Genomic DNA, 144,179 nt, shown 5'->3' with positions numbered 1-144,179 from the left:
AGGATTTAACTGTACAAATCAGAGATATCTAGCTCTGAGGATTTAACTGTACAGATCAGAGATACCTAGCTCTTAGGATTTAACTGTACAGATCAGAGATATCTAGCTCTGAGGATTTAACTGTACAGATCAGAGATACCTAGCTCCTAGGATTTAACTGTACAGATCAGAGATATCTAGCTCTAAGGATTTAACTGTACAGATCAGAGATATCAAGCTCTAAGGATTTAACTGTACAGATCAGAGATATCTAGCTCCGAGGATTTAACTGCACAGATCACAGATATCTAGCTCTGAGGGTTTAACTGTAGAGATCAGAGATATCTAGCTTCAAGGATTTAAATGTACAGATCACAGATATCTAGCTCAGAGGATTTAAATGTACAGATCAGAGATATCTAGCTCTGAGGATTTAAATGTACAGATCAGAGATATCTAGCTCCAAGGATTTAACTGTACAGATCAGAGATATCTAGCTACGAGGATTTAACTGTACAGATCAGAGATCCCTAGCTCTGAGGATTTAAATGTACAGATCAGAGATCCCTAGCTCTGAGGATTTAACTGTACAGATCAGAGATATCTAGCCCAGAGGATTTAACTGTACAGATCAGAGATATCTAGCTCTGAGGATTTCACTGTACAGATCAGAGATACCTAGCTCCAAGGATTTAACTGTACAGATCAGAGATATCTAGCTACGAGGATTTCACTGTACAGATCAAAGATATCTAGCTCCGAGGATTTCACTGTACAGATCAGAGATATCTAGCTCTGAGGATTTAACTGTACAGATCAGAGATACCTAGCTCCTAGGATTTAACTGTACAGATCAGAGATATCTACATTGTAGCTCCGAGAATTTAACTGTACAGATCAGAGATACCTAGCTCCGAGGATTTAACTGTACAGATCAGAGATATCTAGCTCTGAGGATTTCACTGTACAGATCAGAGATACCTAGCTCTGAGGATTTAACTGTACAGATCAGAGATATCTAGCTCCGAGGATTTAACTGTACAGATCAGAGATATCTAGCTCTGAGGATTTAACTGTACAGATCAGAGATATCTAGCTCCGAGGATTTAACTGTACAGATCAGAGATATCTAGCTCTGAGGATTTCACTGTACAGATCAGAGATATCTACCTCCGAGGATTTAACTATACAGGTCAGAGATATCTAGCTCTGAGGATTTAACTGTACAGATCAGAGATATCTAGCTCTGAGGATTTAACTGTACAGATCAGAGATACCTAGCTCCTAGGATTTAACTGTACAGATCAGAGGTATCTAGCTCCTAGGATTTAACTGTACAGATCAGAGATATCTAGCTCTAAGGATTTAACTGTACAGATCAGAGATATCTAGCTCTAAGGATTTAACTGTACAGATCAGAGATACCTAGCTCCTAGGATTTAACTGTACAGATCAGAGATATCTAGCTCTAAGGATTTAACTGTACAGATCAGAGATATCTAGCTCTAAGGATTTAACTGTACAGATCAGAGATATCTAGCTCTGAGGATTTAACTGTACAGATCAGAGATATCTAGCTCTGAGGATTTAACTGTACAGATCAGAGATATCTAGCTCCGAGGATTTAACTGTACAGATCAGAGATATCTAGCTCTGAGGATTTAACTGTACAGATCAGAGATATCTAGCTCTAAGGATTTAACTGTACAGATCAGAGATATCTAGCTCTGAGGATTTAACTGTACAGATCAGAGATACCTAGCTCCTAGGATTTAACTGTACAGATCAGAGATATCTAGCTCTAAGGATTTAACTGTACAGATCAGAGATATCAAGCTCTAAGGATTTAACTGTACAGATCAGAGATATCTAGCTCCGAGGATTTAACTTTACAGATCAGAGATATCTAGCTCTGAGGGTTTAACTGTACAGATCAGAGATATCTAGCTTCAAGGATTTAAATGTACAGATCACAGATATCTAGCTCAGAGGATTTAAATGTACAGATCAGAGATATCTAGCTCTGAGGATTTAAATGTACAGATCAGAGATATCTAGCTCCAAGGATTTAACTGTACAGATCAGAGATATCTAGCTACGAGGATTTAACTGTACAGATCAGAGATCCCTAGCTCTGAGGATTTAAATGTACAGATCAGAGATCCCTAGCTCTGAGGATTTAACTGTACAGATCAGAGATATCTAGCCCAGAGGATTTAACTGTACAGATCAGAGATATCTAGCTCTGAGGATTTCACTGTACAGATCAGAGATACCTAGCTCCAAGGATTTAACTGTACAGATCAGAGATATCTAGCTACGAGGATTTCACTGTACAGATCAAAGATATCTAGCTCCGAGGATTTCACTGTACAGATCAAAGATATCTAGCTCTGAGGATTTAACTGTACAGATCAGAGATACCTAGCTCCTAGGATTTAACTGTACAGATCAGAGATATCTACATTGTAGCTCCGAGAATTTAACTGTACAGATCAGAGATATACCTAGCTCCGAGGATTTCACTGTACAGATCAGAGATATCTACATTGTAGCTCCGAGAATTTAACTGTACAGATCAGAGATACCTAGCTCCGAGGATTTCACTGTACAGATCAAAGATATCTAGCTCCGAGGATTTCACTGTACAGATCAAAGATATCTAGCTCTGAGGATTTAACTGTACAGATCAGAGATACCTAGCTCCTAGGATTTAACTGTACAGATCAGAGATATCTACATTGTAGCTCTGAGAATTTAACTGTACAGATCAGAGATACCTAGCTCCGAGGATTTCACTGTACAGATCAGAGATATCTAGCTCTGAGGATTTAACTGTACAGATCAGAGATATCTACATTGTAGCTCCGAGAATTTAACTGTACAGATCAGAGATACCTAGCTCTGAGGATTTCACTGAATCAGCTTTTTCTATATCTTCTTTTATAGTATTTATAATTTTATAAAATCAGCTTGGTAATTAAAACAAGTCAATTTATTCTTCTTCAATCAGCAGGTTGGATACAGTTTGCATAAAGAAGATAGGTGGTAAGGTCCATGTAAAAAAATCTATCTATTGTTAAGATTTAAACGTTTAAACATTGAAGTAATCTGTACTCAAGGGAAATAACTCCTAAGAATGTTTGTTTGAAAAGCTAAAACATATGATGGCACGACTTCAATATTATAGAAGAAATTCCAATGATAGGTGTGACATCATACATGTAACCTTTTAGTAATCAACTTTTTATAAGATGTTCTTTGCGTCTGTATTGTCAACAAAGGGATCAAAGGGAGATAATCAGTATAAAGTAATAACATAATGGTACATGTCTCCTGTTTTAATTATAGCAAACTTCCACAACAAATACCAACAGTGTTCAGTGAGGTATTCATAGTGTTAATGCAAACAAATAAAGTTTAGCACAAAAAATTTGGTAAATCACACTAACGAGGCAACACAAAATATCCTTTAGATAAATTGTAAAAACCACAATTACATGTGTTTAAAATACAGGATTTGTTCATATTTCCACATAGTTTTATAATTAATTTTTCTTTGTTTTCATACCAAATCTGGCTTTCTAATATTGGCCAATATTTTTTGCATACCACTATGAAAAGAAATCCGAGACTGGCACGAAACCCCGACGTTATCGTGACGTCACAATAGACATTGACGTTGCTTATTGATTCGGAAAAAAAGAATCCCTTGAAAAACCACTATAATGTTACATTTAAACATACTAAATTTTATCAAATAGAGTATAAAATTAATTATAAGTATTGATGTCAAGATTTTAAAAATTTTATCTGGTTATGAAAAAAAATTTGTTTGCAAACCTTTGTGAGAATCCGCTACGAGGATGCAGATTTACAGTTTGCAAACAATTTTTTTTTCATACCCCGATTAAAAAAAAAAAAAATAGTGACAACAATGCTTAAATCACCTAAATGTCTTTATTTAAGATTTTAAACAGTATTATGAAGCTTAATGTTAATTGTTTCATAATAATTTTTTACAGTAACAAAAAGAATGTATGTAAAATGTCCATAAATATTCAATACATAACAAAAATGCCATAATATTTATGTTACCGACAATGAATGATGTATACAAAGAATTTTTCTCTAGTATTCAATTATCTGGGGTTTTTTTTTAATTACTTCGGAGAATTCAAAGTTTATTTTTCAGTTCAAGCAAAATATGATACAGAGGATTTTACTTTATAGTATTCAAAGTCTATTTTTCAGTTCACGTTGAAACATGAAACAAAATATTAGAAGATTAGGGTAATAATCCCAAAACTGCATACAAATTTGTCAAATTATTCCCTACTGAAAGTCAAAGTAGTTTGATAAGCTTAAGTGTCTATAGTAACAACAAAGAATAATGTTGATAAAATAATAAAAATAAAACAGCGTTCCAAACAAAGAAATTATCATTTACAATCAGCGATAAACAACAAACTAAAGTAATGGATAAAGAGAAAGCATGTGATTTCTATGTTAGGTGGATTAGAATTTTCACACGAAATTACCGACGACGTGGCGGATCATCATCTACATAAAAACACAACATCTATACAGAAAAGTATACAGATCGTAAATAGACCTGACAACAACCGTATCAAATATCATATTCTAGCTGCAAAATAATCTGCTTTTATTAGCAGATATTCAATGTTAACTAGTCGTGGCGACAAAAATATCTTAAGTTTTTGCTTTATTCATCTTCCTTGTGCAAATTGATCTGCTTTTGTTTGCGCATATTTATAGCTGTACTGGCAAGTGACCAGTTCTTGCAGAGTACCAATTCTCGCCATCGCATATGTAATATGATCACAGACGAATTTTGAGACAATATTTTGTGGAAATAAGCTTGGAAGTGTCTTCTCATCAGAAGAAGGCTTTATTGACTAAATTTGCGTGGAAATTGTACAGATACAGATGCGATGGCGAGAACTGGTACCTGGCGAGAACTGGTCGCCTGCCAGCATAATTAGAAAAAAAAATAAAAATAATAACAAACAAGAGATCCCAGGAGATCTTGGCACCCACCAAAGAATGATCTGTGTTTAACAATGGAAAGATGGATCTTTTCCCTGTTTTTCAAACTTTTTCAAACATACTACATATGAAATTTTAGACAGATGGCTTGAGTACTTTCTGAGAAATAGCGGTAACAAACTTCAACGATGAAATCCAAGATGGCAGGCGGTTGGCCATCTTGTTGACTGATCAGTCTCAAAAGGCATTATGTACAACTAGGGCCCAAGGGGTACATACTTATGGAATTTGAGAGAGACCCTTTCAGTATTTTCTGAGAAATAGTGGTAACTATCAAAATTCAAAAATGGCGGCTGCTCCGCCATCTTGTTGACCGATCAGTTACAAAATGCAATATGCACAACTAAGGCCCCACGGGAACCTACATATAAAATTTGAGAATGATCCCTTCAGTACTTTCTGAGAAATAGCGATAACAAACTTTAACTATCAAAATCCAAGATGGCTGCCTGGCGGCCATCTTGTTGACCGATCAGTCCCAAAATGCAATATGCACAACAAGGGGCCCTAGGGGAACCTACATATGAAATTTGAGAATGATCCCTTCTGTACATTCCAAGAAATAGCGATAACAAGAATTGTTAACGGACGGGCAGACCTGACTGACGAAAAGCGATTTGAAAAGCCCACCATCTTATGATGGTGGGTTAAAAATAAACTTCATGACAATCCTCTTATAAACCCATGTTTTGACGACCAATAAGACATTAACTTTGTAGTAATACCATCAGAAATTTCTGTGTGATGAAAAATAAAATAGTTTCAGAGATTAAAATACTAGTCTTACAACCTTTTCTCACGTAAAGTAATAGTTAAGCTATTTGTTCTAGCTCAAAGCAGCTCTAACAACTTACATAAATACCTATAGTATAACATTAAACTAAATTTCAGAAGGAACTCATTATTAAGAAAAAAAAATTACCGTCAAACCTTGATGTATCGATGTTCAAGGGACCTTCAGAAAAACTTTGAAACATTGAGACTTCGAATTATTCGTGGTTGAAATTAGATTGATGTTTTTTTTACCATGACCAACTGTGGTAGTTGTGTACATGTCGTCTCCGTTCCATAAACTTTATAATCATTGTATTTACCACAAGCAAAACAAAATAAAAACAAAGTATGCAATTAATCACATGTATTGCTATCGTTAGCAATACATATGTATATTATAAACAAGACTTAGGTGTACTAGGCCTAACCTATGTACATGTGTTCGTTTGGTGACTATTTCAGCGATGGTTAATATTGCGGAATGAATATATAAACGAAACACGTTGTAAAAACGAAACTAAAAAAGAAGAACCGAAAGCGCTACAACACCTACAAAATACTTCGATTTAGAATGATCGATTTGCTCCAGTATTTATGCCAAAGTTTTGCAATGTAACAGTTTTGAGTATGAGTTAATAATGTGGCTTACTATTTACGTTCCGTAAATTCTACAAACCGCTACCAATGGCGGTGGCGAACATTAACAAGAGGCCCATGGGCCTTAACAGTCACCTGAGTTCGGATACAGAATGAAACAAAGACATATAAACACTATATATTGGCCCACCAGGTCCTTGAAGTCAGTCAGTGATTTTATAAATTTGACTTTTTAATCTATGAAAATTATTTGGTTCCATCAAATCTATGAATTCAGAAGATTTTTGAAATTTTAGCCATTTTGAATCCTTATGGCCCCGCCCCTATGGCCCCTAAAGGTCAGCTAGGACCAATATTGATAAGATGGTAAAATGCTATCTCAGGCTAATAATTATAAGGGCTGTTCCAGCAAAACATATATGGTAGGGGGGGGAAGGCACTTTGAAATTGGGAGACTCACCGATAGAAGCGATTTTCAATTTTGTTGACCCCCACACATATCTATTTTTTGTGAACGAGACCATGGCATAGAAGCGATTTAATATTTTATTTTGCTCCAACATCTTTTTGGATTTACATATTTTGATTTCTAGCATCACTGAAGAATCCCGGAACAAAATTGCACTGTTTGTGGTGCAGTGAACTATTGTTTGATTTGCTTCATCTATTCTTAATTAGTATAAAGGTACAATCCTGGTAGAACCAGCAGAAATTCTACTGAAAATACGGATGTGTTTCACACAAGCGTAATGCAAGGGTAGACATCTGGACATTCACACTTAATCTTTTGAACTGCCACCTTTTCCTTGACTTAATATAAGTGAATTTAATAAAGATCTGTTGATGACAACAGTATTTTGCCAAAACTAATCCATTGTTTCTCTGTACCATTGACAAGTTTGAATGAATATAATATGTTTTAGATAAATATTCTGTCATTATTACGTGTACAATGTATATCAAAACACCCAGAAAATAAAATAATTGTTTTTTTATTGAAGATGAACAACACATTAATATTGTCAGAAATTAAAATTGTTCTCTGCATTTATTTTTGTAGTCAGGATGACTGACAGCAACATTATAATTAAACACAAATTTTGCCTTTTATTTCAAAAATTGCTTCAGATAGACTCATCCACACAAGTGATTTTATTGAAAAGCCACCCTGGCACAGAAGTGATTTTATTTTGAACCCACCATGGCACATACTATTTTCTAAAGTGCCTTCCCTGGGTGCCATATATGTTTTGCTGGAACAGCCCTAACTAAGTTTGACTAATTTCCACTGAAAACTAAGCAAATAAAGTTCTTAAATGTGTTTTTCCTCTTTAAACTGTAGTAAACTTGACCCCCTCCCCACGGAGAAACTTGAGACCCCAGGGTCATATAATTCACAATTTTTAATCAAAGTACTCAAAGTGCTGCAAATACAACGCAGCAGAAACAGAAAAATAGAATGAAATCAAATGCATTTCCAAAATCAAAATATATAAACCATATTATAAAGACTTTAATATCAATTATTTCAAGAACATTCAACTGATCGCAGAAAATACATATGTTTTTTTTGACATTTTTCTTAATTAAAGTTCATACATGAAAATTACAAAGAAAACAAAAGTCTTCATTAAAATGAGTTTTTATCCTTAATATACTCTTGTTTCTTATGTTGCACATACACTTATTTTGGTAAAACCATGTACATATGAGGGCAGCCTTATAAGTTATTTTGCCTTTACCTCATATTTGTGTTTAACATTCATTTAAAAACATTATTTTTAAAGTACTGTACACAAAAAGGGCATATGATAAGTTTACTTTAAAACTCTTATGTCCACAAGCCTTAGATAGTAAGTCCAATTTGAATGATCATTAACAGAGATTATGTCAGTTGGACAGAGGAGTCACCAGCAGGCAACAGTTGACCTAGATGGGCTGTGTATTATATAACACTCTGTGTGTTCTACCAACCAGAAGGCAGTCTTCCATTGACTACTGATTGGTCCAAAGGAATATTATTCAATGAATAGGGAATTTATGAATGGAAGTTTATGAATGAAATGGTTCAAGAGGTCACCACTAGATGTCATTGTAGGGCAAGTCCTACCCAGTCCTACACATCAATAGTAAACCAGATAGCATTAATACAAACGCTAGTCGCGTTGTATTAAAAAGGACCTTAAGATCTTTCCATCTGTGAAGAGAGTTTGATTCTACCAGTTCCAGAATTTCATAAGAAGAATTTAAAAATTTTAGCCTATTTGACCCCTTATGGCCCCGCCCCTACGACCCCTTGGGGTCAGTCATGGAAAATTTGTTCATTTGGCCATTTCATAAGGTTAATTCGCAGTCGTTTGACTAATTTCCTATTACAAATGACCAAATAATGCTTAAAAATGTGTTTTCCCTATATAAACTATAGTAAAATTAACCCCCTTCCCATCGGGAAACCTGAGACCCAAGGGTCATGAAATTCACAATTCTTGTAAAGAGCCTTAAAACCTTTAAATCTATGAAGAGTATCTATTTAAATCAAATCCATGAATTCAGAAGATTTTTGAAGTTTTAGCCATTTTTGCTCCTTTTGGCCCCGCCCCCCTGGCCCCTAGGCGTCGGCCAGGACTAATATAGATATGACGTTAAAATTCTATTTCAGGTTAATAATTCTAACCCAGTTTGACTAATTTCCTATGAAAACTAAGCAAATAATGTTCATAAATGTATTTTTCCTATATAAACTATAGTAAACTTGACCCCCCCAGGGCAAGAAACTTATTTTGAAGACCACTTGCCCGAATTTAAAATTTAAGTCTAATTTTACCCAAAACAGGGTAATTAACATTAAAACCGGGCAAGTTTACACCAATTTTACTTGTCCGGGAGCATATTTTACTGGTCTCGAGCCATAGGACCTGGGATATTTCTTGCCTTCCCCCCTCCCCAGGGAGAAACTTGAGACCCCAGGGTCATATAATTCATAATTTTTGTAGAGGGCCTTGAGACCTTTCTATCTATGAAGAGTATTTGATTCCACAACATCTGTAAGTGGAAAAGAAGATTTTTGAAATTTTAGTCAATTTTACCCCTTTTGGCCCCTCCCAAAGCCCCCTGGGGGGTGGGGACCATATAATTCACAATTTTGATTGGCCTTATGCCTTAGAAATTTTGTTCAAAATTTCATAGAGGTTGCTTCGGCAATTTTGGAGATGAAGTCAAAAATGTAAATTGTTTATGGACATACAATGGACCACGCACAACGTACGGACAAAAGGCGATTAGAATAGGTCACTTGAGACTTCGTCTCAGGTGACCTAATAAAATGTACCCCCCTCCCCTTGCATCTGGGGTAGGACAGTGATATATATTTTGTGATCTAATGACTAGTGTTTGTGTCAAATGATTTTCTCTAATCAAAACTTGTTGAAACAGACATAACAAATAAAAACAAGAGATCCCAGAGGGATCTTGGCGCCCACCAAAGAATGATCTATATCTGACAAAGGAAAGATGGATCTTTTCTCTACTTTTTAAACTTGTTGATCAATCGGTCCCAAATCACAATATGCACAACTAGGGCCCTAGGGGAACCTACATGTGAAATTTGAGAAAGATCCATTCAATACTTTCTGAGAAATAGCGATAACAAACTTTGAATATAAAAATCCAAGATGGCTGCCTGGCAGCAATTTTGTTGACCGATCGGTCCCAAATCACAATATGCACAACTAGGGCCCTAGGGGAACCTACATATGAATTTTGAGACAGATCCCTTCAGTACTTTCTGAGAAATAGCGATAACAAACTTTGAATAACAAAATCCAAGATGGCGGCCTGGCAGCCATCTTGTTCACCGATTGGTCCAAAAATGCAATATGCACAACAAGGGCCCTAGGGGAACCTACATATTAAATTTGAGAAAGATCCCTTCAGCACTTTTTGAGAAATGGGGATATCAAACCTTAACTATCAAAATCCAAGATGGCCGCAATGTATGGCACAAATAGGGACCAAGGGTAACCTCCATGTGAAGTTTGAACAAAATTCCTTCAGAAGTTCTCAAGAAATATCGATAACAAACTTCAACTGCCAAAATCAAATATGGCTGCCTGGCGGCCATCTTGTTTTTCCGATCAGCCTCAAAATCTGTATGGCACAACTAGGGACCAAGGGTAACCTCCATGAGAAGTTTGAACAAAATCCCTTCAGTAGTTCTCAAGAAATATTGATAACAAACTTCAACTGCCAAAATCAAAGATGGCTGCCTGGCGGCCATCTTGTTTTACCGATCAGCCTCAAAATTAGTATGGCACAACTAGGAACCAACGGTAACCTCCATGTGAAGTTTGAACAAAATTCCTTCAGTAGTGTTCTCAAGAAATATCGATAACAAACTTCAACTGCCAAAATCAAAGATGGCTGCCTGGCGGCCATCTTGTTTTTCTGATCAGCCTCAAAATCTGTATGGCACAACTAGGGACCAAAGGTAACCTCCATGTGAAGTTTGAACAAAATCCCTTCAGTAGTTCTCAAGAAATATCGATAACAAACTTCAACTGCCAAAATCAAAGATGGCTGCCTGGCGGCCATCTTGTTTTTTTCCGATCAGCCTCAAAATCTGTAAGGCACAACTAGGGACCAAGGGTAACCTCCATGTGAAGTTTGAACAAAATCCCTGCAGCAGTTTTTAAGAAAAAGTGACAAGAGGCCCAGAGGCCCTGTATCGCTCACCTGGTTTGTAATGCCTAGTAAGGTTCATTGTTTCTTTTCTGAAGAAATTTGAATATTTACCTCTAATTCCCCTATTGGGCCCCACTCTTTCTTCTCAAGGGGGTCAGAGCCAAAAATTATAGGAATTCTGTTAACCCCAAGGATGTTTTTCTGGGCCAAATTTGGTTAAAATCCAAGCAGAACTCTAAGACTAGTAGCAATTTATAGGATTTACCTAAATTTCCCTATTGGGCCCCGCCCCTCCTGCCCCCAGGGGGTCAGAGCCAAAATTTATACAAGTTCTATTCCCCTTCCCCCAAGGATGTTTTCTGGCCAAATTTGGTTTCAATCCACGCAGAACTCTAGGACAAGTAGCGATTTATAGGATTTACCTCTATTTCCCCTATTGGGCCCCGCCCCTCCTGTCCCCAGGGGGTCAGAGCAAAAATTTATACAAGTTCTGTTCCCCTTCCCCCTAGGATGTTTCTGGCCAAATTTGGTTACAATCCATGCAGAACTCTAGAACAAGTAGCGATTTATAGGATTTACCTAAATTTCCCCTATTGGGCCCCGCCCCTAATGTCCCCGGGGGGTCAGAGCCAAAATTTATACAAGTTCTATTCCCCTTCCCCCAAGGATGTTTCTGGCCAAATTTGGTTACCAACCATGCAGAACTCTAGGACAAGTAGCCATTTATAGGATTTACCTCAATTTCCCCTATTGGGCCCCGCCCCTCCTGTCCTCGGGGGGTTCAGAGCAAAAATTTAAACAAGTTCTGATCCCCTTCCCCCAAGGATGTTTCTGGCCAAATTTGGTTACAATCCATGCAGAACTCTAGGACAAGTAGCGATTTATAGGATTTACCTAAATTTCCCTTATTGGGCCCCGCCCCTCCTGTCCCCAGGGGGTCAGAGCCAAAATTTATACAAGTTCTGTTCCCCTTCCCCCAAGGATGTTTCTGGCCAAATTTGGTTACAATCCATGCAGAACACTAGGACAAGTAGCGATTTATAGGATTTACCTCAATTTCCCCTATTGGGCCCCGCCCCTCCTGTCCCCGGGGGGTCAGAGCCAAAATTTATACAAGTTCTATTCCCCTTCCCCCAAGGATGTTTCTGGCCAAATTTGGTTTCAATCCATGCAGAACTCTAGGACAAGTAGCGATTTATAGGATTTACCTCAATTTCCCCTATTGGGCCCAGCCCCTCCTGTCCCCGGGGGGTCAGAGCAAAAATTTATACAAGTTCTGTTCCCCTCCCCCCAAGGATGTTTCTGGCCAAATTTGGTTAAAATCCATGCAGAACTCTATGACTAGTAGCGATTTAAAGGAAATGTTGACGGACAGACGGACGACGGACGGACGGACGGACGGACGGACGGACGACGGGACGGACGACGGACGACGGACGACGGACGACGCGCCATGACATAAGCTCACCGGCCCTTCGGGCCAGGTGAGCTAATAACAAGCATTGTTTACAGACGGACGACGGACGACGGACCATGGACGCAGGGCGATTTGATTAGCCCACCATCTGATGATGGTGGGCTAAAAACAAAATTGCCCTGCGGGTGGGTATTTCTCTGTTTAGGTCACAGACACTGATAACAGCAACCCTCAGGTCTGCTTTAACTAAGGTCAACCATTTTCAAACAAAATTTATTGAATATGATCATTTTTAATAGGGGGTTTTTTTATGCAAGGGAGGTACTTTTTATGCAGGAATAAAAAGTATCTGGATACCTTTTGGTAGGGGGGTACTTTTTATGCATGACACCGGGTATCGGCCTGATCAGCGATATTAATTATCTTGATGATATCAAGCAATCAACACAAGCTGTCATATTCCCTATTGTCCGGCGAAGGGCCGTTGCGAGACAGCTAGGTGTGACAGCATGATATATTTACACACCTGATCTGTAAATTTTATTTGAATCATCGAGTGTCAGTTACCTATGATTCTATAATGGTCCATGATAAAAGTTTGATACATCGAGAACTTCGATTCATAAAACTTTAATTCATAAAAGGGTTAGTTAGTAATTTTATATAGTGAAGAAATTTGGTACCAGACAAAAAGTTTGATACAGCGGGAAATTTGATTCATAAGAATTTGAATCATCGAGGTTTGACTGTATGTCTGTTATTAGTAAAATCCTTCATTTAGGAAATGTTAATTTTCTGAATTTCCTTCAAATTCATGTTGTTCATTATACATCAAATTCCATTAAATTATCCAATTGAAAGTAAATAAGACTATATATACCTTCAATTCCATCAAATTATCCACTGAAGTGACTTAAGTGTTTTAAGTTGTTAAAATAATGCAATAAATATAATACAATGAATTCAACACATTCACTACTTAACCTTCTAATGTAATTTTTCCACCCTAGAATCAAAAGAGCTTAAAATTGGTCTTCATGACAAAATCAGCAAAAATAGTTTCAAGAAAAAACAAGAGGCCCAAAGGGCCTTTACGGTCATCTGACTACCTTGGCAATAGTAAAACTAATTAAACATGGTATCACTTTGTCAGGACCATGTCAGGAACATTTCATGTAAGTTTCAGCTAAATCGCACTGGTAGAACTTGAGAAGAAGTTCAAAATGTGAAAAGTTAACGCACGGCGGACGGCAAACAGTGGACGACGACAGACGAAACATGATGACTATATGTCATCCTGACGTAAAAATAGAAAGTGGACGTGATAATTTACCTCTTTCTTCTTTGCATCGTAGAGGTCAAATGCCAGACCGGTCAGTTTCAAGGTCAGGACACAATGGGGTGTGGTCCAGCAGATATCCTCATAGTTGTCCAATATGTAATACCCCAGGATAAGGTAAACCTAAAACATAACATACAGATAAATGGTCAAACTGACCCCATTTTAGTCCTACCCCTCTGACTCTTACTCTGGTAGATATCTTCATATCTCCAATATGAACATATAAGTGAGACCCTTTGCTACAATCCAGAGAATAAGTTTTCATTAGTAATACATCCAATCCATATCTACTTTATGTCTGATCTCTACATCCCTGGCACGGCCATGTTGGCTCCAACTTGGCTGAGCGTTGAATTAAACTGTTCTGTCATATAACACAAACCCTCCGTCTCTGGGTAGTGAGCTTGAAGCTCATGTGGAGCAGCAGTTTCACAGGTGTTGAGCGAAGGTCGGTGGTTTTTCTCTGGGTAATCTGGCTCTCCTTCACCTTCTTATATAGTAAACCATACTGGACCATTTGTACAACAAACTCATATCAATAGACATACAAAAGCCAATAGTCAAACCTGCCTTAGTGGTTTTCTCTGTATGAACACCACCTGCTTGATAAGACCACTTTCTAAGATCCTAAATTGTTAATTTCAACACAATTTGCCCCGTGTATAAAGACCACTTGGCTATAAAACCCATTTTCCTTTGACTCTTGGGTGGTCTTTATAGACAGGTTGGTGTAAAGCCCATTTTCCTTTGACTATTGGGTGGTCTTTATAGACAGGTTGGTGTAGAGCCCATTTTCCTTTGACTATTGGGTGGTCTTTATAGACAGGTTGGTGTAAAGCTTATTTTCCTTTGACTCTTGGGTGGTCTTTATAGACAGGTTGGTGTAAAGCCCATTTTCCTTTGACTCTTGGGTGGTCTTTATAGACAGGTTGGTGTAGAGCCCATTTTCCTTTGACTCTTGGGTGGTCTTTATAGACAGGTTGGTGTAAAGCCCATTTTCCTTTGTCTCTTGGGTGGTCTTTATAGACAGATTGGTGTAAAGCCCATTTTCCTTTGACTCTTGGGTGGTCTTTATAGACAGATTGGTGTAAAGCCCATTTTCCTTTGACTCTTGGGTGGTCTTTATAGACAGATTGGATTGTATCTCTAAAACAGCTATATTTTCATTCACATTTTTTGTGATACTTAACGTTTACATTAAGTTACACATTATCGACTTGTTTATTATTTGGTATACAGTAAAGCATGGTTATAACGAACATCTGGGGACCAACAGGGAATATAATTACTTTGTTACAAGGGAAGTTTGTTTTGTACATATTATGGACATCTTATAGCCACTTTGACGCAGAATGAAAATAACTATGAATTGGCTGTAAGCATGTTTATTATAAACACGTTTTACTGTATTTAGCATAAGGAATTAGAATACATTACATTATTGAATATGATGGCGAGCCACAGGGACAGCTTGGTACCGGCACATGTTTGTAGTATGATAAAGACTCCGAGTACATTCAGTACTGTATGTATCGCATGGAAACCTGAAACAAAGGAAATCTAATTATAGGAGCACTCTAACCTAACATATATAGATTAGTATCAACAATGGCTCAAAAGGACAGACGTGATAATCAATACTTACCATAACCACAATTCTTTTATATACTGGTAATCTTTGCATTTTTAATTTTTCTATGAACTACCTGATCTTTACTAATGCGTAGGTAGATTTCAAAACCTACTTTTTTTACCGTATTTCACCACAAATAAGAACCCCATCTAGAGAAGAAATAAAGGCCAAAAGCAGTATACTGAAAAAGCAATAATGAAAGTTTTCCGTAAGCAAAAAGAATATATTATCACATAATATTACATCTTCTAATTATAAATAAAGCGATCGATAATCAGCACCAAGATATTGTGACACTTAATTCCTATATATATGCTTACCACCAATGGTATTGGCAAAAATCTGTTGTTTTGTTGCGTTTTTTTTTCTTCTTCTGATTACATGCAACGTACCAAAATGAAAACATTTTAATAAGTGACAACATTAATTTTTAGTAATTTTTGTCAAGTGTTGTTCAAAGCGGCTTATTCACAAATTCAGGAAGAGCTATTGTTAAAAGTTATAAATGTAAGAATACAAAGTAAAATTACTTTTGAGAACTCATTTATGACACACAACTGTAAATTATTGTACTGGTAGTAATGACTATTAGTACAAAAAATAAAAATATTTGAAATATCTTCATTTGTTGTAATATTATTATTTGTTAAAATGGTCCAAGTAAATTAGGAATGCATGATACTGTTCAACAGATGTTACATACGTATATATTGCAAAAATGATGAATATTTATTGTTTTGAAGATCAAAAAAAGTTAGTACATTAGGAATGCACGTTGTTGTGGATAGTTGATACATATGGCAACTGATGAATATTTATTGTTTATAAAGCCTATATATACATTTGGAATGCATGTACGTTTATTGTTGACAGATGATACATATGACTCCTACGTTATACATATATTGATTATTTACTACACCCAGGCACGACAATCACAGAAAACTGCTTTTGTTATGCTAATACAAATACATTTTGTATAAACCTAGGTCGCTTAGATAAGGCAGAAACTGAAGTCAAGAGTAATGGTTTTCCACCCATGTGTGACAAGTTTAGAATGGAAAGAAACTATCTGTTGTCTAGGAATCTGAATATGAAGCTATGTTATGCAGTAAACCACTCAATCAAAATAATGTGTGAGAAGCTCCCTTAAGACTTTCACAAAAATATACACGTTAAATCCTTTATGAAATCACTACTATTTATGATTTCTATAATTGTAGAGAAAATTACAATAAACAGATCCTTGGTTAAGACTCAAATGTTTGGTTAATTCTTGTCTATTGATAACCAAGGTCATTCAATGATGTGCATGCATGGTTAAGGAGGAAGACATGAGAATCATGATGAAACAAGGACATAGTCATTCAGATCACCCGCCAATGGAGATATCAAAGCTGAAGTAAGTTTGATTGTGGAGACTTATGTGTATGAAAAAAAACAGGAAAAAGTGCAAAAAATGAAAACCTATAAAATAGCAAAAGGTACTACTAGACCATAAAATGAATATGTCTATGAAGTGGAAATATCTCTGCTGGTTTTAGAGTTATGCTCCGGAAATGAACCTGCTACAAAAATATGATATTTTCAGCAATGTTTCTATGGTTACAAAAAAAGCACAAAAAGTGAAAACCTAAAAATAGCAAAAGGCACTACTAGACCATAAGAACAATGTGTCTATGAAGTTTCATGGAAATATCTCTGCTGGTTAATCAGCCATTTTCAGCAATGTTTCCATGGTTACAGAAAAAAGTACAAAAAGTGAAAACCTTAAAATAGCAAAAGGCACTACTAGACCATAAGACTAATTATAATGTGCCTATGGAGTTCCGTGCATATATCTCAACCGGTTTTCCAGTTATGCTGCGGAAACAAACCTGGTACAAAAATATGATATTTTCAGCAATGTTTCCATAGTTACGGAAAAAGTGCAAAAAATGAAAACCTAAAAATAGCAAAAGGCACTACTAGACCATAAGAGCAATGTGTCTATGAAGTTTCATGGAAATATCTCTGCTGGTTTTAGAGTTGTGCTCCGGAAACGATTCTTACACAAAAATCTGCCATTTTCAGCAATGTTTCCATGGTTACAGAAAAAAGTACAAAAAGTGAAAACCTTAAAATAGCAAAAGGCACTACTAGACCATAAGATCAATGTGTCTATGAAGTTTCGTGGAAATATCTCTTCTGGTTTTAGAGTTATGCTCCGGAAATGAACCTGGTACAAAAATATGATATTTTCAGCAATGTTTCCATGGTTACGGAAAAAATGCAAAAAATGAAAACCTTAAAATAGCAAAAGGCACTACTAGACTATAAGACCAATGTGTGTATGAAGTTTCGTGGAAATATCTCTGCTGGTTTTAGAGTTATGCTCCGGAAACCATTCGTACGGACGGACGGACAGACGGACGGATGGACGGACGGAACCCATTTGTATATCCCCCGCAACTTTGTTGGGCGGGGGATAAAAAAAGATTTGAACAGATAGCACATGCACACATTGGTTTCAAGTAATTAGCAAGGAATATAGTTTTGAGCAAATTAACAAATATAAATCACCTGTCTCTAACGGACACCTCTGCATAAAGGACACCTAAAAAGGTCTTATTTGAAATTAACAGTCTTGGATTAGACTAATTAACATCTACAAATATAAAATTATCTTCGGTACTGTAATCAAATGAAGATTTGAATCTTCAATCCTAACAACTCTTTCACTGTGATTTAATGTCATAATTTAAAGTTAATAAAAAACTTTTATTCAACTTCTGTTTGAAGCAGTTTTGGGGTAACTTATTTTTCAAAATTTAAATGGCCACAAAATATAAATACACATGAAAGTAAGTAGGTTTACAGTTCATATAGCTCATCTTATGTCTGACCATGACAACTTGTTTGTCTTATACATCATATTGTCAGTCAGGGTCATTTAATGACAGGTTTAGGTGGTACAGGAAAGCCAGCTAGAGTACCCGAAGAAAAAGCGGCCGACCTACATTCATTACGACTCAACTGCCCACATGAGATTCAAGCTCAAATCCCAGAGATGGAAGGCAATAGCAGTAGAGACCTCTATAACCACTAGGCCACTATACAACCCTCTATACCAAACATTTTTGCTGTTCTTTGTTTGTCCTGTAACAGAAAAGGAGAAAATGTAGCAGCCAAACAGGGCTCAAACTCAGGACCTCTGAACACTAGCCAAAGATCACTACTGACAGAACGACCTGGTCACCAATGATTGGTGCAGTCAAATAAAGACTAAACATGGTCAATGCATTGTAAACAATGTGTACGAGTCCCCACCAACAAATTTAGTTTAATGGGGTTCAATCACAATCAATATTTGATTAGGTCGAAATCTATACACCCCTTGGAGTCACGTCCACATGCAGCAGATCTTTACACAATTACATGCTTGAACCAAGACTGTTCCATACTAAGTTATCTGCTGTTTCCGACAAATTAGAATTAGAAGAATGCCTATGAAATCACACAGTCATTGCATTAGGCCATAATTAAGTTTATTTCTCAGGCCCTGGAGCAGTAGATCTAATTACTGTTTGCCCTTCCATATGAACCTTAGCTTGGGAGACAATATATAATTGCCACACAAAGACAAGAGGCCTACTTGCCTTCATTACCATTCACTCAGAAAGAAATCAATTTTGAAAGGCTATACTTTTAAGTTGTGCAATCTAAAGAAAGGTAACAGAATCTTTTAAGATGAAAAGTAAGTTGATTAATTTTGTTGTACACAGTATCATGCTGTAGATGAAATGAGTGTACTGGTCGTCCAACTGGATATACTACATTTGATCCAATAAGTAGCATTGTCCCTCCCCCTCTTCCGGAGACCTCAATTTCTCTTCCTTGAATTAGATGCAGATTGAAGCTATGACAACTGTGTAGGTCTCTCTATTTGATTTCTTTACAAATTGATAAATGGCTTTCTCTATGCAACAAATTTATGAAATATTAGCCCACATTTGGTCCTATTAACCGTCTTTTCATTTTTCTAACCTAAATTTGTTTAACCGCCATGGGCGCTTATTGGATCAAATACAGTAGTAAGGGTAAGAGCTATCATAAGAGATGAGTAGGAAATTGAGCTGCTTCCTCGTTTGCTGTTGTTGATTGTACAGGCTGCCTTACAGACCTCAGCTAGTGGAAATTATCATCAAGCAAATGATTATATCTATCAGGCATGTGAGGGTCTAAATGTCAATGGACACACCAGGAAACTCACAGGGTCAAGAAAGTGGCCCAATACCTACCTGTCCACATCAAAATGGAAAGCTCCCTTCAAGACTGAGATCAGTAGAGTTTAAATGTAACACAACATCATCAGGATTAAGTTAATGATTGCCAATTAATTGTTATTGTTTAACGAGACACTGATATTCTCATTAAAGTTGAAAGGTTATATATAACCTCTCCAAAAAGTCAAACCGTTATACTTACCACAGTTTGAAATGTTATACTCACCAAAATTGAAGCAGGCGATCCACAGACCGGTGATGATGAAGAAAAGATGCTGTGTAGTAGCTTTCTGGCCATACACTACTTGTCGGTACAAAAAGGCTAGGGGGTACCCTGTAATAGATATTATATAGATGTTAATGATTGTATAGCCAAACTGAGGATGTTTGCTTGTCACAAAATTCAATCTTTCAATATTACACCAAGCATCATTCAGTGTTTCGAATATTCAAATACTATGTCCTAGAAGAACAGTTTATTTTGTAAGATTGGAAACCATATATGACCATATTCTTCATAGCAAATAATTTCTTCTTTCTCCCCCCCCCCCATCAAAAACATTTGAGAATGTCCTACTCAGCAAATATTAAGGCATGACCTTAAAATGGTCCTAATAAGCGTATCAACAGGATGTGACCTTAGAATGTCCTAATCAGCCTATCAACAGGATGCGACCTTAGAATGTCCTAATCAGAGTATCAACAGGATGTGACCTTAGAATGTCCTAATCAGCGTATCAACAGGATGTGACCTTAGAATGTCCTAATCAGCGTATCAACAGGATGTGACCTTAGAATGTCCTAATCAGAGAATCAACAGGATGTTGTGACCTTAAATGTCCTAATTAGCATATCAACAGGATATGACCTTAGTATGTCCTAATCAAGTATCAACAGGATGTGACCTTAGAATGTCCTAATCAGCGTATCAACAGGATGTGACCTTAGAATGTCCTAATCAGAGAATCAACAGGATGTGACCTTAGAATGTCCTAATTAGCGTATCAACAGGATGTGACCTTAGAATGTCCTAATTAGCGTATCAACAGGATGTGACCTTAGAATGTCCTAATCAGCGTATCAACAGGATGTGACCTTAGAATGTCCTAATCAGAGTATCAACAGGATGTGACCTTAGAATGTCCTAATCAGCCTATCAACAGGATGTGACCTTAGAATGTCCTAATTAGCGTATCAACAGGATGTGACCTTAGAATGTCCTAATCAGAGTATCAACAGGATGTGACCTTAGAATGTCCTAATCAGCGTATCAACAGGATGATGACCTAAGAATGTCCTAATCAGAGTATCAACAGGATATGACCTTAGAATGTCCTAATCAGAGTATCAACAGGATGTGACCTTAGAATGTCCTAATCAGCGTATCAACAGGATATGACCTTAGAATGTCCTAATCAGAGTATCAACAGGATGTGACCTTAGAATGTCCTAATCAGCGTATCAACAGGATGTGACCTTAGAATGTCCTAATCAGAGTATCAACAGGATGTGACCTTAGAATGTCCTAATCAGCAGATCAACAGGATGTGACCTTAGAATGTCCTAATCAGAGTATCAACAGGATGTGACCTTAGAATGTCCTAATCAGAGTATCAACAGGATGTGACCTTAGAATGTCCTAATCAGAGTATCAACAGGATGTGACCTTAGAATGTCCTAATCAGCGTATCAACAGGATGTGACCTTAGAATGTCCTAATCAGAGAATCAACAGGATGTGACCTTAGAATGTCCTAATCAGCGTATCAACAGGATGTGACCTTAGAATGTCCTAATCAGAGAATCAACAGGATGTTGTGACCTTAAATGTCCTAATTAGCATATCAACAGGATATGACCTTAGAATGTCCTAATCAAAGTATCAACAGGATGTGACCTTAGAATGTCCTAATCAGCGTATCAACAGGATGTGACCTTAGAATGTCCTAATCAGAGTATCAACAGGATGTGACCTTAGAATGTCCTAATCAGCGTATCAACAGGATGTGACCTTAGAATGTCCTAATTAGCGTATCAACAGGATGTGACCTTAGAATGTCCTAATCAGAGAATCAACAGGATGTGACCTTAGAATGTCCTAATTAGCGTATCAACAGAATGTGACCTTAGAATGTCCTAATTAGCGTATCAACAGGATGTGACCTTAGAATGTCCTAATCAGCGTATCAACAGGATGTGACCTTAGAATGTCCTAATCAGAGTATCAACAGGATGTGACCTTAGAATGTCCTAATTAGCGTATCAACAGGATGTGACCTTAGAATGTCCTAATTAGCGTATCAACAGGATATGACCTTAGAATGTCCTAATCAGAGTATCAACAGGATGTGACCTTAGAATGTCCTAATCAGCGTATCAACAGGATATGACCTAAGAATGTCCTAATCAGAGTATCAACAGGATATGACCTTAGAATGTCCTAATCAGAGTATCAACAGGATATGACCTTAGAATGTCCTAATCAGCGTATCAACAGGATGTGACCTTAGAATGTCCTAATCAGAGTATCAACAGGATGTGACCTTAGAATGTCCTAATCAGCATATCAACAGGATGTGACCTTAGAATGTCCTAATCAGCATATCAACAGGATGTGACCTTAGAATGTCCTAATCAGAGTATCAACAGGATGTGACCTTAGAATGTCCTAATCAGAGTATCAACAGGATGTGACCTTAGAATGTCCTAATCAGCATATCAACAGGATGTGACCTTAGAATGTCCTAATCAGCATATCAACAGGATGTGACCTTAGAATGTCCTAATCAGCATATCTAATTAACGTATTGTAACGTTAGGTGGTTCACGCTATACCACATACGTGTTATTCACATTACACGATGTCTTCTGTATATAAAACTGGGCGAGAATCGAGAATGAGTTACGGTGTTTCAGTAAGCTTGAAGTGTGACAGACGAGTGGTACGAGTGCGAATTATGAGTCGATACATTGTATATATTTGTTGTCAATGAGAAATTGTGTTATACCTCAGTCTAGTACATCGTTTGTGAACCATCGCTGCATGTGTTGCTTTTGTGAGTCGCAATATATTGTTGTTGTTAGTATTTTAATCAACTGGTATCAATACTGATTGTTGACAACATGCTTTTCGCCGGTAGTGGCCTCTGCGCATGTCACTACCGGATGTCGTCATTGCGTAACTAGTAGCCAATCAGATGACGGTCCCGGCACGAGGATATTTCGGGACATGTCCCGTAGCTTTCGGGACATTTGTATTGAAACGCCAGTCACGACCCAGCAGCCGATGAGAGTAGCAGGAATTTTATAGGGCTCGGAACCGTTGACCAGGTTCGGGCGTGACTCACTCTCTATTTCTCCTAGGGAACAATACTTGTTATGTAATATATTTATACCGGTACGGTAGGTTATTTATAGTCGGGGTTTCCCCTGAATTACGTATTGTTTACATTCGCTACCAGGAACATTGATTGAGGCTAGAAAGATAGCGCACGTCATTTAAGAGAGTTATTATCATTATCTAACTAATTAAATATATTATTTGTGGTGTATCTAGTAGAAAATACATTGTAATGAGTATTACGTGAGAGAGAACATTGTGGCCTGTCGTAGACAAAAGTGTATCACGAACTCGTACTCTGTTTATCTATTTGTCTTATTAATAAATTACAATTAACTGTTTATCTGGCATTTGTTATATTACTGAGTGGTACAAAAACAATTACAAAACCTTGAGGGCCTTGTAACCAAAGGCTGAAGAAATCTATACTCCGCATGTACCAGGAGTAGACCAGTGACACTTACAAGTGGTCTGTTACCAAGACCAGATTCTCACTTGGTGTAGTCTATCGAAAGATAGACCCGATCACGTTACATTTGGTGGCAGCGGTGGGATCCTTTCAGAAACCAGTGGGAACCAATTGAGAACCAGGTATAGTTTTGTAAATCCACTCAGTAATATTTTGCCAGTTTTAAATATATTTTACTTGGTAAATTTGAGGTCAAGATGACTAGGAATTCAAGAAAGAAAAAGGCTGAGGCAGACCTTAGGAGAAATAGGGACAGTAGGAATAGTTTAGGCCAGAAACCAAAAGACAATGTAGAAAATATAGAGGAAGAGGAAATGGGAAATAGTGAGGGGGAAGTTATTGAGATAAGAGAAGATAGAAGGGTTATAAGAAAACCTGTAAGATACAGGGACGAGTCAGAGGAGAGAATACTTGACAACCATAGCTCAGAAACCCAAGTTGAGAGTGAAAATAGACCTTATCAAGAGGAGCATGAAAAAGAGGAGGAAATTCAGACTCTTAGGGAGAATGTCAGAAACTTAGAAGGGAATTTAAGGACATTAGAAGGGAAATTTGAGAACCTTACTAAAGAATTAGGAAAGGAAATGAAGGACCTGGGGAAGACAGTAGACCAGACAAATAATAGTATGACAAATGCTATGTCCTTAGTTCTAGAAAAGTTAGAGACTTTGACCAATAGACCAGACACATCAGATAATACCAGTACACTATTAATCTCGAATGATCGGGACATCAATATGGAAAACAGACCCAATCAGCGAGAAGAAAGGAGCCTTGAGAGAGAAAATCAACATGACCAGGTAAGACACAGGGACCTGAGAAACCAAGAGGAAGGTCAGCAGTCAAACCATTTAGAAAATGATGTAAGGGAACCCCCTTCACCATGTCAGAGACCAATCTACACTTCACAAGAAGATCAGAATGATAACCAGGGTTATGAATATAACTCGAGACCAGAGTTTGTTAGTCAGATACAGACTAATCCCTCCTATGACAGACAAGTGAGGAATAGTAGGTACCCATATCCAGAGTCAGAGATGGATGAATGGGATGGTAACCCTAGAGCACCCATTAGGGATATTTGTATAGCTCCCAGGGGAGAGAAACCAATGAGCCCAATTAGAAGCAGAGGTCAAGATACCCATAATACCACAGTGGCCAGGTCAACATTTTCAAAACCAGACAACTATGATGGTAAAACCAGTTGGACAGAATATCTAGCACACTTTAACCTAGTGTCAACTATAAACCAGTGGTCAACAGAGGTTAAAGCCTTGAGACTAGCTTCATGTATGACAGGACCTGCTCGCAGCATACTAGGGGACCTTAAGGAAGAACACTTAGCTGATTTTGATAGGCTTGTACCAGTACTTACAGCTAAGTTTGAACCCAAAAACCAATGCGAGATGTACCGAGCACAGGTCGAGGCCAGAGTACGGAAAAACAAGGAACCATTGGTAGCTATGGCCCAGGATGTAAAACGACTGGTTAGATTAGGTTACCCTACAGCACCATCTGAGGTCAGAGATAGTCTGGGGTACAAATATTTCAGAGATGCCTTAAATGACCGAGAGATGGAATGGGCAGTGTGTCAAGGTAGTGGAGAAAATGTAGATGAGGCTTTGAACCTGGCATTGAAGTATGAGGCTTTCAAAGCAGGTCAAAATAAAGGGCGTTCTGAGCGCCTCAATCTCAGACAATGTACAATGGTAGAGGAGGAGGAGACCACTCCTGACTTGACCCAAATAGTAAAAGAAAATGTAGAGCAGATAGAATATTTACTGAGGAGAATGGAGGCCACGGAGGATAAAGAAAAAAATGAAAACAAGCAAAGTAAATATACTCAAGGCCAGAATGATAGGAATTGTTTTAAATGCAACAAGCCTGGACATAGGGCAGTGGATTGTAGAGCAGGAATAACCTGTTATAATTGCCAGAAGCTGGGACACTACGCGCGAGACTGTCGCAAGAATAGGAGCCATGGACATAGAAATATGTCGCAAGGTCAAGGTCAGCGACAAGGTCAAAGATTCCAAGGTCAAGGTCAAAGGTATCAAAGTCAAGGTTGGTCAGGTGAGGAGGCAAGACAGACAGAAAGCCTTCCTTTAAACCAGTAATGGCTGAGTCAGAGGGTCATGTCTCAGCCGATGAAGAGTGTAGTGTCATGGGACCCAACAATGTTTTCGAGATAACCGGAAAAGGAACCAGTCAGGATGGACTTTTCGTATGGGGCGAGCTTTATAAGAAAAATATAGATTGCCTGATCGATACCGGTGCAACAATATCGGTGCTGCACAGTAGGGTGTATAAGAATTTACCAGAGGCAGTAAAACCCCCATTAGAAAAAGACTGCGGAAAATTGAAGATGGCAGATGGAGAGCTAGTGACCCCCATGGGAATGGCCATTTTTCCACTTAGGATCCAAGGAGATCTACTGCCATGCCAGATGATCGTGGCGGATATAGAGGTACCAGCAGTATTGGGTTATGACTTCCTAAAGAGGCAGGATAGCGAGATAAAACTTGGTAAAGAGGTTGTCACCTTCAAGGGCCGAGAAGTACCGTGTCATTTAGAAAGTCAGAGAACAAAAACAGTATTTCGAATCAGAATGGCAGAGAGGGTGGTGGTGCCAGCAGCCACTGAGGCCATAGTTCCGGCAGAAATTGTTGGGGATTACCCAGTAGAGAAAGATGCAGTTATAGAAAATGGAAGTAAATATTTAAAGGACAAAGGGATCCTAGTGGGTAGATGTGTATTTGACACTACAAAAACCATTATTCCGGTACGGGTGATGAACATGACTGATAAGCCCCAGACCATACCTAAGCAAGTCACTGCAGCCAGCTGTGAAACCATCAGGGCAGAACAAGTAGAGAGTGTTAATTTGGGAGAAATAACAGGGCCTGAGGAGAAAATACGGAATATACAACAGATAAGCGAGGAACAAGAAAACCTTAATAATGACCTCCCTGCTCACCTAGAGCAAGTATTAGATGCCTGTAAAACAACTCTAGAGGATGACCAAATTAAGGAGGTTACGAGGCTGTTAAACAAACATCAAACAGTGTTTGCCAAGAACAAAGATGACCTAGGAAAGACAGGAATTGTAAAACATAAGATAAAGACCGGTGAAGCGCCACCTATAAAACAGGCACCCAGAAGAATACCTCTAGCTAAAAGAGCGGATGCTGAGGCTGAGATACAGAGGATGTTGAAGACAGGCGTTATTACACCATCAAAATCACCATGGGCCAGTGGAATAGTATTAGTTAAGAAGTCCGATAACTCCTGGAGATTCTGCGTGGATTATCGAAAACTAAATGAGGTTACTATAAAAGATTCGTACCCATTACCACGCATAGACGACTCACTGGACACACTTAGAGGATCCAGTTGGTTCTCGGTGCTAGATCTACAGAGTGGGTATTGGCAAGTTGAAGTTGATCCCCAGGATAGAGAGAAGACTGCTTTTGTCACTACTAGTGGACTATATGAGTTCCAATCTATGCCGTTTGGACTATGTAACGCGGCAGCTACCTTTGAACGTCTGATGGAATGTATACTGCGAGACGAGCAATGGCACACCTGTTTGATATACGTCGATGACATCATCATATTTGCAAACTCATTTGAACAACATTTGGAGAGACTTGACATAATACTAGAAAAGATTAAAGCAGCTGGCTTAAAAATTTCTCCGAAGAAATGTAAACTGTTACAACCACAAGTTAAATTTCTAGGACATCTGGTGCAGGAGAAAGGCATCTCACCAGACCCAGCCAAAACAAAAATGGTAGATACTTGGCCACAACCTAAATGTGTTAGAGAGGTGAGAAGTTTTCTGGGAACCGTCGGCTACTACAGAAAGTTCATCAGAGGATTTGCCACAATAGCAAAACCATTACACAGGCTTACAGAAAAGGAGATGAAGTTCATATGGACAGAAGAATGTCAGCAGGCCTATACACAGTTAAAAAGGGCGCTAGTTACCTCCCCTGTTTTAGTGTATCCAAATGCCGAGAAACCATACATATTAGATACTGATGCAAGTGGGTTTGGTATTGGTGGAGTGTTATCACAACAGCAGGAGGACGGAGAGCATCCTATTTGCTATTTCAGTAGGACCTTATCCAAAACAGAAAGGCAGTATTGTGTGACCAGGAGAGAACTATTAGCAGTGGTCGAGGCTGTCAAACACTTCCATCACTACCTATATGGGGCAGAGTTCTTAGTACGAACCGACCATGGAGCACTTAACTGGATTAGAAGGTTCAAAAACCCTGAAGGTCAGTTAGCACGATGGCTGGAGGTCTTGGACACCTACAATTACCAAGTACAACATAGACCAGGGAGAGTACATGCTAACGCTGATGGTTTATCTAGACGTATCTGTGGCAGCTGTAAATTTTGCAAGAAATTACCAGATCAGGCCAATGAGATGTTGGAGGAAACGGAAGAACCATTAGATAGTAGAGAGGAGAAAAATTAGAAAAATAAGACTAGAACAACCCACCGACTGGTTTCAAGGTCACACAGCTGAAGAGTGGATGGAAGGTCAAAAGGGGGACCCAAACCTGAAACACATGTGGGAATGGAAACGGCGTGGGAAACGGCCCGAGTGGAAAGAGGTAGCTCCTAGGTCAAAGGAGGTCAAATGTTATTGGGCCCAGTGGAAGCGCATAGAGTTCAGAGAGGGAATACTATACAGGGTGTGGATAAAGGAGGAGACAGATGAGGAGGAATGGCAAGTTTTAGTACCAAAAAGCTGGACAAGTGAAATCATGGAAAGCCTTCATAATGGGGTTGGAGCCGGACATCTTGGCCTAACTAAGACTATCGCTCGCCTTAGAGAGAGATTTTACTGGGCGGGTTTAACACGTATGGTACACAGATGGATAGACCGATGCAAGGAGTGCCAGGCACGAAAACAACCACGGAGAAGCACTAGGGGGAAGATGAAACAATATCGAGTGGGAGTCCCGATGGAAAGAGTCGCGTTAGACATTATGGTCAATTTCCCAGAATCTCCAAGGGGAAATCGATATGTATTGGTGATAACAGATTACTTCACCCGATGGGCAGAAGCATACCCTATACCCAACCAGGAGGCAACCACGGTGGCAGATGTTTTAGTTAAAGAATTCATCTCTCGTTATGGAATACCACGTCAGATACACTCTGATCAAGGTAGACAATTTGAATCCAACTTGTTTCAGGAATTATGTCAAAAACTGGGAATGAAAAAGACTCGTACAACGCCTTACCATCCTCAGGGCGACGGATTAGTCGAGAGGTTGAACAGAACTATTGAGGATATGTTAAGCAAGGTAATTAGCAAGAATCAAAAGGATTGGGAGGAATACCTACCCCTAGTTATGTACGCATATCGATCATCAGTACAAGAGAGCACGGGGGAGAGTCCGGCTATGATGATGTTAGGTCGAGAGGTAGAGTTACCCGTGGATTTACTATATGGAAGACCACCAAGGAATGGGAAAGAGACAAACACGGCCAATACTGAATATGTGGAGGAATTGATAGAACGCATGAGGAAAATTCATGACCATGCCCGGGATAGGATGCGTTTGACCAGTGACAGACAGAAGAAGTATTACGACCTAAAAACCTCAGACCCAGAATTTAGGATAGGCGATAGAGTTTGGATGTACGAGAACAAATCCTATGGGGGTAGTAGAAAGTTAGGAAAACCATGGGAGGGACCATACACCATAACTAAACAGCTGTCAGATGTGGTTTATTGTGTGAAACGAGGACCTTATGCCAAAACTAGAGTAGTCAATGTTAACAAGTTGAAACCGTATAAAGGGGAGGCTAAGAAATGGTTTGTACCAGAGTCAGACAGAACCTTGAGGACATAAGCACACTGAAGAGAATTTCATGAGTGATAAGATTAAAGAGGTGGTTGATGTCAGCATCTGTTGCGAACCACGAATCGTCGTAGGGAACCAGTACCAGAAGTATGCATTAGGGAACAACCCCATCAGGGTTTTGTTTTAAAATGAAGAGGACCATAATGACCATTGAGATAGATGACCATGTGGTAGGACCAAATGGAAGCCACATGAGGTAGATGTTGGAGGAGAACTGTCAGTTTACTATTCCAAACTGACAGACGTTGGGAACCAGGGAAGCAACCCAGTCCGCATTGACGTCTAGAAGGAGTTCATCAGCATTATCCGGGATGACTGACCAATGGTGAGGAAGCTCGAGGATGAAGGAGCATCAAGCACAGCAACTGAAGAATAATGGACAAGTCAAGAGAAGCTGGAGACATCCAGGACTGTCAAGAGAAAAATGTACTGTATTTTTATTATGTAAATCAATATTACAGTTTAATAAGAGAGTACAAGACTATTAGTATTTGATGAGTCTTATATATTTGTGTAAAACATGTGATAATATGTGAGTATAAATATCACTTTGTGAGTCATGAGTGAGCTGTTTATTAACAGATTTTGAATATGTCTATGTGCGAATTTCCAAGATTTCCAGAAGAGTTGTATCGTTACATTATATTGTTATGCCAAGAGTTACATTTGTATTGTAAATACTTATTCTAGGATATCAAAGTTCTGGTGATACTTCAAGTGTATATATTGTATTTATAAAGTGCCATGTCCGGGGCGGACATTTAAGTGCGTTGGGGGTAATGTAACGTTAGGTGGTTCACGCTATACCACATACGTGTTATTCACATTACACGATGTCTTCTGTATATAAAACTGTGCGAGAATCGAGAATGAGTTACGGTGTTTCAGTAAGCTTGAAGTGTGACAGACGAGTGGTACGAGTGCGAATTATGAGTCGATACATTGTATATATTTTGTTGTCAATGAGAAATTGTGTTATACCTCAGTCTAGTACATCGTTTGTGAACCATCGCTGCATGTGTTGCTTTTGTGAGTCGCAATATATTGTTGTTGTTAGTATTTTAATCAACTGGTATCAATACTGATTGTTGACAACATGCTTTTCGCCGGTAGTGGCCTCTGCGCATGTCACTACCGGATGTCGTCATTGCGTAACTAGTAGCCAATCAGATGACGGTCCCGGCACGAGGATATTTCGGGACATGTCCCGTAGCTTTCGGGACATTTGTATTGAAACGCCAGTCACGACCCAGCAGCCGATGAGAGTAGCAGGAATTTTATAGGGCTCGGAACCGTTGACCAGGTTCGGGCGTGACTCACTCTCTATTTCTCCTAGGGAACAATACTTGTTATGTAATATATTTATACCGGTACGGTAGGTTATTTATAGTCGGGGTTTCCCCTGAATTACGTATTGTTTACATTCGCTACCAGGAACATTGATTGAGGCTAGAAAGATAGCGCACGTCATTTAAGAGAGTTATTATCATTATCTAACTAATTAAATATATTATTTGTGGTGTATCTAGTAGAAAATACATTGTAATGAGTATTACGTGAGAGAGAACATTGTGGCCTGTCGTAGACAAAAGTGTATCACGAACTCGTACTCTGTTTATCTATTTGTCTTATTAATAAATTACAATTAACTGTTTATCTGGCATTTGTTATATTACTGAGTGGTACAAAAACAATTACAAAACCTTGAGGGCCTTGTAACCAAAGGCTGAAGAAATCTATACTCCGCATGTACCAGGAGTAGACCAGTGACACTTACAAGTGGTCTGTTACCAAGACCAGATTCTCACTTGGTGTAGTCTATCGAAAGATAGACCCGATCACGTTACACAAGTTAACAGGATGTGTGACCTTAGAATGTCCTAATCACCATATCAACAGGATGTGACCAATGTCCTAATCAGTGTATCAACAGGATGTGATCTTAGAATGTCCTAATTAGTGTATCAACAGGATGTGACCTTTAAATATCCTATTCCATGTATGATCAGAATATGACCTTAGAAAGTCCTACTTAGTGTATTATTGGGCCATATAACCTTAGCAGTCCTAATCTGAGTAATCTAGTATTATAAGGATATGACCTTGGGATGGTCTGAATCTTGTTACTCAGACTGCGATATCAATGAGTAAACACTACCTACCATCTATCTTATCAAAACTTATCTGCTGAAGGCTACACCATCCCTATGATACACTATCCATATCAATCATCACCTTGAAAATCCAACTGAAACTTTAGTACAATTCACCTTGTAGAGGTCATTTAAGGACTCAGGGTTTTGTGCATCTTGTAGTATCAACCTGTTGTCAGTGCTAAAATCAATTGATAATGTACAATTATCACATTGGTGACCCTATATAACCATACAGTTTATTTGCCCAGTATTTATCATCCGTCCATTGTCAATTTCTATGAAAATGGTACTTTCTTCAAAAAGCTTTTAAATCATTTAAAAAAAAAACCAACACTTTATCCAAAAATGATCACATCTCATCACACAAAATGTCACGCATGCCCCATTTATAGAGGTAATTAATGATAAGTAATTTACTTAATCTGACAAAATGAAATAGCTTTACTAAGTAACATTTCATTTTCAGGAGGGCGGTGTTGGTTACATGAGTTTTCAAAACTTATTATCAGATAATTATCAATACACACACTACATGTGTAAGTTAAATGTTCCAGTGAAGATAAAAGTACACCCACTGGAATCAGATCCAGTCAATCTAATCATCTGTATATGTACATCATATTATCTTTTATCTAACAGTTGTCTGTCAGTGTAACACATGCCAATGTTTTATTTGCCTCGAACACATTTTTACTTCATCTGAATATGAACCAACTTTCTTTCACAATTCAATTTTGTGAATAAGATTAATTTGCAAAAGTCCATCTCCTCAGTTAAGTTTCTTTAAAATTTTATTACACACCAAGGCATGTAAAATTAGCTACAAACAAAATCATAACTTGCATAAGGTTCTACTAGGGGACAGTATAATTCCAAATTAAGGTGATCTAAAATTTTAATCTGACAGAAAATTAATTTACAAACAAAAATATATCATAATTAAAATAATATATGTGCATATAATGACGATATAATTTTAGAAATGATGCATTTAATGCAGTAATGCATTTACATGCAGCAAGGAAACTATTGCTACTAATTTATTATTAGGTCCTCGTGGTGAAACTGAAACTATATAACTACTCCATATTTATTTTGCAGAAGAGATGTTTTTTTACTTATTACCCAGACTTAATAATAACTTTTGGCTACATGAAGTAACCTTTAAGACAGTATCATTACATGTTAATTATCACTGATGACCTTTTGTGATTGATAATGTTACACTGTAAAAGTATTGGTATTTTTAAAAACTGCATACATATGTGTACCTAGTAACTGATTATAACATTGGATCTCATGTACCTGATATCTTGCATTAAAGAACACATGCTTTCAAATTATTCATAGAAAGCATATCGTAAACATGTGTCAGTATCAAGTACCCATCTCGTAAGAATTTCAATATGGATTTTAAAGAAAATTCTTAAATTTCAATTTTATAGCTCAGCACTTTATATGGAAATAACTTGTTGAATGGTAATGATAGTAAGTCATTATATCCTGAACAATATGTACAGTCAAACCTGTCTAGAAACAGTCTTTATATCCACATGTATGTTTTTTTTATATAAATATATTAGGACCCAACCAGTAATCATGAAGGAACAGTAGTCATGATTTGAGAAACATTTAATTGTTTGTATATTCATCAATAGTACCAGACATTCGGCAATCTGGACGCACAGTAAGATATGCACACAATCACGACTACTGTTCCATCATGACTACTGGATGGGTCCCAGTATAGGTCATTTTGTGTAAAATTTGGTCATTACTCACTCATAAGGTACCAAAAGAAAGTGGTCTAGTTAAGCGGTTGGTCTTTATACAGAGGTGGTCACTAATGCAGGTTATACTGAACTGGTATAGAATTTTGGGCTGTTGTAGCTAATTCATCTAACAAATAAGATATAAATATTCCACTACAGTATTTTCCCTATAATCCCTAATGAGGGCGCCGGGTGCGGGTAAATGGCCGAGGGGGGCGCCGTTATTTGAGACCATTTTTAGATGTTTTTTTTCTGAAACAGACTATAGTCATCTTGCTTTTAGTTTCGTATTTTTCTGAAACTTACTTTAACAAAGTTACGTTTTGAAGTCAAGTAAGTATTGAAATTACATAATTATGATGAAATGTATGCACCAGAAGTATTAAACATTGGTTAAATATGTCTGTTTCAGGGAATTTTGGCATTCCATGGTAGCATGTTTGTTTACCATGCGTACACAAAATGGCGGACGGTGATTTCGATTGCTAATTTCGTTTTGTGGCAGATGGAAAATACCAACATGGGGCACACAATAAAATTCTTAGAAATTATAACATTCTTCTTTATTTAAAAACCTTTATCATAGATATACAATAAGTATTCATAAAACCTTTCTAGACATCGTTAAAATGTTGTTGCCAGTTAGTCTTCATCCATACACGTGTGTGGGGCATTCAAGTGACACGTTTTGTTTTGAACATGGCATTCTTGCTGTTTCATCCATACACGTGTGTGGGGCATTCAAGTGACACGTTTTGTTTTGAACATGGCATTCTTGCTGTTTCTATGTGTAAACACTTGGTAAAGATGTCCTAAGTTATCCAATGCAATAAATTTAGTGCTTATACAAGCTGATCGGATATCTGTTAAGCATCAGATTGATGTGACATGTATTTTATTAGCATCTGCAAAGACAAATCGTTACAATCTGACACAAAAATTGTATGAAATTAGCTTATTTTTTTCAGCAAAAAACGTGGGGCACCCTTATTAAAGGAGGCGCTCTTTATAAGGAAAATACGGTATTAGCTAATCTTAATCTTCTTTTTAACAACTCAGACCTCAGATTTATTAGCCTTAATCAGGGACATGGATGGTGTTGATGTTTGCTGGTTGGATATACGATGCAATTGTTTTTTTCAAGGATATGTAAAGGATTTGTGGACATCCAGAGTACCACAGATAGGGCAGCTGTCCTTTTCAAGAGGCCTAATTAATTTAAGTCTGTAGTTTACTCTAAGAACTTCAGCTTTTATTAATTGACCGCTAAAACCTTCTAATATGGCATATATGCTCTTTATAACTGAGGTTACTAATAGAATATGAAATAAACCAAAACCTAGTTTTAAGAAACCTGGGAGACTGGCCAACAGCTTATCATGTCTATAATGTGATTTATACTTTATATAAGTATATATAGATGTACTTATACACTAGATATCATGACAGTCCATCCCGTGCTAGGTCTGGCTGATTGCCTGGAGTCATTATATGACCTGCCCTTCATTATCTGTACTAACATTTTGAGACAACACAGGCTTTTAGTGTTTTCTCTAGAACATCTGCTCTTTTTTATTCTAGAAAATATATTAAAAGTAATTTTTCACAGCAAACTTAATTAATTAGAAAGATTTAAAACTGAATAAAACACGAGATGATTCTTATCAAGTACTGCCAGACCAAAGTGAAATCAGAATCCAGTAATGTATTTATCCTAATTTTCTCTACTTTCACCTTTTAGAGGATAATGAAAATTTTGCTTTCATGATACAACTATCACCATGGCTATAATGTTTATAAAATGAATTATAAACAAAAATTTCAAAAAATTTCATTATTTCAAAGATTGGCCAAGTTTTTTTTTACATATGTAGTTTTCAAAATATGCATTCGCTGATCTTTAAACTCCAAAGAAAATGAAATAGTACGTTTTTGTTTTCACTGACTCTAATACGATACTATTGATCTTTGAACTCTTGCTTCCTTAGGTATAATTCAGGTCATTCAACTATCAATGTACACAATAATTCAGCTAATCAGTCTCTATACAGTGTATATATACATGGTAATTAAGTAGCATATTTCCTTCCATAGGAAACATCGCCATCAGACCAAGAAATATGTTTATGAAATTCATACATACACTGGACCATTCTATCGATTAATTAATATGTAAAATCAATACACAACATACTCCAACAATGTTAGAGGTATAGCACGACGAGACACTTTTGATCATTACATCGTGTCTAACCTCTAACAATCGAGGCAGGATTCACACGGCGCAGAAATAGGCTCGATATAAATTCAAAATTTCAAGTTGTGTTTACACTAACCTTTCACATCCTGAAAGAATTATCCCAAATTATGTTAAATCCGAAATACAAAACGTCACTATTGCACTTTTATACTGAATTAAGACATTTCTTTACCCCCACCACTATTTGTAAGTCTACCCGGTCGCCATTTTTACTCCGTAGTTACAAAGTACGGAATGGTGACGGAAAGAAAAAATATCCTTATCTACATAATTTCTTGTAGTATTTTGACTAAAATGCATTAATTTACTTAAATATTTCCAGAATTAATCAGAACTGTTAAAAAAATACTTGTTTCCGTGCATATAAGCAACCTTGGTTACCACTGTTAATATTATCTTTCCATTTGATACACCGTGCTATAACTTGATAAACCAGAAGTGAAAAAACTTTGAATAGGATTTAACCTTGATTAACAGCGCTGAACCTGATTGCTATGGGTCAGCTCTAAAATGTCGATTATTCCGTGGATTTATATTATGTCATACCTATTCTTATACCAGGATGTGTTCATGGATAACTACTGATTCACGCTATACATGTTTTTTGACATTCTGGTTAGTTTTCACTTCGTAATTAAGCGTCAAACTAATTCCGCTCTAATTCAGGGGTGTAACTTGCGAAGACTCATCATATAGGGGTCGGGCATTAGATCTTGGTATTGCCCATCAGAAGTTTCTCAATATCGAGATCTAATATTATTTGATTATACACAACACAGATGTTACGTATGGAGCATTTTCAATAATATTCATTTAATTAACTTTGACAAATAATATTCCCCAAACACAAACATCAAATAAGATGCTGACACATGGACCTTACAAATAAAAACTCCAAAATTCAGTGATCTTTGTTTAAAACAACATCCAAAATAAGGTTTTATACCATATTTTTCTGAATATAAGTCATTGGGAAAATTCTTATTTGAAATGTTCCATGGTTCAAATGGGTCAGAGATGCCTACGGTATATTTAAAGACTTCGATAAAAGGTAACAGGTTACATGGTTCCGTGGTTTATGAACAGGTCACAGTTGTAAACACAATATTTATATAGGTCACCTCGGACTTGAGCAAGTCTAAACAGACAACATTTCATTTCTGAAACTGGGTCAATGTGCACACAAAACATGTCAGAAAAACAATCTCTTACACTATATCTATTGATCTGATGTCACCCTTACAAAGTTGGCCATAACAATTACATTTTCAGCGACAGAATATTGCTATTAGGCCTAATCACAGGCGACTGCATCTGGTTTTGGAAAAATACAATGTCCATAAAGTAGGGGTAGGTCAATATTAAAATTTATAAAGGGAGAATCAGCTGCTACCAGATGCCTGCTGCCAATAGGAAATAGATGTAACATATGAATCTACAAGTATTCTTATTGAATTTCAATATCGATATTTCATTAAACGTGTCGTCTTTCGGTCATCAGTCAACACCTGACCTGCATGGTGAACGCATTGTAAACAACGTCACAGGTCAAGCGTTAGACCGAATGATTCTGTCTCTTAAAATGAACCTTTTTATTATTTTGTATCTCTGATTTGTTAATGAACATATCAATAAACAAAAATCATTTTAGAGACAGAATCATTCGGTCTAGTCAAGCGTATCCGAGGTCAATAGACCATGAAGATCTTCCATCATATACACGAAAACGTTTCGTAACATTTTACTTGCACAGAAATCAATAAACTGAAATATCACATGCAGTTTTCCGGGGTATATTGTAAATGACATTTTGACAACGTGTTCACTTGTTTTTATGTAAGCATGCCTATCAGTGTCACGTATGTACAGAGCATGTTCCAATGTCCGCTTTCTGCGTGTTCAACACATCAAGTCAACAGTTTTTGGCAATACATACTTGATTACAGTATGGAAATGTTAACTCACCGAGCAATTGCGAGAGAATAAAACGTAGCGGACTTTCAGTAGAGCCAAGTGTGACAGCAAGCGTCTGCATCAATCCTTCCTCCTTTGACGCCATTTCTATCGAAAATTACCACAATACACAGAAGAGTTCTCTTTTCATTAGTATAATCGCGCGGGAAATATGATTTTCACCACGTATCCGGTTTCACAGTCAACCACAGTGGCCCATTTGGTGTACATCAAGGAACTGCATTAACAGTTCTGTTGCCCCCAGTTTTATTATGAGATAGTCTAGGGGTGTAAAGATCGTAAGTGATCGGAACATCTGGAGTATCGAGGATCACAGGGATCTGAGATATTAGTTACAGATTATATAACCATGGACCCACCAGACGAGTGCCCCAAGACCATGTTTAGACGTTTTAGAGGTCTAGATAAAAAACAACGATAAAATTCATACTCTACATGGTACTACATACGAAAAGGTTGGCAAGCTAAATTTTAGCGGCTATAAAACCACATTTCTAGCACATCTTCATAAAAAACAATTTTGTTTCGACACAATCTGTAGAAATGTCTATAGATCCAAACGCCTGTGGTTCCTATTCAACTTTCAAAAGTAACACTTGTGATTGAGATATTAGTGAAATAATGTACACTGCATAAAACGAACAGACCAACTTCAGCTCTAGAATATATTCAAACAATGTAATCCAACCTCATTGTATAGGTTTTCGGTATATCAACTATCGTGTGAAAAACAGGCAGGTGATAGGAAGTTTACCATTTCCTATCTATTGCATTGTACATGTGTATTATTAAAAAAAATACAACAACAAAACACAAGCTAATACACGTACGTGTTAGGTGGTTGTACTAATTTAGAAGCATGTGCATCCCTTCTGTAGTTTATCAAGCCATTACATTATGTAATAACATACCTGTACATGTGTGTATGATATAACATTAATGTTTGGTTATATGTTAGCAGTGATTTTTACCATTGATATGAAGATCTTTTGTTTATATTACAACCTTCTACAGAGTGTGCAACCTTGAAAGGAACTTCATAATGGACCATTCTTGTACTATATCAGCTGCTTTCCCAAAAACCGTCATTATAAATTTTGACGTTAGCCTTGTATTGTTCAAGCTAGACCCCAGTATGTAAAAAAAACAAGTGGTCAATGGGCCTTACCGGTTTTCTGAGTATTGGCATTATAATACAACACATCAAAGAATGTACTAGTGGCAAGCAATTAAGACAATACAAAAGAACTCTTTTAATAGACGAAGTTCAGGTTCTGATATATTTGATGAATTAGATCATGAATGAAGTTCCCCGGATCCCTACCATGCTACAAATCCAATATCCAGCCTCTAGGCCTCTTAGTTATTCACAAGAAGTCTTTGAAAGATGTTGGCTTATATGACCACTGTGACCTTGAATGAAGGTCAAGACAATTCATTTGAATAAACTTGGTAGCCTTTCATCACAACATGTCACAGGCCCAATATCAAGTCTCTAGGCATCTTAGCTATTCACAAGAAGTCGTTTAAAGATTTCAACCTTTTTGAATCCTGTGACTTTGAATGCAGATCAAGGTCATTCATTTGAATAAATTGGGTAGCCCTTCATTCCAGAATTCACAGGCCCTAAACAGGTCCCTAAGCCTCATAGTTATTGGCAAGTTATTTGACCTCTGTGACCTTGAATGACGTTCAAGGTCAATCACTTGAACAAACTTGGTAACCCTTAATCCCAGCATGTAATAGGCCCAATATCTAGGCCTCATTGTTATTCACAATAAGTTGTTTAAAGATTTTAGCTTATTTGACTCCTTTGACCTTGAAGGAAGATCAAGATCATTCATTTGAACAAATTTGGTAGCCCTTCCTCCCAGCAAGCCACAGGCCCAATATCAGGTCTCTAGGGCTCTTAGTTATTCACAAGAAGTCATTTAAAAATTTCAACCTATTTGACCTCTTTGACCTTGAGTGAAGGACAAGGTCATTCATTTGAACATGCTACAGGCCCAATATGGTATCCTGGGCCTTTCGGATATTGAGAAGTTGTTTAAATGAAAAGTGTATGCAGGTTGCATAGCAAACAGCGCACGACAACAGACGGTACATGATGACGATAGGGCCAGATGACTTAAAAATCAATTTCTTCCCCGAAGTCATACACAAACAAGAGGAAACAGTAAACAAAAGAAAATTATTTCAACAAATTAAAGCAGGAGGGAAAGCAAACATATGGTGAAATAGAAACTGAAACATCGGTGTTGGGCAGAGTCACTAAACAAAATCTTTTCTCATTCCCAAAAGGTTGTTTGATAAAATTTGGCCATAATTTATTGATGCGTTTATGACTACTAGTTTTTCAAAACAAATTCTTCTTTTATACTATTGGGGCCCCCTTCCTCCTTCCCAAGGGGGGTCAGAGCCATCATTTATACAAAATCTCTTCCCCTAAGAATGTGTCTGACCAAATTTGGTCAGAATCCAAAAAGAACTTTATGACCAGTTGAGTTTTGAAGTAATTTTCCTCTATTTCCTCCGGGGGCCAGAGTTACTATTTATACAAAATCTGTTCCCCTTCCCCTATGGATGTTTCTGACCAAATCTGGTAAAAATCTGTTGAAAACTTTTTGACAAGAAGCGTTTTAAAGAATTACCGAGATTTCCTCTATTGGGCCCCGCCTCTCAGGCCCCAGAGGTCAGAGTTACCATTTATACAAAATCTGTTCCCCTTCCCCTAAGCATGTTTCTGGCCAAAATTAGTTAAAATCCACTGCAAGCATTTTGACTAGTAGCAATTTAAAAAGAAAAGTTTATGCATGGCGGATGGTGCATGAAGACAGACAGTGCACGATGATAATAGGTCATCTTGATCTTTCTGCATGGTCAAATGACCTAAAAACAACTAAGCACATTGGAACCTACATCTGCCAATCGTAAATATGGCGCAGTTGCCAATTACTCTAAAATATGTTTCTGGTCTATAGAAGATTACTAGTAAATGTGCATGCAGAGCAAATGATAAAAAATCATATATCCATTAACGGGTACTATGTGTTCCCACACAGGCATTTGGCATCTTATTTTTTCCTCTATACATGGAATTCTGCTTTGACATATTCGATAGAAAATGTCTATAGAGCCAAACACCTGTGGTTCCCATTCAACTTTCAAAAGTAACACTTGTGATTGAGATATAGTGAAATAATGTACACTGCATAAAACGAACAGACCAACTTCAGCTCTAGAATGTATTCAAACAATGTAATCCAACCTCATTGTATAGGTTTTCAGTATATCAACTATCATGGTGTGAAAAACCAGCAGGTGATAGGAAGTTTACCATTTCCTATCTATTGCATTGTACATGTGTATCATTAAAAAAATACAACAACAAAACACAAGCTTATACGCATGTTACGTGGTTGTACTAATTTAGAAGCATGTGCATCTATTTTGTAGTTTTCCAAGCCAGTAACAACATACATGTATATGTGTGTATCACTAAAACATTAATGTTTAGTTGGTATATGTTAGCAGTGATTTTAAGCATTGATATCAAGTTCTTTCATACGGAAATATGTCTGTTTATATTACAACCTTCTGCAGAGTGTGCAGCCTTGAAAGGAACTTCATAATGGACCATTCTTGTACTGTTTCAGCTGTTTTCCCAAAAACCGTCATCATAAATTTTGACGTTAGTCTTGTATTGTTTCAGCTAGACCCTAGTACCGTAAAAAAAAACTTGAACCACAGGCTTTTGACTCTGTAGATATACAGACACATATGTGGAATATTGTGTCAATATATATAGAGGTGTCTGTATATCTATAGAGCCAAAAGCCTGTTTGGATTGATGTTCTTGTATTCTTTTACCCATTAAAATACATATCCCCAATACAAAGGCAATATTACTTCATGTGGAATTCACTTGTTTGCCCTGTTTCATGTGAAGAAATATTTCCCATATAATGTGTCTATAAATGATCTTACACCATCCGATATACATGTACTCCCATACTAAAGTTCAAATGCAATTACTTCAATTAGCTATATCAAATGAAATCGGCATTTCTCTCCTGCTTGCAGATAAATGTAGTTTTGTTGAGCTCTTAGGACAAAATGGCTACCTACTCGAAAATGGTTTGGATAGCCCTTACAAATATTTTGGTTCCCTTCAAAGATTTGGACAGTACTTGTTATGGAACGCATTGATAACAAGCTTACAGAAGTGTTGCAAGAAACACAAGCTCCCTGCCGTCAATTACATTTTCTAATCTATGATGAGTTATCATTTTTATTGCTTAGTTATTCTATCATGGTATGAAGTTTGATGTGTTCTCAAGTTATCGTCCAGCAGCTAAAATTTGTGAAATTAAATCATACCAAGCTCTGCTATCTCTTATATTACCATTGTATGAAGTTTGAACAAATTCCGTTTATGTGTTCTCAAGTTATCGTCTGGAAACTAAAATTTTGTGAACAGGGATCTTTTGCGGCATAGATGTCTGTCTGTCTGTCTGTCTATTTGGATTCTAGATGATAACTTGAGAACGAATTGATAGATTTTGATCAAACTTAAAACAATGTTATCATATGGGATAATACAGCTTGGAATTGAATTTGAGGTCAAAAGGCCAACTACAAAGGTCACTGTTACTAACAAGAGGCCCATGGGCCTTAATGGTCATCCGACTATTGGCACAATACAACGTATTGTGCATGGTGAACTAGCAAGTACAATGTACTAGTTCCTCAAAAAGGTTTTGTAGATTTGGAAGTGAAATACAATTGTTTGCAAATTACTTTGACTCCCCAAATATGTACTGGCAGCTATTCCGTCTTTGCATATTACAAAGTTAGTTCCCTTGCGGGTAGGTATTGATTGTTACGTCATTATTTTGTGAGCGTAATTCATGTTGTTTTGAGCGAAAAGTATGATGTTACGCTCACAAACACATGATGTCAAACTCAATCTCATCCGCAAGGGCAGATAACTCTGTAATATGCAAAGGCAAAATAAGGCAAGTGCAAATGGCTGCCTTTCGGACCTTTGTTATATTTGGTTGGTTCCAATGACGATGTATAAAGAAAATTTATAAAGACCACAAAATTCAAATGACAAAACACTTTTAATGATTTTAATAAGCTTTATTCTTCAGATGACATAATTTAAATCATACACATTGACATGCTTGATAAACAGAGGAGCTGTAAAAGAAATGCATTGAGCAAACAAACAAGTTAAGAGTCCCTTAGAGTGGCAAGGCTATTATATTTCATCGCCTGTGTCACATTGTTCTACTGGGGGACAAAGAAATAATTCAGACCGGATTTATCTTCCTAACTGGAGGGAGGTCCTCCAGATTATGGAATCGTTACTTGGCATGGATTCCATTCACCAGTGACTGAGGGCTATCACAGTACAATTATCTACCCACTATCAGGACCTTTAATCAAATCTCTCAAGTCTATGGTTGAGTTTCTATTCCATTGCTCCCCCCTCCCCCTCCTCCCACATTTATTTATAACAAACCAATGCTTTGAAAATTGCACACATCCGAGTTTACCCTCTCCCGTTTCTTGAAATGTGTTTGTAAACATGGAATCACTACAAGAGATCACAGGGGGATCTTGGTACCCACCAAAGAATGATCTATGTCTGACAATGGAAAAAGGGATCTTTTCCCTGCTTTTCAAACTTTTTCAAACATACTACATAAAAAATTGAGACAGATTGCTTCAGTACTTTCTGAGAAACAGCAGTAACAAACTTCAACAATGACATCCAAAATGGCGACCAGTTGGCCATCTAGTTGACTGATTAGTACCAAAAGGCACAATGCACAACAAGGGCCCAAGAGGAACCTACGCATGGATTTTGAAGGAGATCCCTTCAGTAATATCAGAGAATAAGCGGTAACTATCAAAATCCATGATGGCGACCGGTTGGCCATCTTGTTGACCGTTCAGTTACAATATGTACAACTAGGGCCCTTGGGGAACCTACATATGAAATTTGAAACAGAATTCTTCCGTACTTTTATAGAAATAGCGATAACAAACATTAATTACCTAAATCCAAGATGGCAGCCTGTCGACCAATTGGTCCCAAATTGCAATATGCACAACTAGTGCCCTAGGGGAACGTAAAAATGAAATTTGAGACCGATCTCTTCAGTTCTTTCTGAGAAATAGCGGTAACAATCTCTATCAAAATCCAAGATGGCCAATAACGACCATCATATTGACCAATCGGTACCAAAATGCAACATGCATAACTAGGGCTTTAGGGGAACTCACATGTGAAATTTGAGAAATCTCCCTTCAGTACTTTCTAAGAAATAGCAGTAACAAGAAATGTTAACGGAGGAAGGACGGAAGGAAAGACAGACGGACCATGGACAAAAAGTGATTTGAATAGCCCAACATTTGATGAAGTACTTACAAGAATGAATTGATTCAATGTAATCACCTAACAAGCATAAATACACCTTCATGTATATTTTTTTATGAAACACATTGTTATATACATCATATTACATCGTTGTCTTTTCTGTATTGAGTTCTGTAAAATCAGTACAATTCATTTTAATATCAGAACTTATTACACATCTTAGAGATCAACCTGCTGATAAATGCCCACTTATAAATGGGGTTTCTATTTTGTGATTGTGTCATAAAGATTTGTCCAGCAATCAACATCAAGTCTGTTAATCCACTTAGAAACGATCACTTAGATAACCCTTAGATTTATATCACAGTTTGACAGGTTTTCTTTTGGCGCGGAGTAGTGACGCCTTGGCAGCATCAAATCCTGTGAGTGTCTTTGATGGAACTTTCTTTGCTCGTTGGCGTGTAACAATCCGGCGGGCTGGCTCCTCCTCTGCAACAGGACTTATTAGCAATATGCTCTCATCATCGTCTTTCTTCTTGCTGTAATATAAGCAATACTATCAGGTAATTTAGATAATTCAGGAGGTTTTGGCAGATAATAAAGCTATGATGTAATTTAGATAATTTGTGAAATTTCGGCAGATGCTTTAATAACAGTACCATAATATTGCCCTACTGGTTTTTGACTGTCAGATGTTCACTAAATTTCACACCAGGAATAGGTTACACAGAACCTCCAACAATTTTTGTTTAGGATGTGAACGTCAAAGAGGGCATTTGATTCTATCATATCTAGGAGTGGAAAAGAGGACTTTTCAAATACTTAGATAATTTGACCCCCACAAAACTGCATTTAATCTACTTCAGCAATTTAGGAACAAATGAAAATGTTACTTGTTTATGAACAGTGATGAAGTCAAAACAGAAAAGATGATTACAATAGGTCACTTCAGACTCCGTCTCAGGTGATCTAATACTCTGTATGTTTTAATGATAAACATGTTATACTACCTTCTCTTGGTGGTTTTCTTCTCCTTCTTCACAGGTACAGGGGCTGGTGGGGGAGTTGGTTCAGCAGGGACAAGTATAGAGGCTGGAGATGAGATGAACGATTCAGACTTTGGCTCTAGCGTCCCACTGCTGTGTTTCCTGGCAGACTGAGACCTGTAGAAACTCTCCCGAGATCTTGTTATCGGCGGTGAAAATATGAAGGACTTTAATGTTGTTGAAGGCTTAATCTCCTCCTCATCTGCTGAATGGGGATGAAATATTCAGTTAGAGAACAGGAAGATCTGTAATTTTTTGTTTCCTTACTTAGATGTCAGAACCAAAACAAAGTTACTTAAGCAAGGCATTTAGAGAGCAAATGTTAACTTATAACATCTTAGTTTCTAGACATCCAAAATATATATTATATACAATATATTATCAGATTTAATCTGTGGGAGATTGGGGATAACTTGTTTAAGACACCCCATACAACCAACCATTTGGCAAATCAAATGAGAAGGATAAGGAGGAAGCCTCATCATCTATTATTTGAATAGAAATGCCTCTGGAAAATCCCATTACTTACTTTGTTTGAAGTCCATTGACACAGGTTCTGAGAAGGTGAACGAGCTGCCTGACACAAAGTCTGTGGATAAAAAAAGAGTAAAAACACCATGATAAACTTTCTTCACTCAAAACACTGAAGAAAATTTCATTTGCGACATGTTTCAACCAAATTATATAATTTGTCTATATACCATGTACTGTGAATCTCAAGACAAAATATAGGAAGAACAATTTTCCTGAGGCACTTAGAAACACTCGCTAGGATTACTCACCTTCAGTTTTAGTAGATGTAGTTGGAATGCTTGTTGCAGACTCAGTCTTGGCTGTTTTCTTTTGACCCCTTCTTGTGGGCGTGGTTGGCTCCTGAGAGGCAGGCAGTTCTGTGACACTATTATCAGAAACGCCTCTTCGTCCCCGCCTTGTGGGCGTGGTTGGCTCCTGAGAGGCAGGCAGTTCTGTGACATTATTATCAGAAACGCCTCTTCGTCCCCGCCTTGTGGGCGTGGTTGATTCCTGAGGGGCAGGCAGTTCTGTAACAGTATTATCAGAAACGCCTCTTCGTCCCCGCCTTGTGGGCGTGGTTGGCTCCTGAGGGGCAGGCAGTTCTGTAACAGTATTATCAGAAACGCCTCTTCGTCCCCGCCTTGTGGGCGTGGTTGGCTCCTGAGGGGCAGGCAGTTCTGTAACAGTATCATCAGAAACGCCTCTTCGACCCCGCCTTGTGGGCGTAGTTGGCTCCTGAGGGGCAGGCAGTTCTGTGACACTATTATCAGAAACGCCTCTTCGTCCCCGCCTTGTGGGCGTGGTTGGCTCCTGAGGAGCACTTAGTTCTGTGACACTATTATCAGCAACGCCTCTTCGTCCCCGCCTTGTGGGCGTGGTTGGCTCCTGAGGGGTGGGGTCAACTTCTGGAATATCTATGGAAAGTTTGGCCCGTTTTGTCTGCCTTGTAGGAGTTACTGCCTTACTAGGAACAGCAGACACCTCCGAGCTGACCTCTGATGTAGATTTAGCCTTTGACCGTCTCGTTGGTGTAACTGGCTCCTCTTGTGTTTCATCTGTATGTGATTTACCTCGTCGACTTCGCCTTGTGGGTGTGGCCGATTCCTGAGGTGTCGTTAATTCCCTAGATCGGCTTTGTCTAGTGGGTGTTACAGGCTCATGGGTAGTAGAACCAGGGTCAGTTGTTTTCTTTGAACGGCCACGTCGTGTTGGTGTTGTTGGCTCCTTAGATGAAGAATCATCAGTAGGAACAGTGATTTCCTCACCAACATCAATTTTTAGCACTGGTTCTTTATGTTTACGAGATGAACGTCGAGTTGGTGTCACAGGATCCAAAGTAACATCAGGCTCTATTATTGATAGTTCTTGTTTACGAGTAGATTTTCTGGTGGGTGTTGATGTACGTGTTGGACTAACAGATCTGGTATTTCTTGTCTGTAAATAGTGCCAAGAATGTGTTAAAGATTTTCCTTTATGCATTGAATATTTTATAATCAAAATACTTCATGCGATAAATCTTATATAACTTTTCAAAATAAGTTTATTTATAATAATTACAAATATCTCCAAATGCAAAAGGTTAAAACAGATTAATTCCTTGTTTCTATGCCAATGAAATTTTTTGCACGTATATATTATCAAATCTAGAGGCGAGTAATTTTAAGAGTATTGAGTTCTGGGCATCTATTCTGTTGTTACTTATTATTTTATATATGATCATATAATCTGTAGACTACTGACCCTGTCCTGTTGTTTGTATGGCGAGTCCTGTCCTGACTCTGGTGGGGTCGGTGGTATCCTTGGAGACAAGGTCGGACTGAAGCTTCCATCATCCTTCAAAAATCAAACATTAACTAATAAACATTATTAAGAAGGCAATAAGATTACACCCGTAACACCCAAAAATCCCTACTAACATTTTGCTCAAGGGGCCTTTCTAATTATGCAGAGCATTTGTAAAAGTATCCTGAAGGACATGTCAATTTAAATTCAGGCCTTTAAATTCTTTATCTAAGCTCATTTGGAAAAAACACAAAATCATTAAGTCCGTCATTACTTCATTAACCAACAACTATGGTAGAACTGGTCCAACTATTCCCAGTAAGGAGCTCACCCTCCATATTTCTTCTTTCTCCTCTCCCAACCCCTAGATTAATATTTGAAATATTAGAATTAATTGAAGCTGAAGAAATGTATTATCAAATGACATGATATCCCTTAATATCAATTTCATTTTAAGTTTAAATGATCAAGAATTAAAGCCAACTGTTACTGATTTATACCTGTTGTGTAAAACGAGGTGATCGCCTGGCAGATGAGGGGCTCTCGGATACCTCTGTGTGGCTTACTTCAACCACAAGCTGCTCGGTCACATCTCTGATATCTTCCTTACGAGTCCTTGGTGAGCGCTTGGGTGACATAGAGGCACTTTTGGGCAGTCTTTTGGGTGATATTGAGGGAGTTCTTGTGGTATGTTTTGTTGCAGCTGAAGGTTGTTGACTAGTTGACGGGAGGTCTTTCTCACTACCTCCAGACAGACGTATAGATTTCTTTGGAGAAGGAGCACACACAGAATCGACCTCAGGTATCTTTATTTCCAGGGGTTTATTTTCCCTCTGCACCTGACCTGATGGGATTTTCTCTGCGTCATCCTTCAGTGAATTTGCATTCTCATTACTGTTTAAGCTAGATGAACACTGAGCTTCATTTGGATCTTCCAGTTCCTTGGCTGGAACTAGCTCCGTGCTGAATGACACTTGTTGGATCTGCCCCACTTGAGTCACAGAATCACACACCTCCATGTTACTGCTGTCAGCCTCGGCAAACAAGGAACGTTGACGAGACCTCTCAGAATTAACCCTCTCAGAGGGCAGAGGTACAGAATCTAAATTATCAGCTTCTAATCGGTTCAAAGAGGGAGATACACTACTGTTAATGATCTTACTGGCGCTGCTCACACGCTCATCGATAGATTCATTTTTATCATCATCTATTATCATGTCTTCTTTATCCTTTAAATCAATCTTCTCTTCCTCTCCTGATGATACATTTGGCTCTACCACAGGTTCTTCCTCTGTTAGATCAATCTCTATGGGTTCTTCTTTGTCTCCTGATGATACACTTGGCTCTACAACAGGTTCCACCTCCGTCTGCTTGCTGGACTCCTCTTCATACTGCTGATATTTAGGGGTATAAAGACCCCGAATCGGTGACTTAGAAAGTTTCACAGTTGGTGAACGGGGCAGATTTTTCACTAATGGACTGTGTCGTAGCCTAAGGGGGCTGTCCGGAATGTCTCTAAGTGAAGTAAAGGGATTTGATAGTTCTGGGGAGGCAGGAAGCCTGTCCATGTCCTCCATTACACTTCCCAGTGGAGAAGCTGTAGGCTCGGATGTAGTGTCTGTACCATCTCTTGGGGTGTTAAAGGTTTCTGTACTATCATCCTCCTCATGGGTCATATCTGTACACAGAGAAGATAGAGTGTTATGCTCTGTAAATTATTTGGATATTACTGAAGCAGTATGTTACCATTGATCTTATCTCACCAGATATCATTTGTGAGTTGTTAGTCAGGTTTCACAAAAACAAATAATGAAATCATTATCTAGTTTTATTATAATATTTCAGGTGTAGAGCATGATGGTGTCTAGTCTCTGATGACAGATACATCATGTGATATAATGGTCATTTTTATGGCATTGATCTATACGTACCAACAGATGATGAATTTAACTTGAAGGTGATGTCATCATCTTCCATATCCATTGGATAAGACACCTTCCTCTCATCGTGTAGAGGGGGGCGGCGTAACTCATCCATACGACTGTAGTTCTTGGGTGATCGGGAAATGCTGATAATGATAAAGTTATTAGGGTTATAGGTATTAATTATATAGAGGATATTCCTTGTTTCTTGATGAATACCAGTTATATTTCATCAAGTGAGGTTGAAACTTTGATATTTTTCACTCATGCTTTCTAGTTCTGCCAAAGGTTATTCCACCAATGTATTTCGCAGAGTTATTTCCCTTTGCGATTATTATGTCATATTTTTTTTAGCATAATGTCATATTTCTACACAAAATTTGACATCATTTTCATGCACAAACTAATAACGTAACAATAAAAAGACATTTTCAGTGTGAATGCTGCATTCCAATTGATCAAAGTAAGTGCAAATACCAAAAGTGATATTTTCCCTAAAGTGAAGTATATCGCTTTTATGGCCCCCCTAAAACCATAAATTTCAATGCAAAAATGTAATAAAATAACTTTATTGATGACACTGTTATATATTATATTTTGTTTTAAGTTGTATCAGGTTAGAGAGAGGAATCTTTAATACCAGATTTTGAACTAGCAAATTCGAAGTGAATTAAGTGTTAGTCTTTAAATGTTAGGATATCTTATTCTTGGCTTAAAAGATATTTTTGTTTTGAAATTATTATCAATATTGATGTTTCAAGATATTGCTTTATATAATTGTTTTAGCAATTTAAAGCTGAACCCAGTAACAGTATACGTTTTGTAAATTTTAATTTCTGTAACATAACGTGACTAGATATTTACCATTTTTAATTTAGTAAATTGGGATATTTTGGTGTCGGAAGATTTTGGCGCTTTTGCATTAAAATAGTGTGATTAAATTTTATTGTGTTTAAATTTGGCGTTTCCATGTGCTCTTTAAACATTTGACACACAAATTTGATCTGGACAAAATACTAGAATTTCGAAGAAGCATTTGTATTTCATAACGTAACGAGTTTGAAGCTATATCAATACTAGAATATTGTCTTCAATAGAAGTAATTATTTATCACACACCTGTACACATATGTTTACACAGGTAACTGTGTGTTTCCGGTTGAATGAGCGTTCTCTATATGTTTACGTAACATGATCTGATAACTTACCCAAAATATCTCAATTTATGGTAGCTTGTCCCAAGGGCAGCCTTACCTTATCATTTTTTAGTATGTAACATTCTATATAATATTTGTATATATATAAAGTATCTAAGTAAGCCATCATTGGCTAGACATTTCTTATATTTGATGTAGTATTATTTTTATGAAATGTTTTTACGTTTGAAGATTTTTTTATGAAATGTTTTTACGTTTGAAGATGTTTGACACATTACTAAAACAATTGATTGATTGATTGAGTACATTTTTCTCCAAGTAAACACACATAAAGGTGCTTCTTTATCATATACAATTACAATTCTTTGAATGGCTTCAAAAACACTAATAACAACTAAATACCTCTCTGGGGTTGGACTGCGATCTTTAATTGATCTAGGACTGGGTGGTGACACAGGTGAACTTTGACCTTTCATAGTCCTTTGAACCTTGACCCCCGAGAACTTTAGATGTTTAGACTTGGCTGTAGGTGTTTCCTTGGGGGTATCAATAAAAGAGACAGTTCTGGGAGAGGCTGGCAACGATGAGTCGTGGAACCCCAACTTTTTGGCAAACGGCTTCGACATGGATGACTGATTGGAGTCTGTAATAAGAAAAACAAATGGGTAACCACCATCTTTGACAATCCTGTTATTGTTACGTTTCATTGAAATAACACGTTTATGAGTAGTCTAGAACAAGAGGCGCAATTGCTTTTTTTTTTTTTTTAATAATTACTGTATTATGTAATGGTACATATTAGCTTAAAATTCAAATTTTCTTTAATTTGCCAACGTTAAACAATAAAACTAAAATTATATAAGCTTTCCCCTAAATCAGGAATACACATTTGTCCTAAAATATGTTTTCCATACATCTGTGAAGAGTATTTGTTAATACTCTTTTCAGGAATTTTTGAAGTTATATAATGTAAAACCAATTTGGTCTCTTTTGGTCCTGCCCCTCAGACCCCTGAATGCATATGTCAGTCAGGGAAATTTTGTCAACGAGGGTTCAACTGCCATCTCTTACTGATAATTCTGACAACATTTAATAATTCTCAAAAATGTGTTTTTTCTACCGGTATATAAGCTATAGTACACTTGACTCCCTCCCCAGGGGGAAACACAAGACCCCAGGGTCATATAATTCACAATTTTAGTAAAGGACCTTAAGACCTTTCCATCTATGAAAACTATTTGATTCTACCTTTTCCGGAATTTCAGAAGAAGATTTTTTAAGTTTTAGCCTATTTTGATCCCTTTTGGCTCCACCCCTAAGGCCCCTGGGGGGCTGGGACATACAATTCACAATTTTGGTAGACCTTTGGCTGGGTCAGTGGTCTAAGGTGACCTAAAAACACATTTACTTGATCATGAACATTGTATCATTTAGCTTAGCTCAAGTAACTTGCTGACGTGTGTAGAAAATTATGCGTCGTCGACCTCTATCATGTCAATTTCTGGCTAGACATTTTAAAATTAGGTCATGACTGTTCTCCCATATCACTTGTATTTTGCCACAAAATGTGAAATAAAATCAAGCAATAGTCATTTTAATTCCTAACACATCACAACCTTGTAATCAGCATGTCAGAGGATTTTCGTGCACATTCTGGCCCAGTGAACATATGAAGGTCAAAGTCATTCAATTGAACAAACTTCATAGCCTTTCTTCCAAGCATGCTACAGACCCACTATCAGTACCCTGGGTCTTTTAGTTATTCACAAGTGGCCCAAGGACCTTAACAGTCATCTGAATACCTATAGTTACCATATAGGAAACTAATTAGTTATGGTGTCATTGTGGCCATCTTAGATTCGGGATCAATCCCAGATGTAACAATACTTTGTCGAGATCATGTCAGGATAATTCCAGGCAAGTTTCAGCCAAAATCGCACTTGCAGAACTCGAAGAAGTTCTCAAAATGTGTTTTCAAGATGACGGCTGTGACGGCCATCTTGGATTTTGGATCAGCCCGAAAAATAGCAACACTTCGTAAGGATCTTTTCATTCGAGATTCATACAAATCACATCGGTAGAACTTGAAAATGTGTTCAAAATGTGTTTTCAAGATGGCAGCTGTGATGAAAAAAAATAACAACACTTTGTCAGGACCATATAAGGATCATTTCCAGTTTCAGCAACACCCCACCAGTAGAACTTGAGAAGAACTTCAAAATGTGTTTTCAAGATGGCAGCTGTGACGACAATTTTCATTTTCGTATAGATCCGAAAAATAACAATACTTTGTCGATGTTAAGGAATATTTCAGGCAAGTTTCAGCCAAAATCAATGAGGAACATGTTACAAGAGGTGGAGTAATTTCACTACCTGTCATACCTAAATAATTGTTCTTAAGTTAAGAATCTTACCCTTTATGCCAGTTTGTGATGGGGATAACTGAGTGGATGGAGACCTCGCGAGGAACTTCTTCACCTTCAATATGGATTGAGGCGTGGCATGAGTAGAGAGCGATGGCTGCTTTTTCACAGGTGTCCGCTTTTTTACTTTTGGGGTCTCCAACATGTTTAATAATTCTGCTCCAAATATCTTGGATCTCCTGTTAAAAAGATAATTCAAAGTCAAACAAATTAAAGAAGCTACAGTCTTTATTGATGATCATGTTAATGACAGATAATAATATTTTGTACAAAAAATATGCTGACACAATCATGTATACATGTGTAGGAAACACACAATCTGTTATACAACAAATTGTAAACATAATTTCAACTTTGACATATATATATATATTAACATTTACTTGTCACTTCTACTATTTAAACTAACCAAGGCAAAGTGAAGTATATGACAGTATAACTGACACCCAAAACGTGACCATTATGACGTAACTCTATCTCATACTCCCCACCAAATTACATGTGTGAGAGTTGTACCTTCTAAACTGTGTGACTGGGCTCTTAGCACTAGAGAATGGGGTCAGAGCAGCAGGTTGCCAGGGTGTGGCCTTGGATCCTGGGTCACCATTGGCCTTAAGATAGGTCACATACTGTGGTAGGCTGTAGGTAAACAAGATCAGCAACTTATAACAAACAACTCAACATTTTTATAATATCAACTACAGGAAGCGGATCCCCCCCAACTTATAGTCTTTCCTGCTATTTCCTGCTATATTTGTCCAATTTTGGAAATGCTAAAACAACAGATGAAGTTTATCCTAAAATTTATTAAAATTGATGTTATTTTTCTGACAAAAAACAGACAAATATACATACACATCTGTTACTGATTTTTGAAAATACTTCCTTTGGTGTTTGTGGAATAAAACTAAAATTATGGTTGAAGTCTTTGGTAAAAATGAATGATAGACAGTAAGACTTGGGACTCACCTGAGTCTGGACATTGACTTGGGTGTGATTGGGGTACAAACAAATGGTCCGACAGGTTCTTCATCTGGTCTGAAGAGAAAAAGACAAATTTACCTCTCAATATTTTCACCATCATATCTTTTCCCTCCAAAATTTCCAAACTACAAATGTACACAAAGCCAATATGTAAAATGTGTGTTTTTCACATAACTGGCCCGTCTAGCCATGTCATACGGGCATGTCATATATATCGTAAGACACATGTGTAATAACACTATTGTGACATCACAGGTAGTTTTTATGTCATAATCTATATATGACGTCGCCTGATTGTCTCGGTAGACAGAAACGTCACATCCAAGCCAGATTTCAAGAGTTTTGCATAGAGAGGAAACTTTTGAAGTTTTACTTAAACTCTATTACTAAATGTTATGTGATAAATAGAATCTTACACTCATGACTATATGATATGAAATTTATCAAACTGACCAAAAGGCTCGTGGCATATAAAATTACTGAACTCGTTTGATAAATTTCATATCACATAGCCACTTATGTAAGATCCTCTATTTAGACATATGGGTACATAACCAAGAAGCATAATTTTTTTCTAGTCAAAGCACAATGATCTATCAATGAAACATACTAACAGAAAGGGGAGGTAACTGATAAGAATAGGCAACCATTAAATTCTTAACACAAGTACTTTAAGCATTGTGATTATTTGATGATGATGACCTACTTTTCCAGAATGTCCTCTTCCACTTTCACCTCCTTTACTTTGTCAACAATCTCAAGGAACAAAGATGACTGAGATACAACACGATTTCCTTTAGACTGAGTTACTGTCGTGGATAGCGGCTTTGGTTTCATCACTGAAATCAAAATGTGATATTCATAAACATACATTCACAATGCTATTACAGTAGCAATATGACTATCAACAATGCTGTGAGATTTATATGCATATAGCAAAGATAATGATATTTTGCTTACACTTAACCTCTACAGCATAAAGATATATACAGCCAATCATTCAGAAGGCCTGGTAGCTTGCTTTATTTGAATATAGTATTTACCAGTATTTACCTTTTCGTGTCTGTGGCACATTCTTTGCAATGTTATGATTTTCAAAGATGAGTTTCCTCTGGGCTTCTGGCAGTATAGACATATATCCGTCCACTATTGCATTTCTTGCTGCAAGTCTTTCTCGTGCTTTACAACTCACATCCGTCTGAAAGTGCATTATGACCCATTTTCAACATATTCAATGTCTTGAAAGGCAACATATCATTTAATAGAAAATTACTTCCAACATGTAAATTTCTGCAGTTGTATGTTATTTAAGTTATCATTACTATGAATAACAATTTGAAAAGAGCAAAACATAATTCATTCAGACATCTCAGCATGGGTACAGTCAATCCTGCTTTAACGACCGCCTGCCTATAATGACCAGTTTTTAGACTGCCCGTGCATTTTTACTATATAATGGTATACACTATGCATAACGATCACCTGTCTAATGGGGCTAACGACCAGTCATTTTAGCCCCGTCAAAGTTGTCTAACGACCGGTTGCTGAGATCGACTTTTCGAGTACCCGGTAGTAGTAGCGTCCCTTTGACCTACTTCCGGTAATTAACTCCCTTAGTAAGCAAATGGCAGCCATTACTGAAGTCCAAGCTATGAATTGTTTATACAAGACTGTATCTATGGTTTATAACCATGCGGTCGTAGCATTTGAGGTACAAATATGTTTGCCGACTTGAAGATGGAAGTTTTAACGACCTTTTATGCCTATCAAAGACTGAAATTATGTTTGGTCGCGAACGCCATGTGTACGAAAAGATCACTTGTAAAGCGTGATTTAATGTGATCCGTATTTCATTGTCGATATTTATCATTGTAATACTTTTAAGAAATGGCCTGTACTTAACCTTTTTCAAATTTGGCCAATAAATTTACGTTTGATTTCTTAACGATTATAGAGTCAGTTGGATAAGGCTATCGCCCGATGTAACCCGGGTATTCTCGATGTGTTTATCAATAAAATACAATCTCATTACTTTTTGGAAATGCTACTGAAGGTTAATATGTGTACCTGCATTGATTTTAATAGTTTTGAAGCTATATATTGTGAAAAAACACCTCCAAATCGATATATTGTGAAAAAACACCTCCAAATCGATCTTTTATGTCCCGAGATTAATCCGTCAAAACTGGTTACACAGCAACATTACATGTACGACTTGCCAGCGAGAATGTGTTGTACAAAATTTTACATGCATATATTGAATATTTCAATAAAAAGTTAAAATAATTTCATTGTAATAATATTTCTCAATTTGCTGAACAAAGAAACCAGATGGTTTTTAAGAATTTGAATTGCTAGTTACCCTTTCTACAGAGAGTTTAAAAAGTAAGCCTTCCATAGAAAGGAGAAATAGTGATATCATGTTATGATGAACTTACAAGCACTGCCTGTTTGAGCTTCTCGTTAAGTTGAATGGCTTCTACATAGCGCGCCCGTTGGAGGAGGTGGAGTACAAGCACCTCCCGAGAATAAGGCTCCGAACTTTGTGTCAGGTACTTTACCAGGAGATGGTCTTCTGTATCAGTCAGCGGTAACTGTAGGAGTTTGGCAATGGTTTTCACTGTACAAAGGACAACAAATAGTAGTATTGAACTTTAGTGACCTCCCACAATGCACTGCACAAATTAAATGAACGTAAACAAAATGGTGGGTCAAAAAAGTGGGTGAAGCGAACACAAACAAATTCCAATAGAAACCTGATTACGACAATAGTCAGTAACGTGAGCGAATGGTAAAATAGGTAAATATAAATGGATCGCTGCAATACACGAGACGGAAGCCATTACTTCCAACTTTATACTTGCGTGATGTACATGTGTGCAATTAAGTCAAGAACCTCTTTTTGCGGTGCCCCTTCGAATGAAAAGTTTCGTTTGACTTTTGCCTTATCATTCAATTACGCTAAAAACAACTGATAGGAATATTAACAAATATGGCTTATACTTCATATGTCAACGATCGTAAATTAGAAAATCTGATATTCCTTGTCATGTCAGCAAGTTTGTCGACCAGTTTTCATTTTGTGTTCAAAAATAGAATGTGACGGATTATTCTTATCATTTTTGGTCCCTATAAGTCCCTATAACAATCTCTCTGCTGTCACTACAGACCTCCCTGAACAATGTCACTATAAGTCCCTATAACAATCTCTCTGCTGTCACTACAGACCTCCCTGAACAATGTCACTATAAGTCCCTATAACAATCTCTCTGCTGTCACTACAGACCTCCCTGAACAATGTCACTCTATAAGTCATTATAACAATCTCTCTGCTGTCACTACAGACCTCCCTGAACAATGTCACTATAAGTCCCTATAACAATCTCTCTGCTGTCACTACAGACCTCCCTGAACAATGTCACTATAAGTCCCTATAACAATCTCTCTGCTGTCACTACAGACCTCCCTGAACAATGTCACTATAAGTCCCTATAACAATCTCTCTGCTGTCACTACAGACCTCCCTGAACAATGTCACTATAAGTCCCTATAACAATCTCTCTGCTGTCACTACAGACCTCCCTGAACAATGTCACTATAAGTCCCTATAACAATCTCTCTGCTGTCACTACAGAGTCCCTTTAACAATCTCTCTGCTGTCACTACAGAGTCCCTATAACAATCTCTCTGCTGTCACTACAGAGTCCCTATAAAACAATCTCTCTGCTGTCACTACAGACCTCCCTGAACAATGTCACTATAAGTCCCTATAACAATCTCTCTGCTGTCACTACAGACCTCCCTGAACAATGTCACTATAAGTCCCTATAACAATCTCTCTGCTGTCACTACAGACCTCCCTGAACAATGTCACTATAAGTCCCTATAACAATCTCTCTGCTGTCACTACAGACCTCCCTGAACAATGTCACTATAAGTCCCTATAACAATCTCTCTGCTGTCACTACAGACCTCCCTGAACAATGTCACTATAAGTCCCTATAACAATCTCTCTGCTGTCACTACAGACCTCCCTGAACAATGTCACTATAAGTCCCTATAACAATCTCTCTGCTGTCACTACAGACCTCCCTGAACAATGTCACTATAAGTCCCTTTAACAATCTCTCTGCTGTCACTACAGAGTCCCTATAACAATCCTCTCATGCTGTCACTACACAACCTCCCTGAACAATGTCACTATAAGTCCCTATAACAATCTCTCTGTTGTCACTACAGACCTCCCTGAACAATGTCACTATAAGTCCCTTTAAAAACATCTCTCTGCTGTCACTACAAACCTCCCTGAATAATGTCACTATAAGTCCCTATAACAATCTCTCTGCTGTCACTACAGACCTCCCTGAACAATGTCACCATAAGTCCCTATAACAATCTCTCTGCTGTCACTACAGAGTCCGTATAACAATCTCTCTGCTGTCACTACAGAGTCCCTATAACAATCTCTCTGCTGTCACTACAGAGTCCCTTTAACAATCTCTCTGCTGTCACTATAAGTCCCTATAACAATCTCTCTGCTGTCACTACAAACCTCCCTGAACAATGTCACTATAAGTCATTATAACAATCTCTCTGCTGTCACTACAGACCTCCCTGAACAATGACACTATAAGTCCCTATAACAATCTTTCTGCGGTCACTACAGACCTCCCTGAACAATGTCACTATAAGTCCCTATAACAATCTCTCTGCTGTCACTACAGACCTCCCTGAACAATGTCACTATAAGTCCCTATAACAATCTCTCTGCTGTCACTACAGACCTCCCTGAACAATGTCACTATAAGTCCCTATAACAATCTCTCTGCTGTCACTACAGACCCCCCTGAACAATGTCACTATAAGTCCCTATAACAATCTCTCTGCTGTCACTACAGACCCCCCTGAACAATGTCACTATAAATCCCTTTAACAATCTCTCTGCTGTCACTATAAGTCCCTATAACAATCTCTCTGCTGTCACTACAGACCTCCCTGAACAATGTCACTATAAGTCCCTATAACAATCTCTCTGCGGTCACTACAGACCCCCCTGAACAATGTCACTATAAGTCCCTATAACAATCTCTCTGCGGTCACTACAGACCTCCCTGAACAATGTCATTATAAGTCCCTATAACAATAACTATGTAGTCACTACAGATCTCCCTGAACAATGTAACTATAAGTCCCTATAACAATATCTCTGCTGTCACTACAGACCTCCCTCATCAATGTCACTATAAGTCCCTTTAAAAAAAACTTACAACATTAGCAGTAGTTATTACTTACTTTGTTGACAGCCATGGAACAGATGGAAAAGTAAATCCTCCAAATTGGCCTCGTCTCTGTATGTCCGTACATATTCCAGTGCCTGTGCAATCAGTCTGTAAGAAATTTCAATCAGTTACGATATATGATAAAAATTAAAACAGCTTTAAAGGAATTTCTTTTTACTAACATATTATAAATTGACCTTCACTTTTGGGTAGTAAGATTGAAATCAATGGGGGAAAAAGGTTTTCTTCAGGGTACTCTGGCTTCCCCATCAAACCAAACATCAAACATTCTTAAATGACCCTTACAACCTTACAATCAATAGAAGTACATAAAACTAGAACTGTTCCCAGAATGGATGACTGATTCTATTGATTTATAACCTTTACAGTGTGAAAAGTTGAAATGTTGATGTGAAGTTTTGTTACTTACAGTTGGAAAATTTGACATTTTGATGAGAAGTTTTTGTGACTTAGTTTGGAAAAATAACTAGGAAAATATGTGTGTGTGTGTGTGTGTGTGTGTGTGTGTGTGTGTGTGTGTGTGTGTGTGTGTGTGTGTGTGGTTGCGTTTATTAGAGACAGGTCTAATGGAATAAATACAGTTCATCTACTATTCCTCCAAAGACTTACCATACTACAACACACGGTAAAACCTGTCTACCCTTGTAGAATGACCACCTATGGAGTATAAACACTTAATTGAGGTCATCAATGGTCAATTTCAACACAATTTGACCTATAAAGACGTTTATTATGAAGACCATTTTATTGTTTTCTCTTAGGTGGTCGTTATAGACCGTTGATTATATATCTAGTGGTAATATACATACCCATTGGCAAGTAGCACTGTGAGCTTTAACTTTACTTCCTCCGGGGATTTTAGAGACGACTCAGCGGTACTGAGGTAGCGTAAGGCCATCTTGCTGGCATCTTGGTAGAGTAAGACTTTGATAATCCTAGTCAGCTGCCAGCTACCCATCTCATTCTTAACCATTGGATGCAGCAGCATTGACAGACCTTCCTGTTTCACAATCATAAACAGTATTAGAACAATCCAGAACTAAATGGTTTTTACTTTCAGTATGATAACAGTATTTCAATATCAAAATAACTTTTCTAATGAGGTTTCAATTTTAACTTACCTACACACAGGTTTATTTCTTAGTTACCTCTAGGGTTGGATACCGGTACCCAATACCGATATAGTATCAGTACTTGTTTTAAAAAATACTTGTACGTACCGTTTTAAAAATACCAATACTCTTACTGATATTTGAACAAAATAAACACATGATTTTCTATGGAAATCCAAATGTAAATATTGACTGAACAAAGGAGATAGGTAGTGTAAGTAAGAACATGATTTTCAAAAGTCTTGCAGTTCTGTATTCCGGATTTGCATATTACAGAGTTATCTGCACTTGCGGGTAGGTATTGATTGTGACGTCATGTTTTTGCGAGCATAATGTCATACTTTTAGGAGAAAATGACTTGAATTGCGCTCACAAAATAATGATGTAACAATCGATACCTACCTGCAAGGGAGCTAACTCTGTAATATGCAAAGACGGAATAATAAACTAGAATTATATCAGTATGACATGAAAAGCCGCTGCAACATGTATATATGCATCCATATGTAGTAGTTTAGAAAACCAGTGTATCAGTATTGGTATCGTTAAAATATTGGTATCATTTCAATGATACTGGTATGGTATTGTACCGTTTTGTTCTAAATGGTATCCAAATCTAGTCATTTAGTCTGTCATGCATTTCCTTTTTATTTCTAAATCACCACACAAGATTTCTTCAAAATCACAATGGTCAAGTTTCTAAATTATAACTGCCAATTTTTCTTACAAGTAAAAATTTATAACTGTGTATTTGCTGATTACCTCAAAGTCTTTGTGATCCAGTAACCAGAATCCCTGTACTTGTTTCACTACATTCACAGGTACAGAAAAAGTTTTGGAGAATTGGCTGATTTTGTCCACAAACTGCAAAAGAAAGAATTTCTCTCTATAGATTGGTAAGAGTATATATATGACTTCTATCTCTAACAGGACAGCAAGTAAATCAAGCTTTCTTTCTCATACCTACGAGTGCAATACTGGTTTATCCCTACTCCAACAATGTTAGATGTATAGCACGATGAGATACATTTTATTATTACGTCGTGTGACTCGTGTCTAATCTCTAACGATCGAGGCAGGATTCACATGGCGCAGAAATCAGCTTAATATAAATTCAAAATTTTATTATCTTTCCACTTTATACATCAAGATTATACAGTGCTGGACATGATTGCTATGGGTCACCTATAACAAGAGGCCCAAGAGGCCTTGATGGTCACCTGAGTGCTGATACAGAAAGAGCATTGCAAAATTGGTTCATATCTGTAAAAAGTATTTACGAATTAGAATAAATTTTAGATTTGAACCTTCGTATAAGAATTTTTATTTTTGTTTTTCATTTTGATAGTTAGTGTATTATATATGTTACCAAACCTTATGCTTAAAATTCCAATTTGCTTTGCCAACGTTAAACAACAAAACCAAACTAGAAGTCAGTCAGTGTCAATGATTTTTTAAATTTCACTTTTTAATCTATGAAGATTATTTGGTTCCGTCAAACCTGTGAATTCAGAAGAAGATTTTTGAAATTTTAGCCGTTTTGACCCATTTTGGCCCCGCCCCACTGGCCCCTGGGGGTCGGCCAGGACCAATATGGATATGACGTTAAAATGCTATCTCAGGCTAATAATTCTAACCAAAATAAGCTAATATCCTATGAAAACTAAGCAAATAATGTTCAAAATTGTGTTTTTCCAAAATAAATTACAGTAAATTTGACCCCCTTCCCAGGGGAAAATCTGAGATCACAGGGCCATGAAATTCACAATTTTTGCAAAGGGCCTTAAGACCTCCCAATTTATGAAAAGTATTTGAAAGGAGTTTACGCACGGTGGACGGCGCACGACGACGGACGGTGCATGATGACAATAGGTCAGTCTGAAAAATATTACACGGGCGAAATCACTGGATTTCAGGCGGATTATGTGATAAATACGGTCAGTTAGAAATTTGTGCCAGGTCCCTGTGCAGGTGACAATCTTCTTACCTGTTGATGATGTTCCTGACGATAAATAGAGATGAGGTCCATGAGGAGGTACAGGACAACACTGTGTTTGGCCATGAGATCCATGTCATCCAACAAGTATATACTAAGTAAGGCCTGTAACATCGCAAACCAATCTCAAAATGGAGCATGAACAAGTAAAACTAGAGATATAAATAACATACAACAAGAGTTATAAGTAAGATACAACTAGAGACATAAGTAACGTAAACTAGAGACATACGTACAACTAGACATAAGTAACGTACAACTAGACATTATTAACTTACAACTAGAGACATTAGTAACGTACAACTATAGACATAAGAAACGCACAACTAGAGACATAAGTAACATACAACTATAGACATAAGAAACACACAACTAGAGACTTTGGAAACGTACAACTATAGACATTAGTAACAAATACCTAGAGACATTAGTAACGTACAACTAGAGCCATAAGTAACGTACAACTAGAGACATAAGTAATGCACAGCTAGAGACATAAGTAACGTACAACTAGACATAAGTAACGTACAACTAGAGACATAAGTAACGTACAACCAGAGACATTAGTAACGTACAACTAGAGACATAAGTAACGTACAACTAGAGACATTAGTAACGTACAACAAGAGACATAAGTAACGTACAACTAGACATTAGTAACGTACAACTAGAGACATTAGTAACGTACAACTAGAGACATAAGTAACGTACAACTAGAGACATAAGTAACATAAACTAGAGACATAAGTAACGTACAACTAGAGACATTAGTAACGTACAACAAGACATTAGTAACGTACAACTAGACATTAGTAACGTACAACTAGACATAAGTAACGTACAACTAGACATTATTAACTTACAACTAGAGACATTAGTAACGTACAACTATAGACATAAGAAACGCACAACTAGAGACATAAGTAACATACAACTATAGACATAAGAAACGCACAACTAGAGACTTTGGAAACGTACAACTATAGACATTAGTAACAAATACCTAGAGACATTAGTAACGTACAACTAGAGCCATAAGTAACGTACAACTAGAGACATAAGTAATGCACAGCTAGAGACATAAGTAACGTACAACTAGACATAAGTAACGTACAACTAGAGACATAAGTAACGTACAACCAGAGACATTAGTAACGTACAACTAGAGACATAAGTAACGTACAACTAGAGACATTAGTAACGTACAACAAGAGACATAAGTAACGTACAACTAGACATAAGTAACGTACAACTAGAGACATTAGTAACGTACAACTAGAGACATAAGTAACGTACAACTAGAGACATAAGTAACATACAACTAGAGACATAAGTAACGTACAACTACAACAGAGACATTAGTAACGTACAACAAGACATTAGTAACGTACAACTAGACATTAGTAACTTACAACTAGAGACATTAGTAACATACAACTATAGACATAAGAAACGCACAACTAGAGACTTTGGAAACGTACAACTATAGACACTAGTAACAAATAACTAGAGACATTAGTAACGTACAACTAGAGACATAAGTAATGCAACTAGAGACATAAGTAACGTACACTAGAGACATAAGTAACGTACAACTAGAGACATAAGTAACGACAACTAGAGACATAAGTAACGTACAACTAGACACTAAGTAACGTACAACTAGAGACATAAGTAACGTACAACTAGAGACATAAGTAACGTACAACTAGAGACATAAGTAACGTACAACTAGACACATAGTAACGTACAACTAGAGACATTAGTAACATACAACTAGAGACATAAGTAACTTACAACTAGAGACATTAGTAACGTACAACTAGAGACATAAGTAACGTACAACTAGACACTAGTAACATACAACTAGAGACATAAGTAACATACAACTAGAGACATAAGTAACGTACAACTAGAGACATATGTAACGTACAACTAGACACTAGTAACGTACAACTAGAGACATTAGTAACGTACAACTAGAGACATAAGTAACGTACAACTAGAGACATTAGTAACGTACAACTAGAGACATAAGTAAAGTACAACTAGAGACATTAGTAACGTACAACTAGAGACATAGTAACGTACAACTAGACACTAGTAACGTACAACTTAGAGACATAAGTAACGTACAACTAGAGACATAAGTAACGTACAACTAGAGACATAAGTAACGTACAACTAGACATACTAGTAACGTACAACTAGAGACATAAGTAACGTACAACTAGAGACACATAAGTAACGTACAACTAGAGACAAAAGTAACGTACAACTAGAGACATAAGTAACGTACAACTAGAGACATAAGTAACGTACAACTAGAGACATAAGTAACGTACAACTAGAGACATAAGTAACGTACAACTAGAGACATAAGTAACATGTACAACTAGAGACATAAGTAACGTACAACTAGAGACATTAGTAAACGTACAACTAGAGACATAAGTAACAATACAACTAGAGACATTAGTAACGTACAACTAGAGACATAAGTAACGTACAACTAGAGACATAGTAACATACAACTAGAGACATAAGTAAGAGACACAAACGTCATTTTCATTTTGTTGTCAATATGCCGTGATAAGCGTGGTAAGGGTTAAGAAAATTTTTAACAATTTTTCTGCAATTAACCACCAAAATTAGAGATGTCTGTGATAGATTAAGTAAATTCAAGGCCTATAATTATGTTTTCAAGGCTATACGACCATTTTTTCAAGGCCTTTCAAGGCCTTTCAAGGCAGACACTCAAAATTCAAGGCCTTTTTCAAGCCTGTGCGAACCCTGAACATACAACTAGCAGGGTTCAATCTAGGTTTTGGGGGGAAACTACCCTTTTTCAAAATAGGGGGGAAATTTGGCAAAATATAGGGGAATTTGAATCTTCTTATTTTGGTTCAAAATTATATTCATTTTGACGAAAGAGTACTGTAAAAACAACTAATTTTATTTTTAGATTTAATAAAGCAAGATTTTAAGCTCAATAATGAAAAAATTGAGTTTATCATCAAATATGCAGTAGCTGTATGATAAATATGAAGAAATATGCAAACAAAAGTCTTAAAGAATTAATGAAAAATGAGTCACAGGGGAAATTGTGTTACAAAAAACGGTCATTTTTTTGCCTTAAATGGGGAATTTTAAATCTTCAGGGGAATTTTAGGCCAAAGGGGAATTCATTCCTTGAGGGGAAATTTACTCATGAAACGGTAATAAATCAGAGCTAGATTGATCCCTGACTAGAGACATTAGTAACGTACAACTAGAGACATTAGTAACGTACAACTAGAGACATTAGTAACGTACAACTAGAGACATAAGTAACGTACAACTAGAGACATAGTAACGTATAACTAGAGACGTAAGTAACGTACAACTAGAGACATTTAGTAACGTACAACTAGAGACATAAGTAACGTACAACTAGACGTAAGTAACGTACAACTAGATGTAAGTAACGTACAACTAGAGACATAAGTAACGTACAACTAGAGACATTAGTAACGTACAACTAGACATTAGTAACGTACAACTAGAGACATTAGTAACATACAACTAGAGATATACGCACAACTAAAGACATACGTACAACTAGAGACATATGTAACATACAACTAGAGATATACGCACAACTAAAGACATACGTACAACTAGAGACATATGTAACATACAACTAGACATTAGTAACGTACAACTAGAGACATTAGTAACGTACAACTAGAGACATTAGTAACGTACAACTATAGACATAAGAAACGCACAACCAGAGACATAAGTAACGTACAACTAGACATTAGTAACGTACAACTAGAGACATTAGTAACATACAACTAGAGATATACGCACAACTAAAGACATACGTACAACTAGAGACATAAGTAACGTACAACTAGAGACATAAGTAATGTACAACTAGAGACATAAGTAATGTACAACTAGAGACATACTGTATTCGCCGTAATTAGCTTCCCGCCCCTATTAGCGCCATTTCTCTTTTTTTGAGAAGAATTGAAGTTGTATAAATGCCCACATCACATGGATTAAACAAAGTTTTACAACATGTGATCAGCATTGTATCCCATATTACATTAACTTGCGAGTCTTTTACATGTGTATCACAACATAATAATATGTCTCAAAGGCTATATGGCATATTCATGTTTACTATAACAGCTTCATGTACCATAAGCACAGAAATATTTAAAATATGGCTGAATATTTTTTGTCTACAACTTACATTTTGGTTCTCTAATAAGTGCCTCCTTTGTCACAATTATTTAAGTGCCCTGAATGCTAATTACGGCGAATACGGTAAGTAAAGTAAATGTGAATTTTGTGAATCAACAGAACTTTTTGTGAAAAGCAATAACAAGATTATGATAAATTAACAGAATATTCTGTTTGGTTATATCTTGCTGATAAGATTAGGTCAAAGGGCATGTACTATAGATGATAGGCAATCTGAATAACTAAATATCTGATACAGGATCTGATAAAAGTGGTCTAAACTGTTTCTTTATACACAACTCAAGAATTAGAATTACAGTTTAATGATTTATTGCATCAAGCAAAACGAAGGAACTATATACAACATAATTAAGCTTATACTACAATTTGGCGTACAGGGGCTACTCATTATAATTAATTTGAATAAGGTGACCTTCAACACTGGCAGCAGCAGCAGAAGTAGCTGCACCAATGCTAAAGGAGTGGCCTTTATGGTCTATACCCGCAAGGGTAAGAGTTTCTTTTAAGTAAGTATTTAAATAAAAGAGGAGCGCATTAAAAGTTTCACTTCTTCTTCATTAGAGCAAAAATTATCAATAAAAAGAGGACAAGCTGGGCTGGCACTTTGTGCTAAACGTGATAATACATAAGTACGCATAGTAGACACAGGATTAAAAGTACAGTTCTCGAAAATCTGAATTGTAAAGCCTTTTCTAAAGGGATCAGTTTTTGAAGAATGCAAATACAGTAAGAACAAAAAATTATCTGGTACGAAAGTAATGCCTTGAACGCAAATGAATAATGAGTCAGTAAGAGATAAGCATATGAACTCGCCACAACGTTGAAACCCATAGAAGGCTGTCTTAAAAACACACTGTAGCATGACCCTTAAAAAGGGGTCGAACATCCTTCATTCACTTTTTAAAACATTACACATTTTAAACAAAATATCACATGTGATAGGGAATCGCGAGTTGGTAATAGAGTGAAAGTGTCCCATGGTAACTTACATTTAAACTAGGCGGTGGATAGACACCTTCTCCTCCCTCTCGACTCCAAAGATTCCTAACTCCCGGGCCCATATGTGACAGAAGGCCGTCAATCATAAGAAGGTCTGTGTCCCCAAGATCACTACAAAAGGATAGAGGTCACAATATTGGTAGACAATACTGGTAGACTATGTTAGACAAACATATATATAGTTACTAAACAGGTCAAAGAGGACTTTTACTGTAGTCAAATAGAACTTTTACTGCAGGAAACATTTTTCCATTACATTTTGGGCTAACAATTATGTAATTGATTTCCATGTCCCTACCTGTGTAATTTGTGCAACTCCTGTCGTTTACTCCAGTAAGCATGAATCAAGTCAGGGGCTGGATAAACGAACTGTTCGTCTGTTGTGTCTTTAACATCTTTGGGAAACAAAGGCAAAACATGGGTAAACTTGTAAATATTGCAAAATATAAAGGCATGAACAAATAAAACTCTAGTAAATTGCTATTTATAAGAAGCCATAATACATGCTCTAAGGTTTTAGAATGTAAATTATTGTCAGGTTGAACAAGAGGCTCAAGGGCTTTAACGGTCATCTGACTACCTTGGCAATAGTCATATAAGAACTTAATTATAAAGGATGTCATTGTAGCCATCTTCAATTTGGGATCAACCAGAGATGTAACAACATTTTGTTAAGATCAACACTTTGTCAGGACAATGTCAGGATCATTTCATTGAAGTTTCAGCCAAACCGCACTTATAAAATTGGAGGAAAAGTTCACAATGTGTTTTCAAGGTGGCGGCGATGGTGGCCATCTTGGATTTCACATTGACCAGAAAAATAACAAAACATTGTCTGGACCAAGACAGGATCATTTCATGCAAGTTTCAGCTAAAATGAACTGGTAGAACTTGAGAAGTTCAAAATGTGAAAAGTTTACAGCAGATGGCAAACTGCTTGGGATGAAACATGACTATAGGTCATCCTGACCCTTCGGATCAGATTACTTAATAACAGACCTTTACACAGTATCTTAAAACCTTACCATCATGTTCTGGTAGCAGTCCAACCCTGACAAACCAGAGCACCATTTGCAGATGTTCTGTGATGTAGGTAAGGACTGCCAGCTTGTTCTGGAGGTCCACAAACCCTGTTTAAAATAACATTCAGTACTTATATAAACTGATGGACCTAAATAATAATTTACATGTAGTTTTAAATAAATATGTTCCTGAAGCAGGCATGATTTTACATTAAAGGAAAAAGAGTTGAACTTTTGAATAAAATGGTTAAACTTTCCACAGCCCATACATTTTTGACCTCAATATATTGATATTCCATGATTTAAGCTAAAAAGCTGGAAAACAATCACTTCAGTAAAGTTGTTAAATTTTACAACCTTGTGGTAAAATACTGTGTATCATCAGAAAAACTACATATACCATTAGTTTTAGTATCCTACACCTGACCATACCGTCATCAGTTTTATCAATTAAAACATGTTCTGTGGTTAGTGAATATTTTTCCATTGTTTCACCAGTAACGTTTGACACCTACCTTGTTCTGTGGTGGGGGCAGCTTTATTCATCAGAACTTTGAAAATAGAGGTCAAGCGCTTTAACTTCTGTAGACACTGGTACAGGGTTTGGACTGACCTTTGGTCAAGGTTGATTCCTGACCAGTCATAGAGGGATGTACCTGTGTAAAATAACATAATCAACAAAATGAAAAAGGTATAGCATTGCCACATATGCAGAAAAGTACATGTCTATTAGTATTAAGTGTTAAAGCATGACCAAAGTTTCTTCTGAGAATTTTCTAGAAAATCTAATACTTCATCAATTTCCAATCCTAAGTTCCAATGTCCATGAAAATTCATAAGAAACCAAATCATTATTTGGGAATACATTGAGTTATCGACTTACATGTGGTGTCTATGATGTTTTTCATAGATGCCACTTTATCCCACGCCCAGTCCAGTATAAACTTGAGGGTACAGCCGACATGTACATACTCTGTCAAGGAGACAATGGTAATCATTTTACAAGAGCTGCACAAAGTTATCTGTGTGCTAGTCTTAAATCCAAATTATAAAGAAAACGAAACATATCTTGATAATCATGGGATATAAAGAGTTCTAAGATACTAAATTCATGTTGTCGGAGTAGTGTGTCCAAGCTTCCAGTCATTGACTTAATATTTTTGTTAGGTGTGCATGTCAAGAATGAGAATAAAATGACTTCTTTTTACTATATAGAAACAGAGTTTACATTTTTCTATTCAATTTCCATTCATAAGTAAACTTAACATGATGATTTTTTTTTAAGTATGATGCAAATTTAAGTAAGAATAATATGAGTTTCTTGTGATTTAAGGATAACTTACCCCCTGCAGCCCATTGCTGAACACACTTGGTAAGAAAACAGATCATACTGTGGTCTAGTGCAAGGGACAGAAGCTTTTCTCTCATCTCAAGCTGTTGAAAATACACATCTCACACTTATAAATACACATCTCACACTTATAAATACACATCTCACACTTATAAATACACATCTCACACTTATAAATACACATCTCACACTTATAAATACACATCTCACACTTATAAATACACATCTCACACTTATAAATACACATCTCACACTTATAAATACACATCTCACACTTATAAATACACATCTCACACTTATAAATACACATCTCATAGTCTTAAGTAACTTAAATACATACACTATAAATACACATTTCACACTTATAAATACACAACATCTCACACTTATCACATAACTTCACACTTAAATACACATCTCACACTTATAAATACACATCTCACTTATAAATCAATCTCCACTATAGATACACATCTCACACTTATAAATACACATTAAATAGTCTTAAGTTATTGTACAATAATGGCATAAAAATATAGAATCCAAGTTAGAACATTTACAATCTGATTACAGATCCTTATTATCACTACGTTTGATAAGAGGATCTGACATCCCATTAGGGGTCATAACTAGGTGACCTTTGGAAATGGCCAATGAAATGGCTGCCTGCACCATCTTGACTGTTGATTTGAGGGGACTAAATAGTTTTGAAAAGCTGTCACAATTATTTTTGTGTACGTAGTCATCTCGCCAAAAGAGCACAGCAAAGCAAATTATATATGTATACTGGGACAGCATGGCGTTTTCAATTGATGTAGCAAGGTATGCTCTATTTAACTGAGTGGTTATAAGGATATGTATTTTAATCAGATGTGGGCATTTGATATGATGAATTGTATCTTTTCACAAAGCTTTCAAACTTTTTTCATATGTTTTTTGTCAAGATTAATGAATTACTGGCATTTCACAAAGCCTCACAAATCAATACATCACACCAATGTTTCTAATGTGACATCTATGGTATTTCTTTCATTGCTCAGCCAATTAGAATGGGTACACTCAATATGCAAAGTTGCAAACAATGAAAAGATTGATTATTAGATGATGAAACATCACTTTCCCATTTCTATTGTGAGTTATTACTGACCAATGATGGGGTGTGTATGGAGGTGTCCAGGGGACGAGGCAGTAACCCCATGTATACACACAGGCTGTACAGCTCCTTAGGGTTCAGTAGGATGGACGGGCCCATCTTGTTCATGTTGGCCAGCACCTGTAAGTTATACCAATATCAATGTTTAATTAAAATATTAGAAAAACATTCATCTGATATCGCCAAAAATAGTCCCTGAGAAATGTCTGAAAATTATATTCTTTTATCAAATATCAGCACTTTAAATACAGAACAATAAGGAAATTTATTTGATATTAGCATACTGTGCCCCTCCCTCCCCCTGATCACTACTTTAAAGAAGTGTCAGAATAATCAACAATATGAATTATTACTTGATATATCAGAAAAGCAACAACTTGATGATAAATCTTTAATAACATACCTGTCGCTGGCTGCCCAGGTAGGTGGCCTTCACAAATCCTGACTCTGTCACTATTAGTGCCTCTGTCAAAAAGAAGTTAGTGAACTGGATCAAATTTTGTTGTTATTTTATCAACAGCTATGGTTGTTTCTGTTTAGTGATGCAAGGTTTTGGCAGTCAAGGAAAATAACCTTTGGGAAGTTGTTTGCAGTTGTCTAATATGGACTTCAAATAAGCTACCAAGAGTAGATGGAGTAACAATAGAATATCATATCTTAATTAATTGGCAACAAAATAAAGGTAATAGCAAATGAAATAAATTTCATAAGTAAGAAGTATCTTCTGATATTGTATTTTGATACTATATTATTAACATATGTTAGACAAGAGAAATGGACTACAGCATTATGTGATGACCTATTTAGAACTTTATTCCACATATTCAATTTTCATGTTCTGTTGCGTCAAAACTGTTACTCACCAAAAGCCAGAGATGACGGGTAGAAATGTTGTTCTGGAGGCATTGGGGAGCTGTTAGTAAACCTGCGTAGTCCATCTGTGCCGATGTGGACCGCCTTCAAGAATAATTTTATCAGGATTAAATGGAAGATAATATTGCACCACCAAAATAAAGAGCAAAAGTAATGATAGGGAACAAAACAGTAACAACAGCTCTGATTGCTAAAATTGATTTTCCATGAACTATTACCATACATCTATTCTATTTCTGGTTTAGCTGAAAATGTGACTTAGAATTTAGTTATCTTCTTTTGCAATTTAGTATTAGATTAAAAGCGAAATTAAGCATCATTCAGATTCACTGTTTTGATTCAAATTTATGTTTGTGCTTATCAAGATATATACCGTATCACAAGTAACAACTTATGCATCATACCATGACCTCAGTGTATAAGTGGACCTTTGATCTTACCAGTAATAGATTTTAGATGGTGCCATAGACTTACAATGATGCTGTCCGGTGCAGTGACATCAGCTGCATCGTCCAGGCTCAGACAGGCTAGATAAGGGCAGGTGTCCATGGTCGAACCTACATTTCTGTTATAAAAGTTCAAATGTCAGCACAATGCATATTGGATTTGTTGTAGTATTCATTAAAATATCAACAAATGTGGAAGATTGGTGGTACCAGAAAATGACTTTGAAACCATGATAACGAGTGATATATCATCGATAAGGTCAAACCAATATTTACTGAATAGCCGGTTATTTTCTCAAAGTACATCACCTTGAAAATAAAAATGTTGACAAATAAAAATTTTGCAATCTTGTTTTTAGAATAAATATAATTTACTTGTCATTCTACAAATTTAGTTTTCACAATCATATACAACAATATTCTGGGAAATAATCATCCCCTCAAGAATTACTGGCTATTTCATAATTACTTTAATGTGAGCCTCAACAAAACTGTCTCCATAGGAAAACAAGACTGATAGTACCGTCACATTCAGTGGAAGTAGTTGCCTACCTAACACTTGCAGGCATCTGAGCATGATACCAACGATTCATGTCAAACACAGCCAGGTGACTGGTGTCTAGGGCTGACTGGCCATCTCCACACTCCCACACAGTCACACACAGACTCAGGTCTGGACCATGTATACCTGGAAAACAAGGTTCGATAGTGTTAAAGTACAAATATAAGTTAAAGATACCTAGCTGAACATCAGGACACTTTTCAGAGTATCAGTATTTGTTATCATGCTTTGAATTTGTAAAATACTTAAAAATTAATCTTTCACCTGAATTGGCTTAAGACTTTTTTACATATCAAGAAACCACTTTAATAATGCTTTTAACACCAATGCATGTTATTAGTTTTGTAATAGTTCTTGATGACCTACTTTCCTCAAAGGACTCGTCTTCACCGAGTCGTGTTGGTGAGCTGTAGTTTGGGTCCTCAAGTGTATAACAAGCTACGATTCGACTTGATGCCGTTGACTTGTTGCTTAGCGTCAGTGGTGTTGATGTCAAATCCAGCTCAAATCGCAGACTCACCGATGTCAAATCCTGTGGAAAAATAGAACATGTGGTCCCGATGGAAATTTAGACTTTGATGTACTTTAATTTAAATATATCATATGCATATTACTTATCACATAGAATGAATATCAACAAAATAGCTAAATCCAGAATCTGCTTACCTCATAGAAAGCTCCATAGTTGCTATACCAAGTCTTCTTATTGTATGCCAGCTGATAAAGAGAAGTGCTGGACAGTCCTTCATCTCTGAAAAACACAAACCAGTGTGACATTAGAAACATTTAAGATCAATATCCCAATTTTCCTGTAAAACCAGGCTCCGATTTCTCGAAACAAAAGTGCAGACTAAGTCAAAACTTAAGTTTTTCTCCTTATGTAACTTATATGAAAACTTACGACTTAAGTCATTTTTGGACTAAAGTTTATTTTGAGAAATCGGGGCCTGGACAGCAGGAGACAAGTAAGACGTGGATAACACTACATACATTGTATATATATATGCTTCCCACACACACACTCAGACACTGTGGTAAAGGCATAGAAAATATGGCAGGTAATGCCAAGGAAGCAGATAACTGAAGTTGTTTGATTTTTTGCTCTTGTTGTAACGTTCACCTGCTGCTTCATCAATTAGTTTATTAGGATACATGAAATAAAGACAATAAATATAGAATACATGGTCAGTGTCTTAAAATATATGCTGTATTTTGGTGAGGGCTGATAAAGGCAAAAGTGGTGAGCCTTCGGCAAGCCAGTTTTTCTTTCTGACCTGAGCCAAAAACACATGTACAGCTTATATTTTAAACATTGCCCGAGCCAAAAACACATGTACAGCTTATATTTTAAACATTGACCATGTACACTTTTAAATCTAAGAGTGTTGCAAATATGTCTGACTTTCAAATAATGTTTTGTCTTAAAAGTAAGTCGACGAATCCGCACATGTGCTGAAATTCTAAAATACAGCTGTTTTCTGTCAGTACCAAATACAGCAAAAATATGTGTGGTATGTGTATTTTGACAACAATATAGATAGTGAAACAAACTGTTGTTCGGATGGATCCCGGGCCATCCAGAGGTAGCAGAAGTTTTTGGGATCATTTTCTGGCTCCTGGTAGGCTATGTGGGTCACTGAGGCAGCATCAGTCTCGAATCGACTGCTGTACCTGTGGAAGAAAATATCCATCTGTTACAGCCATCTGAACAAGTGACTACTGTTAAAGTTATTACTGATATTTCACAATTCCACTCTTGGGCCAGGAAGACATTTTAATGCAGTCCTTCATATTTGGAATTAATCAAACAAACTTCATAAATATAATTGGAGATTGAACCATAGATAGAAGTGATTTAATTAGATTCCTGTGTCAGGTAGATATATTAATAGTCCTCTAACTTACTCAAGCACAGGTATATGTAGTTTCCACAGCTGGAAGCAGCCAAAGTTGAAGCCCACGACCAAGTTACCAGTCTGTGGGATATACTTCAGGCAGGTCACTCTAACATCCTCTGTAAAAGGAATTAGTTTTTTATCACTTCAAATTGGTTTTTGTTTGTCACAATATCTAGTAAAAGCATTGCCTTGGTTCATGATACTTAAAGATGCTCCACCACCGACAGAGCATAAATGATATTCATCATTTGAACAATAATTGGTGTTTAATCGTATATACAGTGTAACCTCCCGAAACCGAACCTTCTCAAAACCGATCACCTCTAAAAACCGAACATGGATGTCATGTACGGAATGAATTCCTCTTTATTAATAGTATATAAAACTTCCCAAAACCGATCCCTCCCAATTCCAAATACCGGACCAATTTTGAGATCGGAATAGTCAAATGTAACTAAAATACACTTCTGAAAACCGGCCTTACCTGAGCGACACCGATAGATTGCATATTGAGGTCTGATCAACCGACCGTGAAATACACACGTACCTGTACCATAGTTGTCGCATGCCACGTCCTGGGGCATGTATACAGATGTGTAGGCTATAGGTAAACGTAAATTATACCCGAGATAGTGGTGAAATTATTAAATCATGTCTATTGTTTAGATATTTAACGAAAGTCTACCACGTGCACGGGGTTTGTTTACGGTATGAAAACAAAGCAGAGCTAGTAATAAAGAGATAGTTTCGTATTCAAATCACACGGGTTTTTTTTTATTTACATATGTCGTAAATTATCTGTATGAAGAAGCCGAAGCCATGTATTGTTTTAGAAAATGACTATGTCATATAATGACCTGCATCGACTGATCATCGTGTAATTAGACCATATAATTTGATTCTTGACGTAACCGGAGGCGATCGGCCGTATGTAGGTTAGTGCAGACGAGAACATCTACAAGAACATTCACGCAACTAACTAACTAAACTACGTTTATAAGCGGTAACAAAATCAAGATTGTTGTAATCCATTCCTTTAAAACATATGATTCTCTCCTTTGTGATAACATTCACATTAACAATCAATATCGGTCGGTTTTTACGAAACACTAGGCATACATGCGGTACACTAGTGTAAAAAACGACTTCCGATCGATTAAATCCGGATCGTAATGATCGGTATTCGGTTCACTTCTCCAAACCGAACCCTCTCTAAACCGGCCGAAATTATGTGCACCGACCATGATCGGTTTCGGGAGGTTCCACTGTATGTCTAATTAACACAAAAAATAATACAAAATAATTTATTTTGCCTTTGGTGCATGAGCAATCAGTACTTCATTCCATATAGGATATAGTGCCACAGAATTTTTTCGGGATGCAATTAATTATTTTTTATATTTTCAACTTGAAGTAAAATCAGAAGCTCAAACTTTTCAATGGCGGTAATGGTGTAAATTAAGTAACTTTTGTAACTGAAGAAAAATACTTAATCGTCTACTCCTGTTTTTAATAGTGAAAAAAATACCATTTGACAGCGGTGGAGCATCTTTAATTACTTGTGTAGTATACACTACATACCTGTGTTTAAAAGTTTTAGGACCGTTCCATCACACCTTCTATACTGGTATTCTCCCTGGCACTGAGCTTCCTCTGTTACAACACAAAATTATCAAAAAAAAGGAGTAGGAAACGTGTATCAATCACAAGTGATCTCAGCAACACAGTATGTAAAGACTGAAGGATTAATGATGAGTTCAGTAGAATGGACCACAAAATTAAATCAACTTCCATAGATAGGGTATTTTCAATACAACATGGACATGGCGAAAGGACACCTGGCCCCAAGATCATGAAATGGTTTTATTTGTCTAAAACAGTCCTAAGTTAATGATGTTACAAAAAGTTACGTCACTTTTTATTGGCTATGCAAAAACTTTTCATGATCCTGAGACCAGATCTCTGATTTCAGGAATTCAAATACAAATAATCATGGAAAACCTGGCATTGAAAAAAGATATCTAATTTGGAGGCCTGGTACAAGTTAATTGTGTTTTACAGTTTATTGTTTGTTGAATATAATTTGGACATATTACAGAAGAACAGTTACAGCATTTTTTATTACACTTTTTAGGATAGTCTGTAAATCCTTTTAACTGACTTCTGTTGCATAAACTCACCATCAAGAACCATGCAGAGTTGCTGCCCCTTCGATACAGCTTGTATGCGGCGGTGCTGGACATCTCGTGATCGTGGCGTTATAAAAAGGAGTTGATTTGGCATCACCTCATCAGAATAATCAACCTCTTTATCAATACACATATCTATGAAACATAAAAATTACACCATTGTCAGTCTTGCCAGCAATACACATATAAGTAACTGTCCGCTAGAACAGAAGTAATACTTTTATCATAAGTCATGTTTTCCCCTAAAAATCAACCGTACGACAGCAAAAATCTACAGCTGTAGTTGCAATGTTAGTAACCCAATTTTATTTAGATTACGAGACAAAAATTTTAAATGTATTTTTTTTATTTTTACATTTAAAATTGAGACAATTCTTTTTATACAATTATGAAATCTACATTTTGAATGAGAACTTACCTATCAGATATACATATCCTCCTTCAGTACCGACAGCTACAATGCCATAGAACTGTCGTAGCTGTTGGTTCAATGCCCAAACAGGGACATAATCACCTCCTACTGCTGTCACAGGTTCAATGTATGTTACCTACAAGGGAGTCAGTAATATTAGGCGTTCTTTATTCATATTTCTGACCTTGTTGAATATTAAAAGGATTAATTAGAATGTGATGTCGATACACAACTTGATGTTTCTTATTTCCATCAATTTACCTTCCTCTTTAATATCTACTCAAAAATCACCTTTACAACATCTTGTTTTAAATGGTCATTAACTTGATTAAATAACCATACATCAGCAAATGTATTAAAAAATTGAAGCTTAGACTAAATGTACCATAGGAATTTTTTCTTTTTTTTTTTTTTACCTTGTGAGGAATTTCTATGGCTTTGACAACTTTCGACAGACTGACATCCAACACACACAGCATTCCATTGCTGGAAGAGTTGTTCACCCCAATCAACAGTTTACAGCTATTGTTACATTTGTACGGAGCCACACAGGCGATACTGGTATGGGTATCCTTCAGTTTGACCCCAAATGTCCATGACGCCAAACAATTCCTGGTCTTTGTGCTCACAACCTCCACTACAGGTCCACGCGTAACCCAGGACATCCCACCATCTGGAAACAAAAACATATCAAAAGTTCTTTCTAATCAATGTTCTTCCTAAATGAAATTGGTGTCATTTACATCATAATGCAGGATGCATCTGTATCTTGTCAATCTGTAGAATTTTGAATTTTGAAATAAATTCTTTGATTAGACTTTACATCCTATAAACAACAAAGGTCATTTATGGAAGTCAGAAAAATAGTTTTAATTTAACCACTGCTGTCTACAGTAATGGATCTTGTGTCTACAAAGCACATTCAGATTTGTTTAAATCTTTTTAACAGGTTTGTGAATAATGTTGATTACATAAATACTTGATTTTACAGGCAATCTCAGGCATGCGATATACATATTCTACATACAAATGTACCTTACTCAACCCAATTAGAACCCAGGGCATTTGGAAAAATTGGAAAAATGAAAATGTTCTTAATAAGATGAAATTATTCCAAACCTAGTTTTGATAGTTTTGGTTTTATGTGTAATTGAAATAAGGCCTCAAAAAGGAGAGGGGCGCTTACAGGGACATGGGCGCTTATTGGATCGAATGTGGTACATTCATTTTTGCAGAATGTGATTATTCACCCCCAATATTAAGATAAATGTCAAAGGATAAGAAATATTCGTCTTAATAATTTAACTTAAAGATTTGGAGACAATCTGTTTTTACCTTTAGATACACCAGCACACACAGGGGCTCCTCGGATCACCAATCCAGCCTCAATGTTAGCGATTGTACCACTCTGGTAAGGTAGAAGTGGTGATACAGTATCTGGTTTTGTTCCTGGCCTCATCGTGTGGATTTTCAAGAAGCACTGTCATTAAAACATTCTTATGTCAAAGTTGTGATGTAAAATAACAGAAAAACATAGGCTACATGCTTGAATGTTAAGTTTATTGATGCCTTATCATAGTGTTGGACCGATTCTTGATTTTAATCGATGATCGATCGATTATGATTTTTCCAAAGACTATCGATTATGAAAGGTAATAATCGATTATTAAAATGGGAGATAACTCATGCTTATTTTATACTGTTCTGAACGTTTATTATGTTATATATCAGTGCAAAACCACATATCAAAATATTTTAAACATCATAGATACTCAAGAATTTGAATTGAAAAAAATACTTCTTCATACTGTTGGTTCAGTGGATATCTTTCTAAAATTCTTCAGAAAAACTAAAAGGTGAAATATATAAATATAGGAGAGCTTTCTATAAATAGTATCCGATTATAAAATCGATAATTAGTAAATTGTCCTAAACCGATGATCGATTACCATTTTACAACCGATTCCCAACACTACCTTATCATTTTATTATTAGAAGAAGGGATAGGAGAAAAATACTTGCATCAACAACCTTAAGATTCATGTTCAGTGAAAATCTTTTCAGGTGCAGTTGAACAAAAGGAACTAATAAATTGACTACAATTATGTGTCTATCGTTTGCATGCTTTTTACTTTCACTTTCTTCTCACCATCTTGCCATTTATGTCAATAAAAATACTAAGCCACGGTGGAGTCTTTGAAGGGAAATATCGAGTTAAATGACTAATTATAGCAACATGCTTATTTGCCATGTTATATTATTCAAATATTTCATGGGTTACTGTGCTCTAGTTAATAATATTTAACCCGATTGTGAAGTGGTGGTAATCAACAAGTGTTATATTGCACGAGGCCACAGTATATTTAACATGAATCAAGGTCAAATGTCAACTTTATATGACTTTTTAAATAACATGATTTTATTTTTGCGATTTTGGAGACAGGTGAATAAACAGCTTTACAGGAACAATTCAGGGATAATTCTATTACGTACGTATCTGATGAAGTTGAACAAAAGTAATGTTTAACATGATTAATTGAAAGCTAGTTGTTTGTACGCATTATCACTAACTATACTTTTACTGATTGTTTCAGGAGAAAAAGTACATCTCGTACAAATCGTACATTATTCATGTATTTTGCATACATTTTCCAACCAGCTTAAGAAATTGTGTAACATCAGTAAGACATAAATTGTAGTCAATTTCTTCGTAATAGACACCCGAGTCGAGACCCCTAGCCAGAACCTGGATCTAGCGTGGTGGGCAATACGCCTACAATCCAGCCACATGTTCCATCCCACATTGCTTGTGTGTACGGTAAATGTGTTTGAAAGACTAACTAGCATGTAGCTTGTACTGGCGAAAATGTAAACAAAACATGGTAAATGTGTGTAACCACATGATCACTGAACATTTATGAAAGTGTTTTTGTTTACAATTATGCATTATTGTGATGAATTTCAAACAGTTCTAAACACCGACAAAAGTTAGGTTTTGGTTGTTTCAAAGTAACCCTTTTTATAAATGTCGAATTTTAACGTTTAACTGTTACATGTATTTGTAACGAAGTGAGAAAAATATGAGAGCATTCCGTGCAGTTCATTGCTTGTTTGTTAGATATCTTTAATCTCTACTGAGATTCCTCCTCGAGACTCATTTATACTCGGACGTTTGGTAGATTTCTCAAACGTTCGAATATAAAAGAGTCTTGAGAAGGAATTACACTGAATCTGCAGGTTGAATTTTATCGACAGAGTTATAATTGGGTTATAAAGAAGTAACATGCGTATGGCCTATTGCAGAAAATAATTTCCTCCCGTAATAAAAGTTGTTACCTGCACAATATCGCTGATGTTTTTTACATTATAGAACAGCAATTGTGAAAATCCACCGGGTCAGGTTGTTTAAACCGCCATCTTTGAACCACACGTGCGAATTTAAGGCTTCTGCGCAAGATTTGGCGCAATACCGGAAGTTTATGTTGCAGGTGACCTTTCCCCGGACAAATTTTTGACAAACCGCGTGTTGCAGCTAAATTTAGGCCTACCAAGAAATGAAATTGTATTTTTAGTCCACTATCATCAATTGGTGGGGCTAAATTTAGGCCTACTTAAATGAAATTTTATTTTTAGCCAACCATCTTCAGATGGTGGGCTATTCAAATCTCTTTCCGTCCATGGTCCGTGGTCCGTCCTTCCGTCAGTTAACATAAATTTCTTGTTATCGCCATTTCTCATAAAGTACTGAAGGGATCTCTCTTAAATCTCACATGTAGGTTTTCCTAGGGCCTTAGTTGTGCATATTGCATTTTGGGACTGATCGTTCAACAAGATGGTCGCTATCTTGGATTTTGATAGTTGAAGTTTGTTACCGCTATTTCTCATGAAGTACTGAACCGCGATCTGTGTCAAATTTTATATGTAGACTAGGTTCTCCTAAGACCTGCATATTGCATTTTTGGACCGATCGGTCAACAAGATGGCCAACAAGTAGCCATCTTGGATTTTGATAATTGAAGTTTGTTAGTGATATCTCAGAAAGAACTGAAAAGATCTCAAATTTCGTATATAATAATATCGGAGATTTTATATTTAAATCTCTGGTAATATGTAGAAAAAAGTTTTGAAAAGCAGAGAAAAAATCCCTCTGTCCATTCTCAGACGTAGATCATTCTTTGGTGGGAGCCAAGATCCCTCTGGGATCTCTTGTAAATGTATAACCCCTTGCTCGCGTAGGACTAAAAACGACTGTTACAAGTATGGTTTTATTATAGCGTAGTACCCTGAATGCCGCTTACTAGTTTCACTTCATGTAGGATATGTCACGGACGTCCACCATCGGACATTCATTATATCAAGGACGTATATGTACACTTATAAATCATTGATTATATATTTTCAAGAATGGATTTCCAAATTGTAGTGAACAACAAATTGAAATGTGAAACTGCGGACTTGATGGATTGCCATATACGGACATAATATATTGTCTAAATTGGATTACCAATACCAGTGAACTTAAATTTACTTTCTTAGCAATGTGTCACTATTTTGTTTATTGTTAATATGAAAACCAAATTCAAATTAACAATATAAGAAACGAGTACAAGTCGATCGAACTCTTTTGTTTTGTGTCCTTCTAATTTAAGCCAATAGGAACGGTCCGAAAACAAACAATCAACAATACACAGCCAGTGGCGTAGCTATTGACGCAAAAACGCAACTGCGTGCACATCAATCAATTCTCAAAAAATATATATATATAAAACAAATCATATATTTTTTTTCAAAATCAGAACAACACGTAGAAACCGAGACTAACATCATTAGATTTGTTATCCAGATCGCTTTTTATTTTTAGTTTTACTTTTTTTTTTTTTTCGGAAAATTATATTTCCGTTCCGTTTCTACGCTCTATTACATATCCACCCAATATGCCAATAGACGTCGATATTTCGTCATTGACATTTTCGACTGACAAAAAAACCAGGAGGATGTTTCGTTACACTGAACTTTGATGTGTGACTAGTCTTCGTCGCTATCACAATAAGATAAGCGTGCAAATCAAGAATGCATTTTCATCTGGTCCTATGCGTTTTCATGTATACAAATGATCCAATGGAGTTTCATTACATGTACTTTGAGTTTTATCCACATTCTATAATTGTTGGAGAGAGAGACCATTTATCAGGTGTGAAATCCCTTTGGATACGGAATTTCTAATAGGCCGATATATATTATTATTCCTCCACTATTTCGCTTTGGTTTTTTTTTCTTTTCTCCTTTTTTCTGGTTTTTGAAAATGTTTTATACCTTGTATTTTTTATGCAGAACTTTCAGCAGCCCCAATTTCCATACAGATATTTACATCATAGTTGGTTTTAGATTTGTCTCATATACGTCTTGATGTCATTATACTTCTCGCCAATGCCGTTGATATTCCAACGCGGTTGCTGAGACAGAATTGTTCATATGTATCAAAAGACTAGAATGCAAGTCGGATTAAAAACCATTATAAAAGTGTCAAAAATAAGTTTCCATACGTTTACTGCTCACATATTATAGGAATTACCTCCCTTATCACACAACGGCGCTCGAAGAGAGCGGGGGAGGGGGAGGGGTATGATATCACTCCGTCGGCGTCGGCTTTGGAAATTAAACCCAGGTTTTGCTGTAAGTGAAAAACTGTTATCTGTCATCTGTCACAACTGACATTGATTCTACGGTGGCGTATTAGGACCACTAAGCTTTCTTGTATACATGTACAATTTAATATCGTGTTCGTACTACTTAGTATTTTGTACAAGATACGTACTATATTGTACGTATTATACAAAATGTAAGTTGTACAAGATAATTACGTATACGTACAAGATACTAAAGTTGTACGTGTACAAGATAAATAGAATTATATAGTGGCCCTAATCAGAAACATAAAGAACTCTATATGTACCAGGTATATATGTGTTTAGGATTATCATTGGGTATTGACAATCACTGAAAGGAGGAAGAATTTTAAGAAGCCCAATGGGCTGAAAAGCTAAGTTATGGAATGACAATGCTATATACTACTTTTAAATTAAAAGAAACTTGATTAAATCAACCAAATTCCAGAGCCGAGCTTTGCTGTTCTCAAACAGCTCGTCAAAGTTATCGAACTCAATAATGAGTAATGAACTTAAAAAAAACCCAAGATACATGTATTTTTCTAAGGTGAGAGTATATATATCAAATGAGACATATAATAACAGCTAGAATCTATATACAAGGTACACAGAGGTACCTAGTGTGTCATTTATCCCACTAGGCCTACAACTAAAGGTTATCATGCTAACTAAATGACGTATCATTATGTTAGGGTGCAATTTTGACAAACAGTGTGTTGCTGCTAAATTTACCGAGACTATTTCATTCTACTGATAGAAAAATGGCATTTTATCTTTATTTTACCTTCAATAATTCTCGCATTCGCATTGATATTGTCACAGGTAGAAAGGTGTATATTGATTGGTTTAATATTTGCCGCGAAATATAAAAACGAATTTGATTGGCTGACGGTCTAAAATAGGAAGCAGCGATGTGTACAGTACACATACAGTGTGTCACGCTATGTAGAGCCAGTAGTAGCGTGTGGTTTTAGATATGGAGTGTATATCATTTTATTTATAAGACAGTGTGTGCTGTTGTCAGTGCAACAAAATGAGATAGTAACAAAAGTGGATTTCGTTTTGGATTTTTACCAGGCATTGCCACAGGTGTAGAACACCGTTCATGGCCAAATGGATAAAATAGAAGGTAAGATTTACTTAGTAATAAGTACGACCGTGTCTACCTGTCTACGTTATCTAGGCGAAACAGAATTTACACTAGTCATATTGACAGGAGTCCGTTCTCTTCCAATGGATGTATCGGTGTTTGGAATATAAAGATGACTAGGCTATATTTAATTTATAATATTGCATTTCAATATTAAATCAACAAGTGTTTTGTTTTAAAATTGTTACACAGTGTGTACATATTGTACATTGTAAAACAATGTAACAACATAACTATTTGGTTTTGCTTTTGATGTTATCATAAAACATTGTGTAAGACTTATAGTTAGAAATATGGAAATACCTGTTATTTTTTTAAAAATATTATAACCATATTCTTCATAATTTGAAATTAAATTTTTAAACTGAATGAACTGTAAAATAAAAGATTTTAAAATCATTATTCTAAACAATATTTATAATTATCTTAAATACTTATATCCCAAAAATTCAAAGTAATCTATTAAACTTTTTGCATTAGGAATTTTTTATTACTAATTACAAATAGTTACCATATATATAAGCTATTTAGTAATTGATATTAAATTGTTGGTTAATCATAACAAATTTGCTTAGAATTTATATTCAGTACTTAATTGTTATTTTCATTGATTTAATAATGAAAAATAAAAAAAAAATATAATAAATAAATAAAAATCGAGCCAGATATTGGCATGTATGAGGTATACCAATTATCTTTGATGCATCAACTCAGTTACATGCAGGTACATGATTCTGAATATTGTTTGCCAAAGTGTACTCAAAATTTGTGTTTATATTCAGCTCGACCAGTTGGATTCCTAATGGATGTTTTGAATTAGCTGGAGTTAGTTTTAAAAACGTTCTGTTGAATACTACTAGTATTTTTACATGGTGTACACATTGAATATAAAATATGTTACCTATTTTATGTAAATGAGTGTCTGTGGTAAGGAATGCGAAATATTGATTGCATGACATGACATCTGGAACAAATTAATGCAACAACTGTCTAGTCTGCCCGATTTGTTGATTTTCACAAAGATATTTCTGGAGACAGCCTGCTAATAGCGATATAGAGACACGACTGACCTTTTCAGGTCAATTGAAAGTTGAAACATTAAATTATTTTGTAGACTTGCAAGTTTAATTTACATTTTGATTTAATAAGTAGTGTCAGGTATATAATTCTCAAAAGTGATTAAAGTTTTAAAGGGAAATAATACATTTCGATGATGTCTGTAAAATTATTGAAGAAGTAATTCATGTGTGTCCTGACCTGGCTACCCTCAAGGTTTTCCATAGGTAACACAATCTACCTGGAAATGAGAGAGTTGCATGATTACAGTATATTATAGGTAGTCAACAGCGGATATTTTAAAGGTCTTTTTGTTGGGAAATGTATTATAAGTGTTGAGAGGAGGTTAAAACATGAAGACAAACATCTGCAATCACAAATAGCTCATCATAATTAGAATGGTGTTAGGTCAGATGGTCAAGACACTGTAATATAATTTGCTCAATCAGTTATAATGTCTGTATTCTGGAATTCTTCCCCAAACGTTCCAATTTTTTTTTCATGTATAATAATATAATCAATATTACTAAGTAATATGTTGGTTTATCTGTATAAATGATTTAAAAAATTCAAGTTTAAATTCATTCTAAAGTTCTCTTTGGTAATTGGTCTATGCTAAGTGGCTAAAGTTAAGTGCCACTACTATTAGCCTTTCACTTCTTGATGTCAAAATTGAATATCCCACATAGGACAGTTGCTTGGTATCAGTTACGCAGATATAGGTAGGTATACCTGGTAGTTTTTCCCCTGGACCTCTGGCATTCCTGTACAGCCGAAACTTTGCATACCCTTTCAGCCAGCTGTTTATAAATTTGTAACTTAGCACATGTCTTTACCTGATGATCATGGCCATCTCATGTAGACAATTATGCAAAGTTACACATGGTATTCTTTGTGGTAGCCATTAGCTACTACACAATGCAAGAAACCTTGCCCTATTTTTGAAGAACAGGTAGTCATTCACCCGTAAAAATGTTGACCGATGTAAAATAGATGTACGTGAATAGATATACATTGTATTACGTATACATCATTGTATTTGAAAGCACAGAAGTTCTCTCATCTCTGAGAGTTTGTAGTTTGAAATGCAGTGTTGCCTACAGTGGTCTGTATGTATAGTTGTATCATCATTACACTCGATTACTACTGGTTTACATTACAGAGTGTGATGAAAGCACAGCTACAAGGATTATTACATTACATATCAAGGTCAAAGTTCACCGATAACAGAGACCTGTTTCTCATAAAGTAAATTATATGTGAGGGTATTATGGAAGAAATATAGCTTCATTGTTGTGTATATTGAACTCTGGAGAGACATTTCCTTTTTGAGTTAATTTCTAGTTTTGTCAAGTTTATCAATTGAAAAGTTACAATTTCTAATAGAAAACTAATCATAAGCATGAAGGTGATCCTTGACCTTTAGTAAGAAGTCAGATAAGTATTTCTCAGATATCAGAAAGGTCAAAACATGTCATTTACAGATAAATTCTGTAAATCTGAAGAGTCAGATCACATTTCATTTAATGAGTCAAATTCAAAGACATACATGATACTCCCAGGAGTCATCTGATCATAACGAGCCAAGGGTTGAGCAGGCGGGAATGCCCAAGAGTCTGCTTGGTACCCTGAGCTTTTATTTAAATCTGAATTATGGTGTAATCATTAATCTAGGACTTAGATTTATACTTATGTGTAAAGTATCCCAACAACAATATTATAACCTAATGGAGTAATGCTCCGTCTTTGTGGTAGCCATTAGCTACTACACAATGCAAGAAACCTTGCCCTTTTTTTGAAGAACAGGTAGTCATTCACCCGTAAAAATGTTGACCGATGTAAAATAGATGTATATAGTGTAAATAGATATACATTGTAATTACATATACATCATTGTATTTGAAAGCACAGAAGTTCTCCAAATCTCATCTCTCCTGAGAGTTTGTAGTTTGAAATTCAGTGTTGCCTACAGTGGTCTGTCTGTATAGTTGTATCATCATTACACTCGATTACTGGTTTACATTATAGAGTGTGATGAAAGCACGGCTACAAGGATTATTACATTACGTATCAAGGTCAAAGTTCACCGATAACAGAGACCTGTTTCTCATAAAGTAAATTATATGTGAGGGTATTATGGAAGAAATATAGCTTCATTGTTGTGTATATTGAACTCTGGAGACATTTCCTTTTTGAGTTAATTTCTAGTTTTGTCAAGTTTATCAATTGAAAAGTTACAATTTCTAATAGAAAACTAATCATAAGCATGAAGGTGATCCTTGACCTTTAGTAAGAAGTCAGATAAGTATTTCTCAGATATCAGAAAGGTCAAAACATGTCATTTACAGATAAATTCTGTAAATCTGAAGAGTCAGATCACATTTCATTTAATGAGTCAAATTCAAAGCCATACATGATACTCCCAGGAGTCATCTGATCATAACGAGCCAAGGGTTGAGCAGGGGGAATGCCCAAGAGCCTGCGTGGTACATTGAGCTTTTATTTAAATCTGAATTATGGTGTAATCATTAATCTAGGACTTAGATTTATACTTATGTGTAAAGTATCCCAACAACAATATTATAACCTAATGGAGTAATGCTCCGTCTTGTTTGTAAACTTTATATGTCCCCATAACATCATGTTACATATTTTTGTGACACAAATATTTCAGGGAATGTCCTAAAGGTATGTGGAGACAGTTTTACTTGTAATTTACTCATCAGCCACCACAAAAACCCTGACAGTGACAGTTGCCATTAATTTCTGGTGTACTATCGTAAGAATGCTCGCACTTGTGACATATCATTAGGTGTTCTGTATAAATAAACTAGGTTGGTATCTTACCATACCCAACTTGATGGCTTGCAGGTTTTCATTAAATTAGGAAAATCTTCAGGTGTTTCATTGCCAAGTGTTGGAATTTAATGTCCAACATATTGCACCATAAGTTCTCCACCTCTGGTCACAATTTTGATTTCCATGGAAAGCAGTTGCCATGCAGGTACTGGTATCTAGCGCTGGTGGTTGGTTTTTTCTCCGGGTACTCTGGTTTTCGTCCATATATAAACCTGGCATGTCCTTAAAATGACCCTGGTTGTTAAAGAGATGGAACTAATCAAACCAAATTACTGTTTTTACTGTATTATCAGAAATATTTGTCTAAATTTAGAATTTGTGGGTTCAATGATTGACCAAATAAAAGGTCAATAATAATATGAAATCAGGAAATGAATGGTGAGTTCACATAAAGCACACTGGATACAGTGTGTGTTTGGTCAATAGTGGACAGAATGGCCATCAGTGTGCAGTTGGACCTCCATCAGTCATCTGTTTGCTTGGTCATCTGTTTGCTTGCCAAGCTATCCTGAGTATTTGAGGAAATAAGATAGGAAATATCTGAAAGGTCTCTAATTGGATTCCTTGTAGATTTTGATAATAATAATCTAGAGTTGCCATGTGCTACTCAATCATGGAACTATAGGCTTCAGACTGCTGTTGTGTCGGTTGTGGCTATCTAGGATGGTGTGGGACCCCTTTACTCTTTCCAGGCATTTCTTAATTATCTCCCCCTTGCTTAAATAATGGGGGAAAAATATAAGCTAACCTTTAAATCATTGAACATTTTCATTTTCTTGAGGTTGGTGACCAAAAATGTAGTCACTAGAATATAAAGAACTATGATAACATGAAATTTCAACTGCAGTTCAACCTTTTAAACTGGAATAAATGTATAACAAGTATTTCATGTATACTGACTAAGTTTTGATCTCAAGCACTTTGAAAAAATATTGTGATTTTAAAATAAAATGCATCAAAGTATCATCAAGAAATGTTGGTTCTTTATTTTAATTTTAGTGGCAGTGATTGTTATGATAATGTATTATTTTCAAAATTCAGAAAAATCGTCATAAATGCATGGCCATGTTGAGTTCTCTAATTTTTATAACTAGTCTATATATATACAAGTACATGTCCAATTGATCCCTGGCTTGGTTATTACGGCCAGGTATGGAATCAGTATTAAACCCACTTGTAAGCCACTCTGGTTTTACCAGGTGTCGGAGTGTGATAATATTGACAAATGCTGTCTGAGTGCTAAGTACAATGTCAAGTTGTCCACTAACCTGGGGCCAGGACGTTGACCCCTACAAGACTTGTTTACATCAAACACTGACCAACACAATAATTAAAGAACCTATAGGCCCATGACCAGCCACCTCTATTATAGTCTGTTCAGAAAACACTGTATATCAATGTTATTTATTAAATTTCGGGTGTTTACCAGAAGTAAATTAAGGTTACTTGTAAGTAACCTACATTCATCCCAACCATGTAGGTGAAGGGAATTTTACTACCAGGCACTTAATAGCTTCCCCTAATCTAGCTAAAATCGATTCTAAAAAGCTACAATTTGAGTCTAATGTTGAAGGGGTCTGTTTTCTGGATATAAAACATGAATAATGCGTCCCCATGATTGGAATAAAAATTTATAGATTAGCAGGTTTTTCTCCAAGTACTCTGTCTTTACTAAACAATAATTCGTGATACAGGAACTTTCTTCCGTGACCATAGCTGTTAAAAAAAAACCTGATTGAGTCGTCTTTTATATGTGTTACAGGATATGCAGTCAATTAAGCATTTGTTGAAGATGGAACAATTAAAATCAAAACATGCATAACTACTCAATATCTATATTATAAGATTGTCTAATTTTAGTAATTAATCAAAATGAATAAGAGATTCAACCCAAAACAAGACACAAGAATTGTCATAATGTGTTGTAGATTGATACCATAAAAGATAGATTGGTTTGGATTAGATAAGAGGTGAAAGGAATGGGGATATAGGGAAGTAAACAAGTAATGAATAGTACATGTCGGACCGACCTCTAGGATAAAGTGGGCTTAACAGGTTGGTTATAGGGTAATTACATTGGCCAAGTTCGATAGAAAAATAACATTGGATCACGGAGGAACTAAACCCGACGATATTTTTATTTAATCTTAGTTTGTTTTCTGCTATTACACATAAAAGAACTCCGCTAAAAGATTTGCTGAAAAGAACACTTGAGAAGTAGCTATAGCGATTACGTTGTTTGTGTACCTAAATAATTGGAGGTGGTTTTGTTATGTTGTATTAAGTATATTGATCTGGGATTTCCGAAGATTATGAGTCAGTCATTATAGACGAGACTGGTTGATCTACAACAAAGGCAGGGTTTCACCGATACCACCCCTTTGATTATAACATAGAATCGGTGGTGCGGTACGATGCTTTGCTGGCAGTGGTGCGCAGCCAAACGCTTTCTTTGTGAACACCTAAATTACCTGTACAAAAGCATCACAGGTAGCGCACAGCTCGTTAACAATAGACTGCAGGTGCATATACCCCATCATAGTGAAAACATCCTCAGTTGATTTCATACAGAAAAAACTTCTCAAAGGCTGGCATATCCATTTTGTTTACTTGTGAAGAAAATTCTATATACTCCTATACAATGAACTCAACACAGCTGACATTGTCATAGCTGTACCAAGGCATTGATTTTTCATTGGTTTGAAAACGATGTTTAATTTCTGTGAACATTTAATATATTTCTAAATTTTGTATGGTAGGACCAAGCAAAGTTTTTTTAATTCTTTCATTTATTACCTTATATGGAGATCCTTTTTTTTGAGTCTCGGAAAAGTGTTCAATATAATTTTTTTTAGTGCTGAAGCAATGAAGCAAAGTTTGTAAAGGTAATTCAAATAGGCTGCTCGAGAAAAGTTTACCCGTATAGATTGTTATTGATTTTTCCCAATACATTTGGTTTTCTCACCTGCTGAAAACAAATATTTCAATAGAATTCTTGTATTAAAAAATCCAAAATAAAAATCTTGTTAAGTTATCCACAAAGCTGTTCACAAAAATATGGAATATCATTAGGAAGGTTCTTTTTGCTTTTATCTAATGAGGCATATGATTCAAGTTCAAAGGTCATGGGTATGTTAAATTCAGGGGTTGATGTCAGGGGTTACATTGCACTTCAACAGAGGTCAGGAAGTGTGAATCCATTGAGCATCCAATTTGTTGACCATGGAAACCGCAATTATTAGTCCATTAAGATCAATGTTTTCAGACAACTAGTAGTCTTGATTGTTAACATCAAAATTTTGGAAAACCTTGAAAAAGATAATTTATTTCAATGCCTTTTGAATTATCCTCTTATGGAAAAAGAATGGCTCTTGTTTCTTAAATTGTTTTGTTAGAATTGAATAAACTGTGGAAAAAGGGAAACCGCTAAAACTCCATTGCCCTATGATGTGTATAAGATGTTTAGTTCAGGTATTGGATATTATTAATCAAGTGTTTAAAGATTTCAAGGATGAGTTGAAATTGCTTCTCTCAATAATGAGAAGTAAACAAAATGGTCACTTCAAGGAGAGAATAGAGGAAGGAGTGTGTTTATTAGTCATACATGATAGAGAAGTCAGAATTTTTTACAGTATTTTTCGGCTAAGTTTCGATGTCATTCTAGACATTATAAAGATCGAAATTCAGGTTTTACAATATCCTTATAGTGTTTGCAGTGTTTGAAATTGCGAAGACTTTAAAAATCTTGATTAAAATAGAAAATTTAAGGATGGGGAGGTCATTTATGAAATAATGATTTTAAATTTGTTTTGAAAAATTGATAGCACAGTAACAGGAGAAAGTGTTCGCTAGAATGTAACTTTAAAATTAGGGGACCAATGATTACAAATGAGATGGAGGACCTGGCTATTTCTCACTTCAGTACAGGAAAAGGGCTTTGACCTCATTTTAGAAAGAAAATTAATGAATTCGGATCAAGTTTCCAGAATTAAAACAGTCTGTTTTGAAATTCGGCTAAGATTTGAATTAATTTCCCTCAGGAATTGCATTATTATGGCACCAAAACACCTTGAAAATAATGCCCTGCTTGAGGAAAGAATGGGTAGAAACATCTGCTTCTGAGTCAGTATTGTATCATAATATGGAAAATAGTGGTCAATTAATTGTTACCTAAATACAAATTCGTACTAGCTTTTATATACTTTGTAAAGATGAAAGGCTTAAGGAAATAATATAAATGCAATCTAATTGTTAATCATTACAATTGGGAAAGTAAAATTCTCAATAAAATTCTTTTATCAGAGAAGTGGCTTTGTAAGGGCTGACCACTCCCCCTGATGAATCAACACCTGGACCAACATAGGATAGTTAATAGGTGTGACCTTAGCTAACCACCCTGTTTTACACCCAACAAAGTCAAAGTTTACAACAGGGCATGTTTCTGATTATCTTCATACAATAACACTCTGTGCTCAATTGTCCTCATAGAGGTCATTAAGTGACCATAACTCTGCTGGACAGAGGGCCATCAAAGTAAGGATAGTGGACATACTGCTGACCAGTCCACCTGGCTCAGTGTATTACAACACTATGTGGATACTTATCGGCTGGACTACATAATTATCACATATCTCAGTGGTCAGCAGTGGTCAGTCATGCAGCCTTAAGGTCATTTTGCCTGATGTTCTATGACCTTGCTAGATTTTGTCACTGGATTAAGCTGGCTACAGGTCAATAGTTCTGTAAAAATTCAATTAGGTATATGTTTACAAGAGTAAATTACTACCACCCCAATTATACAATAAGATTAGAATGTGTATAAGGAGTTGTGATAGGATACAGCACCTCAGGACAGGACAAGATAGAGAGGGTTTAATATCACTGCATGATTACCCCTACACACACACAGATTTCATGGTAGTAGCACGAAATGTTTGGATTTAGGCTTATATGGTTATCCAATTTCAAAATAAGGGGAGATAATATGGTATTCATTCGAGATTGACAACATTGGACATATTCTAAATATGTTCTTATAAACTTTTCAATTATTGATACTTTAAAAGTTTATCTAGATTTGGCACCAGTGTGTTTGGCACCAGTGTGTTGAATACTGAAATTTCAATAAAATTGGTTTGGTAATTTGTATGTTATGTGTCTGAATCTATGAATTTTCAAACTAGGGGAGATAATCCATTTTAAAGATTCAGGAAGAAATTCTTATCAACTATTTTTTAAATTTTTTTCTTAATAATACCAAACTTAAATGATGATTTGGTATGGATTGTACTTGAATAATATGTCATCATCACTAACATCTATCCACATTATTTAATTGTTACCAAATCTAAATTACCACCATTTTATAAAGGTTAACAAATTATAGAAACACAAAGAGTAGAATGGAGCCAAAAAATAACAATTGACATAACTGTTACATCTACCTTTCATTATTTAGGTTAGGAACTTTTAATTTACATGTTCTCATTAAACCCAGATATGTACATCTAGCTAGCTACAATGTATGTGCATTAAGTTTTGGCTATGCTTTGAAATTACTTTACCAATATGTTTTGTTGACCATAACAAAAACTTGTGTTATTGGGAAGGTTGTGCTTCTAAAACTGTATTTAAAAGTCCACTTACCGTATACAAGTGATATTTTTCATTGAATGTATATATATAGTATATGTCAGTTAATTACATGTCTTCTACAGGCATACATACATATATAGAACAGTTGTATATTAATTATATGATGTAACAATACCATGACTCATGGCACAAATAAAATAGATTGTATAGCAATACTAGTATATTGAACCTGATGGACTTCTCAACGATTCACAACTTCCAAGAAAGCAAATGAATTATTTCTTCAATTTTCAACATATACATAACCTTTTACCTCAGAGAGCTTGTTTAATACATAGCATTTAGTTGGTTCAGGCTAATGCTTATAACATGTAGTGTAACAAGTGTTTGTATAGTAAAGGTGCATAATGTAAGGTTTTTATAATAATATAGCAGGGAGGGTATTTTTGCAGATTTAAAATTTCTATCACGCACTTCAGATTTTTAAAAAAGGAAACAATCTAAATGGAGAATATGTAGTGGCAGCTAAACTCAAGTTTAAATTTAGATAATGAATTCTCAGCTGCTAAACTAGATGATCTCCCCCTAGTTTGAAACTTAGAATCATGCAGTGTATAGGAGTAGGTGGATTGTAACCGAACTGCGAAGACCGACTTATCATAGTGACAAATATTATAAAGCAAAGTGTCATTGATAGTTATGATTTTGTAGACTAGTAGGGTGGTTGTCCAAGTCTAGTGAAGAAACAGTACTTTCTGTGGCTACAACTACTGGTCATTTATCTGTCCAGTGGTCAGTGTATATGTGGACAGCCCCAATGTGACTCGGCTGTTGTGATCTGTCATTCCAAGGTCACCCAGTACATTACATGTCACAAGTCAGGCCTGGTGATTATCAGCTCTTTGAATAACCTGCCATTCATACAACATGTGTATACATGTAAACAAACATGCTTTTAGGTAAACAATATCTTGTCAATTTTTCTGTAAACAATTTGTTTTCTATATATAGTTTAAGATATAAGTCAAAGCAATTTAACGCAAAATGTGTTTTTGATGAAATGTAAAACACGGATTAAATTGATCTAAATCTTAACTTTGTAAAATTTCAGTTCATGATACATTTTCCGATATTGAACAAACTCAAATCCCACTAAATCAACCATGTCTAATATTTATACAGCAAAACCTGTTTAAAACGAATACGCTTATTACTTACAACGGATTCATGGTTATAACGTAGTGATTTCCATTTTCCGTCAATGTTCCTATAAGATGTTTGTCTAATGCATATATAACGAAATATGCCTATAAAAATGTAATTTTGTTAAACCCCATTAAGGTTCATTTCATGACCTTTCTAAATTCAAATACTAAAGCCAAATTCCATATACACCTGTCCTATGGAGACCACTAAAGAAGCAAAGAGAAAATGGTCTTTTAAGCCAGGAGGTCATTATACACAGTTCAAACTGTGTTGAATTTGGTCATGCACATATATTTTGTATTGTTATTGATTAAGCAGTTGGTCATATTACAGAGGTGGTTGCTAATGCAGGTATTGCTGTGCATGTATACCGACCCCCTCTCTCCCATCCCAATGTATAAGGCATGGTTTCCTTTTAAGTATGTTATACAACTATAAGATAAACAAAAACAAGTGTGACATTCTGTTGTTAGCCATTGTTATAATGTGACAGTTAATCATCCTACCGCTAGGGAACAGCGTGCACTCTTTGACAGGAAGGCGTGGCTCTAATTTGCACACAACCTGCATTTCGTGGCTGAAGACACTATGATTTACTATATTTACATATCATATTCTGTTATTTTTATTCCTGGTGTGTAGAAATCTGTTATTGTAAGAGTTAATGTTTTATTACACTAAATTTATACGACAGTTGACCCCTATCTGTTACACTGTCTCCCCCATACCTTTTGTTTTGTGGCAACCAGTCCTACTCCAGTTGGGGCCTGGCTGTGGTGGATCGTAATCCATATTGACAGCTCTGGATATGCTACACTTAATTTGTATCAATTTAAAAGGAAAAATCACCAGACATTACAGAGAAAAAAAATTGTCTGTCTGATAATATTGTATTGTCTACATATACTATATAATGGGTCTTGGTATGTGTAGTGGTACGATTTGAAACCTAATTGGTAGCAGGGTCTGCGTTTATACTGTCCCCATATCTTTCTTAAGTACTGAAAATGAAAAGGACCCTATTTTTTCTGAAAGTTTATTCAAACCTTTCAATGAGATCCCATTTTCTCTGAGACAGACCCCATTTACCTCCAGCACAAAACCTGCAGTAGAGAGTAAATAATATTTCATTATTGTTTTGTTTTGACAATGAAATCATATTGGACAATGTTGACTGCACTACTCGGTGGTTAAGGTGTCACAACAATTTACATCAATACCAATGTTATAGGTACTGGCCATAGGTTGAAGATTCATCTTTTGGTTCTCTAGTTTTCCTCTATCTCCTGACCTACCATATCCTTGACATTGGCTTTTACTATAAAATAGTTAATTTCGATTTTATTTAATTTGTTTTGTGTTGCATTAGTTTTTTGTATCTCATAAAAAAATAGATACTTTTAAGTATTGACGTATTGGCCCTACATCACGAAATGGTACTTGAGGTATTAATTTTGAATCTGAAGTGAATCTTTCAGCTGTATGATCTAATATTTGGGTCATTTTGCTATGGGTTTTTAATGTGAACACACTGAGCGACCTTATTGAAGTTAATTCCATATTGATATGTTGAAGTGTCTGAAGCTTCTTTGATCAGATAAAGCAGCATCGCAATTTAATTTTAAAACATCAGCTGTAGCACATACATGTACGTTTGTATGTCACAAATGTATACTTTTGACTGTATAAACCTCCTGTATATCAAGCTAATAGGAACGCTACTGTGAGTTATAAATTGACTGTGATACTTTTCCTGGGCTATAAGGAGGGTGTAAAAAGGGAACCCTGTCTGCCCCATCACGTTGAGTCCCATTTAAAATGTTTTTAATTTTTGAAAGTTGCAAAAGTTGTGCATGTTTGCTAGATGCCCAACATTTTACCACTTGCTCTCTGTGACTAGAGGACATGAACAATTATAGGTCAGTTGTTTTCCCTCGGGTGGTCAGGCTTTCCTCCATTATCAGAATCTGATACATACCTTACTTAATAACCTTGACCCATAATTGATGTCAAATGAAATAGTCTATGGTCTACCATAAGATTATAAAAGTATCATTAGATATTGATTATGTCGTTATTATATAAAAACTTTAATTAGTTAAATATTTATGTCAGGTTACAATAGAGGAGGGGAAGTCAAAGTACTCAGAGAAAAAACACTGACCTACGGGTTATATGCTTGGCAACCTAATACTCATATAGAAATGCTGGATTATAAGGGGTAAACTGTATAATGCCTTTATTTGTAATCCTCAATAGGACGAGTCATGTAGGAAGTAATCTGGTAATTACCAACAAACTAATGGAATGTTTGTGAAGCAATGTGAGGTGAAGGTTAGTGTGTATTACAATCTGTTTACCTGTGTATTCACCTGAGGTCAACAGAGGTCACTACCACTACTGTACATGATATACCTGGATTATCTGTTTGATGACCCTTGTCAGGCCTGTGGTCACTGCTTGGTCAGCCTCTGGCCATTAGACTTATCTCTGATTTATGTGTCCAGTTTATAGAATCAGTGTCCAACATGTAATTTGTAGTTGTAGAGGACAGTGTGTAATTGGTAGGATATACATGTGGTACCATAAAAACCTTGTCCGTGAATGTCCCTATAACAGATCTGCCACTCATAGACAGTTAATGGGCTGTACTCACTGGCTCCCTGTACCTACTTGTATGTTAGATATATATTACTTAATTAGGCCTTATACAGACCCAATTTATATACATGCATCTCTCATACATGTCTGATATGTTTCTGGATAAGCCAATATACTATTTTATAAGCCAATCAAAATGCAACTAGCTATCTTTCACAGCTTCTAAATTCCTCAATTTCTAGTTGAATTTTGGGGAGATTAACTTCAGTGGATTTAAAAGCTTAATTGAAAAACCTTTCTGTATGTATAAGTTATCAACATTATAAATTTGCGTAGATTGAGAAGAGTTAGTGACATAACGTGAGCAGAAAGTTGGTTTAGAGTAATATTTGGCTCATTTATCAATTCAGTCTAATTTCTTGATTAAAATGTTTAGTGTTGACAACTGATACAGTGTATGTTGTATAATAACAATGATAAGATGGAACAGTTGACAATGTCGTGTTTTCTTCTCGGACACAAGGGATCCTTCAGGACAAGAACGAGGTCTATGTAAGAAGTTACTCTCTCATACCTAGCTTCACCAACAATGCTCTCATTTTAGTACCACTGAAGCTACATGTTTATGATGTAAAAATAACATTTGATTATCTATCTCTGTAATTGGGAAGGGGATTAAGAACATACACTACAGTGTAATAAATAATTTCATTCCAGCAATTTTACTGTTTGAATGGAATGTTTTACAGTGCTAGCCTTCTATTAATATGTATGACCTAATACCCGACCTCGGATATTTTTGATCCAAGTTGTAATATATACAAGGATTATACAAAGAGTTTAAATAGCTAACAACCTTGTTTAAATCACACAGAACCAAAGTCACTGACATTATGTCACCTCAAACATTCTATAAATAAAGCAGTCGATCAACCTACAGTTCATTTTATATAAAGCTCAAAGTATACGCTGCCATAGATAGAGCTATAACACTTATATAAGCTATATAACATGATTTGTGCAGTAAAACCTTGTTATACTGTCACCCTTGTACAGTAAAACCTTGTTATACTGTCACCTTGTACAGTAAAACCTTGTTATACTGTCACCATTGTACAGTAAAACCTTGTTATACTGTCACCATTGTACAGTAAAACCTTGTTATACTGTCACCTGTATAAAACCTGTTTACGACCATCATAAACCTTGTTATATGTCACCTTGTACAGTAAAACCTTGTTATACTGTCACCTTGTACTGCCTGTACAGTAAAACCTTGTTATACTGTCACTATTGTACAGTAAAACCTTGTTATACTGTCACCTTTGTACAGTAAAACCTTGTTATACTGTCACCATTGTACAGTAAAACCTTGTTATACTGTCACCTAAACTGTTTACTGTTAAAACCTTGTTATACTGTCACCATTGTACAGTAAAACCTTGTTATACTGTCACCATTGTACAGTAAAACCTTGTTATACTGTCACCATTGTACAGTAAAACCTTGTTATATACTGTCACCATTGTACAGTAAAACCTTGTTATACTGTCACCATTGTACAGTAAAACCTTGTTATACTGTCACCTTGTACAGTAAAACCTTGTTATACTGTCACCATTGTACAGTAAAACCTTGTTATACTGTCACCATTGTACAGTAAAACCTTGTTATACTGTCCCCATTGTACAGTAAAACCTTGTTATACTTGTCCCATTGTACAGTAAAACCTTGTTATACTGTCACCATTGTACAGTAAAACCTTGTTATACTGTCACCTTGTACAGTAAAACCTTGTTATACTGTCACCATTGTACAGTAAAACCTTGTTATACTGTCACTTGTACAGTAAAACCTTGTTATACTGTACCCATTGTACAGTAAAACCTTGTTATACTGTCACCATTGTACAGTAAAACCTTGTTATACTGTCACCCTTGTACAGTAAAACCTTGTTATACTGTCACCATTGTACAGTAAACCTTGTTATACTGTCACCATTGTACAGTAAAACCTTGTTATACTGTCACCATTGTACAGTAAAACCTTGTTATACTGTCACCATTGTACAGTAAAACCTTGTTATACTGTCACCATTGTACAGTAAAACCTTGTTATACTGTCACCATTGTACAGTAAAACCTTGTTATACTGTCACCATTGTACAGTAAAACCTTGTTATATACTGTCACCATTGTACAGTAAAACCTTGTTATACTGTCATCATTGTACAGTAAAACCTTGTTATACTGTCACCATTGTACAGTAAAACCTTGTTATACTGTCACCCTTGTACAGTAAAACCTTGTTATACTGTCACCATTGTACAGTAAAACCTTGTTATACTGTCACCATTGTACAGTAAAACCTTGTTATACTGTCACCATTGTACAGTAAAACCTTGTTATACTGTCACCATTGTACAGTAAAACCTTGTTATACTGTCACCCTTGTACAGTAAAACCTTGTTATACTGTCACCCTTGTACAGTAAAACCTTGTTATACTGTCACCATTGTACAGTAAAACCTTGTTATACTGTCACCATTGTACAGTAAAACCTTGTTATACTGTCACCATTGTACAGTAAAACCTTGTTATACTGTCACCCTTGTACAGTAAAACCTTGTTATACTGTCACCATTGTACAGTAAAACCTTGTTATACTGTCACCATTGTACAGTAAAACCTTGTTATACTGTCACCATTGTACAGTAAAACCTTGTTATACTGTCACCATTGTACAGTAAAACCTTGTTATACTGTCACCATTGTACAGTAAAACCTTGTTATACTGTCACCATTGTACAGTAAAACCTTGTTATACTGTCACCATTGTACAGTAAAACCTTGTTATACTGTCACCATTGTACAGTAAAACCTTGTTATACTGTCACCATTGTACAGTAAAACCTTGTTATACTGTCACCATTGTACAGTAAAACCTTGTTATACTGTCACCATTGTACAGTAAAACCTTGTTATACTGTCACCATTGTACAGTAAAACCTTGTTATACTGTCACCATTGTACAGTAAAACCTTGTTATACTGTCACCATTGTACAGTAAAACCTTGTTATACTGTCACCATTGTACAGTAAAACCTTGTTATACTGTCACCATTGTACAGTAAAACCTTGTTATACTGTCACCATTGTACAGTAAAACCTTGTTATACTGTCACCATTGTACAGTAAAACCTTGTTATACTGTCACTATTGTACAGTAAAACCTTGTTATACTGTCACCATTGTACAGTAAAACCTTGTTATACTGTCACCATTGTACAGTAAAACCTTGTTATACTGTCACCATTGTACAGTAAAACCTTGTTATACCTGTCACCATTGTACAGTAAAACCTTGTTATACTGTCACCATTGTACAGTAAAACCTTGTTATACTGTCACCTTGTACAGTAAAACCTTGTTATACTGTCACCATTGTACAGTAAAACCTTGTTATAACTGTCACCATTGTACAGTAAAACCTTGTTATACTGTCACCATTGTACAGTAAAACCTTGTTATACTGTCACCATTGTACAGTAAAACCTTGTTATACTGTCACCATTGTACATTAAAACCTTGTTATACTGTCACCTTTGTACAGTAAAACCTTGTTATACTGTCACCATTGTACAGTAAAACCTTGTTATACTGTCACCATTGTACAGTAAAACCTTGTTATACTGTCACCATTGTACAGTAAAACCTTGTTATACTGTCACCATTGTACAGTAAAACCTTGTTATACTGTCACCCTTGTACAGTAAAACCTTGTTATACTGTCACCATTGTACAGTAAAACCTTGTTATACTGTCACCATTGTACAGTAAAACCTTGTTATACTGTCACCATTGTACAGTAAAACCTTGTTATACTGTCACCATTGTACAGTAAAACCTTGTTATACTGTCACCATTGTACAGTAAAACCTTGTTATACTGTCACCATTGTACAGTAAAACCTTGTTATACTGTCACCATTGTACAGTAAAACCTTGTTATACTGTCACCATTGTACAGTAAAACCTTGTTATACTGTCACATTGTACAGTAAAACCTTGTTATACTGTCACCATTGTACAGTAAAACCTTGTTATACTGTCACTTGTACAGTAAAACTTGTTATACTGTCACCATTGTACAGTAAAACCTTGTTATACTGTCACCATTGTACAGTAAAACCTTGTTATAACTGTCACCATTGTACAGTAAAACCTTGTTATACTGTCACCATTGTACAGTAAAACCTTGTTATACTGTCACCCTTGTACAGTAAAACCTTGTTATACTGTCACCATTGTACAGTAAAACCTTGTTATACTGTCACCATTGTACAGTAAAACCTTGTTATACTGTCACCATTGTACAGTAAAACCTTGTTATACTGTCACCATTGTACAGTAAAACCTTGTTATATGTCACCTTGTACAGTAAACTGTCACCATTGTACAGTAAAACCTTGTTATACTGTCACCATTGTACAGTAAAACCTTGTTATACTGTCACCTTGTACAGTAAAACCTTGTTATACTGTCACCTTGTACAGTAAAACTTGTTATACTGTCACCATTGTACAGTAAAACCTTGTTATACTGTCACCATTGTACAGTAAAACCTTGTTATACTGTCACCATTGTACAGTAAAACCTTGTTATACTGTCACCATTGTACAGTAAAACCTTGTTATACTGTCACCATTGTACAGTAAAACCTTGTTATACTGTCACCATTGTACAGTAAAACCTTGTTATACTGTCACCATTGTACAGTAAAACCTTGTTATACTGTCACTGTACAGTAAAACCTTGTTATACTGTCACCTTGTACAGTAAAACCTTGTTAAACTGTCACCATTGTACAGTAAAACCTTGTTATACTGTCACCATTGTACAGTAAAACCTTGTTATACTGTCACATTGTACAGTAAAACCTTGTTATACTGTCACATTGTACAGTAAAACCTTGTTATACTGTCACCATTGTACAGTAAAACCTTGTTATACTGTCACCATTGTACAGTAAAACCTTGTTATACTGTCACCTTGTACAGTAAAACCTTGTTATACTGTCACCATTGTACAGTAAAAACTTGTTATACTGTCACCCATTGTACAGTAAAACCTTGTTATACTGTCACCCTTGTACAGTAAAACCTTGTTATACTGTCACCATTGTACAGTAAAACCTTGTTATACTGTCACCATTGTACAGTAAAACCTTGTTATACTGTCACCCTTGTACAGTAAAACCTTGTTATACTGTCACCATTTGTACAGTAAAACCTTGTTATACTGTCACCATTGTACAGTAAAACCTTGTTATACTGTCACCATTGTACAGTAAAACCTTGTTATACTGTCACCATTGTACAGTAAAACCTTGTTAAACTGTCACCCTTGTACAGTAAAACCTTGTTATACTGTCACCCTTGTACAGTAAAACCTTGTTATACTGTCACCATTGTACAGTAAAACCTTGTTATACTGTCACCATTGTACAGTAAAACCTTGTTATACTGTCCCATTGTACAGTAAAACCTTGTTATACTGTCACCATTGTACAGTAAAACCTTGTTATACTGTCACCATTGTACAGTAAAACCTTGTTATACTGTCCCATTCATGATCATTGTGCAGTAAAACCTTGTTGTACTGCAACCATTGTACAGTAAAACCTTGTTATACTGTCACCCACCCTTGTACAGTAAAACCTTGTTATACTGACACCATTGTACAGTAAAACCTTGTTATACTGTCACCATTGTACAGTAAAACCTTGTTATACTGTCGCCATTCATGATCATTGTGCAGTAAAACCTTGTTGTACTGCAACCATTGTACAGTAAAACCTTGTTATACTGTCACCATTGTACAGTAAAACCTTGTTATACTGTCGCCATTCATGATCATTGTGCAGTAATAAAACCTTGTTATACTGTCACCATTGTACAGTAAAACCTTGTTATACTGTCACCATTGTACAGTAAAACCTTGTTATACTGTCACCATTGTACAGTAAAACCTTGTTATACTGTCACCATTGTACAGTAAAACCTTGTTATACTGTCACCATTGTACAGTAAAACCTTGTTATACTGACACCATTGTACAGTAAAACCTTGTTATACTGTCACCATTGTACAGTAAAACCTTGTTATACTGTCACCATTGTACAGTAAAACCTTGTTATACTGTCACCATTGTACAGTAAAACCTTGTTATACTGTCACCATTGTACAGTAAAACCTTGTTATACTGTCACCATTGTACAGTAAAACCTTGTTATACTGTCACCATTGTACAGTAAAACCTTGTTATACTGTCACCATTGTACAGTAAAAACCTTGTTATACTGTCACCATTGTACAGTAAAACCTTGTTATACTGTCACCATTGTGCAGTAAAACCTTGTTATACTGTCACCATTGTACAGTAAAAAAACCTTGTTATACTGTCACCATTGTACAGTAAAACCTTGTTATACTGTCACCATTGTACAGTAAAACCTTGTTATACTGTCACCATTGTACAGTAAAACCTTGTTATACTGTCACCATTGTACAGTAAAACCTTGTTATACTGTCACCATTGTACAGTAAAACCTTGTTATACTGTCACCATTGTACAGTAAAACCTTGTTATACTGTCACCATTGTACAGTAAAACCTTGTTATACTGTCACCATTGTACAGTAAAACCTTGTTATACTGTCACCATTGTACAGTAAAACCTTGTTATACTGTCACCATTGTACAGTAAAACCTTGTTATACTGTCACTATTGTACAGTAAAACCTTGTTATACTGTCACCATTGTACAGTAAAACCTTGTTATACTGTCACCATTGTACAGTAAAACCTTGTTATACTGTCACCATTGTACAGTAAAACCTTGTTATACTGTCACCATTGTACAGTAAAACCTTGTTATACTGACACCATTGTACAGTAAAACCTTGTTATACAGACACCATTGTACAGTAAAACCTTGTTAAACTGTCACCATTGTATAGTAAAACCTTGTTATGCTTTCACTATTGTACACTAAAACCTTGACTATTTCACACTATATGTATTTACATGTACAGTAGATGGATTAGAAGCAAGGTGAAAAGGTAACAATCACAAGAATCCATCATGCAACTAAATACGAATACTGAAATACTAGTTGAAATTTTATGTAATGATTTATGAAACTTTTTGTGTATGCTGGGTCTGGACTGAAAGTAGAGACCATGTGACAGTTGAATAATAGGTGCGGTGATATTAGAAGGCGACAGACATTTACGGATGGAGACAAAGTACGTGTCAGCCCCGTTCCTTTACGGTAAATTGTCTCATTAAAACCGCAGACCTATACAGTAGAATTTCACCAGCCAGCCTACCATAATTATCACACTATCTAATTCTGTAATTAGAAACTGTCTAAACCTCAATCACAGGTCTGTTATTTTCATTCTCTCTCACCCCTGTTCTGTCACCCGAGAGAGATATTTTCTCCTACCTTGAACCAATCCTGTATGAATGTTATAGAATAATGTGAGGTCATCAATATTCACAGTCTATGCTGTCACAGGAGTTGCACTTGTGGACCCTGGAAAAAGACAGACATGCAAAATTTTTTCTATATGTACAATGACACAGAGACCTGATTTTGAGCCTGTAGTATAGATAAAAAACAGAAATCCAAATTTGTTCAAGCTCGATTCAACTAGGACATTGGGCGGCTGAAATCTATAAGGACTGAATTTCCAGTAACCATTCTTATGTAGCACAGAAATATGATATTGGGCCTTCTAATAAACTGGGATGAAAGTCTTACTAAGTTTGTTGCAACAAATGACCTTGAAAATTATCCAAGGTCATAGGGGTCAAAGGTACAACTTCTTTTGATATCTTTGGTTTGAATAATATTAGCTGTATTAAGTTGTATGACTATAATTACTTGATCATTGATGAGCAATATAGCCCCAGTAGGCCTTTTGGCTTATGAACAATACTGTTGGTGTATTCAAATTTTGATTTGGTTAGTGCAATGAGGAATTCATGCACAATCATCATAATGGCTATATAAATGATAAAAAGAAAAAAAATTGATTCAATCATATTTTAGCGCAGAGGAAAATTTTGTTGACTTTATGTGTACTGTTCATTTGAATATGTTTTGTAAATATGATATGAGCGTACTTCCACACCAGATTTCTGTATAAATACTTGTGTACACCACAGGGTGACATGAGGACACCAGCCTCTCTTCACCTGATAATGTTTACCTTGAGGTGATTATTTCTCACCTTGAGTGATACCTGGAGTGGCTGTTTTTTACAGTAGATGTTTATTACCTAGAGTTACTTCTGTATAATCTTTTTCTCATGAGACAAGTGTATAGGTACCGTATTCGACCCAATAAGCGCCCATGTCCCTATAAGCAACCCTTCCCCCTATTTGAGGCCTCAATTTCAATTTCCCATGCATAATTAAGGACCAAAATTACATAAAACTGTATAGATTTGCAATAATTTTGACTTATTAGCACCTTTTCATTTTTGTCAATTTCTTAAGCGCCCTGGGCGCTTATCGGGTCGAATGCGGTACTAACAGTTAAGGCTCATAAAACAGTTTGTTTTATGTCCTCTGGTCTACTGTCTCAGTAACGTTAAAATGTAAGTATCATGTGGGGAATAACTTCATGGGTTCTGCAGTAAGATAAATATAAAATGTGTAAAAATTTTCACTGTTTACTCGTGGGTTACTTGTTAAATACAAAATTTCCTGTCCATATGCTCTGAAATGTATGTGCAATATAGACAATTACAAACTAGATCCACTTCGTGACAATAGTAAGATTCCTTTGACCCATATCTATTCAGCGCTGCCAATTAACGCCCAGAAACGTCTCAAGAAGCTAATTATATGTAAGTGCAACAAAGATAACTAGGACATTTCCAATTTTTTTCGTTGAGGTTCTGGCTTCTGTGGCTAATTTTCCTTTACAGAAACTAATTACAGGTAAAGTATTAACGGATTACAGATTTACCTGTGATTACAAACTGACCAGGCTCTGAAATTTTGATAAAGATACACACTGGATTGAAAAGCTCCATTAATCAAAGTGGTAATGATAAAATAAAGGTTTCTGACAAGCTGTATGTGAGGGTCAGTATTTTACCTGTAAAAGTAACTTAATTACAGGTATGTAATGTTGTACAGAGACAAAAAAGGTGAAAGAAATGGTTGTATTATCAAGAAATAACAGAAATACTTGATACACCTGTAGTGACTTATATGTATCTGACATTCTTGATTAATTACAGGTGGACAAACAATTAGCTAACTTTAAGCTGACTTTCTGATTAATGTGACATTCACAAACACCAGTATCTCTGTATGTGTACTTATATACAGATTAGGGCATACCTTGAGAGATATACAGTATAGTAGTAAATATATTTACCCAGCTAGTACATGATATACCCACGTCTATTTAGCCCTCCCTTAAATGTTCCTCACTGCCCACCTACGTCTGACAATAAGCCCTCCCTTAAATGTTCCTCACTGCCCACCAATGTCTGACAATAAGCCCTCCCTTAATTGTTCCTCACTGCCCACCAATGTCTGATAATAAGCCCTCCCTTAAATGTTCCTCACTGCCCATGTCTGACAATAAGCCCTCCCTTAAATGTTCCTTTCTACCCATGTCTGACAATAAGCCCTCCCTTTAATGTTCCACACTGCCCACCCATGTCTGACAATAAGCCCTCCCTTAAATGTTCCTCACTGCCCATGTCTGACAATAAGCCCTCCCTTAAATGTTCCTCTCTACCCATGTCTGACAATAAGCCCTCCCTTTAATGTTCCTCACTGCCCACCTATGTCTGACAATAAGCCCTCCCTTACATGTTCCTCACTGCCCACCCAGGTGTGAAAATAAGCCCTCCCTTAAATGTTCCTCACTGCCCATGTCTGACAATAAGCCCTCCCTTAAATGTTCCTCTCTACCCATGTCTGACAATAAGCCCTCCCTTAAATGTTCCTCACTGCCCACCCATGTCTGACATAGTCCTCCAGTCTGACAATAAGCCCTCCCTTAATGTTCCTCACTGCCCACCAGTCTGACAATAAGCCCTCCCTTAAATGTTCCTCACTGCCCACGTCTGACAATAAGCCCTCCCTTAAATGTTCCTCACTGCCCATGTCTGACAATAAGCCCTCCCTTAAATGTTCCTCACTACCCATGTCTGACAATAAGCCCTCCCTTAAATGTTCCTCACTACCCATGTCTGACAATAAGCCCTCCCTTAAATGTTCCTCTCTGCCCACCCATGTCTGACAATAAGCCCTCCCTTAAATGTTCCTCTCTACCCATGTCTGACAATAAGCCCTCCCTTAAATGTTCCTCTCTACCATGTCTGACAATAAGCCCTCCCTTAAATGTTCCTCACTGCCCACCCATGTCTGACAATAAGCCCTCCCTTAAATGTTCCTTACTGCCCACCTATGTCTGACAATAAGCCCTCCCTTAAATGTTCCTCACTGCCCACCCATGTATGGCAATAAGCTCTCCCTTAAATGTTCCTCACTGCCCACCCATGTCTGACAATAAGCCCTCCCTTAAATGTTCCTCACTACCCATGTCTGACAATAAGCCCTCCCTTAAGTGTTCCTCACTACCTCCCTTGTTCCTAATATTTATGTAGAATGGCTGTCACTGCAAGTGGTTGTCTTTTGTTTTGCAATATGTAACCTATAGATCCCTTTTGAAAGTGTAATGTTTTATCATATATACTTAAGTATTACATTACCAAGTGGGCAATAGGCCTTTAGATGTATGCTTCGGTTCGACAGCACTATAATGTTAGTTTTAGATTAATACTTTGATTTACAAACAGACAAGACTTCCCTTGATTGCAAAAGCTTAATAGTTATAGAATGTCAGAAAATATAAAACCAAGCTGTATCCAGTAGTTTTTCAAGGAACTTTAAAAAGCTGATATTTAAAATTTCAGGTGAGGATAAGGACAGACCATAAATAAAGGAAACTGTAGCCTGCTATATTTAACAGTAGACTTTGGTTATAGGGACACCTCGCTAATGACAGGTCTCCCCTGAAGCAGTCACCAGAATAGTGGAGAGTGACACACTTAGAGGTGCATCCCTCTGATGCCTGCTGACACTTGACATTAGCTTTGAATGTAACAACATACAGGTTCGCTTTTTATACTGTCAACTTTAACCTGCCCTTCTTAGACCTGACAAACCCTCCTGACCTAGATATTGTTCCTGTGTAGTGGAAAGGATACAGGTAAATGTAGTGATGGTGTAGATGTCAGTAGGGCAGCTGACAGATGCAGCAGCGCTAGGTTACCTGTAGTTTTTACCTGTATAAACCATTGAACCATTGAATCAGCTGTCTGTTGTGTGTAGTATCAGTGTAGAAGAAGGAACTATCTATGGATGATGTGTACATTAATATCTATATATAATTCACAAAAGCATTAAACTTATCTTCTAGCCATTGACCATGCTATTTCCATGCCCCCACAATGTCCTTCCATCCTGTCCTAAAACATTTTTACTCTCTTGACTATCTTCATTTATATGGTTTTCACCATTAAACATACAGGTGCTGCAGTGAGGGTAGATAACTGGTAAGATATACCAACAATCTACCACTATACTGGCTTATTTGGAGATCCAAGGTTCAAACCTTGGTCTGGCTTTACACTTTTCCGCTCCAACTGCATTTCAACTTCTGTGTTGCATGCATTCAAACCTCATTTATAGCAGCTGTTATGTACGACTGCAGGTTGATGGGTTTTCTGTTAGGAACTCCAGCTTCTCTCAGTCTCCAAACCTGTCAGATCATTAAATGATACTAGCTGTTAATAAGACATAAAACAAAAATACACCTAAATATGCCGACTGATTCTGTACATGGATCACCGGGTTCTGACGAGCACCTTCTCCCAACACGATCAATAAACCACCCCTGTACAATGATGTGTTTTACCCTGCTGGCTAGATGAGAGTCTGTGTTTAATTTTCTCACCTTAAAACTGATGTTATCATCTCCATGTAATAAAATAGGAGAAATGTTCAAGCATGAGCAGGTCCACAATCATATATGCAGCACAGAGAACTATTATACATGTACAGCTAAAATATACAAGACCTTGGTTTATATTATATAGCTGCACTGGGATTATTAAACTTGTTCTACTTAAAATAATTTATCAGAGTAATATTGATAATCTCTCTTTTTTAAAAACAAACTTTTCTCTCTCTTTATTACTCTGAAATATCAAAACTATATCTTTAAGAAATGGAAAGTTGAAAAGGATTAGGTAAGAAATAGTTCCTGTTTAAAGCATTTAACAAACAAAAGTTTTCACTTATAGGATGCTTTAAATACAGAACCTAAGACTAATTTTAAAACCAATCATCTTTGATATATCTCTTGATGGCTTTAATTAATATGATACTACGCAAATCAACAAGAATTGAGTTCAGGGGTATTTCATGTCTGTGTCATTTGTGATGGGGGGGGAGGATGTTTCTGTGGTTTTACAGGCTAACATGTCCTGACATACAAACCTTCCATCTAAAGGGTTGTGAGTTTGATTCCCATGTGGAGCAGGTACATGTACATGTATACTGGCCGTAGGTTGGTGGTTTTTCTCCATTTACTCTGACTTTCTTCCATCTCCTATTCTAGATGATCCTGGCTGTCCATGGGATGTTAAACCAGACAAACCATACTGTAGAAGAGTAAAGTAGAATACAAAGATGGAAATAAGGCTGAGATAGAACTTATTTTTGTATGTTAGATATAAGTTGTTTCTATAGGGTTGCGAGCTTATTTTTGTATGTTAGATATAAGTTGTTTCTAGGGTTGCGAGCTTATTTTTGTATGTTAGATATAATTTGTTTCTAGGGTTGCGAGCTTATTTTTGTATGTTAGATATAAGTTGTTTCTAGGGTTGCGAGCTTATTTTTGTATGTTAGATATAATTTGTTTCTAGGGTTGCGAGCTTATTTTTGTATGTTAGATATAATTTGTTTCTAGGCTTGCGAGCTTATTTTTGTATGTTAGATATAAGATGTTTCTAGGGTTGCGAGCTTATTTTTGTATGTTAGATATAAGTTGTTTCTAGGGTTGCGAGCTTATTTTTGTATGTTAGATATAAGATGTTTCTAGGGTTGCGAGGGAGTCAGTGTAATTATAAGTACGTACTGATCACAATAAGTAGTACCATTATAGCACCAGTCGCCAAGGGTGTAGAACTACTGTAACAAGTCGTCACGACCTACGAATATCCCGTTTGATGTGCGTAATTATCGAGTTTGGGGGCCTTTTAATGTCATTGGCCTCTTCCTGTCTCCTACTTCAGACCTTCTAGCTAACAGTACATACTTCTTTAAGTGGAAGTTCTACTGTATTTGGCAGTCAGGATGGGATAAAAATGAATACTGTTTGTTGTTTGTCGCTAGTATGATTATAGGAGGAGTAGGATCAACTCATGTGGGGCAGTATTGTTGTCAGGTTTACATACTGACTGTACTGTAGGTTGATGGTTTTTTCACCAGGAGATTGGCTTTCTTCCTCCTCCTCCTCCTCCTCCTCCTCCTCCTAAACTGTCATTTTGATTGGCTTTCTTCCTCCTCCTCCTCCTCCTCCTCCTCCTCCTAAACTGTCATTTTGATCCTTTAATTGCCCTTGTTGTAATATGATGTAAAACAAAAATCTGAACCCAGATGGTTATTCTGACTATAATCAATCATCAATTACAGACTCTGAATATCACACAAGTAGACTCATGTGTTCTAGATATATATATATCATTTGTATTCTGGCCTGCCAAATTCACGAAATTTTTTTTTTTTAAATTACTTTGAAGTAATCTTCAAATGCTACAGCTAAAATATGTTCAAGCAATTATCTTCATTGAATCTGTAGTTCTACACCCAAAGTCTGTATGTGGAATCTTCTGTATTTATAACCTATAATTATACAGTGTAAAAAGCATTTCACGTTATACGCTACATATGAACTTGAATCATTACATTACACAATACCTCACAGGCACTTCAAAGATATGTTCTATATAAACGTATATCAATATTAGCCTTTTGGGACCAAATCGTAGATGAATGAACAGAATTTTTCCGGCTATATACACAATAACACAACTGGCTACATATATCAGTTACTCTATCTGGCTGTTATACCATTCAACTCAAAACAGAAATATTTTTGTTTTTGTTCTGAAGTAAGATGATCTTTTAAGATTGTTGCGGTTATAGACGTCAGTATTGTCGTAACAATTGTCCAGTACTTAACTATAACGTATAACAGTGTGTGTTATCATTCTGAGGAATTATGACAATCGACACGCGGTAAATTACGATATTGATCCGGACATGTCTGTTGACATAACTATTGACCCTGGTAATAACGGTCACCAATACACGCAATCGTCGGCCATATTTAGCTTCCCTATAAAACAGGACTTAACTACCACACAAACATCTGCTCTCACAGGCTCTGTATTTATATGTCAATTAATTTTTTAACACAAGGAAATAGTAACAAACAATACATCTATGGCAACTTATAGTACCCGATAGAAGGTCTACATATTCTTTATGTTCATAGTTCGGGTTTTTTTATCCATTTCTCTTTGAAAGGCCGTAGTGTTAAGTTGCAAAGTATGGGTTCCATAAGGTCCTCAGAGTATAGAGATGCTTAATATAAAAATTGATGTAACAATGATGGAAGAGGGAGGGAGAGGAGATAGGGACAGCTAAGAGAGAGAAAGGGTCAGTTGAAGAGGCTTAAGGGAGAGACAGACAAATAAAGACAGTCCAGGAAAATAGAAGGCAAAGGGAGAAGAATATTACAGAAGGGATAGAGAGGGAAGTGAATAAAGCAGAAAGAGAAAAGTGGCAATAATACTAGGAGGTCATTTTCAGATCATACAAGTGAGCATCAGTGAAAAACATTGGAGAATTCCAAAAGGAAGAGAGAATAGGGAAGAGAAAGCATTTAAGGAGGTTGTTTCCAGACAATAAGAGTAGCAGGGAAGAAAAAGAGACATGGGAATGGAGAGATTAGAAAGACACTTGGAGTGGAAGCAGGCAAGACATGAATGTATAGAGACAATACAAATGGAGATCTATAGAGACTGGCCAAGGGAAAGAGAGAAATAAGAGAGTGTCAGCACTCATCATAATGGTCTATCATTGTTTGCATTGTTTACCCAAGCTGTTCCCTTCGTCTTTGACTTTCTCTTTTCTCTATATTAATGTATATAGGAGGTGATATTTGTAGACTCAAGGTTTCTCATAAAACATAGATGTGTCACATTAAATAGAAATCTTACATATGATAAACCTGCTGGGGTAAAGAAGAAATGACAGCTAGTATAGTAATGATCTCGTTGTTGTGTAAATCTAAAGGCATTGAAGCAGTATAATGGTGTGTCGATGCAGCGCTGTACAGACCCGCAGACTGTGACAGGTAATACCTGTGGCTTTGTTACCTACTATTAATGTCACAGCCCTGCCAGACATCTCATTACTTATGGCAAATTAAAAATCCATATATGGTTATTTGTGTATGACATGCTATTGATTGGTTAGACTGTCCTTAAGATCATTCAGTATCTCTTTTATAGCTCAAGAGTTAATGGCCTTGAATAACGTCTGAACATACGACCAATCTGTGTATTTTATAAACATATATCAGCTGGTTATCCTACAAATAAAAACATTTATTTTACTTAATTTGTACTCGATTTTAGTGGTATTTACATTTATAAAAATGCTATTAATGTGGTCCTTAAAACTCTTATTAGATTGGTTCAATGTTTCTTTTCATTTAATAAATTATAGATATACCTAGAAAGGTCAAGGTCAGGTGGTTAAATAAGGGTCAAGGTCAATTCATGATTTTAGAAGTAAATTATACTACAAAGATAGTATAGGGTCATGCACTCCTAGCCAAATCTTGTTTGCTCTTGAGCTTGGTGGCACTGAATGTTCGAGGTCAAGGTCTAATATGTATATGTTTGCTAGCAAGTAATTTCTTTTTTTTTTATGTCATTGAATTCAAATATCAGAGGCACAGCAAACATGATAATAATTTAGAAATAACATATAACAAATTAACAGAATTACAAAGTTATTCACAGGTCAAGGTCATTATTTCTTGAACTATGATTGAGTTTTACTGACAAATCAGAGATGACCCTGTCTTCTAAGGACAAATTTGGAGCCGAGAACAAGCTGTCGGGATTAGTATGTCCCTGAAGTGTTAACCAATCATGGGTTAACAAGTGTATGTCAGACAATCCTGAACTCACATATATATACTGCTTATCTCACACACTTGAGGTGCTTATAACTAGAAAACATTTTAGTAGAAATCAAAGCTTGACTGAGTTTGATTAGGACACTAATTACAGGTAAAACGTTCCAGGTACTCCGCGATCACACCTGATCGCCAGGTGAAGATTGATTGTCTGAACACTTTGATGGAGGCTCAATCGGAGCCGAGTTCCCACGCTATTTTAGGTTGAAGGCTTTGCTCCTATTACTCAAACTGAGAAGGTGATTGTATGTATTGTGCTGTAGTGTCGAGAGAGTCCTTACTATGAACACCTTATTTTTAACAACCATATTATCTCTTTAAATTGTGAAACCGCTATGAATTTGCTACAAAATAAACGCTGCAGATCGAACCTCCCTGTTTTGAAACAACTTTATTTTTCAGTCCAATAAGCATTCTGTTTTATAACCTTCATTCAGGGACCTCTTTTGACCGACATTATATAGTGGAGGGCTAATTACCAGACATAGGGTTGTTGATAGATAAATAAGGTACTATTCTGTATACCTCACCTCTATTGACCTACATTATACAGGGAGGGCTTATTACCAGACATGGAAACAATTTTGGTTAACATAAGTACCATATTTGACCCAATAAGCTTCCAGGACATTTAAAAAATTGAAAAAAAGAAAAGATGAAAGACAAAACTATTGCAAACCTATACATTTTTGATAGTTTTGGTTCTATCCTCGACCAATTGAAATCAGGCCTCAAAAGCGGAAGGGGCGCTTATAGGGACATTGTGCGCTGATTAGGTTGAATACAGTACATCAACTCCGTCTATATGGTTTGGTTTGTTTAGTTTTACGTCCTATTAACAGCCAGGGTCATGTAAGGACGTGCCAGGTTTGTTGGTGGAGGAAAGCCGGAGTACCCGGAGAAAAACCACCGGCCAGCGGTCAGTACCTGGCAACTGCCCCACATGGGATTCAAACCCGCATCCCAGAGGTGAAGGGCTTGTGGTAATATGTCGGGACATCTTAACCACTCGGCCACCGCGGCCCCACCATCTATATGACTTCCAGGATATTTGTTAACATGTAAAATGGTACCTAACATTATCCAATAACATGGTGTCACTGTTAAATGAAAATAACCAATTTCTGAAACAAGAGCCACATTTGCCGTACCGGTTGGATTTAAACAGTGATGTGGTACGTACAGTATCAGAAACTTCTGATTTACATTATACACAACTGCTTGAAGCTTATTTACAAATACTATCATTAACGTTTGAAACTGGATGACTCAACAACACTTCAATTGGGGATATTTATTTTAAAGGTCAAACCGAGAGAAAAAAACCTTCAATAACACGTAGTACAAGCTTTGACAGTTTTTTAGGTCAGTTGTAGGAAACACTTTAGTAATATAATTACAGACAGTTTATACAGATAGCAAAATCAAATATAAAATGTTTTAAGAGAGAAATGGATTTATAAATATTATTATATCAATAAAAGTGAGTCTATCTATTAATATAAAATTATCCCTCTAAGATGAAGCGATTAATTTTATCAGAATGAAAAGCTTTTAGGTTATTTTATGTCACTGATGTTGAGCAGTGATTAGTGTGCTCAGTAAAAATGTGTAACAGCAATTTTGTTTATCTATTCGGTACTTTCATTTCCCCTTGATCTCTGTAGAAATGCTAAATCATTATGAAAACTGCTATATTTATGTTTCAGTAGCTTTATAACATCATGCTTCTCATTTGTAGAGAAGTAAATTATCGGAATCTCAGAAGAAGCTAATTAATTGGTATGACTAACAAGAAAAGAATCGCTTAGGGCATTCACAGTCTTATATTGAATTTTTAATTATATTGCATAAAAATGAAGTCTAATTAAGTGAATTGGATACTTTAAAATGATTTTAACTTAAGTTCGTGTGGTACAAAGAAATGAATGCTTGATGTCTTTTTTAAGTTTCCAAATTGAAGATTAAACATATATTTCCACATGAAGATCTTGGTGTATCTTTATAAAGTAAAGTTGGCACAAATATTCAATATTTTATTATCTTTCAATGCTAGAGAAAATATAAATAGGTTAATTGATATGAAAAATTAATGTAATTAATAAAAATATTTCAAAACCATTGGCACCATACTGTGCACTAAGGATTTATACTATGTATACCTTACTTTGGCATAGAGACTTAAGGCTGTATGCTACCTTTTGGTAACACAAAGACTTAAGGCTGTATGCTACCTTATGGTAACACAAAGACTTAAGGCTGTATGCTACCTTATGGTAACAAAAAGACTTAAGGCTGTATGCTACCTTATGGTAACAAAAAGACTTAAGGCTGTATGCTACCTTATGGTGACACAAAGACTTAAGGCTGTATGCTACCTTATGGTGACACAAAGACTTAAGGCTGTATGCTACCTTATGGTGACACAAAGACTTAAGGCTGTATGCTACCTTATGGTGACACAAAGACTTAAGGCTGTATGCTACCTTATGGTGACACAAAGACTTAAGGCTGTATGCTACCTTATGGTGACACAAAGACTTAAGGCTGTACGGTACAGAGACTTAAGGCTGTATGCTTCTCATGGGCTGTATGATTCCTTAATCATGCTACCTAATTCTGATGAGAGACTAAGATTTCTTGAAGATGTTTTTACTGTGATATAGAATGTTATATTAGAATGATTATTATGGCAATGATATATGTATTTTGATAATGAATATGTTCTTAGGGAAGGGGATCCTTGAATCAATGGTAACATATCGGGACTATATCGTCCTACTAAGAGTATTATCATTATACTTTGTAAAATCACATGATGTATGTAGCATTCGAAGCTCCATATGTTCACAGAAAACAGGCTCTGGACATTGTATACAAATTCATTTATCTGCTAAACCTATTCTCCTACAAACCAAGTATTCTCCAATTTCCTAACAATCCCTGCGATTATCTGGCTGAGTAACTTTACTTTGACAGTTAGCCGTGACCAAAACAGACAGCTCACCGGATAGCGATAACCAGTTGGTTGGTTTACTCTTCTTCAGATTTTATATATTTGCAAGCGAGTTTTAACTGAGACAGAAAAAAAATGTTCAGATTTAATGTGCACATATGGTTTGTTTTCTTCTCACTTTTATTTAACATGAACATTTATTTTACCAGAGGAGAAATAAGAATACATAGGGGTGTCTAGTATCTGTCTGAACTTTCAGCAGTATACCACTGTAAATTTTAAAAAGCTCTGTTAGCTTGGGTTAATAATTTAAAATTACCGTATTCAAGGAAATAAGCACCCCTCGCCATTCATCAGTGCCCCTTAATACACAGAAGCATGGAAATTAGCACGCCTCGCCCTTCATCAGTGCCCCTTAATACACAGAAGCATGGAAATTAGCACCCCTCGCCCTTCAACAGTGCCCCTATATACACAGAAGCATGGAAATTAGCACCCCTTGCCCTTCATCAGTGCCCCTATATACACAGAGGCATTGGAATCATATAAAGTAATTAAATTTACCAGTAACTTACTGAATCGTATTCTTATTATTTTTTGCCCCCCCCCCCCCATGGAGAGATTTATAGGTGTTCACTGGTTGTATGGATGCTGTTTTCATTTAATTCTGATAGGCCTTGAGTACACATTGTTACTAAAAGGGTCTCAACTTTCTCCCAATATTAAAATCCATGTGACCCATAGGGCTATTGCTAAGCACTGACTGTAGGTCGGTGGGTTTTCTCCTGGTTCTCCTTCGTCTCCATGACCAATTCCACAATTACAGCCAGTTAGGTAATTTGAGGCTATGACGTAAAACAAAAATAAAGCAAATGGAACCAACTCACTGATAAAGAATGGAGCGATAATTATTTCTACTTAAAAAGCATCAGTAAAGCTTCCGAATCTTTGATTTGACTGATTACATAAATAAACTTATTTATCTTCCCTCTCCTACAAACATAAATATCATTCCTGTGTTGGATACTTTAGCTGTTGGCCGTCTCTGAACTGAACATCATATGTCTTTCAAGCTTTTACTGCGACCGTCTGCCCTGTAAAAGTAAGAGTGCTCCAATGCCGCCTGGTCTGTAGAACTTCCAAAGTTTTTTGTGTGGAATTTCTCGGCCTTATCAACCTCTCACTGGAAATAGCACCGTACACCTCTACATTAATGCCTGGCTCTTTATTACTGAGATGGGAGTCAAGGAGAACATTGGAAGGATGTTTTGAAATTCTGGTGTCAGTTTTACACCTTGAAGATTTCAGAATTTTGTTTAAAACACCAGACTTGTACAGACAATTGGGGAATACAAACATAGGAATATTGAAGATTGTTTCGTAATCCATTCATTCACAGTACTACATTTCAGTTGGTTTTGTGTTTGAAACTTTTCGTACATTGATGATGCTACAGTTTCGTGTCTGATTCATGTTGAAAACATTTTGTATTTAAAATAATGCTGTAGCATTTAAAGTCTGCATGTTTAGTGTTCACACAACAGGATAATTTCATGAATGGAGGTACAATTTCGAAATTCCAATCTGCTTAATTCCCCAAAAGATCTCCATGAGCTACAACAGCTGTATCCATGGATATCAGGTATATTGTTTTACTGTGTTACCATGGATATCTGATGTTAAATTTTCTATGCAACCATGGATATCTGGTAAAATATTTGTTAATGTTACCATGGATATCTGGTAAAATATCTGATAGTGTTACCATGGATATCTGATATAAAGTTTTACTTTGTTACCATGTATATTTGTTGTAAAGTTTTAAGTTTTACTGTGTTACCATGGATATCTGGTGGAAAGTTTTACAGTGTTACCATGGATATCTGAAGAAAGTTTTACTGTGTTACCATGGATATCTGATGTAAACCATGGATATCTGATGTTAACCTTTACTGTGTTACCATGGATATCAGATGTAAATGTTTACTGTGTCTCCATGGATATCTGATGTAAAGTTTTACTGTGTTACCGTGGATATCTGATGTTAAGCTTTACTGTGTTACCATGGATATCTGATGTTAAGCTTTACTGTGTTACCATGGATATCAGATGTAAATGTTTACTGTGTTACCATGGATATCTGATGTAAAGTTTTACTGTGTTACCATGGATATCTGATGTAAAGTTTTACTGTGTTACCATGGATATCTGATGTAAAGTTTTACTGTGTTACCATGGATATCTGATGTAAAGTTTTACTGTGTTACCATGGATATCTGATGTTAAGTTTTACTGTGTTACCATGGATATCAGATGTAAAGGTTTACTGTGTTACCATGGATATCTGATGTTAAATTTTACTGTGTTACCATGGATATGTAGTGTAAAGTTTTACTGTGCTACCATGGATATCTGATTTTCATTTACATATAAACGAACTATTTCTGAGAGAAATACATTGATTGACATTTTATGTTACAGAACTATTGCCAGGAATAGAAGATTTCCTGTGCAAGGTGTTGGCTGGGGAGGGGCTGTCAGATCCAGCGGAGGAACAGCGCCTTTACTTTATAGAGCGCCTGGATATACTGAAGCTTCCTCCATCTCTACCTCCTCGTCACCCAGGTAAGTAATTACCTGTACAGGTAAAACACGTAAAGCCCCACCTGTACAGGTAAAACATGCGTATATATAGCCTTACCTATACAGGTAAATATTGTCTATATATTCCGAATTTGCATATTACAGAGTTATCTGCACTTGCGGGTAGGTATTGATTGTGACGTCATGTATTTGCGAGCGTAAATTCATACGTTTCGGAGAAAATGGCGTGAATTACGCTCACTAGATAATGACGTAACAATTGATACCTACCCGCAAGGGAGCTAACTCTGTAATATGCAAAGACGGAATAGCCCTACATGTACATATAAATTATGCCTATATATAGCCCCAACTGTAAATGTAAACATTTCTATATCTAGCCAGGTAAACACTCACCTGTACAGGTAAAACATGCCTATATATAGTTCTACCTGTACAGGTAAATTATGTCTATAGCCCCAACTGTACGGTAAACATGTCTATATATAGCCCTATCTGTACTGGTAAATCATATATATATATAGCCCCCATATGTACAGATAAATCATGTCTATATATAGCCCCAACTATACTGGTAAATCATATCTATATATAGCCCCAACTGTACTGGTAAATCATGTCTATATATAGCCCCAACTGTACTGGTAAATCATACCTATATATAGCCCCAACTGTACTGGTAAATCATATCTATATATAGCCCCAACTGTACTGGTAAATCATATCTATATATAGCCCCAACTGTACTGGTAAATCATATCTATATATAGCCCCAACTGTACAGGTAAATCATGTCTATATATAGCCCCAACTGTACTGGTAAATCATGTCTATATATAGCCCCATCTGTACCAGTAAACATGTCTATATATAGCCCCAACTGTACTGGTAAATCATGTCTATAAATAGCCCCATCTGTATCAGTAAACATGTCTATATATAGCCCAATCTGTACAGGTAAATCATGTCTATATATAGCCTGGTAAATACGTAACTGTACAGGTAAATCATGTCTATATATAGCCTGGTAAATACGTCTGTACAGGTAAATCCTGTCTATATATAGCCTCGTAAATACGTAACTGTACAGGTAAATCCTGCCTATATATAGCCAGGTAATCACCTTCCTGTACAGGTAAATCATGTTGATATAAAATGTGCGAGATAAACACTCATCTTCATGATAATTTGTCAATATATTCTTCAGTAAATTTAGACAGGGAAAGTCTTGCATAATAATATATGCATGTTGGTTCTTTACCTGTGCATCTTACTTAGCATATGACAAACAGATCAGTCAGAGGATTAATCCTAGAAATGTACCGAGTGAACCTAAGTGTGACAGGTAAACATGCTGTATATGATCTCAGCAGGTCGCCCATGTCAGGTCATAAGGAAGCAGAGCTTTGTTTGTCTACCTAAACACCCTTCACCTCTGGACAAGCAAGGGTCAAAAGTATAAACATTTAAAATTTTCAAAACATATGGCCGAATGTGTTTGACATCTTAATGACGTTATCTTGTTTAGCTATAAACTAAATGTAAAAGAGTGTTAATTGATCCACTAATGTTAATTGTTCTGTCCCATATAATGTAGATACAGGCTTAATGGGCCTCTTGAATGAAAAGGTTTATGGACAATCTGATTAAAAACAGATCCTTATAACCACACTGTTCAATAGAGGATCTGACAACATCTCATGAAGGGTCATGTTCGGATGACCTTAAGACCAACTGTGCTTAAGATCAAATAAAAGAATTACCAATTTCAATTCTTTTTGTTTTCTTGTAAACACCCATAGAAATACAGTAAACATGGTTATAACGAACAACTGAGGACCAGCGGAATAATTTGTTATAAGCAAGAATTTGTTATAAGCATGTTCATTTTAAAATGTTTTATTGTATACACGTAAGCATGTAATATACCAGTTATAGTCCTTTGTAACCTCATGAGGTTTAATTTTACACAGATCTCCTCCATTCCAGGTTATTGTATAAACAACATTTACATCAAATATTTGCATTTTAAAGAAATACCGGAGTATGCATTATTACATGGACTGTACCTGTATACCTGTATGAGAAACACCTGTTACTGTATCTTACCTGTAATTTATGCAGGTAGACAAACTGAATATTTCAGTATCACTAAGGCATCTGTTATATACATATTTACCCAAGAGATCTAAATTGAACACCTGCAAACAGATACAAGGAAGGTAGAAATAATCCCAGTATTAACCCCACTTAGAAATAATTTTCTCCTCAACATTACGTCTTAGTTATTCAAGGCAAAGTTTTTAACAAACGATATGATAGTTATTGATAATATCTGTTCATGTTCCTTAGATACAATCAAAGTTTTTTTCCCTGAAATAAGGGAAAAGGTTCTCCCCAGTAGGAAAAGCCTTATATGACAGGGTTTAAGAGTGAGTAACACAGTAAGAGGGAGGGACATAGCGAATGAAATATTGTATTGAAGTATGAAGTATGATTTGGCATTGAGTTCAGGGACAATCTCTTTTTCAATTCAGGGACAATCTCTTTTTCAAGCCTTCACTATAAGGATGGGGGGGGGGGGGGGGGGTGTAAAAGTGTAACTGAAATCTGTCCCTTTCAATCCTATCCCAAACAACCATTTTGGTAAATGGAGGCATGTACTTCTGGCAGACTTTTTTTTATATATTAATTATACTTATACTATAGGTTCATAGTTACACATGTATATAAATACCTTTTTCATTTTCACCTGAAAAGTAGGAACCAGTAACGTTAAATCACCTGTACACTGTCACGTAGAGAACACATGCTGATGTTTTGAAAAAAAAGATAGATGATAAATTCATTCTCAATAGAATATGGCCTACTATGAGAATTACTCATTTTACTAGATTACAAAACCTGTGCGTTTATAGTGTAAATATATGCCAGTGACTCATCTGATGGCTTTTATACATTTTAATGATGAACAACACATTACCATGTAGAGTAAGAGAGGGCTCTGTGAAATATGTGCACACTTATCTGTGACATAATACACAGTGGTCTGTGTCTTGTCTTAGATGTCACTGTGTCAATGCCTGATGTACCGGTCTGACCTTTACTAAGGCAACGCCCACCCTGTGAAACCATGGAAACATTAAATATTCCAACGTTTATAAACAGTAAAAATGATTAAATTCAACTAATTAATCTCAGTTTACATATATGCACACAAACCCTTTTGTTTCAAGCACATTAATAGCATGCTCTTATCACAAGTAAAAGTAGAATCAAAGAAAAAATAAAGGGATCAAATGTGGAAGGGAAATAACTCAAACTGCACTATCTAAGGTGCATGTTGACCATTTACTCAAATCTTCATTATCGGTAGGAAGGATTTATATGAGATAACTTACTTGTGAGATGATTTATGATGTTAAACTGGTGATCTTGATCATTAATGTTAATCTGAAGTTTCTTAATTACACCATTCTATTAATTATTATTATCGATAGTATTAAGTGAGACAATTCTATTGGAAAATTATTTGTAAATTGTGTAAGGAAGGCACCTCTACACAAACTGTACTCATTATAGGGTTTGTTAAGGAGATTCATACAAATCTTGTTAAGGAGATTCATACAAATCTTGGTTAAAGTGTCTACAGGATAACTTGAATTTAGAGTCAAATGGTATTTTGTAAGGGAGATAACTCTAAACACTTTTAGTGTTAAATTCCACACAAATTTTTTGTTTTGGTATTCTGTATTGGAGATAATTCCATATAATCTAAGCCATAATGTTAAAGAGAGATAACTGAAACATAAACCCAACTTATACCGTACAAAGAAATAAAATGATCCATACATTAGTTTCATTTATGTGTGTTTGTTTGTATGTAGTGGGGGTTAACTCTGAACTCTACACAAATTCTTATAGTATTATGTAGGGGAGATAATAAGTTAATCAGACATTATCAAAGTTGTATTGTATAAGGGAGATAACTCCACCAAGATCTCAGTTACATTGTGTAAAATAATAAATTATATCTTTAACACAGCTGGTTCCTCAGACAAGATATTGCCAATAAAGGTCACTCCATCCAAGGAGCCCTTACTACCATCCCCTAACAGGGAGCTGCCAAAATCTCCGTCCCCTAAGAGAGAGCTCGTCAAGTCACCAAGTTGTCCAAGTCATGTCGTCAATGACATCATCGAGGACGACTTCGCTGCATACCAGCGAGAGATTTCCCGTGCTCTACTTGCCAAGAATTCAGACATCATCACAGGTGATGATAAGGACGATGAAGATGATGATGATGATGAAAAGGTTAGTATGATAGTAAATCTTTTATAAAGTCAAATTAATTGCAGTAATTTTTGGGTACACATTATAGGTCTGTGGTTTTTGTATGGGTACTTTGGCTTTTCTCAATTTTCATATTGCCTCCTTGAATAACACTGGCTGTTAAAAGGATATAAATAATCAAACCCAAACAAACTGCATTACAAATTCAGTCTTTAACATCTTTACCAGGAATGGATGAATGTTGTCATAAGTGAATGCACATACTGTATTCGACCCAGGTGTTTAAAAAAATTGAAAAAATGAAAAGTTGCTAATAAGACGAAGTTATTGCAAATATATACAGTTTTGTATAGTTTCGTCTTTATTTATGCTTGGGCAATTGAAATTGAGGCCTCAAAAAGGACGCTTATATGGACATGGGCGCTTATTGGGTGGAATACGGTATTTCTGAATTCACAGCTAGGTACATTTTACATGTGTACACATTATCTCACGTCCCAGACTGGGTATGACGGTTTTATATTCATTTTTTTGTAGCAATGTTGATTCAGAATTTTAGGTGTATGTTTAAATTTGAGGTATGTTTAGAATAATAGAATAATGTTTAAATTTTAACATGCAGGGTGTCATGGGCCATAAACTATGGAAATATTTTGTGTGGATATTGGGTGTACAATAAAAAAAAAATCCCACTGACAGACTATTAAGAGTAATACACATATTTTCATGAGTTATGGGTTTATACTTTAATGTCTTGATAATAGCCGGCGAAGTTTTACCCATATCTTGCCTTGATACTGTCTGACTAATGGTTATTTGAAGTGCTCTCTGTGCATTGAAGACTTAATCTATTCCTTTACCAAGTCGAAGCAAGTTCTATTCTGTCTTAGCATATAACAGTTATCTCCCTTGCGGGTAGGCATCCATTGTGATGTCATTATTTTGTTAGCAAACTCACGTTGGTCTCGTTGAAAATATGACATCATGAATACTTACCTCTAAGGGTAGGTAACTCTGAATGTGCAAATACAGAATAGCAATGGTAGATGCCTTTTTTGAAAAATTAGAAACACAAAATACTTTTACTTGTTCTATGCCATTTGTTGGAATGTAAGGCAAAATTTTGGGTTATAGGCATTGAACACAGTACAAATTAAGGCATTGTATTGTAATTGAGTATTAAATCAAAATGGCAGCACTTGGCCAGAAAATATGTACTTATTTATTGACATTTAGAAGTCTTCTTTATCCTTTGTCAAACACACAACAATGAACTGTATCAGAAAATATCGCATTTAAATTTGACACAAAGTCAGACTGAAATTTCATGCTGACTACATCATCCTTCCCTCATTGTCGCCCTGCAGGAAGTCATTTTTTCACCTGACTTTAGTGTTAAATTTCTGCGGTCATGTTTACCTAAAAATTCACTCAGCCACAACATAAGATCCAGTTTTATTTGTCTGCAGTCTATTAAAAATAAACTGTACACCAAATTTTATGTACTTTTAAAAAAACGTGACAGAACAGACATTTTATGTAAGCTCCAGGTATAAGATATTGCCTGTAGCGTGAGTTTGCGTCCTTCTCTTTAGACGCTGTCTAGTTATCAGAGCTTCAAGGCTCGGTGTAAAGAGTGAAGGTGTTTTATATTGATATTCATGCTAAGGGGAACTGAATTCTAGATAATTCAGATAAAGTTTCTCTGATAAACACGTTATACAGACCTTTGAGGAATTCACAAGATGTGAGAAGATTAAGTCTTAAATTGTAAAGACTTGATGGAGATATTTTTCTACTTTGAATTATGTTTTGATATTTCAATCAGATGTTTTCTTCATGTGCCTAGAATGTAAAATCTAAATCATTCTTCAATATAAAATTTAGGCCTACAATGTGAAATTTGGGTCTACAATGTGAAATTTATGTCTATCTTTCAAATTAAAATAAAAACTATCAACAAATATTCTTTTTTTTTTCTATTTTTCCAAACAGTGATAAGAAATCAGTTTTCACAATCTTAGTCCAAAAGTGTTGAGATCTCAGTAGCTCATCTCTCCATTGTATATACTTTTTGGCACCGTCTTTCAAATGAGACGTATGGGGAATTGATTTATTATGTAATCCAAATCACATTTCTTGCAGCTGCCATCTTTTTCCTTAGGGCAGTTTTTGAGTATGAGGTATGCTGTACCATTTTACGACGACACTGGAGACATTAGCCTGATTGAGGCCTGTGTTGCCAATAATCTTAATCAAGGAAGTGTTTTAAACTGACACATGCTTGTGCATATTTGTGAAGCACTTGATGGACAGAGATTTGTTCAGTTTTGAATAAAGAGTTTTGTTTAAATATATCTGTGAATGAGAGAAATTACAATATCAAAACATTCAATGCTACAGTGTTGTTTCATTCCAAAAACAATTATGTCATGAACCTTGAAAATATTACCAAAATCCTTATTGATTTACTGTAGTTTCAGAATGGGTAGGATGGATCCATGATGTCTCTTTCAACTGCTCCTCACATTTGGAGTGCTTTGCTGTACAAATTGAAAGGATTTTGGCAATATTTACCTTTTAACAGAAACTGTGCATTCCCGTTGAAAGGAACAAAGCATCTGTCTACTTACTATATATTTATTGTGTTGATGCCCCATACTGAGATAATTTAAGGGATAACCTTGTAGGGACCTTTTATTGCAAAATGGACAAGAAATAATGTCAGTGGAAAACTCCTAAAAGTAAAGGAAGAATGACATCACCTAAGTATTGAAAATAAAGGAACAAAGACATCACCTTAGTGAATACCTTTGACAATTTAAAAAGACGTTTTACCTCTGATCTATTGGTAAAAAAAAATGGCTGAAACAACATTAGACTTCATATCATAAATGGTTTATCCACAGGAAAAAAATTTTCACTCTAATCTAAATGGTTTAAGTCAATCACTTGGACAAGAATTATTGAAAATGTACTTATTCAACTGGAGAATGCTTGAAAGGGAGACAAACTAGCAGGTGCATAATTTACATTCGAGCCTACATTTGTAAGTAAATACTATTGTACAAATTTTATACAATAGAATAGAGTAATGATGAAATCATCTATCAGTGAGTGGGATGTGACAGTATCACTGGATACTATCCAGGAGGAATAAAGATAATTTTATGTGTACCAAAAAATAACTTCCAGAAAACTGAGCTTGTGCAATAAAATTTAGATAAAAATATTTCTAAATTCTTCATTTTTAAACAATTTCAATTAACTCACTGACTTGAAAAGAAAAATCTGACAAAGGTTATTTAGGAACTTATTTAAACTTAACAGCACAATTAGAATTTTTGAATAACAGCTCAAAATTGTTTTGAGTCATGGATTGTGATCCACTGCAGTGTCATTTTATATAAGTACAGCGTTTTTGTGAATGGGAGCACAGATTTAGGATTTGTGTGATGAGACGAGTGACCTACAACTAATGCTATAGAGTGAGATGATATCATTCATGATTTGCATCATGTTTTTTGTCTGAACTTTTGTATGACTATATAAGGCAAGCTATAGACAATCCCTAAATCTGTGTAATATGTTTGTATAGTGTACACCATACAAACATCATAACTTTTCTTTCATTTGATCTTGAAACAATCTAGGTTTAGAAGAATTAAAAGTACAGATGAATCTTGGATCTATAGAATTATAGAGTGTTGCATGATAATGTGTATTGTTCAGAGGTCAACTTCATTTGCGCTCTTCTACAAAAATCTTCTCAAAAGGCCGCCCAGCTCGTAGATGGAAGAGACCCAGCTCGAGCAGAAGAGTTACAAATCAGGTTATAGGCACAAGAGGGCAAATCAAGTTAGAATCAGTACTTGAAACGGGAATATATAATAGACATTTGTTTATGATTGGTGAAAATATTCCACACCTCAGATAAATCCTCATTAGCCACTAACTATAGATAAAGAATTTCAAAATTTCTCCTGGTATGTCAAATTCTTTGCTTATAAAATACACAACAAATTCTTATCCAATATTGAAAAAGCTACCTGGTCAATTATTTGATAAAGAAAATCAATTTTTTTTAACTTAGTTTTGTCTAAATTGCAATTTCCATAGCATAAGTTACTAGTAATGCTTTTGTTATGGGAAATGATAAGAATTAATCACATAGAGATATCTCTCCCAATGTCAGCTATGGTTTAATGCTAATCTCTTATAGTCATAGGAATTTAAATTGTATAGAGATAGCACCACAAGTAAGTAAATAATTATCATCAAAATGACTACATTTTATCTAAGCCTTTTATATAAACTAAAGATGGTATGACTGGGATCAGATAGATAGTGTTATTATAAATTAAGATTGTAGTTTATGCCCCTTGTGAACTAAATGGACTGTTCGATATCAAAGACAGGGTTGTGCCACGGTCAGAAATGAGGTAGACCAGGTAGTTGTGTAGGTTTGATGGACTATGATGTAAGACTGGAGAGAGCTACTTTATTTTTTATCTATAAATAACTCCAAGATGCTTTCACGATTTGCACCTGCAATAGCAGGGTGTAATCATTGATTATTTCTAGGCTTACCTGTAGGGTAAAAAAGCTGTTGGCAGGATCAGGGGACAGGATATCGATTGCTGAGTAATGTGATGGAGTAGTCAGAGTGATGGATATGTGTACTGTTGTTGATCAAGTTCCAGGGCCAATTATACAATTTATGACTAATTCTATTAAAAAAAAAAAACAAAAAAAACTACAGGAAAGATAGAAAAAAGTAGTTTCTATTGTTTGAGTTGACAGGTACTGACAGTGAACCCACAAAGGTCAAACCCACGAAGGTCACTGAATCATCATTTATGTATCAAATGTTATTTTACAAGTAAAAAAAATATCGATACAGTGCAATTTAAATAGTTTTAAAGAAGACATTTTTTGTTGAATTTACCTAATGCTCATACAGGATCGTTAAAATCCTTCAATTGACACAACAGCTGCAATGTAATGCTGGCTTCACTATGCCTTTTTGTCATTCTTTCAATTCCATTCCATGTTTCGAGCATAAAAAATATAGGAGAGTTTTATTAGCCGATATTTCTAATATACTTAAGTACATCTTTATCTCCAGATGGACTAAATTATTTTAGTATATTACTGTTAATCTACATGATGCTGACAAACACTTTAAACCTTGTTGGGATAAGATTGATAATTTTACATTGATGTGGTTGTATAGTTTGAATCCATGCCAATTAAAGATACATTTACTCTGAACTTAGATAATGTGGGTGAAGACTTCTGTGGAAGGGACGTAACTTAGGTTAACAGTGAGCAGGGGGTTAAATATCCCTGATATTTTAGTGTTTATTTCAATTTAATTATCTTGGTTAAAAAAATGCAAAAAGATAGCAAAAATGTCGGTTATATAAGATTTTAAAAGAAATCCTTGAGCTCCGTACTATCACTGTCATGCTGGAAGACATATCAGAATCTTCCATCTGTCATAATGGTGATAATACCTAAATAATCTACCAGTTTTCTATTTATTTGGCTTTACAACCATCAAAATTACACATTTGCATTAAAATTTAAACAAAAATAAGTTAAAACATGCATAACCTTTGTTGTATATACAGTGTAGATGAGAGATGTTTCAATATTCTGTATATGTTGAGAGATATTTTTATGGTATATATGGTTTAAATGAGAGATGTTTTTATATTCTGTATGTTGAGGGGTATTTTTGTGGTATATATGGTATAGATGAGAGATATGTGTTTTAATATTCTGTTTGTTAGTAGTGATTTCCACATAAAGTTACGTGTCAGTGCTTTACCCTGCATGCCAGTTGTGCGCTTTATGAATATTTATGAGCAGGTTACATCAGACCTGTCTGGGTAGAATGTCAAGCCTCCAACAGACCTTGACTAAAACGCCCTAAGGATGCACATTTATGTACACATCTACTGTAAATACACAGAAATTTTGATGGTCAAAATATCTAAGACATCATGATATCTTAAGATCAGTTTATTAAATGTTGTTTATTATTTTGTTTATTTACAGGGTGTAAAGGTTTACGATGATATTGACATCGACCAGATTTTAGCAGAAACACCTGAGAATACGAAACGGTAATGATATATGCATCCTGATCATGATTAAAAAGATGTTTGTTTTTCTAAATTCATCATTTTGGTGCTTAAATCTTACTCTGCATAATTATAGATACAAGTTTTCCTGTTGTGTTATTTTACAACTTGAATGATTATAACTGGTAAAGTCTAGTACAAGAATAGATTTTGTTTTGTTTAAATACAGAATAAAGAACTAAAAATATTCCCCAAATCCACTCATATGCATGACAGTTCACTACCTGTTAGTTTCTTTTCTCATTACAGTAAAACTTTTCTGTAACGAATCCCTTCCGAAGAGGAGACATAATTTGTTATGATATTGACATCGACCAGATTTTAGCAGAAACACCTGAGAATACGAAACGGTAATGATATGCAGCCTGATCATGATTAAAAAGATGTTTGTTTTTCTAAATTCATCATTTTGGTGCTTAAATCTTATTCTGCATAATTATAGATACAAGTTTTCCTGTTATGTTATTTCACAACTTGAATGCTTATAACTGGTAAAGTCTTACAAAAGAATAGATTTTGTTTTGTTTAAATACAGAATAAAGAACTAAAAATATTCCCCAAATCCACTAATATGCATGACAGTTCACTACCTGTTAGTTTCTTTTCTCATTACAGTAAAACTTTTCTGTAACGAATCCCTTCCGAAGAGGAGACATAATTTGTTTAAACAGGAATTCGCTAAAGAGTTTCTGAAAATATAAGTTAAAGTCATTAGCTGATTGCACTCGGAATCAACTTTTAAATTAGTGTTAAGTTTCCTCACAATTTTCAAAGTCGGCAACAATGTCTCATTTGGCAGATTTTCCATTATCGACAATCAATTGTATACATGTTTAATCCTATTTGGTTTTCTTTCAATAGTTCCCCTTTTTGGCCCCATATTTCACTGTAAAACAAGACTACATTCAGCACTTTCAGGAAAAAAATTCCTGAAAATTTGTTAAAGTGTAAATAATGACTTGACAGGACCACAAAATCACTTCATATGAAAAGATAAATTTGTTATGCATTTCTGAAAGAAGTCTAAATAAAGAGAAGCCTAAACTGGGGATATGAATTTACTTCATAATAAGCAGAAATATGTATTAGCAGGTTCATCTTAAAAAGTTTTACTTTATAAACTATTTCAATGTATGTACATTTTTTTTTGTATGATAGAGAATTTTTTATGATGATATACTAAGATTTGGTTCCTTTCCTTGTTTCATTAGAAATGCTGAAGCGACAGATGAAACCAACCTTTATGAAATTCCTGTGTTAAAACGATTGCCATTCCAAGAAGAAAAAACTGAAGGGACGTCAGATGTCAAAGATGTCTCCATCGAAGTATCAACAGAGCCAAACCAAACGGAGAAAGTTGAGTCGATGCCTCCACCATTACCGCCTCCACTCCCGCCTCGGAGAGAACGAGCCCTTTCCGATGCTCAAAGTCGGAGTTCCGTCGGAAGCGTTCTCGATGACAAACCTCCAAGTTTACCAGAGAGACCAAATCTACCTTCAAAATCAGAGATTTATAAACATGATTCCAAGTCGGAGAAATCACTTGATACCATGGACGAACTTGGTAAGGGTCCTAATGTTTTGTTTTTCTTTCCACTCTTTTCCCTGATTAGGTTCAGGACCAACAGTGTACTGGTTAAGCTTTTTAGAACTTCTGGATCTTGACTTCTCAGTCTGTTTGGGAAAATAGAACTGGTTATGGGTCTGTGATTTCTCTCTGAGATCTCTGGCTTCCCCATCATACCAAAACCTGGTCATCCTAAATTGACCACAGCTATTTCACTCAAATCACTCATGGAAACTCTGATATATTTTCTTTAATTTACTTTTCAAAAATATCCTTCACTAATTTTTTGGCCAAGGTTGACAAGTAGTGAAGGTTTCTCAACATTTTATTATTAGCCCTACACCTCTTGGTCTTGAGCTTGAAATCACGTGTAGAAGTTGTCAAAAACTGACTGGTTTTCCTCCAAGTACTCTGGTTTTCCTACACTTCAGTTAACTTGTATGGCCTGTGACTGAATAATAAAACCAGGTCTAAAAAATAATTTGAAAGTGTAACTTCAGAGACTACAGATTGCTATAGACTCTACCATACTGCCGATGATGTTTCCATCAGAAACATATGCTTGGCTCAACCAAAGGATCAGCCTCAATCTTCTGTGTGATGTATCTATCAGGGATCTCGGCCGATTTGTCAGTATTACAGAACATCTCAGTGGTGTTGGCATGTAAACCAGCCAATTCTTTATCGCCACGGTTACAACAAACATTTAGTCGGATGTTAAATAACAAACACATGTTTTTTTAATTCTGTACAGTAAATATGATGTAAACATTTTGCGTGGGTTGTATCAGAGTATGTAAAGATGTTTTTGATCTGATCTATAAAGAGAAGTGAAATACAGATATAATTAATTAGACATATAACACACATTGTACAGTAATCTAGGGAGTTTAGTTTGATCAGTTTTTGTTCTAATACCAAAAATATCAGTTATACAGGCTGAATCGATTCCTTATGGTTTTTAGATTTAAAAAAAAAAAAATAGCAGGACAGTTTCACGAACTTTCCCTTAATTTTAAGGAATTCCTGAACTTAAATTTCCCCTTAGAAAAGCATTACTAAAGTTAAGGAAAAAATCTTAAATGAAGGAGTCTTCCTTAAAATCTATAATGAGAATTTAAAGTTAAGGAATTCCTTGAATTTAAGGAATCTTCGTGAAACTGAACCCAGTGTTGACACTTTACAGCCTGTGATGATGCGATATATTGATGGAACTGAAGGAAATTACAGAAATTTTCAAATTTATCTTTTCCAAATACCATAATGAGATATAAAGACAATACAACTTTACATGAATGTATTTAAAGGTAATTGACAGTGGGCATCATATCATGAATAAATGTTGTATGCATGTATAGATAATTGTAATTGGAAATCGTATTAGACATCGATGGTTTTTACAGACCATTGTCATAACATGTCATATATTATTCATGTATCTAATTACAGATAATTGTGATGGGACGTCGTATGAATCGTACGAGGAGGAATATCAACAGCAGGATGTGGACGCCATGAACAAGTTCAACATCAAGTTGCCAAAGTAGGTTACTTGAGTTAACAAACGTATTGAAAAAAAATAAAAAGGGTAAAAAAGGGTATATTTTTAAAGCATGGTAAAACAAAGGGAATAAATGGGTCAAAGAAGGCTTATAGGTCCATGAAAATGGATAGTGACTCCTGGTCAAATAGAAGAAATAGGCTATTACAAAAGGTCAATGAAAAGGGGTAATGATACAAGGTCAAGGTCATAGAGGGTGAGGTCAGTCATGACTTTTAGGGGAAAGGTGTCATGCCTAGGGGTCAAAGAAAAGGGGTCAATCATGACAAAGAGAAGGTTATGACATATGGTCACTGGAGAGGGGTCATAATACAGGGTCAAAGAGAAGGGTCATGACATAGGGTCAATGGAGAGTGGTCATAATACAGGGTCATGACTTTGGGTCAGTGGGAAGGGATCATAACACAGAGTCAAAGAGAAGGGGTCATAATAAAGGTTCAAAGAGAAAAGGTCATGATAAAGGGTTAAAGAGAAGGTGGTCATAACACAGAGTCAAAGAGGAGGGGGTCATGATAAAGGGTTAAAGAGGAGGGGTCTTGATAAAAGGTTAAAGAGGAGGGGTCAAGATAAAGGGTTAAAGAGGAAAGGGTTAAAGAGGAGGGGTCTTGATAAAAGGTTAAAGAGGAGGGGTCAAGATAAAGGGTTAAAGAGGAGGGGTCATGATAAAAGGTTAAAGAGGAGGGGGTCATGATAAAAGGTTAAAGAGGAAGGGTCATTATAAAGGGTTAAAGAGGAGGGGTCAAGATAAAGGGTTAAAGAGGAGGGGCCATGATAAAAGGTTAAAGAGGAAGGGTCTTGATAAAGGGTTAAAGAGGAGAGGCCATGATAAAGGGTTATATAGGAGGGGTCATGATAAAAGGTTAGAGAGGAGGGGGTCACGATAAAAGTTCAAAGAGATATTTAGACTTTACATGTTTGCTTTCAGACCTTTAAAGAAATCTAAAAAGAATCAGAAGATGTCCAAGTCTCGTTCATCCAAGGAGTGGGATATCGCTCTGCCGTTTAGCTGTTTGGAGGAGGTCACTTTGTCGGGAGAGCTCCAGTACAAAGGGAAGCTATCCTGGACGAAGAAGCTTGTGGCTCTGACAGATGGTCGTATGGTGTGCTACAAACCAGACAAAGCAGACAGTAAACCGGCGCTGGTGATCAACCTCACCGGCTACGATGCTAACTTTGTAGAGCGTGACAATCACCGAGGATTTGATATTCGTCTGATGCATCCAGCCATGGAAATTCACCACTTCCTCACAGATTTTAAGGATTGGGCCAATATGTGGTGTGAGGTGAGAAATCTTGAGGCTATAGCCTAATATGTATTCTATTGAAGCAACCTTAGTTTTGAAGTTTCAACAGTACCAACAAATTCAAGGTTTCTCAGGCTGATTGTCGATCCATGAATTTTGGCAATTGCTTACCATTTGTATCTTTCATTGTTAAAGTTTAAAAAGATTGAGATATTATGAATAAGGTTAATTTTGAGCAATCAAATCTTAGCATATACTTTTATCTTGAACAGATTGATTGATTATTCTGAACAGTATTGAAAGTACTCATCCTAGCAAATGATATATTGTTCATTATAAATTCAGGAGACAAAGAAGATGAACTTTACTAATCTGTATTGTTTCAGTATATAAACGTATTGTTTCAGTATATAAACCAGATGTCCCAGGGTAAACCCCCACCGGGGCAGTACCACCACCTAGCTAGGGGCTCTACTTTTACTGGTCTGGCCGCGAGCCATGTGTACGGCAGTAAGGTAAGGTCATGTCAAGGTCATACAAAGGTCACTACAGTACATTTACACTATATTACAGTCACATTTGGAGGAAATTTACAGTAAGGTAATATAACTATTTCAAGGCTACACAAAAGAAAAAAGTCATGCATAGAAAATTAAATTACTATGGAATCTATCAAAAAAATTAATTTGGATTCTGTCGACTTGGATTTTGTCAACAGATTGTTATCAATATAAAATGTGTATGATTTATGGTAGTGTCCTAGTTGTTTGTGGCAGTATGCTTCAGTAAGACAGTACTTTAAAGTTAACAAATACTGGAATATTGCAGCCCCACCAAAAACAAACTGAATGTTAGGCCTACACTAGAAAATGTTGATGGAGTGACAGACATATATAATAACCTCAAGTTTTTTATGTTACAGACTGACATCGGCCATTCAGCCTCCAACTTATCAACCTGTAGTAGTGATAACCAGGAGTTTGACCCCTCGTCTCTCAAACGTCGAAAACGAAGTAAGTTAAACATATCCCGTTATCTGTTCTGTCCTAGTGTTCAAAATGAATTAATTTGATTTGCATGTCTTAAAATCTTCAAAGTCAGTTAGAACCCCAAATTTCGTTACTAAAAGGTTTAACACAGTAACAGAAATAAAGTTTTTCATCTTTAACAGCTAACACTACCAAGAGAGAAAAACACATTTTCTTCACTAACCAGTCACCAATAATACATGACCAAATGGAGAGAACTCTTCATTACTAACCATACTAATAAAACATGACCAAAGGGAGAGAACTCTTCATTACTAACCATACTGATAAAACATGACCAAAGTGAGAGAACTCTTCATTACTAACCATACTAATACAGTTTGTACATCTTACTAACTAGTGTTACTCAGCAAATACTAGCATACTTTATATAAGGACTGTTTTACTATGATGGGAAATTGATTTGTCAGCTACTAATTAGTCACTAATTAACCATGCTGGTGACAACCCAGTCCAGTACAGAATTTATAGCTTACTGAACCAGATACAACCTCTTAACCTGGATACAGGATTGAATAGGAGGGTTTCGAAATACGTACTAAAATGACATGGGTAAAGTACAATTTACTGATTAGTAATTTAGTCCCACCTGATGGTGATTCTGACCTTACAAAAATCACGTCAAAATATGATACCAATTACCGGAAGGTAAAACTAATCGATGATAAATCATGCTTTAAACAATGTCATTTTGATATCTCAAATCAACATATTAAGATACATTCTGATAAACAATATTGATTAAAACCATAGACTAAATCTAGATTTGGTCCATTTCAGTAGAAAAATGTTGGGAAAAGCATTCCAACTATTTCACAATGACAACTGTCTGTAGAGGAGACCGTACACAATGTATTGAAGCTACTGTTTCTATTAGATTAATTGAATATTAGTGTGTTTAGAATCCAGGAGTCTCACCTGAGCATTGTCAGGTATACTAATGATTGTTTTGACCTCTTACTGACCTCTGATTACAGTGGAAGCATCTGATACACAACTCCATCTGATACTGAGAGGTATACTACAGCTAGAGTTTCAACTTTGACCCTGCCCAATAATGCTTGACCTTTAACCTTACCGCAGCGCTTGACCTTTGATCCTGTATTCCTTGGCCTCTCCTTGCTTGCCTTGATCATCCTGATTCTGCTTTGACAGGGTTCATGCCCTTCGACCTTTCAACCTTTCAATCAGAATCTTCTGTGTCCATACTTTCTAAAGAAAAAAGAAAATGCCAGTTGGTCGAGTCATCAGTCCATGCAGCTTATTTCATCATTTGCTTGAAGAGAACCAAAATTCATTTAATCATTTTTCTTCAAATGAAATGTAAAATATCAGACCTCATATATTCATGTTATTGACCCGTTTGCTCACATCATATCTTAATTTCATGTTTTCTTGAACCTTCAGCTGAAATTGAGCATTGCTTTCCTAAACTTAGCTTTAGAAGCTAATTCCCTAAGTTTTAAAAGATTACATCTAATTGTTGAACAAAGATGAGCATCTTCATTGTATCAAGAGAGTGTGCTTATATGGGATAGGCCTCATAAGGTAATCACAAAGTATTGATTTTTAGGGATTTCATTGATATTTTTAAGTTGAATATATCAGAAACATTTAATGAACTAACAACACTTTTTTCTTAAGACTAACTAAGGTTTCTAAATGGCAAACCCTATTTTGGATTAGAGAATACTCAAGATTTTAAACCTTAACCTTTTTTCCATTTCTTTCCAGAACATTCCAGAAAAGTCAGTAGAATGGGCTCTATAGCGTTCCGTGCAACTCAGTTTTTTGAAAACATTGGTAAGAAGCCGGTTGCCAAGAAGTCTGCATCCTTCCACAGCCCGTCTGCACAGAGCCTTGGGGATCTGAAGGAGACTAGAATGAGTACCTGTAGTGACTCCCTAGGGTTCTCTCCTCTCCCCACCCCGACATCCATTCCAGATACCCCTGTCTTTCTCGAGGCTCCGAACGACACCAGTCTTATGCGGTCTCCGGTGGAGAAGAAAATGTGCCATACCGACCCTCGAATCAAACATCAAGGTAGTTTGTCATTTTATCACTAATACAAATGGAAGATAATACAAATAAGATTGTTTTTACTTTGGTAGTTACACCTCAAGAACATACTGAATACCATGGTCATTATAGATGTTGAGAATTTGATATTTAGTAAATATATGTTGGATAGCATCATTAGATTTGTCTTTGTAAAATCAAGATTTATGAAGTAAATTTCAAAAAATACTTCGTACTCACTTGACTAAGCTAGTGAATGTTCTCACAATTCTGCCATTTTCCTGATTCAGTTCAAGTGATTATCAATGAAATCAGTGAAAATGTTACCAACACAACTGTCAGTGTTTGTACTAGATATTTTTCTAATAGATAATTTTTGCAGAAGAGACTAATTTGAGTTTTTGAACAGGTTACCTACACATATACAGCAGTTTTAACCGACGTCGCTGGGGTCGCCGCTGGTGTGTAGTTCGAGGAAGCATGCTCGAGTGTTACCGTAACAACACAAGTACAGTTTGTGAACTTGAAGTCTGGCTGCGTAACTGTTTCCTACGACGGGCCACGGAGGAGACGAAGAGTGAACTAGGTCTGATGCTAGTGGAGAAGGAAGTGGAAAAAATCACAATAGAGGTTGGTGATCACAAGGAACTAACAAGTGTACCCGCGTAACAAGTCGTTTGTAATAAGCCCTGTAGAAATAATCCTGGCTGTCAGTCCACCCACAAATGTTTTTAACAGAGTTTATCTCAATACCATTACGCTTTTTGCTTTGAAATAGTAATGACTGTACAAATAGGATTTTGAATTCATTTTTGAGAAATCCTATATGGTCTCTGATGATCATTTAGATAATTTATGTTCTTTCGAACTGATTCTGATAAAAATTTGTACAATTTCTAACAAAAGTGTCTATTTTGGATTCATTTTGAGAGTAGAAGGTCAAAGATCAAAGATCAAGTAGACAACACATCTAGGTTGATCCTGTATTTTCTGTGTTATTTCTAATTCCTCTACCCCCTTTCAGCCTCTGTAGTTAATGTGTTTGTTCCCATTCCTCTCTCCCCTTTCATCCCCTGTAGTTTCCGTGTTAGTTCTAATTCCTCTGCCCCCTTTCAGCCCCTGTAGTTTCTGTGTTATTTCTAATTTCTCTGCCCCCTTTTAGCCCCTGTAGTTTATGTGTTTGTTCCCATTCCTCTCTCCCCTTTCAGCCCCTGTAGTTTCTGTGTTATTTCTAATTCTTCTGCCCCCTTTCAGCCCCTGTAGTTTCTGTGTTATTTCTAATACCTCTGTCCCCTTTCAGCCCCTGTAGTTTCTGTATTATTTCTAATTCCTCTATCCCCTTTCTAGTCCCTGTAGTTTATGTGTTTGTTCCCATTCCTCTCTCCCCTTTCAGCCCCTGTAGTTTCTGTGTTCTTTCAATTTCCTCTGCCCCCTTTCAGCCCCTGTAGTTTCTGTGTTATTTCTAATACCTCTGTCCCCTTTCAGCCCCTGTAGTTTCTGTGTTATTTCTAATTCCTCTGCCCCCTTTCAGCCCCTGTAGTTTATGTGTTTGTTCCCATTCCTCTCTCCCCTTTCAGCCCCTGTAGTTTCTGTGTTATTTCTAATTCCTCTCCCCCCTTTCAGTCCCTGCAGTTTCTGTGCTTGTCCTAATTCCTCTGTCCCCTATAAGCCCCTGTAGTTTCTGTGTTAGTTCTAATTCCTCTGCCCCCTTTCAGCCCCTGCAGTTTCTGTGCTTGTCCTAATTCCTCTGTCCCCTATAAGCCCCTGTAGTTTCTGTGTTAGTTCTAATTTCTCTGTTCCCTTTCAGCCCCTGTAGTTTCTGTGTTATTTCTAATTCCTCTGCCCCCTTTCAGGCCCTGTAGTTTCTGTGTTATTTCTAATTTCTCTGCCACCTTTCATCCCCTGTAGTTTATGTGTTTGTTCCCATTCCTCTCTCCCCTTTCATCCCCTGTAGTTTCCGTGTTATTTCTAATTCCTCTGCCCCCTTTCAGCCCCTGTAGTTTCTGTGTTATTTCTAATTTCTCTGCCCCCTTTTAGCCCCTGTAGTTAATGTGTTTGTTCTAATTCCTCTCTTCCCTTTCAGCCCCTGAACCGGTCAGAGATGGGGAGCTGGCTCCGCATCCTGATGAATGAGAGTATGACCCAGCAGGTCCCCGAGGGGCTAGAGGAAATGTATGAGGAGGAGGAATCACCGTACCACGACATCAAATCCGACGACCTTAACTCATCTGCAGGATTCACTTCTCTGGTGAGAGTTTTTCCACATTGATGGCTTCAGATTCAGAGCTACAATAACATCTACAAAGACAAAATTTTATTTTTTCAGATGATTTTTGTGTTGATTAATAGAGTTAAAACAAAACCTCACAATACAGTTTGTTTTAAAGTTGCTTTTCACTGCTTCAAATTGTTCACTTGATGATTTCAAATAGTTTTAACTCAAACTGCTGAAAATTCACAACTATCTTACCGACATTGTTGAGGTTAATTAGAATCTTTATTAACCTGTACTTGTAATGTCTGATGTTTCAGGAACCCCCTGAACCGCCAGCTCGACCTGTCCATCACTATGACCTTGAGGACAACGACACCTTGACCTCCATTGATTTTAACAACTCGCTAAGTCTGAACTCTCCATGTGACACAAGGGACCAAGAAAGTCCTCACGTGCGTGGCGATGTGACCGGGGATTTATACACACAAGTACGGAAGAGTTCGACTGGCACATTAGAAGATGAAGTTGGTGATGTTACATCTGTGATAAAGAACGATTCACTTACAAAGAACGGCGAAGTTCATTCTCCGTTCTCTTCACCAAGGGGAGCTCACTCGCCACTGGGTGATAGATCTGTGTTTGGTAGTTCTTACCAAGGTGACGATGAGAGTGGGGAGAGCAGTATGTTTGCCGATATCCTAACCAAAATTAATCGACATTTTAGCCGGGAAAATGGAGAGAATGACCTTGGTAATATAAACCAGGATAGTTTCCGAATAGAAAGTGACCATTTAAGTTCAGAAAATGAGCAATATACGGCAAGTTCAGAAAATATGCAAGATGATATAGAACACTTACTCTGTGAGAACGGACTTAATGAAATCGTAGAAGATAGTGATTCTGATAAAAACACAGACACAGCCTACAACAGTGGTGTGAATTCAGAAAACAGTTCCCTGGAGCGGAAAAACCGAGGCAGCGAACAGGGATCTCTCACACATTCTCAGAACGACCTTGACACGATAAGTCAGGCGACAGATATCCTAGTTAGTCCCCTTGAGGACTCGGTTACATTTCCAGACAACCTCGTACATATAGAAGTCACGAGTCCCTCTGAGGACTCACAAAACATGGACCAGTCTGATAACGGAATTGCCTTAATGGAACATTCTGATTCTGGAGGTGTTCCTATGACCCAACCCATGGAGGAAGATCAGACAGATTGGTCGGAGGGTAAGGATTTTATAGATAGCAAGACTTCTCGGGACCAGTGTGACTCGGCGATCTACGAGGCGGAGATTGACTGTGAGGAACCGGCCCAGGTCACTCTACAGAAGGTGGAACAGCTCCGTACACATCTAGTTGAACTCAAGGAAAAAAGGTACAAAACTTTCATAGCATTATAGACAATTTCAGAATTTCAGGACTTATTCTGGTGATGGGTTAGGGTGAGGAGAAGGGGGGAAGGGTTTAATGTTTGACCTGTTTTAGGACCAATTCTTGGGATGCTTACACTTGGGGATGAGGAGGGGGGGGAATTGTTTGATTGTTAATCTAACCTGTCTGAAAAAAGTCACATTGTCACAGGCAAATGGAGGTGCCAACATAATTCACTCTAACCTTGATATTCTTGGTCTGAATGGTAGCTCCTAATTTCTTTACTGATATTCAAGAGGCTTTGAAATCATCACTTTTGTTAGATCAGTTTGAAAACAAAGTGCATGATAATGTTTTAAGCATATGTAATAAATTTATTCTATTTTGATAGAATCTGTTGAATTAAAATTTGTTATTTTGTTTCAGAATTTCAGTTCGTGACCAGAAAAACCAGATGGAGACAGGCCATGAACGGGAATCTCTGGAGCAGGAATATCTACAGCTCGACCACGAATGTAAACATGTCACCACACAGATCGCAGTCCTAGAACAACAAGTTCAATAGTCGCGACGTTATTGTCAGTCTCTCTCCTTGACCAGAACTGCTGTAGTCAGTTGGCCTAATGTTCCACGGTCCATTTTGTTTGTCTTGGGGGAAAATATCCAAACCCTGAACTTATTGAATGAATCTACCAGGAATACCGAGACTTTGATTCACTGGTGTGACTTCACATTGTCTGAAGGCAGTAAATATGGAGTAGGATGTCTACCAAAACATTTTATATCAGACATTTAGACATGCACAGAGATAAAGTGCTTAATCTCAGTTAATGATATTTCCATGTGATACAGTTATATCTATCACAGTCACATTTATATTTATAATGCTTGGAGTTGAGATTTAATGTGATGCAAGCAAAATGCAAAACATGTATGTCCATTTATATATTATAGGAGAATTAAGTGCACTATGTATTCCGGAATTCTGTATTACTCCAGGTATCCCAGAATTCTGTGTGATCAATATTTCAAAATGCTGTGTGATAAGTATCCCCGAATTCTTTGTGATAAGTTTCCCAGAATTCTGTGTTTTAAGTATCCCCGAATTCTGTGTGATAAATATCCCAGAATTTTGTGTGATAAGTATCCCAGAATTCTGTGGGATAAGTATCCCCGAATTCTGTGTGATAAGTATCTCAGAATTCTGTGTGATAAGTATCCCCGAATTCTGTGTGATAAGTATCCCCGAATTCTGTGTGATCAATATCTCAAAATGCTGTGTGATAAGTATCCCCGAATTCTTTGTGATAAGTTTCCCAGAATTCTGTGTGATAAGTATCCCCGAATTCTGTGTGATAAATATCCCAGAATTTTGTGTGATAAGTATCCCAGAATTCTGTGGGATAAGTATCCCCGAATTCTGTGTGATAAGTATCTCAGAATTCTGTGTGATAAGTATCCCCGAATTCTGTGTGATAAGTATCCGGGAATTCTGTGTGATAAGTATCCCAGAATTCTGTGTGATAAGTATCCCCGAATTCTGTGTGATAAGTATCTCAGAATTCTGTGTGATAAGTATCCCTGAATTCTGTGTGATAAGTATCTCAGAATTATGTGTGATCAATATCCCAGAATTCTGTGTGATAAGTATCCCCGAATTCTGTGTGATAAGTTTCCAAGAATTCTATGTGATAAGTATCCCAGAATTCTGTGTGATAAGTATCCAAGAATTCTATGTGATAAGTATCCCAGAATTCTGTGTGATAAGTATCCCCGAATTCTATGTGATAAGTATCCCAGAATTCTGTGTGATAAGTATCCCAGAATTCTGTGTGATAAGTATCCCAGAAATCTATGTGATAAGTATCCTAGAATCCTATGTGAATAAGTATCCCAGAATTCTGTGTGATAAATATTCGGGATTTCTGCACATTGTAGATGAGTTAGTGCTACGTTTTACATTAAATCAGTGAAGATCGAGAGCTACACCAATATACATCAAGTGCTATTGTACTATAAATGCTATAATAATCTATTTTTAGATCTTCTCTTGTTTTAAACAAAGGTTGTTTTTCCTTTCTAATGTTATATACAGTCTGTTATGTGTTTTTGAAATTCAAATCAAAATTAAATCTCTCGCTTTATCAGTATAATTCAGTTCCAAGGGTTTTTTCCCCCTGAGATTGCTACATTTGTAACAAAACATGAGAAAACTTTCTCTGGCAAATAGATTTTTTTTATAAATTTAACGTATGTTTGATATTAAATTTTTTATGTGTTGTTACTGTTACATAACAAATCAAAACAAGATAATCAAAGAATTTTTGTTTAGGTTCATTAGTAGAGCATTTGTCGACATCAAAAGCAAATCATATGGTCTTAAACTAATGATTTAAAGAAACATTTCACACAAGTTCTTGCGATTTGGGTATCTTTACTGAATTACAAATACTTTATTTTCATGTTTAGAACCATTCTCTGCTTCATAATCTAATTCCTTTTTCTAGTTTGGATTAACTAAGTTGATGTATCAGGTTTATTTTTTTTTAAATAGAAATTTACTACTTTGAACTTAAACCATTAAAAAGAATTAATTTCAATGGTAAATCAGGGTCTACAACTTCTTTAATATCATCTGAATAAAAAAGAGAAGAAACATTGATATTTGGAATTTGCACTAGCAAATACTTCTTTTACAAACAGTGTGTATGGAAGAAACACGTATATATTTGAAATATTTGTGTGGCAACAAATTTTGATGATTCAATATTAAATGTCTGAAATGATTTTATGTTTTCTTTGAATCTATGTGTTTTTGTCAGACTTAATTAAATATGTAGACAGAGAAGAGAAAACTTCTATGAAGGGGAGACAACTCCAGAGTGCATACCCCGGATATTTTAGTGTTTTGTTGACATTGTGTTTTGTTACGAGTTTCTAAGGTTGTGCTTTTATATTGTATGAAGATAATGTTACTGATTTAGATATGTTATTGCTAAACTACACAAGTTGTAGATTTACGCATACTGCACAGCAAGTAATTTCTTGGGGGCTTACTTTCTTGGAGAGCGTAAATTGGTAGATATATATACCAGACAATCAAACAGGCAAATGATTTTAGAAGCAGCAGTGGAGAAATGTATACAATACTGTTATTAAATTCATACTATTCGAACTCTTGATTGCATGTTCAATAGCTACATCGGGCAGTTGCATATAACTGACTG

At 36.2% G+C, this 144,179-nt stretch overlaps 3 protein-coding genes and 1 pseudogene across 5 annotated transcripts; 2 read left to right on the top strand and 2 right to left on the bottom strand.

The window, feature by feature from the left end:
* Positions 1-37,744, bottom strand: part of LOC138319378 (lysophospholipid acyltransferase 5-like) — a 54,273-nt pseudogene extending 16,529 nt beyond the window's left edge.
* Positions 37,745-42,748: 5,004 nt separating this feature from the next.
* LOC138319363 (protein ELYS-like) lies at positions 42,749-80,841 on the bottom strand. Of its 2 annotated transcripts, none has more exons than XM_069262461.1 (39): positions 80,742-80,841; positions 78,741-78,885; positions 77,822-78,078; positions 77,412-77,541; positions 76,985-77,128; positions 76,386-76,457; positions 74,812-74,920; positions 74,458-74,577; positions 73,573-73,657; positions 73,273-73,438; positions 72,897-73,032; positions 72,373-72,463; positions 71,889-71,982; positions 71,429-71,490; positions 71,020-71,145; positions 69,865-69,955; positions 69,405-69,494; positions 69,037-69,177; positions 68,525-68,629; positions 67,798-67,894; positions 67,490-67,610; positions 62,235-62,348; positions 61,010-61,111; positions 59,945-60,135; positions 59,128-59,222; positions 56,274-56,455; positions 54,889-55,033; positions 54,542-54,674; positions 53,821-53,889; positions 53,368-53,490; positions 52,843-53,030; positions 50,831-51,071; positions 49,282-49,418; positions 47,851-49,028; positions 47,309-47,401; positions 45,838-47,002; positions 45,585-45,644; positions 45,020-45,260; positions 42,749-44,548 (listed from the first exon to the last, which is right to left on the bottom strand). In XM_069262461.1, the coding sequence occupies exons 2-39, from the start codon at positions 78,862-78,864 to the stop codon at positions 44,371-44,373; spliced, it is 6,996 nt and encodes a 2,331-aa protein (XP_069118562.1). In that variant the 5' UTR covers positions 78,865-78,885; positions 80,742-80,841; the 3' UTR covers positions 42,749-44,370. The 2 variants fall into 2 exon arrangements, with proteins under 2 accessions (XP_069118562.1, XP_069118568.1); XM_069262467.1 differs by having other exon boundaries at positions 45,020-45,257.
* A 3,161-nt stretch (positions 80,842-84,002) lies between these two features.
* LOC138319308 (uncharacterized) lies at positions 84,003-143,739 on the top strand. 2 transcript variants are annotated; one of them, XM_069262376.1, is made up of 15 exons: positions 84,003-84,200; positions 119,353-119,496; positions 123,521-123,789; positions 129,835-129,902; positions 131,132-131,484; positions 132,937-133,030; positions 133,974-134,331; positions 134,700-134,807; positions 135,215-135,305; positions 136,319-136,357; positions 137,076-137,384; positions 137,770-137,990; positions 139,444-139,608; positions 139,893-140,956; positions 141,379-143,739. In XM_069262376.1, exons 1-15 carry the CDS (start codon positions 84,185-84,187, stop codon positions 141,515-141,517), a joined length of 3,438 nt encoding a protein of 1,145 aa, XP_069118477.1. In that variant the 5' UTR covers positions 84,003-84,184; the 3' UTR covers positions 141,518-143,739. The 2 variants fall into 2 exon arrangements, with proteins under 2 accessions (XP_069118477.1, XP_069118485.1); XM_069262384.1 differs by lacking the exon at positions 136,319-136,357.
* On the top strand, positions 141,882-142,925 carry LOC138315701 (fap1 adhesin-like). Its single transcript, XM_069256964.1, has one exon. The coding sequence runs from the start codon at positions 141,882-141,884 to the stop codon at positions 142,923-142,925; it is 1,044 nt and encodes a 347-aa protein (XP_069113065.1).
* Positions 143,740-144,179: the final 440 nt, after the last annotated feature.

This window comes from Argopecten irradians, chromosome 1 (assembly GCF_041381155.1).
Source record: "Argopecten irradians isolate NY chromosome 1, Ai_NY, whole genome shotgun sequence".
In the NCBI taxonomy this organism is placed as follows: domain Eukaryota; kingdom Metazoa; phylum Mollusca; class Bivalvia; order Pectinida; family Pectinidae; genus Argopecten; species Argopecten irradians.
The sequence above is the reverse complement of the archived record's forward strand: the minus strand, read 5'-3'. Positions and strand labels throughout refer to the sequence as shown.

Excerpts from the sequence above, each read along its gene's own strand:
- LOC138319363 (XM_069262461.1), bottom strand. The coding sequence starts at position 78,864 with ATGAGGCCAGGAACAAAACCAGATACTGTATCACCACTTCTACCTTAC. Across the intron at positions 74,921-76,385 it reads CCTAAAACTTTTAAACACAG|AGGATGTTAGAGTGACCTGC; the intron begins GTATGTAGTGTA and ends TTCCTTTTACAG. Across the intron at positions 67,611-67,797 it reads GAGTTGCACAAATTACACAG|TGATCTTGGGGACACAGACC; the intron begins GTAGGGACATGG and ends ATCCTTTTGTAG.
- LOC138319308 (XM_069262376.1), top strand. Across the intron at positions 134,332-134,699 it reads GGGCCAATATGTGGTGTGAG|TATATAAACCAGATGTCCCA; the intron begins GTGAGAAATCTT and ends GTATTGTTTCAG. Across the intron at positions 137,385-137,769 it reads CCCTCGAATCAAACATCAAG|GTTACCTACACATATACAGC; the intron begins GTAGTTTGTCAT and ends GTTTTTGAACAG.
- LOC138315701 (XM_069256964.1), top strand. The coding sequence starts at position 141,882 with ATGTATGTCCATTTATATATTATAGGAGAATTAAGTGCACTATGTATT.